The following is a 136,812-nucleotide window of genomic DNA, read 5'->3' on the forward strand; positions in this document are numbered from 1 at the left end:
GAATTAACTCTGTGGAACAGGCTGGTCTCAAACTTAGAGATCCACCTGCCTTTGCCTCCCAAGTGTGTGTATGCCATCACCACCCAGCTGGAAATGGTCTTGGCCTAGATAGAAGTGAGGGCTGTCTGTTAGTGTAAGTGTCCTAACTTCCATAAATGAAAAATGTTTTTAAAAAATCATTTGCCAGGCGGTGGCGGCACTCACCTTTAATCCCAGCACTTGGGAGGCAGAGGCAAGTGGATCTCTATGAGTTCGAGGCCAGCCTGGTCTACAGAGTGAGTTCCAGGCCAGTAAGGTTAAACAGAGAAACTCTATCTCGAAAACAAAACCAAACCCCAAAACAAACAAAAAGCCTATGCTGGAACCTCTGTTTGTAAGAGCCTATGTGTGTGGGATCTTGTGTGTGTGTGGGAGCCTGTGTGGCGTGTGTGGGAACATGTCTCTGATCCCAGCACTGTGGAGACAGAGACAGGTGTATTCCTGAGCCTTACTGGTCAGTTAGCTAGGCAAGTAGACCATCCTCTGGCTCGGTTAGAGGCCCTGTCTCAGGAAATAAGGTAGAGATGGTGACACCAGCCCCTCCCTCTGTGCAGAAGAACAGACATGCATAAAACAAGGGCTGGTGCCTGGTTCTGTGGTAGACAGTTTACCTACCATGTTCTACTCCAACACACAAATATGTATTCATATATACACTCATATGTGTTCTCTTTTCCCATCATGGAAATATATTTTCAGAATGATCTGGAAACTCAAATTCAGCTTTTTTTTTTTTTCTTCCTATACTAGAAATTAAATCTAGGGCCTCGTGTATGCTAGACAAGCACTCTACCACTAAATCACATGTTGAGAGCCCCCCTTTATTTATTTATTTGTCTATTTATTTATTTTTGGTTTCTTTCAAGACAGTGTTTCTCTGTGTAGTTCTGAAGCCTGTCCTGTAACTCACTGAAGACCAGACTGGCCTGGAACTCAGAGATCCTCCTGCCTGTGCTGCTGAAGTGCTGGGATTAAAGAGGTGGGCCATTGGTGCTCAGGCCAATTTTTAACCCATTCTGTAATCCAGGTAAGGCTTAACTTTGCCATTCTCCTCCCTCAACCCTCAAGTGGGGTCCCAAGTCAGGCCTGGCTCAGGTCTTAGGACATAGGAGGCAACAGCCCTTGATGACAGCCCCCGTCCAATGTGGCAGAGCCTGTGTATGCAGGAGACCTTTATTTGTTAATTTATTTTGTTTTTTCGAGACAGGGTTTCTCTATATTGCTTTGGAGCCTGTCCTGGAACTACTCTGTAGGCCAGGCTTCCCTCGAACTCGCAGAGATCCGCGTGCCTCTGTGTCCCTAATGCTGGGATTAAAGGCATGTGCCACCAACGCCCGGCTGAGACCTCCATCTTATAAGCCAAAGGTGTGCATTGAGCCCTGAAGCAGTCAGGACCAGAAAGGCTTGGGTGTAGTAGGTGAGCTTGCCACTCAGGCTGGTGGGGAAGGTCCTTGCTCAGAATTCCTCTGAAGCCCCTAAGAAACAGACCAGGGCTGCTCTCTCAGGGTGAAGACCAAACCTGGTCTGATTGTGTAGTTCTATCATGGCAGCACTCAAGAGTTCAAAGGAAAGGCACCCTCAGTAGTGAGTCGGAGGCCATCTCCCTGCCCATTCTTACTTCTACCCCATCTCTAAACATTATACAATACAACAGGATCTTCAAATCTGCAGGCCGTTTGAACTTATACTCCCATTTTACAACGAGGCAAACTGAGGCCTTGAAACCTGATGCCAGTTGCCCACAATGACCCTCATCCGGGGCTTCTTAGTTGCCATGGTCTCCGGAAGCTGAGTTAGAGAGCTTTCCCTCCCTCCTGCTCCAGGGTCCTAGAAGGGAGCCAGTGACCCTGGGCTTTTACTAAAACTTTCATGCCTGAGTGCCCAATGCAGGCGCGCGGTCTTGGGCGGCCGCGGGTCAGTGCTTGGCCGCTCTCCCCCACCTGCTGGAGCATCGGCGTGACTGCGTGCGTGTGAACTGGGAGGCAGCGGAGTGCAGCGTGGAGGCCGGAGGCTGGTAAATAATTCATCCTGAGAAGTTGATAGCGTTCCCCAGCACTGCCCCAGTCCCAGCCGGCCGCGCCTCCCGCCCAAACCAGCCGGACCTGCTCTCCCGCTCCGCCCCGCAGCCCCCTCCCACAAGCCAAGGCCCAGACTGGGGCGCTTCGGCTCACACGCGAGAGGGCTACTGGGCAGAGATGGCCCTGCAGACCTCGGTGTTGTCTCCGGCCACAGCCACACCCATGTAAGTGTCTGGGGCAAGTGGGGGGCAGGGTGGAAAGATGGGTGGGGGGAGGCGCCGGCCTAACCTGGGAGTCCCAGTTGGCCTCCCCTAAGGAGCCTAGAGTAAAGCAAGGGGTGCTGGCGGCCAAACCTGGGACTCCTTGAGAGCCCCTTCCCCAGAGAGCTGGGCCTACTGCAAAGTTAGGGGGACAGAGAATGTTAGGGTCCAAGAATGTGCATACAAGTTTAGTCCCTGCCACCAAATCCCTCAAGTTTGCAGAATCCAGGAAGGAAGGAAGCGCTCCAGCTTCCAAAGACTGACAAAGTCGTAAGGAGGGAATGATCACCCTTCCGCTCCTTGTCTGTACCAAAGTCCTGGCTGAGACACGACCTTGGAGTAGGTGATGTGCAGGAAGGTGTGGGGAGTTCACCTTAGCTGAGGGCTTTTCAAAGTGAGAGAAGCTGGGTTCAGTCGCCAGTGCTTGCCTATTATGAGTCTGGTCCCATCCCTGTAAGGGATGGCCAGAGGTGCTCCAAGGGATTATAGAAACTTCCAGAAAGAGGGTTTCTCTCTACTAGGAACCCCAATTCCGTCTTTCACTCTCCTATGCCCTCCACTGCATTATTCACCAAGTACAACCCTGGTTGCTTAGCAACGGGAACCCGATCTACTCCCCCCCCCCCAGGAAGAGTTAGGGAGATAGCATCTTCGGAGTGGGACAGCTGAGGGGACTCAGCCCTCACTCAGGGACAGAGCGATGAACCAGAGTCTAAACTTCCCTAAGGACACCTGTCAGGTGACCTTCAGCCCCTGCTCTAGTTGAAGTCCCCACCTCTAAGAGGGTGTCTGGCCTCCCTCCTGTGGCTATCCAAAGGAAGGTCCCTGGAGGCCCTGAACCCTGAACTGTGCGTTGCCAGTATGCTTCATATTCACATTTGCCTTTCTGACTTTGGACAAGTCTTGTGCTGTGTGTGTTTACGTATGTGACTGTGTGAATATGTGAGTGAATGCATGTATGTGAGTGTGTGAGTGAATGCAGCACGTGGGTATGTGTGGGAGAGTGTGTACAGTGTGTGTGGGTGGGTGCATTGTGCGAGTGTGTATGTGTAAGAGTGTGTGTGCATATGCATGTTTGTATATGTGTGAGTGTGAGCAGAGGACAACCTTGTGTGGTCTTCAGCTCTTGCCATGTTTGACACAGGCTCCTGTCACTACTGCACTCTCCAGGCTACCCTGCTGCAGCAGCAGAGCCAAGGCAACAAGTTTGAGCTGTTTCTGAGCATCTGCTCACTGGTCATTGTCCCCAGCCTTGGACAAAACTTTTTGCTACTCCTCAAAGTCTCAGTTTCCCCTTTGGGAAATGGGAATGTTGTGCTATTTGCCTCATAGGATCATGGGGAAAATTAAGTGTTTCCACAGATAGGTCATTTCACAGCCTGACAGGCACGTGGCTTGTGGCTACTTTGGCCCTGTCTGTTCTTAGCTGGAATGTCAGATGGGAGAGCGGATTACAGCCAGCAAATGGTGAGGGGTGGAGCCTGAGCAGGGGTGGCTGTGGTTAGCGGAAGCCCTGCAGGGCACTTAGGACACTATAAATAGCACTGTTATGCCTTCAGGGTGTGGCGGGAGGATCTGAGAGGACTGGAACGTGGACAGTGGTGCTGGGATTCTTTCCCCGATGTATTAGGATTTAAATTAATAAACCACTTAAAGATATTTGTGCCCACCCTGTCTGGCATTGAGGACAGCCTAGTTGATACCCCTTTCTAACCATTGGCTGAAGTGGGGCTAACACAGCCCCACACCTGTGCTGGCCAGTGATCGTGCTATTTTAACGATGTACCTAAATGAAGGTACAGGGGACCCTGGGAGTGGGAAAGCAGGGTGCTCACAGGTTTCAGTTAAGACAAGGGTAAACCTCAAATCCCCCTCCTTGAAGCTCAAAGTCCACAGCTAGGCAGGATGGTCCAGTGACCCTTGCCCCCAGTGGTAGACAAGTAAAGAGACAGCTGTGGAGTTACCATGGCAATGGTTTAATGGTCACTTCTCTCCCTCACATTCCCTCATACCCCACACCCTAGTGCTTAAGGGTGGGAGCTAAGGTTCAGAGAAGGCATGGGGCTAGCAAGAGACCAGCATATTTGGAGTCTGGCAGGACTTGAGAATGACTATGGGAGCCTGTAAGAATAGTTACTGTAGTTAAGTATAAATTGTATTAAGTGTGGAAATTGCTTTAATTGTATTCTTACACAATAGGGATGAAGCTATCCCTGCTGGTTTCACAGGTGAGACTGAGGCTGAGAAAGATGTGAGACCCAGCTGTAGCTTGATCATGGTCTGTCATCTTTCCTGGTGGAGAGGGGAAAACAGGCAAAGTGCTGGGCTCTTCTCTTGGCATCCCAGGGTTCTTAATTAGGAAAGGTCCTTTAGGAGCCTGTCTGCTGAGGGATCCCCAGGATCCCCACTTCAGCCCCGCCACTCTTTCCCACAGGGTCATGGCGGAGAGCGCCCTCTATCGGCAGCGGCTGGAGGTCATCGCCGTAAGTGTCACACAGAACCTCGAGAATCCCAAATGTTCTTCAGGCTGCTTCTTGCCCTGCTCCATCTGGGTAGGGAATATTTACCCCATAGGAAGCGAGTATGGCTCTGTGAAGAACTGAGCTGCACCTTCAGCTCCAGCCTTTCCAGGGCACTCCTCAGGCAACTCCTGTGTGTCTGGTCCTCGTCACTGGCTGCATGGAGGGTGTCATTTGTCACGTGCAGAAACACCTCCTCCAATGCCACTCAAGCTCCCTACCCCTTAGATCTCCATATATCACACCCCACCCTTGGAGTCCTTCTTAGGGAACCCCACCCTCTGAGCTCTGCCCTTCTGGTCTCTTTTGTGTGCCTCCTACCTCCACAGTCCTTTCTCTGACAACCCTTTTGCAGCCATTCCTCATTTGCAGCCTATTTCTGGACCTCAGCTCTTTGCATCCTTGGCTTTGTACGCCCTATTTCTGACTACCACTGTGCACCTCTATTCTCCAAACCAACTTTGCACTTCATATTTCTGCACCCTACATTTTAGAGCCTTTTCTAAACCCATTTCTCTATCTCAACCCTGAACCCTGACCTCCATGTCGTGTCTCTGCACCCTTGATCTCTGACCCATTGTGCTCCATTGTCCCAACTTCTGCTCTTTGCACCGCATCTTTCTGCACTTCATCTCAGACTTTACCTCCTAGCACTCCAACTTTCTGTACCGCAACCCCGGAGCCCCTCTGCACGCCAAGTCTCTGGTCACTTGCTGTAACCCTCCATTTTTCTAACTCTCTTTTTTTGTACTCCACCTTACTAACCTCCACCCCATTTCTCTGGACCTGATTCCTCAGTACGGCAACTTTAAGTTGGGTACATTGAACTGTTGCCTCATTCACATCTGAACACAACCTCTGCACCCCAGTTTACCACATCTCCATCTTTGTACCCCATCTCTGCCCCCACCTCTATGTCTGTGTCTCTCTGAACCGCCTCTGCACCCCCATTTTGAACTGCATCTCACTGGCAAGTTCCCTATGTCTAAACCCACATATCTTTGAACCCTTTCACCCCCCTTTTAAAAGAATTTTTTGGCTGGGAGGTGGTGGTACACACCTTTAATCCCAGCACTCAGGAGGCAGAGGCAGGCAGATCTCTGTGAGTTCGAGGCCAGCCTGGTACAGATTGAGTCCAGGCAGCAGCTAGGATTACACAAAGAAACCTTGTTTCAATACACACACACACACACACACACACACACACACACACACACACACACACACCGCCTCCTGAGACTTGGGGTTACAAACAGGACAGCAGCTAGGATTACACAAAGAAACCTTGTTTCAATACACACACACACACACACCGCCTCCTGAGACTTGGGGTTACAAACGTGAGAACCTCGCTTGGTCATCCTCTCCATCTTAGAAGTCCAAAACCCTAGTCCCCATTCCTAAGCCCCGCCCCACGCCCCCCTCTGCGGACCACCGTTGGGCGTGGGCCTGGCCTCCGCAGCATCAGGGCGCGGCCGCCTGGTCCTGCCCCGCCCCTCTTGCTGCTGAGTCAGCGCTCTGCGGCCCCCGCCCGCGGGAGGACGCCCCGGGAGTCCCGGGAGCCCCGAGGAGGCGGGCGAAGGGCGGCACTGGGCCTGCCCTTAACTCTGGGTTGTGCGTGCACAGGAGAAGCGGCGGCTGCAGGAGGAGATCGGCGCTGCGCGTCGCGAGCTGGAGGAGGAGAAACTCCGCGTGGAGCGACTCAAGGTTGGGGACTCCCGTCCAGCCCCGGGTAGTGAAGTGGGGGTGTCTATGTGAGGCCGGCTGAGAAACAATAGGAACCTCTGTCCAATTTGGGGAGGGGGAGATGAAGAGGAGGCGGGGGAAAGGTGGGCATGGAGACAGCTGCACCACTCTGGAAGAGTATTGAGAAGGTGGAGGGCTTCTCCGAGATTGGCAGTGTTGAGAGGAGTCTTAGGCCAACGCTGGGGTGGAGAGGGGCGCATTGGGAGGTCTTTCTGAGCTTGACAGGGTCAGTTGACTGGGCGGCTGGAAGGATGATGGTTGGTGTGCCTCTGCTTAGGAAGGCTGCTTGCTAGCATGGTGTTGGGGGACGAGATATGAGCACATCTCCTATCCTGATGGATGTGCCCTCTGGGTGGTTGCAAGCAATGGGTGGGAGGAAGGCTTCCCGCAGCCAGCTCGAACTCCCTTTCCATGCCCAGAGGAAATCTCTCCGAGAACGTTGGCTCATGGATGGGGCGGCTGAAGGGCCAGAGCGGCCAGAGGACCTGGCCTCCAAGGACCCACAGTCGCCTGAGGGACAGGCCCAGGCTCGAATTCGTAACCTGGAAGACAGCTTGTTTTCGTGAGTCGGGAATCCCTTCTTTTGAGCCATGCCCCAGCCTTTGATAGCCCTCAGAAAAGGAGGAGGTTTAGTCTGGCCCTGCTTCCAGCAACCTCCTCTGTCTCCCGCAGACTCCAGTCACAGCTGCAGCTGTTGCAAAGTGCGTCCACAGGTGCCCAGCACAGACCTGCTGGCAGGCCCACCTGGCGTAGAGAGGTGAGGAGGGGCTGAAAGGGGTGAGGAGGAGGGGGTGTGACCAGCAGGGTGTGCTCTCAAATGCAGCCTCTGCCTTTGTGTGCAGTCAAACCCACTCACTGTTATTTTGCTCTGTGTTCTTGTGCAAGTTGATTTTCTTGTCTAGACCTTAGTTGCCCTATCACTAAAACAGGAATACCAACTCAGAAATGCCTTTGAGAGGGGCCAGTGAGATTATAATTTAAATACTAGCCCAGTCTAACCTTGAACTCCTGGTTTTCCAGTGGTTGGATTAGAGGCTTGATCACAAAGGGAGTTTGTATGCCTGCAGCTGTATGCAACTGCCCCAGTCTTTCTCTGGCACGCCATGGCCACACTGCCTCTTTTCTATTCCCTTTACCTGTCTAGACCACCAGAGCAGTGCTGTTTCCTTAGTCTTGTAATTGGTTGGGGTTTGTTTGTTTGTTTCCTCTTTAATTTTTGGCTGTTTGGGGGACCCACCACTCAGCTCCCAAATAAATCACACAGAAACTTATTCTTTCTTATAAAAGCACAGCTTTAACTTGGCTTGTTTCTAGCCAGATTTTCTTAAGTTAACCTGTCTACCTTTTGCCTCTGGGCTTTTTACCATGCTCTATGTCTGTATACCTTTCTTTACTCACTACTCGCTGTGTAGCTGGGTACCTGGCCCCTGGAGTCCAATCAGGTGTTTTAGACAGGCAAAGTAACACTGTTTCACAGAGTTAAACAAATGCAACATAAAAGAATGCAACACATCTTTGCAGCATTAAACAAATGTTTCACAGCATTAACAAATGTAGCACATCTTAATAATATTCTACAATGTAGCCTGGAACAATGTTCTCCAACAGAGCACTCTGGACAGAGCATACCCCACTTTGCACTCCTCCAGAAACCCTGCCCAGGCATGTCTCCATAGGAAACAGTCACCCCCCCCCCCAGATTTCTCCCTGCTTCTTCCCATCACTGCTTCCTTCCCCCACCCCACCCCTGTCCCTGTTACCTTGTGCCAGCATTGTGTATTTTGTTGTTGTTGTTGTTGATATGTTTATTAGTTTCCTCTTCCCATTGGAACTTAAGTCTGATTGTATCAGGTCTTTTCAGGTTAGGGTTATGGCTCAGCTGTACTGCACTGGCTTTGTGCTCACCAGGCCCTGGGTTCCATCCCAGCACTTCCCCCCCCCCAAATCCTTTGTCTATGGTAACCTCAGAAACTGGCCAAGGAAGCATTAACATGGCATTGATTAAGCAGGCGGAGCTCAAACATCTGGGAGGTAGAAACCAGGGCCAATTTGACCTTGTCTCTATTCTCTTTGCAGGGTCCCCGTCCTCTCTCTCAGCCCAGCATGGAGGCAGGCTCTGCAAGTAAGTATTGGAATCCCAGGTCTAGTGTATCTCCAGATCACTTGACCCAAAACATCTGGGATGAGGGTCCTCTTTGTCCCCCACTGTCCTGACCTCCCTGTCTTTCTCTCCCTTGATTCCCCCAGGCCTCACTGAAGTGGACAAGAGAACTTCCCTGCCAGCTGGTCCAGTGGGATTGTCCCCTGAGTCCCCCTCTGATCCCAGGGAGGCGCTCACTGAGGTTCTGCCAGCCTTGAGGCCATCCCCTGAGGGCATAGGGGCCTCTTCAGAAGCCAATGGCCCCTGCCCAGAGCAGCTGAGCCTAGGGGCCGTGAGTGTCACTAAGGCCAAAGGAGATGGTGTGGTGGAGGTGGTTTGGGCTGGGCTTAGAGCCACCGAGAACAGTGCCACAGACCCTACAGGCGTAGAGCTGGAGGCTAAGGTGGAAGAAGTGGTTCTGGGGGCCATTGGGGCCAGGCAGGGCACCAGCAGCCCTGAGCTCCCCACTTGGGTGAAGGAGGGCAAGGCTGTGGTGGAGGTGGTTTGGGAGGGGCTGGGAGGCAGTGACCCGGATGTCACAGGGGAGTCAGCCAAGAATGCAGAGGCCACACAAGTCAGTTCCCTGAGGCTCCAGGAGCAATTTGAGGCAGAAGTTTCCAGAAAAGAGGAAGGTACTTCTAGAGATAGTCCTGAGGGTGTTGGGCAGGGGGGCCCTGGAGGAGAGGAGGGGTCCTTCATTTGGGTAGAGAGAGCAGCCCTCAGCGAAGACTGGGAGGAGCTTTTGATGGAGGGCTTGGAAGCACCCCCAGGGGCAGGGTGTGTGGGGGCACAGCCAAATGGGAGTGAAGGGTCCTGGGAGGCGGAGAAGAGAGAAATGGCGAAATCAGAGGCCATGGAAGACAGGGGAACGGCAGAAAAGCTCAGAATAGAGAGGGGTGGGGTGGCTGAAGTGCCCGAGCCAGCCCAGGGAAGAGAGGAAAGCCAGGCAGAAAAAGTGAGAAGAGACAGCAGCGAGGGCTCCTTTCTGGCCGAGGTAGCAGATGAGGAAAAGCAGGAGGTGAAAGTGAAGGACGATGAAGAGTCACCGGAAGTAGGAAAAGGGGGCGAGGAGGAACCAGCCACCACTGAGAAGCCATCGGTGGCACAGACAGAACCAGAGGGCCCACTGGAGCCAAAGAGAAATGGCAGTGAGAAGCCATTGGACCAGGAGGGAGATGGTGGGAGCTCATTGGACAGAGAGTCAAAAACAAGTGAGGAACTATTGGAAGGAGAGACAGGAGGTGAGGGCTCACTGGATGGAGAAACTACAGGAAGCGAGAAGCCATTGGATGAGAAGCCAGGAGGTGAGGGCTCACTGGATGGAGAAACTACAGGAAGCGAGAAGCCATTGGATGAGGAGCCAGGAGGTGAGGGCTCACTGGATGGAGAAACTAAAGGAAGCGAGAAGCCATTGGATGAGGAGCCAGGAGGCAGTGAGCCATTATCAGAGGAAGAGAAGACCCCAGGCGCCAAGGGCAAGGAGAGTCCACAAGAGCAAGGCAAAGCCAACGAAGCAGCAGAGTTTCCGGTGGAGGATGCCAGCCAGCCAGGAACCCCACTTCGGGTCCAGGAGGAGCCTGCATCACAGGGTCAAGAACTGCAAGGCCCGGAGAAGCAAGAAGGATCAATAGAAAAGCCAGCCAGGGAGCCTCAGCCCTGTGCTGAGAGTGAGGGTCCCCCCGGGGACGCCACCCCCCTCTTAGCAGAGACCCCAGGCCTGGAGCAACCTGTGGAAGGCCAGCCACTGCTCCATCAGGAGGTGTCCAGCACCAACCCCGGTGATCACCCTGCACCTACCTATGCACCTGCCCGGCAGCTTGAGCTAGCTGAGGCCAAAGAGGCTAGTGGCCCTAAGCAAAAGACGTGCCAGTGTTGTGTGGTCATGTGAGCCTATGCCTGATGCCCAGCACCCTACTCCTCTCACAGCTACCTCGCAGCCTGGCATCCAGCAGAAGGTCCCAGGCACAGACAGGGTACCATAGGACTGTTGGTACCCAGCAGCCAGCAGGCCCCTGTGTTTACTTACACCTGGGCTTTTAGACACCCTGCCCACTGCCTGTGGCCCTGACTCCCTTCTGCAATGAAGCCTTTATACTTGAAAATTAAATGTTAAGGCACTCTGGAAGCCTGACTGTATGTCTTTTTTATTTTGGTTTTCGGTTTTGTTTTTGGGTTTTTTTTTTTTTTTTTTTTTTTTTTGAGACGGGTTGTTTGTGTAGTCCTGGTTATCCTGGAACTCACTCTGTAGACCAGTCTGGCCTTGAATTCCGAGATCCATCTGTCTCTGCCTCCCAAGCGCTGGGATTAAAGGCGTGCGCCACCACTGCCTGGCTTGTTTACTCATTCATGTATTTATTATTTTTTTATTTTTTATGTGTGTGAGTACAGTGCTCACGGAGGCCACCCGGAGGTGTTGGATTCCCTAGAACTGGAGTGCCAGGTGATTCTTGAGCCATGCTGTGGGTGCTGGGAACTGAGGCTGGGTCCTCTGCAAGGCCAGGGAACCAAACTGTGGTCTTCTGCAAGAAAGCAAGGGCTCTTAACTGTTTAGCCATTTCTTCAGCCCCTCGCATGTGTCTTTTGACATGGAATCACCTCCTTATATGCTGCTTGGAAGTTGATCTTACTAGAATCAAAGGTTGTGACTGGGTGAGATGGCACACACCTGTAGTCCCAGCACTGGGGATGCTGCGTCAGGGAGATCACAGATTGAGACCAGCCTTGGTTACATATCAAGACTCTGACACAATAAAGAAAACAACAGCATGGTGGCACAGCCTTTAATTTCCATACATGGAGACAGAGTCAGGTGAATGTGAGTTCCAGGCCAGCCAAGGCTACGTAGTGAGCTCCCATCTCAGAAAACTAAAAATAAAGACGTCTAATCCAAGAAGGGACACAGCCCCCAGCCTGAAGCAGAATGGGCTAGAACCTAGGGGCCGGAGGCCCAAGTCCCAGCTCTTCGGGTGTGGGTAGGAAGTGCTTCTCGTACCCAGAGTGAAGAGGGGCAGAGGCTGGAGGGGGCTCAATAACAGCCTCCAGCTCCACCTCCTCCACTTCCAGGGTGGGTCCGTCCTTGGGAGGCTGGGGCAGGCTCACCTCCTGGGGAGATGCAGGCTTGAAACTCAGTAGTCCACCCCCCACTTGCCCCAGCATCCCCCAGTTGGAGAATGGTGCTCCCACAGTTGGCATTTTCTCACCTTTATGTAAGGCTGCCCAGAATTGCTGTTGGCAGGGTCGGGAACCCTCTCCCAGATCCACTGGGGAAACAACTTGTATCGCTGGTGGAGGCACCTGGCCAGCAGGGACCCAGTGCAAACATATTGCTAGAATCCATGAACTTCCTGAGCCCCGAGGCCACCCATCCAAGGCCTAACTGCTGAACCCCCACCAGGATAGAGATCCCATACCTGAAAGCCTTACCTGGTAGTGGCCAGGCTCAGGCCACAGCCCATCAGGAACAAGCCACACAGGGACAGGACCCAAGGCAGAATCTTCCACCTGACCTCATTATCTGTGGGTGGGGAGGATAGGTGGGACTAGGCAGCCCTCTTGAACAAGGAGTCCGGGGAATGAGTGGGACTGAGGGGGCAGCCATTCCGAAGAAGAGGGTGAGACTTAGGGGTATAGAGGTGTGCCAACAGGCAAAGTTAGGGTTGGGGGTTTGCTGTCCCAGACATACATCGCTGGATAATACAATAGCATTTAGAAGAAGCAAAGCATCCCGAGGCAGACTTGGGGTGTGGTCCTGGGTTTCATCCTCAGTACTATCCTGTACATAATCCTCTCCATCAGAAGCTATCCACCACTGAAGCCCGTGTTATGACTTAAAGACACCCCTAGCCAGAAGTGGGCAGGCAGCCCCATCCCCACCTCATACCTGGTAGGTGAAGCCAAAGGCTGGGACCCGGTGGGCCCTGTCCTGCAACAGTGGACACCATCACCCACAGCTCGAAGGAACCCCAGTGAAGGGTAGGCAGAGTGACAGTCTGGGTGTTACTGCTCACTGAAGGACACAACCAAAGACATTGGGGAGCAATGGCCCTGGGACATGCTCTTTCCTCCATAACTTTCCACATGGCTCTGTCTCAGTCTTCTTCATTTACTTATGTGACATTGTATTATTTCCTGGGGGCATGCCCACATGCATGCCATGTCATACACAAGGAGGTCAGAGGCCATTTCTTGCCACCCATTCCACCGTAGGGGTCTTGAGCTTCGTGGTAGGGGCCATCTCATAGCCCCTGGCCTGTAAATTTTGTCCAGTGCCACTTCCTTAACCAATCTTCTGACCTTTCATTTAAAACGGACCCTCGTTTTATGCCCAGCTCTAATCGCCATGCAGCTGATTAGACGTTATCTCGGTTGTCTGTGTCTGTGAATTTTCCATTGGGAAATCAGCTGCCTGAGTGCTTGCTTCCAATGCACAAGGCCCTGAGTTTGATCCCCAAGGAAGGAAGGAAGCACTGAGGGAAGGAATGGTCAAGGACACAGATGTGTGGGCCTGTCATTCCAGTTCCTCAGAATGCAATTCCCAGGTCAGATTAAGATCAAAGGAGAGACTCTGTCTCAACAGACAAAAAACTCAGGTTCCACAAACCCACTGTAACTACATGCGCACAGTATTGGGCAAAGATGCACTTTCTGAATGAGGAGCAAGAGGACATGCTGATGTCCCTGGGTGTCCCTATGTTGACCGGTTACTATTCACCTAGTGATGGCCTAAGTGTGGCGGTCATGTGGGAGTTGGTGCTCTCCTTTTACCATGTGGGTTCCAGGGATTGAACTCAGGCGGTCAGAGTCAATGGCAGCGGTAATAATTTGGTGAGCCATTTCACAGGCCCGTGAGTCAGATTTTGTAACAAGCTCAGATAACTTTTATAATTAGGAAGGAAGGAATAATGGTTTTATTTCTTCAGCGATGGGGATAAAACCCAGGGCCTTGTACATGCTGGACACTTGCTGAGCCACGCCCCAGCCCTTCATTGGGGAATTCCAGACAGGAACTTTGTGCTGAGGCAAAGCCCCAACCCAGTAACAATGCTTTTAAAAAGGAGCCTGTTCTGGATTTTTTTTTTAATGAGTATGTTCATGCAGTGCCAGTGGAGACCAGGAGAGGGTGTCAGATCCTCTGAGGCCTGAGATCAGAAGCTGTTTGTGGCTATGTAGATGCTGGGAACCGAACCCAGGACCTCTGCAAGAACAGTCAGTGCTCTTAACTGCTGAACTTCTGTCCAGCCTCAGGAATTTGTTATTATAGTAAACATTAGCCTATCTCAAGGGTAACAGAAGGAACTAAAATGCAATCCATTTCTTGGCATATTTGAAACTCGGCTTTGCCCAGTGCTGGGCCTCTTTTTCTAAAAAACAAAGCCATCTCAGAATCTGTAATCCTTTTTATACTTGTCACTTAATGAAATATGACAGATATTCATTACTGTGATTGAGAATACTCTGGCGTCTCCATCTTTAATGTCTCAGCAGTAGTCAGGACTGCTATTGTCCTCTGGGAAGTTGGTGACAGAATTCCCAGGAGCTGGGAATATAGGGACAGGGTGGGTGATAGGTGGATCTTTGGGGATAGAGGAAGGGACAGGAGGCTGGAAACTCACCGTTCATGCAGACAGTGGGGATGTCTCTGCCTTGTACACACAAGGTATAGTGTGTGGCCCAGCCTCGGAGCTTGTGTCTTGGTACCTCTCCCCATGCTACTGCAGGTGTCCCTGGGGGGTCATCTTGGAGTCGCCAAACTGCTGGCCCAGCCAGGGGTACTGTGAAGAAACCCAGTGTGACAGTATCTACTGCAGTTCCAAGAGGTCCACCCTCATCCTCCCGTCCTACCACTTACCTAACTCCTGAATGAATCCCCAAACTGAGGGTGAGGCAGCTAATCCCCCAGGGGACACTGTAGTCACCGTAATTCGATAAGGGACCCCTCCTTCGAAATCCCCTGCGGGGAATAGGAAGAAGAGAACATTTACAGCTGGGTCTCCCTCCCCAGTGCAGAGCTTACTTGTAGGAGTTATCACTTCGCCCCTGGGGGAGGCTACTCACAAAGTGCCAGTGAGACCTGAGACTACAGGGAAAAGATATGCAGGCTGTAAACAGCACAGAAAGGGACAAGTCCCAGTTGTGTGCAGTGACTTGCACCTGTGGCACTCTGAGGCTGGGCTACACAGAGAGACCCTGGCTCCAGAAACTGAAAAGCTGGGCTGAGGGTGAGACTCGGTTGGTAGAGTGCCTGCCTAGCTTATGCAAAACCCTAGTTAGGTTTTCAATAAAAGCCGTGTGTCTCTTGACCGTTGAGCCATCTCTCCAGATTCTTTATTTTGAAACAGTCATACATACTGCATAGTCCTGGCAGGCCTTCTCACAGAGACCAGTCTCTCTCTGCTCCTGAATGCTAAGATTAAAGGCACTGTGTGGGGGTTCATGCCTGTAAAACCATCACTTGGAGGATCAGAAGTTCAAGGTCATCATTGGCTAGTCAATTCAAGGCCAGCCTGGGATACATGAGACTGTCTGGGGAGAAAAGAGAATAGAATGAAAACTATAATACTGGGTGTGTGATACACACCTTTAGTCCAGGCCAGCCTGATCTATACAGGGACCTCCAGCCAGGCAGAGATCCATAGTGAGACACTGTTTCAAAATGAAAAGATGATTAAAAGGCTGCAGAGATGGCTCTGTAGTTAAGAACACTGGCTGCTTTTCTAGAGGACACAGATTCAGTTCCCAGCACTCACATGGCAACTTACAACCATCTATAACTCCAGTTCAGGGGATCTAGCATTTTCTTCTGGTCTCTATGGGAACAGTATGCATGCACTTGGAACATACATTCAGGCAAAACACCCATACATATACATAATTTCTTTTTTTTGTTTTTGTTTTTGTTTTGTTTTCTCTATGAGTTCAAGGCTAGCCTGGTCTAAGAGTTAGTTCCAGGACAGCCAGAAATATCTATTGAGACCCTGTAACAAAAATAAAATAGAATAAGGAACCAGACATGGTGGCACATGGCACATGCCTTTAGTCTCAGCACTGTGAGACAGAGTAGGTGAATTTGAGGGCAGCCTGATCTACAGAGTGAGTTCTAAAATAGCCAGGGCTATCTAGAGAAACCCTATTTTGAAAAAAAAATAATAATAAAGAAAATTAAATAAAACAAGGGTCTGGAGAAATAGCTCCATGGCTTAGAGAGCACATTGCACTTACAGAGAGCCCAGGGTTTGTTTCCAGCACCATGTGTGTAACTCCAGCTCCAAGAGCTTCTGAGAATACCTACACCCATGTGTACATACAGACAGCACGGATGTGCACATACACACAAACACACAATTAAAATGTTTTAAAATGTTAAGAGTAAAACCAAACAAAATTATGGAGTCCAGTCTCAAGTGGATACACTGACAGAACACTTGTGAGCTTTAGCTCATCCGGGACTGAGGAAGAGGAGGCAGGAAGATTGTAAGAACTGGAGGATCAGGGAGTTTCCTGCAGACTATCTCCTAGAGAACTCAAAAGTTTCGTCTGTGAAGTCTCTCCGGCATGACTGCCCAAATGTGAGCCGACCAAGGACAACACAACAGAAACACCAAAGCAGATGGGGGGGAAAAAAAACATGGAGGCCTCAGGCCTGCACAAAGAACTACAGGCCACCAAGGAGTGCTGAGAGCAGGAGAAATCACCTTCCCCAGGGAAGAGCAAGTGGTTATCCAATGCCAAATGGTCAGCCTGAGACACACGGGTAACACTGCACAGACTGAGCAGCGCGTAGAGACACAGAGCACAGGCTATGTGTGTATAAATATATGCATGCCATAACAACTAATGAAAAAAAGAGGCCTTGGATTTGAAAGAGAGTGAGGAGGAGTGTATGGGAGGGTTGGGGGGAGGAAAGGAAAAGGATAAGTGCAATTATATTATAATCTCAAAAAAATTAAAAATAAAATAAGTATGGTGTAGCAGTGGTTCATGCCTTTAGTCCCAGCACTTGGGAGGCAGAGGCAGATGGATCTCTGTGAGTTTGAGGCCAGCCTGATCTACAGAGCAAGTTTCAGGACAGCCAGGGCTGATACACAGAGAAACCCTGTCTCAAAAAACCTAAAACAAAAACAAAAAATAAGTAAATAAAAATAATACAAAATAAGTAAGTCCCCAAAGTAGGGAAGCCAGACTCTGTAGCTCAGAGCAGGGAAGCAGAGTGCATAGCTCAGTCCTCTTTGTTGCTGGCCCAGGGCTGTCCCTGATGGGCTGGGCCAGGCTGTAATTCTCCAGCATCTGTGCTAAGGCATGTCGTTCTGTCAGTGACCACAGTGTGATTTTGCCCCAAGGCCAGGAAATAAAAGTGCAGGCCATTGAGAGGCATGGACACAGACCTGCCTATGAGTGACACTCCTCTCAAGAGAGTGGTGTGCCTGCAAAGTGGTCTAAAGAAGGAATGTTCCAGAATCATTATCCAGTGCTCATCTCTCTTTCTCCCCTCCCTCCTTCCTGTTCTCCACCTCCCTCTCTCTCCCCTTCTCCTCCTCTTTCCCCCCTCATCCAGGCTGTCCTAAAATTAGTAAATAGTGATCCTCCTGCCTCAGCCTCCTGAGTACAGGTGTAGACCACCACAGGATAGGACCCCTTTCTTCTCATCAGTGCACACATAAGCTTCAGCATGTGACCTGCGTTTCCCTCCCAACACCTCGTTTTCTTCCTTTATACCTGAGGCCCACGTCCAGATACCAAACCTCAGTCTGGAAGCCTTTGATGGCCTCTGGAGCTTCCCCCACAATTTGAACCTTGTCTGGCTTCCTGGGTCAACAGGTGACTTCCCTTTGGCACAGACTCCTACCAGTGCACCATCACCAGGACATGACCAGTAGAGTCAGTAGATGCAGCACCATGTTCTGGGCCCCCCAAAACTGAGCTAAACAAATCTCTTTATAAGTGTCAGCAACAGCACAGGAACTGGTGTAGATGGGATCCCAGGTGTCTCAGGGCCTCACCTGGTAACAAAGTGCTGAAGTTTTCACTAGGAAGACGGATCCAGCTGAGCTTGTCCAGGCTGTCCCCATCTCGAGCCCAGGCCACCACATACTCCCATGGTTTCATGGTCCCTTGTTGCCAGGTCACCAGTAGCCCTGGGCTCCCATTAATGCGGCTGACCACCACATTTTGGGGGGCAGATTCTGGAGCTGGAAGCAGAAGGAGACATCTTGACTGTTCATTCAGGAAAACTAGCTTGTCCCCCAAGGTAATGGACAGAAGACATTCATGTTGTTTTACCCAAGCAGACCAAAGACAGGTTGGTGAGAAGTGTCTTGTTGGTGGTGTTGACAGTGGATACCACAGCCCACTCCATCAGTGTGGGGATGGGAGACTTGCAGCAGGGGACCTCTTCTTGAGTCATAGCAACATTTCCAACCCCAAACCTGACTCTGTAAGTCACCTGCACACAGGGGCCTGGGGCCTGAGGGGAGGAAATGTTGTGGTTAGCATCCCCCCATTTTGTTGAGTACCCACTATTTATGATGGCAAGGCACCTGTAAAATCAGGCAGTGGCAGCGTGTGAGGCCCAGCTTATGGATGTAGACACTGAATCTCAGAGGAGGGCTGGGAAGGAAAAGGAGATGCCCCTGAGGGTATAAAGTTTGAGGGGAAGCCTAGAGTGGCGGCTCACATATACAATCTCAGGACTCAGGAGGCACAGAGGCAGGAGGAGTTGCCATAAGTTTGAGGCCTGCCTGGGCTATATGTGACCTTGTCTTAGGAACAAAACTAAATCTGTAGCAATCTGGGTACCAACTTCACTCAAAGATAACTTTGATCTTGCACCTATGTCCCTGGCTGGTTCTGTTCTCACTAATCCTGATTTAGGAATCAATCAGACCAGACTTTAAAAACAAACAGCAGCAGCAACAACAAAACCCTAGCCTTGGTGCTTGAGTTTGCTGACTTGATTTTTTTTTTTTTTAATACTATATCCAGGGCTGGGAAGATGACTTAGTTGGTAAAGTAATTGGTAGAGAAAAGTGGATCCCTGGAACTCACTGGCCAACCAGCCCAACCTGGGTAGTAAGCTACAGGAAAAGTGAAAAATCATGGCACTCAGAGCCTGAGGAAACAAAAGAGTCCTCTGGCCTCTTCATACACACATCTAAACACATGTGAACACACCTGAACACAAGTGAACACACCCGAACACATATGAACACAACACACATACACAAATATTCATCTTTTTCAAGATCTTGTGTGTGTTGGGGTATGTGCACATGACTTCAGTACCAAAGGAGCCAGAGGGTCCCCTGGAGCTGGGGTTGAAGGCCGCCTGGTGTGAAAGCTTAGACCCAAGCTCACATTCTCTGCAAGAGTGGTAAACTCTCCTAGCTGCCACACCATCTCTCCAGCCCCACAAACATTTATCTTAAATAACAAATTCCTTTCTTTCTATTTTGTGTGAATGTGTGTGTGCGTGCACATTGCCACGGCACACGTGTTGGGTCAGAGGACATTTTCTCAGCAGTGGCTTTCTCTTTTCATCTTGTTTAAGTGGCTTTTCCCTCACTGTTCCTGCCACTGTGCTGGCCCAAGAGCTAGGGAACTCTGCTGTCTCCATCCCTGATCCTCAAAGAGTGCTGGGATGCATGCCACAACACCTAACTTATTGTGGGTTTGTTTGTTTAAGATTTATCAGCCAAGCATGGTGACACATGCCTTCAGTCCCAGCATTCAAAGACAGGCAGATCTCTGTAAATTCAAGGTCAGCACAGAGAAACCCTGTTTCAAAACAAACTAACAAAAAGGTTTGATTATGAGCAGGGCAGTGGTGGTACACACCTTTAATCCCAGCATCTGGGAGGCAGAGGCAGGCAGATCTTAGTGAATTGGAGGCTAACGTGGTCTGCAGAGCGAGTTCCAGGGCAGCCAGGGCTGTTACACAGAGAAACCCCACCTCGGCGGGCGTGGGGGGTTGATTATATGATTTTATATGATTTTGTGTGTAGGAGTGTTTTCCCTGCTGTGTGTAAATTCATCCTCAGAAACCGGAAGACAGCACTGGACCCCCAGGAATTGGAGCTATGCTTGTGAGCTGAGTGAGATGTGGGTTCTGGAAACTGAAGCTGGGTCCTCCTCAGCAGTAGCCAAGGCTGAGCCATCTTCCCAGCCCCACATGCAGCTTTCTACGTGGCCTCTGGTACTGAACTCTTCTGGCTGGCCTCAGCACTTCATCCCTTGTGTCTCTCTTTTCTTTGAAACCGGACCTCACAAATAGAAGGCCAGCCTCAAACCCGATACACAGTCAAGGAGACCTTGAACTACTGGTCCTTGGTCCTCTGGCTCCTACCTCCCATTGCTGGCTCACAGCTGCACTTTCACATCTGGCTCAGGCAGTGCTGACCGCAGACGTTCTAGGGAAGCTGCACTTCAGGACTGCCTGCCTTCCAGCAGACCTAAGAGCTCTGAAATATTCATTAATGTTGAACACCTCCGGCTCCCTCCCTTGTGGCTTTGTTACTTCATCCCCAGTGGAAACTTACAAGGATAGGGATGTGTAATCATTTAAGTGATTCCAGAAAACTCTAGCAAGGAACAATATCTAACATCATCAATCCACCATGTAGGAGACAGAGATCTCTGGAGTTAGAGAGTATAAATGCACACACACATGCATCCACATATATGTGCTTTTACACACATGCATACACTTACATACATGCATGTACACATACATCCACATACACATGCATTCAATTACATGCACCCTCATATACCTTCATACATATATACATAAACACATGTGGAACTAAATGCATGGCTTTGGTTATGTGGCTCAAGGTCGTATACGTTTTATTACTTTCAGAGTTCAGCCATGGCCAGCAGACATTAGATGTTCAATAGTATATTTTTTCATTGTTGGGCATGAAGCCTGGGACCTTGAACATTCTTACCTAGGATTCTGTCACTGAGCCTCTCGATTTTATATTTTATTCTATTTTACATGCATTGGTGTTTTGCCTGCACGTTTGTCTGTGTGAGGGTATGAGATCTCCTGAAACTGAGATCACCAGTTCCACAGAGAGTGGTGAGCTGCCATGTGGATGCTGAGAATTGAACCCTGGTCTCTGGAAGAGCAGCCAGTAGTGCTCTTAACTACTGAGCCATCTCTCTAGCCTTAAGCCCTGCCCCCCCCACCTTTAAATCTTTTTGTTTTTCAGACTAAGATGCCCTGACCTTGAACTCACTCTGGTTGGTCTTGAACATTCAGTCTTCCTGCCTCAACCTTTTGAGCAGTTGGGATCACAAGTGTGGGCCACCTTGAAGCAGGAGGACTATGACACCCTCTTCTACAACCTGTTTGATGGTAGCACGAGACTTCCCAGCACAAGTGTTGCATCTTGCCAAGCTGTACTGAGATCATGTCCTGAGTCTAGACTTTCACATCTGCTGTCGCCTGCCTGGAACACTGGATCCCACCCAACACCTCAGATCTCTCACAGGTTAGTGGTGGTAGTGGTGACTTCCCTGGCACCCAGCACCCCTGCAATCCAGGAAATAACCTCCAGGGGGCAGCAGAGGAGGCCACTGCTGCTTGGGCGTTCCCAGATGCCCGCAGAGAACTACCTTTGGACTTACCTTCCAGAGAAGCAGGGCTGCCCGTTTGCCAGATGTCTCACAGACGGTGCCCGATACCCACACATCTTCAGGACCTGATGAGGAGGGGGAAAGGCGGGTACCGTTAGATGAACAAGGCTGCCTGGCCTATAGGGCCCAGAAGTGCATGACAAATGGAGGCATCCTCACCCAAGAGGGGCGTCTGGAAGGACAGGTCCGGGCTCCACTCGCCCCATGGATATCCGCTCTCCACTCGGCAGCGGCCCGACACCTGGTAGCTGGTGCCAGGTTCCAGGTTCTGCATCTCAAGAGGAGTCATCGTGTCTGTCTTCAGCTGTGGCTCTAGCTGGGTAAAGGAAGGGGAAAGGGATGGGGTAGCCCTCTGTGCTGAGGAGACTTTCTTCTTGTTCCAACGCTGTGGCCCTGAGTCTGGCACAGGCTGGGCAAGCCCTGTAACACTGAGTAGTTACAGCAAGCTCTCTCTCTCTCTCTCTCTCTCTGTGTGTGTGTGTCTGTGTGTGTGTGTGTGTGTGTACAGGGGTTGTTGTCAAGTGTCTTCCTCTGTAGATCAACATCTTACTGTTTTAACTCTATTACTGTGTATACGAGTATATTACTGGTATACAAGTATACTATGGGGGAGGATGTAAAAGGGCAAGTATGGAATAAGTTCTCTCCTGCCCTTTATGTGGGCCCCCAGAAATCGAACTCAGGTGGTAAAGCTTGCATGGCAAATGCCTTTACCCACTAGGTCATCTCACTGGCCACTTCATTTTGAAACGAGTTCTCTCACTGACTCATTTGCTAGGTCAGATGCTCAGCAAGTCCTGGGATACACCTGTGTCTGCCTCTGCGGAGGGAGGCTAAACAGTGCCACCATGCCTGCCTTTTTTACACGGGTGCTGGGACCTCAGGACCTAACGTCTGTGTGTCAATCACTTTGATGCTGAGTGATCTTCCCAGCTGTAGTCTGTGGGTTTTTTTGTTTGTTTGTTTTTTGTTTTTGTTTGTTTTGAGACAAAATCTTTATCTTAAATTTTACGTATATTTCATGTGTGAGTGCTCTGCATGTACACCTACACGCCAGAAGAGGGCATCAGATCTTATATAGATGTTTGTGAGTCACCATGTGGGTGCTGGGTATTGAACTCAGGACCTCTGGAAGAGGAGCAGCTAGTGCTCTTAACTGCTGGGCCATCTCTGTAGCCTGAGACAAAGTTTTTAACTGATTAAGATACTCATGCAGGTATAGCTTTAATCCCAACGTGGGGTGGGGGGTGGGGGTGGGGCAGAGGCAGGTGTATCTCAGCGAGTTTCAGGCAAGCCAGAACCACACAGTGAAACCTTGACTCACTGCCTCCCCCGACACAAAAGATAAGCAGGCAGTATGTAGAGGTGGCAAGGAAACCCTGCTGCCCAGAGCTCAGGAGGCTGAGGCTGGGGGAGCACGGCTTTGTGGCCACCTTGACTGGCTGCATGGCTACATAGACAGACTATCTCAAGAAACCAGAAGCAAGTGAACAAAGTTGCTTGTGAGGCCTTCAATGTGAATTTGGGGGTAACTGTCAGGTACCAACTGAGTCTGTGCTCTCTAGGACTCGGGGTGCTATCCCGTCTACCGGAGATAGGGTGGGATGAAGCTCCCCCCACTCACCTGGGTCCATTGCTTCTGGCATCTTCTGTACTGGAATTGACAGGTGAGAACCTTATGCGAAGGCCAGAGGGGTGCTTCCCACGGTACAGTGGCTTCCAGGGAGTCGTCCTCATAAAAGTCCACATTAGGGAGGAGCTGGGGGGTGTCTGGCTTCACTGTGAATAGAAGCCAGAGTGCACTGAGCTAGGGCCTCTAACCACCCTCCCCTACCCACACTATGCCCCACCCTCCCACCAAGTTACTTTGAGTTTCCAGGTTCACAAAAACAGGGGACCAGAGAGGTCGGCCCTCCTGTGTTCCCCAAATAAGGAGTGTGTCACCCGTGGTGAACTGTTCCCGGGGGATGGTCACCCAGCTCTGCCTGGAAGGCACCTTCACCTCCTGGGTTCTGTTGGAATGGCTGTGAGGAGACATGCAGGGGAGAGACACATGTTGGCACAAGCTAAGCAACCCTGCACTGACCATGCCCTCAAACTGCTCTGCTGGGGCCTGAGACAGGTGGCTTTACCTCTCTATTCCTCTTCTACAAAATGTATGCAGTGCACATAAAATACTGAAAGAGCTCGAGTGGCCAGGTGACAGTCACACGAGCGATGGACACAGGAGGATTGTTAGAGACCAGCTTCACACAGTAAGACCCTGTCTCAGAAAGGATGCCCTGCTCCACGCCTCCACCCAAAGGCCTTTTCATGCTCCCTTACTTAGCCCAATTACAATGCAGTTTTCAGACAGACATCTGCACCCTGCACCCCACCAGGCCTGGCTTTCATTGTTCTGATTCCAATCACTAGACTGATTTTGAGACAGGGTTTCATGTGGCCCAGGCTGGCCACTAATTTATGAAGCTGAGGTTGATCTTCCTGCCCGGCTTCCCAGGTGCTGGGGTTATAGGTGTGTGTCACCATGCCAGCTTAGATTGGTGTGTTCACAGATTGAACTAAACTGCTTTTAAAAAGTCAAGCTCTCCGCCTGACATCGTCCAATGGCGATATAAACCTGCTTCCTAGTACTACACAATTTTTCTTTGCCATGTGCATACTGCATTGATGCGCAGGATCAACCATAGGAGCACGTGCTGTCATTGCTGTCATGGGAGGCACTCAGGGAGAGAAAGTGACTAGCCCAGAGTTATTCAGTAAGGAAACGAGTGGGACCAGCCTTGAGGGTCTTCAAAGTGTGGAAGGAATTTCCAGTAGCTAGACTCTGGGTCTTCTTAACCAAAGCTAGTTGAAATCCGAGTGTCCACTTGCTGTGCCTCAGTTTCCCCCAGGGTACTCACTACTTCTGACTCTGGTAATAGAGCACAGGTGGAGTTTCCAGGTAGCTCAGAGGTTCCCAAGAGCAGTTCAGGATTCCCAAGGGCCCAACGCGGTAGCACTGCAGTGGACCAGGGCTTCCTGCGGGGGCGGGCGCAGAGGGCCGGGAGGGCCACGATCAACAGGCTGGGCTGTGGGTGTGTCCATTCTCCTGCAGGGTGCCAAGCTGGAGCCCAGGGTCTGGCACGTGCTGGGATGGCGTAGAGGGGGTCCCGAGCCCCTCCCCATCCTGCTACATCCTGTTGTGGCCCAGTCCCCACCGCCCTACAGCTGTGATCCCAAACCGGCCACTCAGGAAGCCTCTCACCGTGGGGCCGGGTCCCGAGCAGGAGTGGCAGCAGCATCAGCTCCAAAGGCGTGAGGCGCGCAACCCGGGGCCGGATCATGGCTCCCAGAGATAACAGACACCGTCAGGCTTTGGGGCTTGCAGCCTGAGAAGGAAGATACCCCGCCCCTGGCGGGAAGTCCCCAAATCCGCCCATCCCCAGCAATAACACGCACGCGTGCAAATGCTCAGAACTGAACCTTTATTTTGTGGTGGGAAAGTCTGAGAACTGGGGACTCGGTGTCCCCTGCCTTGGAGTCAACAGCAGAGTGCTTTGGGGTGGGGACTGAAGGGAGTGGAGTAGGGGGCAGGTTGCACTGGCTTGGCCAGGAAACAAGCGGTGGCAATTAGGACCAAACAGTTTGTTCAGTGTAGCCAGTTTGGGTAGGTGGGTACCTGGCTGTAGCCAGGCTCGCTGGGGCTGGGCTTGGGGAGGGGAAGAACTCTACCATGAAGATCAAGTTTCTGTTTGGCTGGGTAGCGATGTGGCTCGGAGCAAGATGGGAAAAGGCTTGGCAGAGGGTCTGTGAGGAAACCTCAGAGGCTTCAATGCCTTGCCTGGAGGAATGCGTGTGAGCATCGCACAGAGGATAACAGGTTGGAAGCACTGCCCTCTTCCCCATCACCCAACCAGGGTCCTAGCACAAGCTACTAATTTGGCTCTTGCTACAGCCCCACTCGCAGCAACTGCTGGAAAGGCCAGACAGGACATCTCTGCTGCCCCGAACCGCTCCAGGCGACCCTTGCCAGCTGGGCCGACCACTATAGAAGGTCTGGGGGGATTTGGTCAGGGCAAGCCACTCGCTGGAGCCCACGGTTTCGTCCAGTTCGCTCGCCAGGTTGTCGGTATTGGCTTCTGCATCAGGGAAGAAGTCCCCTGCCAAGCGAAGGAAGCATTAGGGCTCAGAGCTGCCACCCCAGAATGCTGGCTTCTGTCTGGCCAGGTTATATGTCCGGTCTTGGGGATCAAGGTTGCTGTTCAGAATTTCATTTCTTGCAGTCCTGGGCTCTGTTACCAGTTTCAGTACTAAACCTGACTTTCCTGTCATGGATTTCATACTATTCTTTATTTAATGTGGACCAGTAGATGAAAGTTATGCATCTGGAAGCTAAACTCCCTAAATTAGAGTTGTAAATGAGATTGCTTCTCTAAGGCTTGGTTTTCTTTCCTGTAAAGTGGGGGAAATAACAGCCCCTACTTTCTTTGGTTTTATCATGAGTGGGAGACATAACACAAGTAAAAGCACAATAATATTGGATACACAACAAGCCTCAAGAGAACACTGATCATTTGTTGGCTGCCTTGATCATTTACCACATTAACGTCCTTCCATCCTCTCAGGTCTGGACAGCCACTGAGACTCTATTCCACCACACCTCCCTTTCTTTCCTTGAATTTTTAAAGACTAGGTCTTAACCTGTAGCCCAGGCTGCCCTTAAATGTGGGAAACTTCTGCCACCACCTCTCAAGTGTGGAAGTTCAGTGTGCACCATGCCTGGCTCACACAACTCCTGTTTTGGCTATGTGCCCACCTGGCCACCTGGCCACCTGTTCCAGGTTGATTGTCTCCCCCACCCCCAACTCACCCAGAGTGTCGTGGGCCAAGATATCTGCCCGGCGCCATCGTGAGCCCCCGCAGGTGAAGATGACAGCACGGATGAATTCGCGGCCGCACAACTTCATCCCGAAGGGCGCTGGCCTCGCATCAGCCTGCAGCTGCAGAGCCCCAATGAGAGCCCAGGAAGCCAGCAGCAGCAGCCCGCGGGTTGCCATGTTCAGCTGAGATGCCTGCAATGATGAGATGGCTCTCCCTGCACCACCTCAGCCCCTCATTTATACAAGCTGGCTCTCAGCCCCGCCCGCTGACCTGAGTTATCTTCCTAGCAGAGGGGAGACAGTGAGCAACCTGACCTTTACCATCTCTTTGCCAAGAGATAACCTTTTGTATGGACAGGATGACACGGCTCAACTCTGTCATCTTCCACACTGGAGAAGTTCTGCTTCATCTATTATTAAGTGCTGGCATTATAGAAGTAAGTTGCCACCTTTCTTACTTTTCTTTTTCTTCCTTCCTTCTTCCCTCCTTCCCTCCCTTCCTCCCTCCCTCCCTCTTTTTCTTTCTCTCTATTTATTTATTTATTTATCCATAGGCAGAATCTCCTAGCCTGGCCAGCTTGGAACTCCAGTATCAAGATCTCCACTGGAGGTGCAGAGATGGCCTAGTAGATAAGAGGTATCCTGCTCTCCCAGGTGGCCTGAGTTTGGTCCCCCTTACCCCCACCCAAAGCAGGAAGCTCACAGGTGCCTGTAACTCCAGTTACAGGGGATTTGGCGCCCCCATCTGGACTCCTGTGGAACCTGCATGTGTATGCTCTACCTACGTGCACATACACATACAGACATAAACAACAATAAAAGACACACCTTAAAGAAAGCTCTTTTTCACTGTCCTGCAGGACAGCTGCAACCCTCGACCTTTTTCCTGGGTCCTGGGGGCTAACTGTGCTCCCTGTACGCAAGAGACCAAGGAGGGGATTGTGGGAGTGTAGACATATGAGACAGGTTGAGGGATGGTACAGCACCTGCTGCTCTTCTAGAGAACAGGTGTTTGGTTCCCAGCACTCACACAGAGGTGGGGGCTCACTCTAGTTCCAGGGCATCCATGCCCTCTTCTGGCCTCCACGGGTACCTGCAATCACATGCTACACATAAATTCATTCAGGCACACACACATACTCAATAAACAGATCTTTTTTTTAATAGGCAGAGTAGTAGAGCACTTGTACTGGGTTCAATCCTCATTGCTGAAAAAAAAAATAACAATAAAGATAGGATCCTATCCTAGTACTGAGCTAGTCAGTGACTGCATAGTCCAGACTGGCCTCAGACTCTCTATCCATCTGCCTTAGCCTCCTGATGGCTGAGAGGACAGATGTGAGGCATCACACTTTGCTTTTAAAATTATTGTCACTGTCAGGAATGATGACTCACAGCCTTAATCCCCAGCACCCAGGAGGCAGAGGCAGGGAGAGGGAGAGTTCTGTGAGTTGAGGCCAGCCTGATCTACACAGTGAATTCCAGGACAGCCAGAGTTGTATTGTAAGACCCTAGTGATCTGTCTCCAACCTCCACAGCAATGGAGCTACCCACCCATGGGGCCCCACCCAGCTTTTTGATGTGGGTGCTGGGGATTTGAACTCAGGTCCTCATGCTTTTGCAGCAAACATTCTTACCCACTGAGCTTTGTCCTCAGTCCTGATGTGCTATTTAAAGACTGGATATAAGATACAAAGACTGGATGAACACACATGCAGATGTCCTCCTGTAAATCCTGCTGGGTCCCATTGGTTACCATTCTTCCCTGCCTTCACATATGGCTGACCCCCTCACCTTTTCATTTCTTTGTTTTCCATTCATAGATGTGTGTGTGTGCGTGCATGCACGTGTGTGTGTGTGTGTGTGTGTGTGTGTTTTGAAGTTCTGGGGATGAACCCAGGCCCTTAGGACATTTGGAAAGAGAGTGACACTGGGCCACACCATAGTCCACAGTCCACAGATGTGGATTTTGAATGACTTGGTTTTTTTTTTTTTTGTATTATAGTTTAATAGTGTTTTTTAACCATCACATTTTTAGTTTATTTTTTGTTTCTGTTCTTGTGCTAGTGCTCTGGCATGAATGTGAGGTCAGAGAACACCTTTCTCTTTCTCTGTCTCTCTCTCCCTCTTTTTGTTTCTCCAGGTTTCTCTGATAGGGTTTCTTTCTGTGTAACCACCATGGTTGTCCTGAACTTGCTCCATAGAACAGGCTGGCCTCGAACTCACAGAGCTCTGCCTGCCTCTGCCTCCTAGGGGCAGGAATTAAAGGTGTCTTCACCACTGCCTGGTCAGAGACTTGGGAGTCAGTTCTCTTCCATGTGGGCCTTGGGATAAAACTCAAAACTTCAGGCTTGGCAGCAAGAGCCTTTACCCGCCAGCATATATGTATGAGTGTGAACATATACATTAGCACCCAGGGTCTCATATGTCTCTCAAATTCACCATGCAGCCGACGCTGACTGTGAATTCCCCATCATCATGCCTCCACCTAGGCATGTACACCACAGCCTTTTTCATCATCATCATCATCATCATTACATTGATTTGTTATGTTTGTGCACATTCTGGATCAGAAATCAGCTCCCACGAATGAGTTCTCTCCTAGCCAGTGAACCAGATATGTCTCAGACTTGGCAGCAAACACCTCTACCTGTTGAGCTTGCTCCTGGTCCTACCATAGCTGGCTTCAGTGGTAGTGAGGATCCAACTGAGGCTTCATATATGCCAGGCAGATGCTCTCTTGGGAGCCATGTCCTAGCCCCCAATAGAATTCTTTACAGTGGTTAGCTTGGGCTGAGGGTGTAGCTCAGTGCTGACCCTGACCAGCTGGCTGGATTCTAGAACTACGGAGAAAGTTATGTCATTTTCACCTTAATCTAAACACTAAGAACAAGGGGTTAGGGAGATGATTCAGTTGGTAAATTCTTGCTATGCAAACATGAATACCCGAGTTCCATTCTGGAAGCCTTGTAAAACCCAAGTTTAGGCTTAGCCGTGATGGTGCACCCTTTAGTCCCAGTACTTGGGAGGCAGAGGCAGGAGGATATCAGTGAGTTTGAGGCCAGTCTGGTCTATGAAGTGAGTTCCAGGACAGCCAGGACTGTTACACAGAGAAACCCTGTCTTGAAAAAAATGAAAAAAAAAAAAAGGGCCAGTATGGTCTGCCCAGCAACAGTGCTGTGGATCAGGGAGGGGTGAAGGGCAAACAGGCAGAATCCTAGAGCTCACAAGCTGGCTAAGTGGAGAGACCCAGGTTCAGTGGAGGAAGACCCAGTCAATACTGCCCGTGGCGTCCACATGTACGTGCATATATGTACACACACCCATGAATAAAACATGAGCAGTGGTCACCTCCTTCCAGCACTCAGGAAGCTGAGGCAGGAGGACTGCCACAAGTTCCAATCAGCCTAGGTTCCATAGGAAGTTCCGAACCAGCCTGGGCTACAGAGTGAGAGGACATCAAAAAGGGAAACGAAAGTGCTGGTGGTCAGGACTAGTGATGGCGGCCTGGGTTTGCACCCACTTTGCCTGCTTTCGTGCTGTGCGAATGTCACTTGACCTGACTGTGGCCCGGTTTCTCATCTACGCAGCAGGGAGGCTGGGATGAGTGCATTACGTTCTTCTGTGGTCAGCACTGTGCACCTTTGTCCTTTCTCCATCACAGTCTCATGGCCCGTGTTGCTCTGACGGGTGTCTTGGGAGTCATGTTTCACTATGCTCCCTGGAAAGGGCTGATGAATAATTTGCTCCCCAATCCCAGCTGCCCCTTCGCCAGTTCAGCTCACAAGGTGCAACCTCCTGCCCTTTTCCTTCTTGATGTCTGGCCAGGAACCTGTTGACAGACAGGAGCAGGTCCCTTGTGGGCTGCCTGCCTGGCCCAGCCAGGAGTCTCTTTTGGCTTGTGAGTGAACACCATGTGTATATGACCAGAGGCCTGAAGAGGGTGCCTGATCCCCTGGAGCTGGAGTCACAGACCATCATGTGTCCTTTTTTTCTTTTTTCCAAGACAGGGTTTCTCTGTATAGCCTTGGCTGTCCTGGACTGGCTGTGTAGACCAGGCTGGCCTCGAACTCAAAGAGATCCACCTACCTCTGCTTCCCAAGTACTGGGATTAAAGGCATGTATAGTGAGATATTTACTTTGTCTCCTTCTGTGGCACTGTCCACGCCCATTGGGGGGGTGGAGCCATGAGCGGAAGTGACCTGTGGAAGGAGGTCTGAGGAAGAGCCAGGACCACTTTCTTGCTGGTGGGACTCTGACAGGAAAGCATCCGGTGGAACTTGCTGGTGTTCATCTGTCTAGGTTGTAAGTTATTTCTCCCTGAATAAACATCTATTCGGCCTATTTGTTTATCCTGATCCTTATTTAACAGCAATAGGCATGTGCAACCGATGCCCAGCTGGCTTGTGTCCTCTTGCAAGAGCAAATGCTCTCAACCACTGAGCTCTCTCTCCAACCAATGATTATACTGCCAATTGCTTGTGGGTTTGTTGTTTTCTTAATTATTGTGTATACGGTGTTGTGTCTGAATGTTTGCCTGCATGTCAGAAGAGGGCATCAGATCTCATTATAGATGACTGTGAGCCACCATGTGGTTGCTGGGAATTGAACTCTGGAAGAGCAGGCAGTGTTCTTAACCTCTGAGCCATCTCTCCAGCCCTTATTGCTGTTTGTTTTTAAAGATTTGTTTTTATTTTGTTAATTATGCATATGGATGTGTTCATGAGTACAGGTGCCCTCAGAGTCCAGAAAAGTGAACAATGATCCCTGAAGCTGGAGTTGCAGATGATTGTACACTGATGTAGTTTCTGGGAACTAAATCCTGGTCCTCTGCAGGAGGAGGATAAGATCTTTACCAGTGAACTAGCTTTCTATCCCTCTTTGGGTTGTTTTGCTTCTGTGCTGCACTTGGGACCTCACACATGCTAAGCAAGTACTCTATCACTGAGCTACACCCCCAACCCTTATTTCATCTTTCTGATCTCCCAGAAATGGGCACCTAGATTGTTTTCAGGCTCCTGCTTTATGTAACACCCTTAATGAGGGCTGGGGAGATGGCTCAGCAGTTAAGAGCACTTACTGCTCTTGCAGAGGACCTGAGTTCAGTTCCCAGCACCCACATGGTGGCTCACAACCTCCAGTTCCAGTAGACCTTTCCCTCTCTTTTGGCCTCCACAGGAACAGGCATGCAAGTGGTACACAGACATATACACAAAATAAAGTCAATCTTCAAAAAAAAAAAAAAAATTCAAAGCATCCTTAGTTGTTACAAAACTTTCAGTGTGCCAGGCGGTGGTGGTGCATGCCTTTGATCCCAGCTCTTGGGGAGGCAGAGACAGGCAGATCTGTGAGTTTGAGGCCAGCCTGATCTACAGAACTAGTTCCAGGACAGCCTCCAAAGCCTGTCTCGAAAAACAAAAACAAAACAAAAAAACTTTCAGTGTGCATAAGTAGGGCTCTTCTGCCCTAAGTCTCCCAGTAGGAAGAAAGTTCCTGTCCTGGCTTATACAGGAGAAGCACAGGGTAGAGGTGACCTGTTCGAGGCTTTGGTCCCATGTGATCCCAGCACTTGGGAAGCTGAGGCTATTGGACCAGGAGTCCCACTTCTGCCTAGCTACAAAGAGAGCTAAGGTGGAAAAGAAGAGAGGACACTTGCCTGTCCTAGCAGGGGTTGTCCAAGTCCATCCTTCCAATTGCTCCACCTCCTTTGGACAGTGGCTTTAGGCCACATATAATTTTATTTTCCCATCTCAGGCATTTGGCAAAGATGTCTATGGGAATCTTTGTCACAACTGGGGTGGGGGGCTGCAGAGGCTCAACACATGTGTCAGTAAAGGCTCCACACTGAACAAAAAGGGGTTTTCTATGAAATGGCAGTGGCACTGCTAGCCACTCTAGAAAGAAGCTGAGTTGCCTGGAGAGAATGCTTTCCAACCTGTTGCAATTTCTTCAGACTGTGCAAAGCACTCTTGCTTCTTTCAGGTGGCTGAGTTTTTTTTTTTTTTTTTTTAAGCCAGTATTTCTCTGTGTATCCCTGGTTGTCCTAGAGCTCACTGTGTAAGACCAGGCTGGCCTGGAACTCAGAAATCCTCCTGCCTCTGAATCCCAGGTGCTGGGATTAAAGGTGTGAGCCACCACACCCAGCTGATGGTCTTGAACAAATTTGTGTATGTGTATACACCATGTGGGTTGCAGGAAATCATGGAAGTCGGAAGAGAACATCAGAACCCTTGGGAGTCACAGGTGCTTGTAAACTGTCATGTGGTTGCTGGGAACCAACTAAGAGCAGCATATGCTCTTAACTGCTGAGCTATCTTCCCAGCCCCTTTAGTCTGAAAGTAGCTCTTAGCCATCCTTACTGCTTATGTAAGGTTGGGGAAGGAAGAACCTAGTGAATCTTAACAGTTTCAGGGACTTCCTGAAGCCTTTGAGTTACTTCCAGCAAGATAGAATGTTTCTCCTTAGAATACTTGTGTCTTTTTTCCTTTTAAAAAATTTATTATATATATTTTATAATATATATTTTTATATACATATGGTTATTCTTGGTACCTGTGAAGAATTTTAATTAAATCATTTGAAGTGGGAGGACCTACTTTTTTTTCCAAGACAGGATTTCTCTACATAGCTCCTGGAACGCACAAGTCACCAGACTGACTTCAAATTCACAGAGACCTACCTGCCTGTGCCTCCTGAGTGCTAGTGTAAAGGTGTGTAATGCTACGTGGCTGGGATGATCAATAAAACTTTTTATTGTTATTTTTTTTTGTGGATTTCACACCATGCACCCCAATCCCACTTATCTACCCATCACCTCACTTCTACCCTCCGCCCTTGCAATTTCCCCCCAAAATATAATTTTAAAGTAAACCCAGAAAAAAAAGAGAACCAACTAACCAAACAAAAACAAATTTTAAAAAAATCTTGTTGAAGCTGGCATTGGTGGCACATGCCTTTAATCCCAGCATTTGGGGGCTGGGCAGATCTGTGTGAGTTCTAGGCCAGCCTGGTCTACAAAACTACACATAGAAATCCTGTCTTGAAAAATCTAAAAACAAAAAACCCTTGTCAAGGTGGTGTGTCCCAGTGAGTCACCCAGTACACCCTTTAGTCCATATTGCTTTACTTGCAAGGGTTCATTGCAGTGAGTCATTGGTCTGGGTCAAGGCCTCTGGTTTGTTACGCCCTTGATAATGGGTCTTCACTGGGCCTTCTCCAGGATATTCTGTTGTTGCTTTGGAGATCCTGTAGCTTTTCATTTGTAGACTTGTCCCTTCACATGCTCCAGCAGTTCCTAGATGACATGGGTGTTGAGGTGGGCTACCTTGTAATCTTGGTTCTGGGTCTGAGTGGTAGTTGGGTTGGAAGACACCCTTTTTTGTTTTTATTTTTTAGGTGTACTGGTGTTTTGCCATGGGTGTCAGGTCCCCTAGAACTGGCATTACAGTTGTGAGCTGTCATGTGGGTGCTGGGAATTGAATCTGGATCCTCTGGAAGAAGTCAGTGACCTTAACCACTGAGCCATCTCTCCAGCCCCTGGAAGACCCACTTTTAATCCAATCTTCTGAGATGCACACATTTAATCCAAGCTTTTTTTTTTTTTTCAGTTTTCAAAACAAGATTTCTTTGTGTAGTCCTGGCTGTCCTGAAACTTGCTCTGTAAACCAGACTGGCTTTGAACTCACAGAGATATGCTTGCCTCTGCCTCCCGAGTGTTGGGATTAAAGGCTTTTGCCACCACCATCCAGCTTAATCCAGATCTTTTGAGGTGAAAAGATCACCTTTAATACGGCCTCACCTTCAGGTGGTTTGGCAGCCTTGCTCTCCCTTTGGCTGGCAAGCCCAGTCCTTCACTCACATTAGAGCCTACTTCTGGAAACTGGTGCATACTGAAGACCAGCTAAGACTGACAACTGCTGGATTCTTGGACCTTTTGTTGGTAAACAGCATTGTTGGACTAGTTGGACCACAGCCTATAAGCCATTCTAATAAATTCATATTCATAAAATCCAATTCATAATAAATCCAATTCGTTCTATAAATTTTGCTTGTCTTAGGGTTACTATTGCTGTGAAGAGATACCATGATCACAACAACTCTTTTTTTTTTTTTTTTTTTGAGACAGCGTTTCTCTGTATTGCTTTGAATACTGTCCTGGGAACTAGCTATGTAGACCAGGCTGCCTTGAACTCACAGAGATCCACCTGCTTCTGCCTCCCGAGTGCTGGGAGTGCACCACCAATGCCCGGCTCCACAGCATCTCTTATAGAGGAAATAATTGTGGTGGCTCTATTACAGTTCAGAGGTTCTGCCATCATGGTGGGGAGCATGGTGGCATGCAGGCAGAGATGGTGCTCGAGCTGAGACTGCTATAGTTTGCAGACAACAGGAAGTCAACTGCCACACTGGGCAGTATCCTGAGTGTATGAAACCTCAAAGCCTGTCTGTAGTGACACACTTCCTCCAACAAAGCCACACCTCCTAACAGCGCCACTCCCTATGAGATTATGGGGGCCAATCACACTCAAACCACCACATTGTTCCTTCAGAGAACCCTATTACACACAGGAGCTCACTATATAGCTAGCCCTATCCTGGAACTCCCCATGTGGATTAGGTTGGCCTTGAATTGAACTCAGAGATCCACCTGCCTCTGCCTCTCAAGTGCTGGCATTAAAGGTGTGCACTACCATGCCAGGCTACAACACCATATTGTTTCACCGCTCTTTTAACATCCTGTGTCTTAAAAAACTTTCCAAGATGTAACACAGCAGCTCACAGGTGCAGGAATGTGTGCACATGCAAACAGAGGGCAGAAGGCAACACCTCTTCACTGACAGGGAGCTCACCGTCTTGGCTGGCTGGATATCAAGCCTTAGGAACTTTCCTCTCAACCTGTCCAGTGCTGGGGTTGCAGATGTGCACCATCATGCCCAGTATTGGTGGGCTCTGGGAGTCATGCTCAGATCCTCACATTTGTAAGGCAAGCAGTGTACCCATTGAGAATTCTCCCTAGACCCTTCCTTTTTTTCAGTGGAGATAAACACAGGGCAAACACTCCACCACTGAGTCAAGCTCGAGCTCTGTGGCTTTTTGTCACTCTGGTTTGCACCTCCGCCCTTTCCACTTCCTGTGAACTGGTGCACTGTTGTGTGGGCGAAAGGCTTGAACCAGTCCAGCGTTCTAGTCAGGTGTGTCCCCAGAAAGTTTCTGTGAACTTCCTCTTTCAATTGGAGATATTCTGGCCTTGGCTCTGCTTCTCTCAGGGTTCAGGGAGTGGGAAGTGCAAAGAAAGCTTCTAGGTGCCTCTACACAATGGGGAGTCTTCCCCTAATCACAAACCTAGTCTTCACAGAAGCTGCAGTGAGGTAGGAGTGAGGCTCCTTTGCCAGCTGCAGTTTGCATCCGTGCCTTCTGGCCTGGGTGTCTTTCAGTTCTTGGGGGGCTCTCAGGGATGGATAGAGCTGTTATTTCTAGGTAGGCTAGAGGAGCCATGTTCTAGGTAGTCATGGTGTAGTTTTTATTGAAGCTCACACATGGAACATGGGAAAGTCTAACCAGGTACATAGGCAGCTGAAGGTTGCATTTTCAGATACAGGTGGAACAACTCTATCCCTTGGAGCCACTACTATTCATCTGTCACCATGGAGAATGCTTCACTTGCCTGGGATGTTGCATTTTTACAGAATTACCCGGCAACCAGGGAACATCAGCTAGATGTGGGCATCCTTCTTTGTCTCTACAAGTACCTTTGTCTGATCTTGTTTTGTGGTGATAGAGACAAACTCAGGGCCTCAGTGATGCATCCCACCACCAAACCACCTCTCCAGCCCCTCAGCAGGGATATTCGGAGACTGTGCTCTATATAGATGGGCCACATCTAAACTCTTGGTTGGTGGATTTCAGGCAGATGAGCTTTTTTTTTTTTTTAAACTGTTACACACATTTTAAGAGCAATTACAAGCTGGATGTGATAGTGCACACCTTTAATCTCAGCACTCAGAAGGCAGAGACAGGTAGATCTCTGTGAGTTTGAGGCCAGCCTGGTCTTCTGAGTGAGTTCCTGGACATCCAGTTTACTCAAGAGAAACCCTATCTTGAAAAACCAGAGGGTCTGGGGTGGGGAAAACAATTACAATTTTGTTTTTTTCAAATTCTTATTTTTATGTCATGAGTATTTTGTATGTCTGTGCAACATGTCTGTGTCATGTCTGGTTCCCTCGGAGGCCAGAAGAGGGCCTCAGATCCCCTGAAGCTGGAGTTACAGGTGGTTGTGAGCCCAAATTGCCTTGTGGGTGGCAAGGAGAAGCTGGTGCTCTTTCGATATCTTCTCTAGCCCTCCTTTTTCTTTCATTTTGACAGCTGGTCTGGTTAAATTGCCTAGTGTGGCCTCAAACATTTGATCCTCCTGCTTTAGATTGCAGAGTGGCTCTGGCCTTCTACTAGGTTTTGTGGTGTCTGTCCCACACCCCCTCATTTTGAGGAATTCTCCTCAGAGGATACTGGTTACAGAAGCCCCCCCACACCCCTTCCTTCTTTTTCCTCTTGCATTTTTGGAACAGCTATAGAACCTGTCTTACTTGTGACTATTAACTGGGGGCTGCTATTATAGACATGACAAAGGCAAGAGACTTCTATGTTTTACACTTACAATTCAGGACCTTACATAGGAGAAGCATGGGAAAGAGAGCCTCAAAGAAGGTTACAATTTCTGAGCCTTTCTCAGTCCTGGCCATCACAGACTCCACCGGCATGAAGCAGCAAAATTTAAGGTGTTGTGGTGCACCCCTGTAATCTCAGCACTGGGGGGGGGGAGGCAGTTCAAGATCATCCTCAGCTCCAGAGGGGCTTTGAAACCAGGCATGAGCTTCAAAAAACAAAAGTAAACTAAACTAAGACTTGCTCAGCTCTACCAATCTTCCTCCTGCCTTAGCCTGCACGGAAGCTGTGTCTACTGGGCCACTCTACCCGACTTGGTGATTTTTGCATTTTTGAGGTGGGCAATATGATATGACACAATTCGTATAGCAAAATGATTACTATAAAGGAACTAATTAACATAGTCATCATCTCTCACAGTTACTCATGTTCTCCTGTGGAAAGAGCAGCTTCAACATCATTTAGAAAACAATCCTGATTCAATAAGCAAAAATATTTGAACAAAAGAGCCAACCCTGAGCCTGCCAAGACTCACCTCACCCTAATCTCGGTGCCACCAAATTGATTACATTTAACATTTGACATTTTGCTCCTTTGGGTCTACTTTTTCCCATTAATTGATATTTTAAAATGCCGTCTTAGAATATTATCTTGATGATTAATTTCTGAGCTCAAGGAACTCCCTCCGATCGGGGCAGTTTCTGTTTTACCTCCTCCCGCTACAGCTGACCTATCTCTTGGGGAACTGAGGTCCGCAGCGGCAGGGAGCTCTGGGGACAGACTGCCGCTGACCTTTCCTTATCGTCCTCTCATTAAATCCCCGTTTTCCAGAGACCTTTTCGCCGCCTGCGTGGCCGAGATAGTGGCGCGGCCAGGCCGTGACCTTTCCGAGGTTCCGACTCGCCCAGCACCAGCCACCAGACGAGGCCTCGCCACTCGCTCGGACCGGGAGAACGCGCTTGTGACGTCATCGAACTCCGAGCCCGGCCTCCGCCGCCGACGTCACAGAAGGGCAGAGCTGAGTCTCAGCGTTCCTTTGGGGATGTGAGCATGAGGCTAGAAAGTGGCCCAGCAAAGAGGAAGTCTAGCGGTTCCCATCGGCACGTAGGACCGGAACTACAACTCCCGACGCTCCGTGCACCTGAGCAAGAGAGCGAGACAAACTTTTGGACGAGATTGATATCTCCTTAGTCCAACCAGAAGGCCGATTTTAGAGCGTCATTCCCACCCCTTTGTAATTCTCAGGGCAGCTTCCTCGCGCGAGTGATGGGCTTCGCTGCCTTCTAGGGTTCAGATTCCTCTGACGGACGTCCGAACGGAGGAATCGGAGCTCGGAGAAGTCTAGAGGGTGTTGAAAAGCGTGGACCGTAGCCAATAGCATGCTGGAAGCGGCCGGCGCCATCCAATCACTGCTCTGGAGCCCCGCCCCGACGCGTGACGTAGCAGGGTGGGTAGCAACAGTTGCCCCGGTGAGGGAAACGGAGGCGCCATAGCCACGGTAGTCGTGGCGACCAAGCAACCCAGCAACGCCAGTCAACAACAACAACCGCGGCTGCCCCCCGCCCCCACGCCCCCGGCCCGGCCTGGGGACCCCGGCGCGCTCGGTCCCCTCTGCACAGCGCCCACGCACCTCCTCAAAGCCTTCCGCGGACACAAGTGCGGAGAAGCCGAGGTAACCGGGGCAGCGCCTGGCAAGCTGGGCGCGCCGGGGCGGGCGGCGGGGCCCGCGCGGCGCCTGTCGCTTGAGTACAGTCCTGAGGGAAGGGGCGGGCGGTCAAAATGGCGGCGACGACTGTCGGGACCGTGGGGGAGGGGGCCGGGGTTCGGCCCCGGCGACACCACCCGCCCCCGGACCCGCAGCCCGGCCCCCACGAGGGGCGGGTGCTCGCAGGCCGCGGGCGAGTGGAGGTCGGGCGGCTGGGCGTGGGGGGGGGCGCTTTTATGTGTCGGGAGGTGCGGCGAGGCGGGCCTGCGGAGGCTGGACCAATGACAGCCTGCAGAGGCGGGGCGTGCCGAGGTGGGCGGGGCATAGCCTCCCTCCGCCTTCGGAGCCGGGTGCGGCCGCCGCCGCCCGGACAGTCCCGGTCTTCCTGAGGAGGAGAAACGGCTTGGTAGTGTACCTGCCTAAGATTCATCAGTTGGACGTGCGACTATTAAATCTCAGGCCTTTGTTTTTCTTTCTATAAAACGGGGAAAATTGTTGCTATTCCCTTCTTCATTGCAGTAACTCCTAATTCCTTCTGGGAATTTTCTCAGGGCTCATCCTTTAATATCTTTCTCTCTCCACACACACACACACACACACACACGTCCACTGTTTCTCAGCGAGATTCGATAAATTGTTAGTATTGATTGCAAAATGACCTCTACTTTAAACCTGGGAGGAGGTGGAGATAGCCAACTTTCAACAGACTGTCTTTAGCGTGGGGAGATTTAGTTGTCATAAGTTGAAGCTCCTGCTGGAGAGAAGTGATCTTAGGCCACACATTTAGAGGATCTGAAAGTGTTCTCTGGGGTGCTATCTCAGCCGTGCAGTGGTGCCCGTGTGGGGCTCTTGTGGCTGGAGATTGGACTTTTCTTCCTAACCATTAAAGTCTTGTGGCAACAGCAAAGCCAACAGAGCTAGCTGTCTTATATTCCTTAAGTCACATCTCTTGCCCTGCCACATATTATGCTAAGTCGTATCGAGAGTGTCAGAAGTCCTAAGGTGGTCCCTGTCGCATGTGGCAGGAGCAGGTGCAGCATCGAAGGCAAGGAGAAGCACATTTGTTAGTCCATGACCTTTGTAACTGCTTTTTGGGGGGTTGCAGAAGTAGGCAGGCCATGGCAGTTCTTATTGGCTACGTGCTGTGCCCTGCCTTGCATTTGCAGTTGGCACTGGTGTACACTGCAGCCAATAAGAAGACCAAAGAATTTTCCATTGAAAATTAAGCAAAGATGTGTGGGCTGCCACTCAAAGGGACATTCTTACTTTCGTCAAAGGGTCTTCAAAGTTAAGATTGTGAACATTAACTTTCAGGAAGCTAGGTTGCTTAAAAGAAAAGGAAAAAAAAGTCTTCAGCTCCTATAAGGAAAGGCTGACTTTGAACAGAAAGTGATAGTATTGATTCTGTGGTTTAATCGGCTGTTTGAATGCTTTCCTTTCCAGCAATTCTCACAACTGAAAGGCCCAGAAGGGTCATTTGATTGGGGTAGGTTGGTACCGACTCAGTTTCTTTTTACCTAAAGCAGTTACTCTCTAGCTGTGTGTTCTAGGGGGAATCATGTTACTTTTGGGGGCCCCTCCATGTGCTGTCATCTAGGGGGACAAATCATTTTAACTTTAGGTTACTGTGTATGGATCCCATGAAATGTATCACACATGAAGTATCAACATAGTAGTGCCTGCCCTCAGAATTAGCTGGTGTTTCATTTTTATCGTTTTGTATGAGAGAGAAGGCTGTGGGTATGAGTTGACCATAGGCAGCTGGGAAGCAGGACTGCTGCTGTTTTTCTCTTCTGGGGATTGAACCCAAGGCATACCTCAAATTGGGCAATTGCTCTGCACTGAGCCACACACCCAGCCCTGCATTTTTATTTTTTAAAAACTGTAAATGTTTACATTTTATTGATTTATTTTGTGTGTATGTGTGTACATGAGCACACATGTGTGGCAGCATGCATGTGGAGGTCAGAGGTCAGCTAGTGGGAGTGGGCTCTGTCCTTCTGCCAGGTAGGCCCATGGGTTTGAACTTGTCATTGGGGTAGTAGCAGCTGCCTTAATATACTACATCATCTTAATGGCCCATTTTATGTTTTTTGTTTGTTTGCTTTAAGACATGGCCTTGCTAGGTTGTTCAGGCTGGCATTGAACTTGTGAGCTTCCTTGCTTAGCTTCCTGAGTAGCTGAGATGACAGGTCTGTGCCACCAGGCCAGTCTTAGAGCTCCACTTTCTGTGGAGAAATGTTGCCCGCTCTGCTTGCTCCTGAGTGGCATTTGTTTCTGGGTGGAGAGCTTGACTCAGCTGCCAGCTCTGGAGGGCTGAGCAGCACTGCGGGGGAGGTAGGAAGAGTGTTTTTTGAACAGGAACTCACCCTCTTCCTCGTTAGCCCTGAACTAGGGAAGGTCTCATGTATGTAGGTCCTGTTGTGTACCAGGAGGGATGGCAGTCCACCAGGGTCAGCCTGCTACTGCAGAGGCTGTAACCTCCACCCAGAATCTCAGCAGTCAGTGGATTCCCCCCAGCCCACCTTCCATGCTCACCAGCACCATCTTCATTCAGCTGCATATACTATGCCCAAAGCACCGTGACAGCGGAGTCCCCTGGGGACTTGGGACTCAATGTAGAGCACCTGCCTGGTGTGTGTAAGACCCTGTTTCCATCTCTAACACCACAAAAAAGAAACCAGCAACAACAAAAGTGAAACTTTAAGTATATGCCCATCAGGGTTCTAGAGGAGCTGGGGATGAAAGGGGACCCTTATGGAGTTTACCTTTCCAGTTCAGGAGGGAAGAGGAAATGAGGAATAAAGCAATGGTTAGCGCGGCAAGAATATTAAAGTAAGTGTGTGCTTCAGAGTATTGGGGGAGGGACACCCGGTGACCAGGGTGGCCTGAGCTACCCTTGGGACAGAGTCAGAAGTAAGTGCAAGTGGGGGGAGGGAGGTGCAAAGGCCCTGAGGCAACAAGGTCGGGAGCATTAGTAGACTGAGAGCCAGTGCTCAAAGACTCTGTAGCATGTGCAGACAGCCCTGAGGACAGGTGCTTCAGGGCCCATGTAAAGACAGAGAATCAAAGTTGCCTAAAGGAGAAGTAGCCGGACAGAATGCTGTCAGAGGACTGACAAAAATGAATCAGACAAGGAGGCCAAAGGCGAGGTGCTCCATTGCACTGGACTTTCCCACTTCCTTCCAGATCCGTTGCTGAAGCTGTTCTACAGATGAGCTGAGTAGAGCAGATCTTCTCTCCCTCTCTTGTAAACCATTTGGTTCTAGAATCTGGTATTTGTGACCTGGATCTGCCAGCTGTAGCCTGCTGACTGTGTTTGGTGATAGGATGCAATACAGAGCCTGGGCTTGTCTCTATGGCCTGGTACCTCCAGCTTTTCTGTCTCCGTGTGGGTGACAGCTAATGCTTTTTACAGCTTGGGATGATTGGAAAAGGTCAAAAATTAGTTTGTAATATGAATATTTTATAAATTTCATGTCATGAAAAATCACAAAATTCAGGTCTGTGTTTCCAGCTGGTTTTCTTGCTCACCTGTTGCTCTGTGACACTGCATTGGCAGAGTCAGGTGGGTTCCAACAGTTACCGTCTGCCCACAGAACCAAACATAGCTGCTCATCTCAAAGGATGGATTCAAACACTCACCAGAAACTTAGCAGTTGGCTTTGAAGATCATGTTGTGTTAGAGATTGGTTCAGCAGATCATTGACAGAGAGAGAGCATGTGAGCTTTCTGCAGGCCCCTATGTCCATGTATTACCTTCCAGGAAACAAGGGTCATATGCTCAAGTGCATGGACATATGCATGCCACACCTACATGTGTGATCCATCCCCCTGTAGAGAGCCCCAGGCTTGACTTTGCTCAGTTAGGGCCCTTTCCTGTCAGAGAGTAGTTGGTTTTGTGGCAGCCTGGGCTAGGGTAGGTGGTCTTGGATTTCTGGGGGGTGTTCTGGGGGACTGACTAAAATATATTTGGGGAACCCAGGGATCTGTATGTTAGCCACCTCCCCAGGGGCTGTCTTTGAAGTGCATGCATAGCTGTGAATGAATGGTAGTCATAGCTCTTGCTATCCATGGTACTGACTGGCTGCTAAGGTGATCACAGTGAATTTTTACAGTGATCCTGTGAATCCAGGTCACAGATGGGTAAACTAAGGCACAGAACAGTCAATAACATGTTAAGGAAAAGGTTCACATGGGGGAGATGCTGATGGCTACAAACTCTGAGCCAAGTTGGTGCGGATGCAACCCCTTAACAATGACAAGAAGCCAGACGGTGGTGGCACTTGCATTTAATCCCAGGACTTGGGAGGCAGAGGCAGGCAGATCTCTGTGAGACTAGCCTGGTTTATAAGAGCTAGTTCCAGGATAGGCTCCAAAGCTACACAAAGAAATCCTGTCTCAAAAAACAAAACAAAAACAAACAAAATGACAGTGATAAGAGGGTTTGTGGAAGATGTGCTGCCCTCTGTGTGTGTGGGGGACTGGGGCCTCCTTCCTCCCTGATGGGCAAACTTGTCTTGATGCCTAAGTCCTTGTCAGAGGTGGGATGGGTGGCATTGAGGCTGGCAGCTGTTCCATGTCCTGCTTGGGCCCTGTACAAGATGGCCCAGCACCAGGTAGTCCCAGGAGTACACTGGCTGTCTCACACACATACGAGAGGTGGCGGAAGCCCTCTTCCTTGGGATCACTTTTGTCTCTGGGACTGTTATAGATGTTTAGTGCTTTCTCAGCCATCCGTTCTTTCTCTCTCTCTTCTTTTTTTGGGGGATGGAGGTGCTGTTAAGGGTAGAACCCAGGGCCTTGTACATGGGTTGTGCAAGCGTCTCCACAGGTCAGCCCTAGGCTACTGCTCCCTCCATTCCACAGGGAGACAGTGGAGGAGCTCCCGTGAAGCTACCCAGCTGGGAGTGGTCAAGTTCAAGTTATGCATTGGCTCTGTTGCAGGGCTTGTTTCTCAACTGCCTGCTAGAGATGCCTCCTGAGTTTCCCATCCAAGCGAGGGTGAAGCTTAGATCCCTGGAGAGGCAGGCACAGGGAAGCGGGGAGCATGTTGGGGCTGCACTGTCAGCGGGTCCCTCGGGTGCTCAGGCTGACTCCCTGGCTTTGCCATCCTAATTAAGGCTTAGGAAGGTAGCAGGACTTCCGGTGGGAAGGACAGGGAAGGTGTTGTCTACTGAGTGTTAGAAGTAATTAAGGTCTAGGCTCAGGACTGAGTGAAGTTAGTGACAGACAGGATACATGAGTTCTTAGTGCTGAGGCTGGGGCTGCCAGGTGAGCCCTGCAGCGTCTACTGAGCAGTAGCTGTGGTTTGGCTCCCAGCCTTCCCCTTGGACATCTCACACTAGGTCACCCTGCAATAGAGTTCAGCCTGCTGACATGGTGTGACACAGTGGTGCCAGAGGGTCAGCATCGAAGAGCCCCCCAGTTGGCAGGCGTCTAGCCTGGGTACTGTGTAGTTCAGGGTCACAGCTAATCACCTCCAGGGCAGGACAAGGATGCAGCTGAGGACTGCATTATCTCCTTGAAGTTTTGGGAATGGGCACCCTCCAAAGGCATAACCCATCTCATGCTAGGATAGGCCCAGCACCAGCCAGAAAAGCTCTACTGGCCTGCAAGACCTGTACTCCAGCCTCAGAAGTACCCCTGCCCCGAGCTTGGAGATCCATTACTGTCTCAGGGCCTGAGAACAGCCTCCTGCTATGAGGACACCCACTTGGCATGGGGTTCTGAGAGACTGCTTTCTCTGTGACTTGCCCAGGGGTCCCAGGGTTTAGATAAGCCTGCAACACTTCTCTGCTGTGTGACCTGGGGCTAACACTTTCTCTGAGCCTCAGCTCACCTGGCATACTTGGTCTAGATCTACTGTAGTGGCTGCAAACCTAAAATGGAATGTATAATGGTTGGTGTTGGTTGTCAGCTTGGTTCATCTGTAATGTGCATGTGTGGCAAGAGGCCTAGGAGACACTCACTTGAAGGTAGTACAGTGGCATGTGTCATTCCTGAGGCTGGGGCAGAAGGGTGACAAATTCATGCAAAAGACCAAGTTCTATGGATATGGCTTAGTGGTAGAGTGCTTGCCTAGTGTGGCCAAGATCCTGGGTCCCATTCCCAGACACCAAAGAAGAGAGATCCCAGCACTCCAGAGGCAGAGGCAGGCCGACTCCAAGTTCAAGACCAGCCTGGTCTATAGAGTGAGTTCCAGGACAGCCAGGGCTATATAGTGAGAGCCTGTCTCAAAGGAGAGAGGTGTGCACTGTGCTTGATGGTTAGAGGAATGTCACAGGTGCCCTAGAGGCCACTGCCATTCCTAAGCCTGACCCAAGTGACAATCACACCATTTGTGGAGAGGAACACAGAGCCACTTGCAGTCTGGAGGGTTGCTCAGGTATAACCCGAGGCACTGTGGGCATGCTCAGGTGCAGGGGGTGGAGGGCAAGAGCCACATCACAGCTCAGGATGAGGGTGGGGAATCCTGTCTCTGTCTACTCCCAGGTCCCCTGCAGGGATGGTCCATTGTATCCAGCCAGGGATTTAATCAAGTTAGTGGTGAGCCCAAAGACATCTCCAGGGAGTTGGGAGCTGGTCCTGTTTTCCTCTGCTGCTAGATTAATTCTTTTTTTTTTTTTTTTTTCCTTTTTTTTTTGTTTCTCTCCCCCCCCCCCTTTTCTTCTCAAGGAAGAGGAAAACCGCCTTATTTATTATCATTCACTGTTGGCATGGCAACACAGTCCTATGTTACTGAGCTACAGGCAGCCCCACAAGCATCCCAGCCGCCACAAGCCCCACCCCAGGCCCTGCCCCAGCCACCACCCCCAACAGCACCCCAGCCTCCGGCTGCAGCAACCCCCCAGCCCCAGTATGTCACCGAGCTGCAGAGCCCCCAGCCCCAGACACAGCCTCCGGGCAGCCAGAAGCAGTATGTGGCAGAGCTCCCAGCTGCCCCTGCACCGTCACAGCCTGCCACACCTGCCCCGTCCCCTGTGGCTCAGCAGTATATCGTGGTCACCGTCTCTGGTAAGTTCACACCCACATTTGTGGCTAGAACTCTTGGAAAATCTCTGGGAGGAGTTTTGGGGAGCTCAGCATGCAGGGATCCCCTCTGGGGCTTTCCCTGTGAGATTTGGGGCATCTTTGGGTAAAGGGAGTCTGGCCAAGCAGAGATGCTTCTGTGTACCACTGGGATGTTCCTGTTTTTATCTATCCCCAAGTAAAATGCTCCTAGAAAAGAGGATGGCATGGTGAAATTCAGTTTGAACACAGCTGTAAGAGTCAGGCTGCCTCTAGCCCTGCGCCTCTCTGCCTAGGTCTCACTGCTGATACAGAGACCATTGTGGCTTTTCTGTCTGGGACATGTGAGAGGTGCTTAGAAGGCTGGCCTAGAGGGGTCTTTGAGAGAGACTGTCTGGATGGCTGGGATGTGTTCCCTCTCTTCTCTGGAAGAGCAGGACCTGGTGGACAAGCAAGCTCCTGTGTCCATGATTTCCCTTGTACCATGGAGGAAGTCTAATGTCACAGCATGGGAGTAGGGAAAAGGGTGGCCAGAATCAAGAGAAAAAACAGCTACTGAAGGTGACCCATCCTGGCCCAGAGCCCTAAGTCTGTTTTGTCCCTCCAGGGTGTCATTACAGGTCCCCATCCTTTGCCCCCCCACCCCATCCTCTGACCCTCTTCACGCCATTCTCTGTCCCTCTTCCCTGGCCCTTCTTGGGAAGCAGGGGAAGGAGACAGATGCTGCACTCACACAATGACCAAGGTGATACTTCGTCCTTGCCTGTGCACCCTGCACTCTCTTTCTGCCACACCTGAGCATTCAGCTGACCTTAGTGGGACCAGGTAGCCTGGCTGCAGCTATAACCCCTCAGAGATGGAGCAATCCACGTGGCCCAGCCTCTCCTGCAGGGTCCTGCAACCCCTGCCACACTTGATCCTTTCTCCAGACCCTCAGCTAAGACAGATCCACAGCATGTTAACCAGGGCTCTCCGGGCCTGCCCTGCCCTGCCCACATCTGCAGCCTGCTTCTTGGCGTCTTTTAAAGTCTGATATTCTCAAAATACTAGCTCTCTCATTGCTGCCTCCTCATCCACTCCCTGCCCTCAGCCACCTTTGACCTTGTTCCAGCAACTGCCACCAGCGTCTCCTTCATCGCACGGCTGGGCTCTTGTCATGCTTGGCCTCAAGGCAGTGCCTGGCACACTCACCTCCTACTGCAGCCCTGCCCTGCACACCTGCCCAGACTTCACTCACTGCTGCCGTCTTTGTCACCCCCCCTGGCCTCTGCCTCACCCCTCTGGGCCTCCCCCTGCTCCAGTAATCATCTCCTCAAGGTGGCTCCCATTCCCTCCCTTCTTCCCTGTCCTGGGGTTTGAACCCAGAGCTCCACACTCTAGGCCAGTGTTCTACCAATGAGCTATATCTCTACCCCTTTTTTTACTTTTTATTTTGAGACAGGGTCTCAATAAACAGTGGTCCTGAAATTACTCTGTAACCCAGGCTGGCCTTCGCCTGGTCATCTGTTTGCCTCGGCTTCCTCAGAGGTTGATGACAGGTGTGTACCACCAGATCCAACAGTGTCAAACTTCCCACGTTCCTGTTGAGGCCTCCACTCTGGCCTCTGCCCTGAGCCCAAGGATCTTGTGACGAGTCTTTCTAGCTATGGATACTGAAGGTCAGATTGGTCTCAGAAGCCAGCTTGACAGATGGCTTTCAAAATTCCATCCTGTCCCTGCAGGCCCTCTTCTGAGATGTCTCCCTCCTCCCAGGCCCAGCTTAGCCTCTGCTCCTGTCCTGCTTATGTGAGTCTTGCTGCTCTACCCCACCCAGATCCTCCACCTCTACTGTTTCCATGGCCAGCACTAAACTTCCCATACCTTGCTCTCACAGCAGCCATGAGTAACCTGTCCATGGCTGTCATTTAGGCCCATATTCCATAGAGAGGCCCCTAAGGCATGTGAGTTTGCAGTGTTGGAAGTGCTCTCCTCAGAAGAGCTTTAAAAGTACCCCATACGTCAGGAGTGGTGGCAAACACCTATACATACACTGGGGAGGAGGCAGCTAGAGGATTCAGAGTTCCAGGTTAGCCTGAATCTGTATCAAGATCCTGCCTCAGAATTTTCTTTTCACATTATGGGCTCCCTGATAAGCACCAGGTGCCTGTCTCTGGCCTACCAGCCTCTAGCCCTGTGCCCTGTCATGACTGCTTCAGCCTCACCAGGCTCCTGTCCTGTGACAGATCACCAGCTTAGCCTACTTCCTCTCCTTTTACCCTGGCACCCTCTACCTCAAGCATACCCAGCCTCTGCCACCTGTCATCTCCAGGTTCCTTCCTCAGAAGCCATCTCCCCTGCCTCTGCTCCCACTCATCATCCATATTTCCCTTGTCTTGAGTTATCATCATGTGATGTTTCTGAGGACAGGGTGTATCTCTGGGTCTTTGTGTAATAACTGGTGGATTCAGGGCTGGCCTAGCACAGCTAGTCGAGGCCATCCAGCATCCCATTGCTCTTGGGTGGCCCACTGCAGGTTCCCACTTCAGGCATCTGGTGTCTCAGAGCAGGGTCTGGAATAGGCACACTTTCCAGGCCCTAGAACAGCTTGCATGCTTCCTATCTCTGCCTTGAGGGATTTCAGGGACCCCGGCCACAGCAGACCTATGCCACGCTCACTAGCTGTTGGCTGGGGAGACAGCATGCTACAGAGGGCAAGGCACATGCAAGGGTAGTCTGCAGCTCTTGTCTACAGTGTCACTGTGCCAGGCTCACATCTCTGGCTCAGACGGTGGCTTATTGCCTGCTTGTCACAGTGGTCCTGGGGAAGCCATCCCACTGTGTGAGCTCTGGCAGGAGTGAGCCCAAACCTACAAGGAAGAGAGAGAGGCTGCTACCTCCCAGATTCTGTGTTGGAGTCTTCCTAATCCCTTCCCAGGTTGCCCATGCCAGCCAGTCCTTAAGGAAGGGGAACAGGGAGGTGCCCAGGCCAGCTCCTGAGCCAAGAGCAATCTGGACTGACCAGGAACCCTGCAAGGGAACTGCAGAGGGAGGGCCTGCTCCTTGCCCCTAGAAGCCAGACAGTAGAAGTAAGAGACCTCTAGCCTGGGCCTGGCATGCTTTGCCCTAAAGTGACTTTGGTGACAATAGGAGGGAGCTCAGGTTTCCCTGGTCAGACAGTGCACACCCATAATCCCTGTCCTCCTGAGAGGCCTCTAGAATTTAAGGTGGAGGGAGGTGGCTGTAGGCTGGGAGGGTGTGGCCAGACTGGTTAGCCTACAGGAGGTGCTGCAGCCGTGCAGGCTTCTCTGCCTCTTCAGCTCAGGTCTTCACAAGAGGGAAACGGTGCTGCTTGTCAGTCAGCACCTCCAGTGACGATGGGGAAACTGAGGCCCAACTAGACAGCAGGGCCCAGAACCTTGCCCTGTCTATGTGTTCATACTGTCCCAGAGCAAGCAGAAGAGAGGCAGATAGATCTGTTTATCTACCCTTAGGGAAGAGGGGCCTGGCTGGTGAGACTGGCAGGGTTCAGCCTCCTGAGCCTGCCTTCAGCTTCCTGAAGAGCTAGCTTGCTCTCTCTAAGCTGAGGGGTGGACATGTAGACGGGGTGAGGGGGGGACCCGCAGGTCCCTGGAGGAAGTACTGGCCACATGCAGGAGATGCGCTATCTGGTCCAAACAGGAAATTAGCTCCGCCTCCTAACCCTAGCTTTCAGGGGCCTCCCTGCTTAGGCACATGCCCAGAAAAGAGATGGCAAACAGACACAGCTGCCCCTAGACTCCACATTTTTCCTTATCTTTCCCCCAGCTCCCCTTTCAAAAACACATCTAGGAAGCCCTTGCCCATTTACCCTCCTAGGGTTGATAGGTAGGGAAGAGTCTGAGGCCTTAAGGGCCACCCCAAGGCAGGTGATGATGACAGGATTGTTTCTGGGATAGATGCCTGCCTGGAGCAGTCCCCAGGTGTGGCAGCTGCAATGGGTCTAGATCTTTCAAGGGACTAGGGTGGATGTCCTGTGTGGCTTCCCACCCTGAGCCACAGCAAATCCTGACTCCCTTTACTCCAGACAGCCCAGGTATGGGAGTTGGGGAGAAGAGCCTGTGACTCTAAATAAGCTTGGATTTCTCCCAGAGAGGGCCATCTCAGAGGCACAGAGAAGCCTAAAGCATTTTTGAGGGAAGATTCCAGCAAAACCTAATTATTACTATTTAGAATTGGTGTAGCCACCCAGATAGGCCTGGGAAGAGCCACAGGATGTCTCCCCTGACAACCTTCCCACAATCTGGCCATATCTGGTGCATAATTGGATGCTCTTAGGCAGACTGGGCCAGTCTCCTGGCCTCACCAGGTCCCTTTCCTGTGTTCCTTTTAGAAGCTGAGCCCTAGTATAGAAACCTCAACCTTGAAGTGTCTTTGAGGGCCCCAGCTTCCTGAGCCAGTCTGTGATCCTGCCTAATAAGACTAGCAACTTGGGATTGGTGTGTGGGGTTGGGCAATATGGGCATTCAGAGAGTCCTAGGGCACAGGCCAGCAGCTCCCACCCCCAGCTGGATGATTAAAAAGTCTCTGCCACCTGCAAATGAGTGAGACAGGCAAGTCTAGCTCCAAGGGTCCATAACCCCCTAGAGCAGCACCTGGTATACCAGAAACAGTATCAGTGTCCACTGCTCTCCCTTAGATAACCCCTTTTTGCCATGTAGCCCTTCAGCTCTGGGAGGTTGGGTAACCTCTCTGGACTCCAACCCCTTTCCCACTGCCAGATCCCAGGAAGGTGGGCCTGGGCTATGGTCCCTTTAAGCTGTACTAGAGACAAGAACAGGCACATGGACACAGCACCTGACTTTGGCCTCTAATCTGCTGAGGAACAAGCTAGGCTACATGTAGGAGATGGGCCAGATGACATCCCAGCTTGGGCAAGAATCTCTTAGCCAGTGTGTCTTAGAGGCACCATCCCTCTCCACCTCCCTGCTCCTCCATGAATCACTTAGCAATATGTGTATGAAACATGACCTGCATCTGACTGATAGCATCCCTGGGTACCAGCCTTCCTCTGGCTCTGTCCCAGCCCCCTCGGTAGCCTTGGTAGCCTTCGTGAAGCAGATTGTTTATCTAAGAGGGCATGAAGGAGTTCTGAGCTCATGGCAGGGATTAGCTCCCCAAAGTTGGAGGTATAAAGCCACCTGCATGTTCTGCTGCTCTCATACTGCTGGTCACCTGGGACAGCTGGACAGCAGGGTTGGGGACAGGCAGGGCACCATGTTCTATGACTATCTCTTCTTGGCTGCCTGCCAACGTAAGTACCTGTGCTTTGGGCTCCAAGCCCCTTGTTGCCTCCTCTTTGCTCAGGTATGAGAGAAAGGTCCAGGGGCACTTTTGGCCACCTGTGTTTGTTAAGAAGCCAGGAGAAGCCCAGCACCTTAGTCCCTCGTGAGCTGTCAGGAGCCAAGGGGAGAGAGGTCTGCAGACTGCCTATCCATATCCATATTTCTGTTTTTGTGGAAAACTCCAGATGTCAAGGACCCTGGATCTTCTGGGTCTTCATCTCATTCTGTCATGTACGTCTGATAGATGCTAGAAAGCCAGGCAGGACTTGGAACAGCTAGGTCTCATTAAGGGTGCATTGCCCTCTGCTGATGGGCTCACTCTTGGAGTAGAGAGGCAGAGGCATCAAGCAGAGCTGACCTGCCAACCTCTTCCCACAGAAGGTGCCATGCGGGCTAGTGAGACTGTGTCAGAGGCGAGCCCCAGTTCCACAGCAAGCCAGACCGGTGTTCCTACCCAGGTGGTACAGCAAGTGCAGGGCAGCCAGCAGGTAGGATGTGGCCTTCGCCGGGGGGAGGGGGTTCTCTTCATCTTCCTGCCATGAGCATCTGTTTATCTATCTTATCATATGGCAGCAGCCACCCTTCTCTCTTCTGCCTTCATAGCGGCTGCTGGTCCAGGCGAGTGTGCAGGCCAAGCCAGGCCACGTGTCACCTCTGCAGCTTACCAACATCCAGGTGCCACAGCAGGTAAGGCTCCTGCTCCAGCCTCCCTTGGGGCAGAGAACCAGTTCCCTGCTGCCTACCTGTCTCCATACATGAGCCTCACCCATAGGCTGCCCCAGCTCCTAGCTTTGGGCAAGATCAAATACCCTAGGTGCTCATGTCCAAGCAGCCTCAGGAGTGATGGTGCTTGTACTGAGGGCTGGGGAGGATTGACAGCAGATAGTCTGGGTCCAACCCCAGCTTCTTGAAGTGAAAGACCACAGTCTGGTGCCTTGGACCATTTATAGTTTGTCAGCTCATATTTCGACTGCTAGAATGCCGAGGCTGGATTCCCTGCATTGATTGGGGCATATTAAACATAGGCTCTACCACCAAGCCACACCCCAGCCCAATACTAGCAGACTGTTAAGGACAAGAATGTGTTTTTGTTTTGTTTTGTTTTGTTTTTTTTGAAAAGGGGTCTTTTGAGATAGTATCTCATGTGGCCTGGAACTCTGGAGTATAACCTTGAACTCCTGATTTAGGATTACAGGTATGTACTCCACACTGGGCTCTAGAACACATTCCACATGCCTTTTGAGCCAGGAGCCAACTCTAGTTTTGCTGTTTAGTTTCAGTGCTCAAAAAGCCCTTCATCAACCTTGAGCTGAGTAGAGCCATCACTCTGCTGTGTTTGGATGTAGGGCAGTTCTTGGGCTGGCAGGCATGGAGTGCCTAGGATGTTCCTAGTGCATAGGTGCTCAGTGAGATTGATGGGGAGTAGAAGGAAGCTCAGTGGTGGCTCGTCTGTGAGGTCCAGATTCCATTCCTAGCACAGGAAAACACTGTGGTTGCCTGTCGTTGGTGGCTCAGGCCTTCAATCCCAGCACTTGGAAAGCAGAGGCAGGAGAATCTCTCTGTGAGTTCAAAGCCAGCCTGGTCTACAAAGCAAGTTCCAGGACAACCTCCAAAGCCATAGAGAAACCCTGTTGAAAAACCAAAAAGAAGAAGAAGAAAAAGAAGAAGAAGAAGAAAAAGAAAAAGAAGAAGAAAACATTGTGGCTGGGGATCCTGACCATGCTGCTTTTTCTCCTTACTCCAGGCTCTCCCCACACAGCACCTGGTGGTGCAGAGCACAGCGCAGGGCACAAAGGGTGGCCAGGTCTCCCTGACGGTACACAGTGCCCAGCAGGTGCACTCAGCCCCTGAGGTAGGTGTTACACATTGACATCTTTCCATTGTCTTTCCTTGTTCCAGCCATGTACCCCATATTTGCCAAATAGTGTATCTGCTCCCCCCACCTACTTTTGAGACAGGGTCTCACAGTGTTATTCAGGCTAATATCAAACTCCTATGTAGAGCAGGTTGACCCCTCACTTTTGATCCCCCTGTTTTGGTCCTGAGTTCTGGGTTGCAGGTGTGTCTCTATACCTGACCTTTCTTGAAGCTCTCTTGCCCTGAGTTCACTTGCAGCTCCTGAGTGTGTCCTAGCACCCCTACTCCATGGACCCTGGGTAGGATTATCTAGTCAATGCCTGTCCCTGCAGCTGAGCTGAGGTTGAGCAAGCTGTAGTCCAGAAGAAGAAGGATTCTCCTCTTCTACCTTCAGGGCAGATAGAAGCCTTTCATGGGAGCCTTGGAATACACACACACACACACACACACACACACACACACACACACACCAGTAGTAAGGATGTGGAGGCCACAGGCTGTACGTAGTCCTATGCACAGATTAAAAGTGCAGAGCCAGGCTGGCTATGGTGGCATACACCTTTAATCCCAGCACTCAGGAGGCAGAGGCAGGCAGATCTCTATTTGAGGCCAGCCTGATCTACAGAGCTAGTTCCAGGACAGCCTGGATCTAGTATATAGTGAGACCCTATCTCCAAAACAAAACAAAACAAAGCAAAACCTAAAAAAAGAAAAAAGAATACAGGGCAGATGCCAGGTTTAGCTGAGTCTGTGGGCAGGTCTTCCAGCCTTGCAGCTAGTATTTTCTGTGTTAACACATACCTGCATTCAGGAGGCTGAAGCAGGAGAGTTTCATAACAGGTTTTATACTGAGACCCTATCTTGGAAAGAACTGGTGAAATCCACCATCCATTTGCTCCCTCTCATCAGAATTGTTGTCCACCCTAGTGCAGCATGTCCCAGAGCAAACAAAAGCCCACCCACCTGTGCAGTCCTGGAACCTTCTCCCATCCATTTCCACTGGGAAGTGGGGACCAGAAGCACCCTTTGCAGCAAATTGTGGGGCAGCAGAGTGAAGGTAGATGTCACTTTTGTTACTGCTGCATTGAAGGAGAGCCTAATCGGTGTAAGCCTACTCTTTCTCACCTTTGCTGCAGCTGTTCTGATTATGGGAGCCACAAGTGGCCTCTAGCCCTCACGGGAGGCTTGGACACCCTGAAGCCACTGCCTGCAGAGCAGTGCTTATGGCTTCTGTGGGACATTCCACCCTCTCTAAAGAGGCCTTCTCAGGCTTGTTTGTCAGGGCCCAGGTGCCCCAATACAACCCAAGCTGGCCCTGACATTGTCCCTATTTGTTCTCTTATAGAGGTCACCAGTGCAGGCCAACAACTCCACCAGCAAGACCGCTGGGGCTCCTGCAGGCACTGTGCAGCAACTACAGGTCCACAGCGTCCAGCAAAGTGTCCCTGTCACCCAAGAGGTGCCTGGCCAGGGCGGGCAGTAGCTAGGGCCAGGGGTATAGGCCAAGTAGCCACTTACTTCTTTGTCCCTGATCTGTTAGAGCCAAGCATATGAGGTCCAGCTCCAGCCTGCCATGTGGGCATATGACAGGAGCCTCTGCCTCCATCTAGATTCAGTGTCCCTGGTTGTGACACTCGTAGAAGGACCTCAGAGGGCACATTCTGGCTTTGAAAACTCATGTTGGTAGGCCAGGGAGATGGCTCAGTGGTAGAGGACCCTGGCCACCAAGTCTAATGGCCTGAATTCCATCCCTGAGCCCTGCATGACAGTAGGACATTCAGCTCCCACAAGTTGTCCTCTGACTTCTACACTCATGCAACACAAAGAAAAAGAAAGAAAAGAAAACCCACCTTGAAATGACTGGGGGTGATTTGGGTGGAGCACTTGCCCATCATGCCAAGGCCCGGGGTTCCATCTCGGTTCAGTAAAACCAAAGGGCAAGAACATACATTGGCCTTTTTAGGTCAGTTTGCTGGGGAGGAGTGGTACCAAGGCCAAGTCCTTGCTTATTCCTGAGGTGTCAAGGTGAGGTCTCAGGTTTTTATTTTTATTTTTTTAATGTGTATGGGTGTTTTGCTTGCATGTATGTATGTCTGTGTACCTAGACATGAAGTTAAAGGAAGTTGTAAGCTGCCATGTGGGTGCTAGGAATTGAACCCAGGTCCTCGGGAAGAGCAGTCAATTCTCTTAACCACTGAGCCATCTGTCAAATCTACCATTCTCAGGATGTGCCCAACCTTGCAGAGGAGGCCAAATTTCCCAGTGCCAGCAAAAGTGACCTGAGCAGACCAAGAGGCATGGGTGGTCTTGTATATCCTTGTTAACTGCTTAACTTTTGGGGCTCCTGGCCTCTCAAAAACAAAAAAACAAAACAAAAACAAGATGAGGCAGGTTTTGTGTGCCCACATAGTCTCAGGCCAGGAGATCTCAACTTCAAGACCAATTGGGCCTATAGTCAGACACTGATTCAGATTAAAAAAAAAAAAAAAAAAATGAAAAAGAGGGTTGGGGATTATAGCTCAGTGGTAGAAAGCTTGCCTAGCCTGTATAAGGCCCCAAGTTTCCCAGTACCAGGCTGAAAAATCTCTAATAGGCCAAAGCCTTAGATAGATTCTTCCCTAGAAGGAACAGAAACCACCCAACCCAAAGAAGTCACAGATACTTCCCTTCTTGGGTTAGAATCTCTCTGAACCTCCACATAGCCAAGAGTCAGGCAGTAAGAAACCTGGATGGCTTGTGTTTCTGGACCACACACAGAAAGACTGCCTTCCATCTAGGGAAATGGCAGCCTTTCCCCTAGAGGGCTGTTCTGAAGTTCCCAAGCATGCTTGAGACTTGCTGCCCTGGTTGCCATGGTTACCATAGTCGACTTGCCTCTTCTTTCTCAGAGATCAGTAGTCCAGGCCACTCCACAGACCAAAGCTGGCCCAGTGCAGCAGCTGACCGTGCAGAACCTGCAGCCAGTTCACGTTGCTCAAGAGGTGCGTGTCTCATCTCTCTATGTCAGGGGCAATCATACTGGCCCTGGGCTGTGGCTGGGGGTATAGGCACCAAATTCCGAGGGAGGAATGGAGTCACGTGGAGGCTCTGAAGGGTGGAGACAGTGGGGGAACCCTTGAGGGTTGAAACCCTGCACAGGTCAGGCTTTACTCTGGCCCTGTGCAGCTGATTCCATCCTGAATCCTCCCCATCCCAGCACCTGACCGGTCAGGACACGGGTCTTGTTAAGAGAGGTCTGGATTTAAATCCCACTTCTTTCTGATACTTCCCTGTCCATTCCTCCCTTCCCTAATAAGACATCAGGTGGGGAATCTTCATCCGGGTGGCCCCGTGTGCACAGCCCGGTGACCCCCCAGTGTCTCTGTTTGTCCTCCAGAGCTCAGGCAGTCAGTTTCCCGCTAGGAAGGCAGAGCAGCGAGAACCCCGGCCCACGCCGCCGCCGGAGCCGCCGCCCCGGCCTCCCGGGCCCGGGCCAGCGTGCTGCGGCCAGGCCTCGCAGCTAGGCAGTCCAGAGCAGCCGTCGCCCCATTACGAGCCGGGCGTGGAGCAATGGGTGGAGCTGGTGGGCGTGCTGCCCCCACACCTGCTCCTGCCGCAGCAGAGGGTAGTCTTCGAGCCACTGCCAGGGCTCTCGGCCCGAGCCAGCCCCGACCTGAGGGTCAGGATCCACAGAATGCCCCAGGTGCTAGTGTTCGGCACCGCCCTCAAAGTAGGTGGCGGCGGACCGCGGACACACAGCGGGGGGCGGAGGGCGGGCGGGGGCGGGGCATCCCGCCCGCCGGGCCGCTTCGGTCCCGCCTCCAAGCCAAGCCCAGGCCCCAGGCTCCGTCCCCTGCAGTCCAAGGTGGGAGGGGTGAGACGTTTATGCCCCGCCCCCAAAGTGCTGTCAGTCATTCCAGGTTCTGCCTTAGGAACTTGAGTTCCAGACTGCGCCCCTGCAAACTGGGGTTGGGGGTGGAGGTGGGATATCCAGTACCTGCCCCTAAGGTGTTGTCAGTCATTTCCTATTCTGCTTGGGAAGTTTCCAGGTTTCCAGAAACCCTTCAAGCCCAGTTTTTAATTACAAACCTGTAATTACAAACACATGAGCCTGTTTTTCCACCTTCCAAGCCCATTGTAGAATCCTATCTGGTGTCCCTCCCCTTGCTCATCAGCATCCACATCCTCTTTGTTGTTCCCAACCCACCACTTCCTGTTTCCCAGCCACAACTGAGGCCAAGGCCCTAAGCCTTCCATGTTCAGACTCCAACCTCTGGAGATGCTGTTCAGAGAACCAAATGTGCATCCTTCCAGCTAGGGATTTATCTAGGTGTCAGGGAGACTGGGTGTGGCCAGCCCTGACCCACTACCCCGCTCCTCCTCCTGCCTTAGGTACAGCAGCTCCAGCAGGTGCCTGTCTCGCATGTGTACTCTAGCCAGGTGCAGTATGTGGAGGGTGGCGACGCCAGCTACACAGCCAGTGCCATGTAAGTAGACAGACCGTTGGAGGGAGGGTTCATACCTGTTCAGGGTACTGGGCCACAGTTCTAGCTCCCAACTGGCCTCCAGGGTTTGGGTGATAGCCTGGAACTTCTCAGGGACAGCCAGTAGCTACCAGGAGTGTAGACTCCTGATAGCAGAAGGGCACTGGCCAGTTGGAAAGGCATCTCCCTCCACAAACTGGAGGTTGTGCAGTTAGATGGGTTTGGGTTTTGGGAGTGAAAATGGGGGGGGGGATACATGTATACAAATATCTATCTATATATAGATAGGTATTTGTACATACATTTTTACAACATAAATTTTTCTTTTTTACTAGGTGGTAGTGGTGCACACCTTTAATCTCAGCACTCAGGAGGCACCACCACTGCCGAGCTAAATTTGTCTGTATTAAGCAGGAACAAGCAGTTTTTTAGTTCTCAAATCTGATCCTTAATGTCCCACAGAGCATCCTGTTTTTCTGCTACTACCCAGAAATGCTCTGAGCATTAAAGTGTCCTGTTTGAGCAGTACGGAAGGCAGAGGCAGGAGGGTTTTTTTTTATTGTTACATTGATTTATTTATGTGTATAGGGAGGGGCATGTGTGTGCCATGGTGGAGATAGGAGAACAACCTGAAGAAGTCCATTTTCTCTATCCAACTCATGGGTCCCAGGGACCAAACTCAGTTCCTCAGACATGGTAGCAAGTACCCCTACCTCCTGAGCCATCTTTCTGGTCCCTAGGAAGATCTTGAATTGAAGGCTAGTTACACAGTTGGGTCCTGTTTTTAAAAAGCCAAAAGAAAAAAGAAAAAGAAAAAAAGAAATGATCCATTTCTTGTTCCAGAAACACAGGCTGAATATTCTGTCTCAAATTTTTCCTTGGGGGCTAGGGAGATGGCTCAATTAGTAAATTGCTTGCTTACTAAACATGGGAACTTGAGATGTAGCATGCATTTGTAATCCCAGAGTCATCTTTCTGGCCCTCATTTATTTGTGTGTGTGGATCCAGGGCGTGCATGCACTATGTCATGTAGAAAGTGCAATGCAGAGACCAACATTGGAGTCTGTTTGCTTTGTGGGCTTCAGGGATCAAATCTAGGTCTTCAGATGTATTGGCAAGCACCCCTGCCCACTGAGCCATCTGCCTGGCTCAAGTTTTCATGTCTTAATCACTGACATTGAGAGGGTTCAAAAACCAAAGTGGAGAGGTGGCTCTGCTGTCCCTCTCCACAGAGCCCTCTCCCTGCACATAAGGTAGGTGGTCTTTTCCCGCCATTCCAATCTCCTGTCTCTGGTTGCCCATTGGTGCCTGGTTTAGGAGGATCACAAGGCGGTTGTCCTCATTCTCCCCACCCGGCCTCCAAAGATGTGCCCAGATGTTATTGAGGTCTTGTCCCAGTTGGCACCAGTTAGATCTGTAGCTTGTGTTACTGGTGCAGTCACTTAGTACATGCTCTGGGTTGAAGGAGCAGCCCCTGCCAGGAAGAGGTAGACAGTCACAGGCACTCCTCTGCCTGCCCTGTAGTCCTATGGACTTTGTCATTCCCTCTGGATTTTCATTCCCTGGACCCAGAACTTCCTTGTTGTTGCTGCTGAGGGAGGTGTGTGTTGTACTATGCATTCTGGACCCCCACCTTATTTTCTCCACTTTTACAATAAGGAAAGTGACTGTTATCAGAGTGCTGCTGTAGTTAATGAATGTTACCCACAAAGGGCCTGTAAGATGGCTCAGCAGGTGCTTGCTGCCAAGCCTTACAACCTGAGTTCAGTCTCCAGGACCCACGTGGTGGAATGAATGATCAAACTCCCACAAGTTGTCCTCTGACCTCTAAACGTGGTACGTGTGTTACCCTCTAAGTGATAAATATAGATAGGTTTTTTTTTATTTAAAAAAACAAAAAACAAAAAAAAAAAAAAAAAAAACAAAGTGGTTGTCCATCCAGTGCTTAGGTCCATCCCCAGCCCCTTATATGTGAAGGTGGGCCACACTGGAGTTTCGAGCTTCTCTAGTCCTTTCCTGGAACTCTTATTTCCTTGTATAAGACTCACTGATCATGGCCTCCTGTCTGCTTCTTGGCAGCCGCTCTAGCACCTACCCCTACCCTGAAACGCCGATCTACACACAGCCAGCAGGCACCAGCTACTATGAGACTTCAGGCACAGCTGCCCAGGTCAGCACAGCGGCTACTTCCCAGACTGTGGCCAGCAGTGGCTCAGTGCCCATGTATGTGTCCGGCAGCCCGATTGTCGCCAGCTCCTCCAGCAGTGAGGCTGGGGCCAGCAACAGCAGCGTGGGTGCAGGGGGCAGTGGGGGAGGAGGCAGCAGCGGCGGCAGCAGCGGCAGCAGCAGCAGCAGCGGTGGAGCAGGCACCTACGTGATCCAAGGCGGCTACATGCTAGGCAACACCAGCCAGTCTTACTCACACACCACCCGTGCCTCACCAGCCACAGTAAGTGTTCCAACCCTATTCAGAGGATACGGGAGGTGAGCGGCCATAGTCAGGGTATAGAATTGGCCCAAGGCTTAGGTCCAGGGCTCACCTGACCCAGGAGCCTGATACCCTGTGCGATGTAGCCTTAGGTGCTGCTCAGCTGTTCTGCACCTCAGCTCCTGTGTGACACTGTGAACAATGGCAGAAATGACTTATTCAGAACTGGTGATAGATAGATGTGGGCTCCTAGAGTCACGTTTGCAGGGCTGAATTCCAGCCCTAGTCAGACTGGGTTGAGTTGGAACACTTTGTCCCGCCTTCCCCCCCACATTCCCCTACATACCAGTGCACCCTGGCTGCTGGTCTTCACTAGTTTATTAGTCCATTTTAAAAGATACTGCTGTGAACCCTGTGATTTAACAACCTTGTGGGTCCTCAGGTGCTGCCTAAAAACACATATGCTGCTGGGCTTTAGTGTCGCATGCCTTTAATCTAAGGACTCAGAAGGCAGAGGTGGGTAGATCTCTGTGAGTTTGAGCCCAGCCTGTTAAGAGCAAGTTCCAGGACAGCCAAGGCTACACAAAGAAACCCTGTCTCAAAAAACCAAACCAAACAAACAAACAAAAACAATACATGTCAGTAGAATGAGCAGGGTCTGAGGAGGAGGTGGAAGTCCTTTGTGCCTGGAGCAGACTCCTCTTTCCCTGGATTGCTGTTGAGCCTAGGTGGCTATGGTCACTGAGAAATGGTTGTGTGTTTTTTGTTTTTCCAGTTACTTATTTTGAAAGAATAACAGATTCACAGGAAGCTATAAAAATGGTACCATGCACTAATTGGGTAGCATATGCTCTAAATCCCACCACTGGGGTGGCAGAAGCAAAGTGATAAGTGTGAAGCTTGTCTAGTTCCAACCCAGCCAGGAATGCATTCATGGGCTTCTCTCAGTGGACACACACAACACAGACTGCTGAGCTGGCTGGCTCAGCAGGTAAAGGCACTTGCCACTAAGCCTACTACCTGAGTTCATTTCCTGGATCCAACATGGTCGGAAAGAACCAACTCCTCTGACCTTCACATGCATCCCCTCACCACACAAAAGAAATGTAGGAATGTAACAAGAACAATGAACAGAAAGGGGATAAGGAAATGGCCCAATTAATAAAGTGCTTGCTATGAAAGCAAGAGATTCTATGTTGGCATCCCCAATACCTCCACAAGTCTATAGACCCAGTGCTAGGAGGGGCAGAGACTGGGAGGTACCTGGGGTTCGCTTATAGCCAGCCAGACTATAAGCAGCAAGTTGAGTGAGGGATGCTGTCTCAGAAAACAAGGATGAGGTAGGGTGGGGCTGGAGGGATTGCTCAATGGTTAGGAACACTGGCTGCTCTTCTGGAGGACTTGGGTTCCATTCCCTACAACCACATGGCAGCTCACAGTTGTCTATAACTCTAATTCCAGGAGATCTGATACCCTCTCCTGGCCCCTGTGGGGACCAGGCATGTGTGGTGCGAAGACATGCATGTAGGCAAAACTCATACACAAAAAACAAAAACAACAGAAACAAGGTAGGCAGCAACTGAAGAAGGCATCATTAGCTGTCAACCTTTGGCCTGAATACCCCCACTCCACACCTCTTCCTGTGCATCCTTTCACACGAACACTTAAACACGCACATAAACAAAAAATAGTTTTAATAAAAGACACTGGCATGCCCGTGCATCCTTTCCTGGGCGTCCCTGCCCAGCCCCGCTTCCCTAACAGAAACTTTGGTTTGTGACCAGGGGTGACTTCTGTTGTTTTTGAGACAGATCTTGCTCTGTAGCCCAGGATGGCCTTGACTTTGTGACCCTCTGCTTCAGTTCCCCAGTGTTGGGAGTTCAGGTGTCTGCTGCCATGTCACCAGGCTTGCTCCTGGATTGCACATGTGGGGAGGAGAGATACCTGCCAAGGTCAAGATACGGAAATGAGGCAGCAAGGGCTTGCTTAGCTTGTGTGAGGTCCTGGATTCTGTGTGGAGCACTGAGGGAAAACATTCAGAGCTGATTCATCCTTAGAGATCTCACCTCTTTAGTATTTACCCTCTTTTACCTCCCTTAAATATCTTGAGCCCCTCAGGAACCATGAATCTGTCATCCATCTCAGTAATGTCACTTCTAGATGGACTCTGATTCTGTGACCTTGGGAGATTGACTTTTTGCTCCTTGTATGTTAACAGCTTTGTCTTTAAGTAGCTGCAGGTGGCTAGTGGCAAGTGTATTGGCCAGTGCTGTTCTAGAAACTTTGAAAGACTGTAGTTCCCAGGAATACTCTGATAGGATGTGTGCCTTACAGCTGGCCAGGGTGGCTGTCAGAACCACACTGAAAAGCAGTTGCAGAGCACACAGCCACATAGTCTCAGAGGATGCCAGGGACTATCTGTCAGTACTGCTTGTCCTCTTGTCTTTCCAGGTCCAGTGGCTCCTGGATAATTATGAGACCGCCGAGGGTGTGAGCCTGCCACGGAGCACTCTCTACTGCCACTACCTGCTGCATTGCCAAGAGCAGAAGCTGGAGCCAGTTAATGCTGCCTCTTTCGGCAAGCTCATTCGCTCCGTATTCATGGGTCTGCGCACACGCCGCCTGGGCACCAGGTTTGCCCCAACCTCCCTGACCCCCTCAGCTACCCTGGGCCCCAAGGGCTTATGTTCTCTGCCTGTGTGACCCACCTCAACTCAAGTGGTCTTGAACCACAAGGCAAGAACCTTCTTGCTCCTACTCACCCCACTCAGCGCAACTTCCTGTGCCTACCTCTGGGACATTGCTTTGGCTGTGCCTTCCCATTCCTGTACTTAGTCCATCTTACTCAGCCATCCCCTTGGTCCCTGCTCATCTCTCTTCCAGTTAGTAGCTCAGGCATTGTTGCATTCATTCATTCATTCATCCTTTCATTCATACTGTCCTTGTGATGTACTTGCTCTCTTTGTCTCAGTTTTCCCATGTCTTTCCAAGCTATCAGGAACACCCTTCCTTCATGGAGTCGAGATAAAGTGGGGATACATGCTCAGAATAAGCACCTCACCTGCTCTTATGACCAACAGCCAAATGCTTGCCTGGTATCAGAGTTGGCAGCAAGTGTTGACTCGTACTGCCCTGTCCTCACTCCTGGGTACCTGGTGCCCTTTGCTTCCTCAGCTCAGCAGGGTAGCTTTCTCTGTCCAGGCCCCTAAATGAGAGGAAAGCTATGTGAGACCCCCAGTGTCCTGCCCAGCTGGTAAAGCACCTCACCCCTTTTTCCAGGGGCAACTCTAAGTACCACTATTATGGCCTGCGAATCAAAGCCAGCTCACCCCTGCTGCGGCTGATGGAAGACCAGCAGCACATGGCCATGCGAGGCCAGCCCTTCTCTCAGAAGCAGAGGTAGGTGCCTCCTGCTCTGGGACTGAGCAGGACTGCAAAGCTGGCTATACCCATACCACTTGACCATGCCCTAGGCAATTCTCATCAGCCCACCCATTCCCCACCAGGTGGCTTGTCCCTTCCAGATGACCTGTCACTTACTACCCAACCACCACCCTCCATCAGTCCCTACCTGCTACCCATTCCCCACCCCAACCCATCCCCTTAAGAACCTAGTCCCCACATAGCTGGGCTCTACCCCCTACCAGGTGACTTATCCCCCTTCACCCCAGCTGGCCCATCTCCCCACCAGCCACCCCACTACCCCTTCCCCTCCAGGCTCAAGCCCATCCAGAAGATGGAGGGCGTGGCCAACGGTGTTGCCGTGGGGCAGCAGAGCACAGGGCTGTCAGACATCAGCGCCCAGGTGCAGCAGTACCAGCAGTTCCTGGGTGAGAGCCGATGGGCAGGGCAGTGCAGCCTGCCTGGGGACTCAGGAGGGCCCATAGGGGGAGTCTGGTGGACATTCAGGCTTGCTTTCCTGTCTTTGTGGGATTGTTCCATCCCCAGAAACCTTCACCAACATATCCCAACCCCATTTTGGGTTTTTTTGTTTTTGATTTTTTTTTTTTTTAGACAGGGTTTTACTATATAGTCCTAGTCTGAAACTCACTATATAGACCAGGCTGGCCTCCAGCTTATAGAGATCCACTTGCCTCTGCTTCCTGGAACTGGGATTAAAGGCATGTGCCACCATGCCTGCCCCATACTTTGGAGACCAGTGGTATAATCAGGGCTGACCTGGAATTGATGAGCCTTCACCTTCAGCCTCCACAGTGCTGAGGGGCCAGGGTGTGCCCCATTCCATTCCTTTCAGTAGCCTGTGTTTCCGTGTTTATGCACTCAATGAAGCCTGGTAACTCTGAATCCCACACCAACAGGTAATGCCTTGGATGGTCCAACAGTGGTCCACTAACATGACAGGGAATCCCATCCTTGTTGGCCTACAGCTCTGTGTCCGTGTGACTAGAACGAGTAACTGAGAGGGCAAGGGCATGTGTTCAGTTTCTAGACACACTAAAGATGCAAAAAGGGGGAACAAGCCTGATGGTGATACTGACAACTGCTAAGAGCAGTCTCATGGCCCCACAGTGACACTGGCTGGGGAGTGGGAGATGATGCTCAGAGGCAAGTGTGGCTCTGCTGACCCATGCTAACTCTTAACAGCATCCCTGTGGTACCTGCTGTCTTGGCAGGGAGGCCGCCTGCACTAAGTGTCTTAAGGACCAGTCAGAACCAGCACTCAGCAGGCTATGACTGGCACAAATACCTCATACGCTCTGTGCAGAGGCCCATGGGGCCCTGGGCTAGTAGCTCACCCTGCCTGAGCCTCATCATTCACCACATACATGGGGATTGACACATACAGCAAGGGAGGTAGGCAGGTGGATACAGGGCCTCATGGTACCCCTACTCCTAGATGCCTCCAGGAGTCTCCCTGATTTTGTTGAGCTGGACCTCCAGGGTAAAGTGCTGCCTGAGGGTGTCGGCCCTGGGGATGTCAAGGCCTTCCAGGTCCTGTATCGGGAACACTGTGAGGTAGGACAGTGAGATGGTGAGTGAGTGGGTGTGTGGACCAGCCTTGAATGCAACTGGCTTCTGCCTTGGGCAGGAAGCCTCATGCTGGCCCGGCCCCATTCCCCATTGTGAAATCCTATCCCTGCAGGCTATTGTAGATGTCATGGTAAATCTCCAGTTCACACTGGTAGAAGCACTGTGGAAGACCTTCTGGAGATATAACGTTAGCCAGCCTGCCGAGGCAGCACCACTGGCTGTGTGAGTCCCCAGGGCTTGGATGAGGGTGATCCCTGCGTGTCAGGGTTATACATGCCCTTGACTGGATGTTGGGTGGGTTCCTACAGGCATGATGAGGCAGAGAAGCGGCTGCCCAGGGCCAGTCTGGTGCTCCTCTCCAAGTTCCAGCCCGTGCTGCAGTGGACCAAGCACTGTGACAATGTGCTGTACCAGGGCCTGGTGGAGATCCTCATCCCGGATGTTCTGCGGCCTATCCCCAGTGAGTCCCGGTGGCTGTGCTCCTTCCCAGAAGGCATCCCTGCCTACCCTCACCAGCACCCCCGTCCTCCACAGGTGCCTTGACCCAAGCAATCCGGAACTTTGCCAAGAGCCTGGAGAGCTGGCTCACTCATGCCATGGTGAACATCCCTGAGGAGATGCTGCGGGTGAAGGTGAGGTTGGACTGGCATCAAGGAAAAGTTTTGTCTGCATACCTACTGTGTGCCTGTGAAAACTTTTCCTTCAAGGGCCTCAGGGCTGGCACCAGGCATTGTCTTCTACTGTGTACCTTCTGGACCCATTTCTGAAAGACTCCCAGGGTTTCAGCACTTAAAACATTAATGAATTAATTTAGGCAGTCTTACTACATAGTCCTGGCTGGCCTAGAACTCTCTTTGTAGTCTAGGGTAGCTTCAAACTCACAACAGATTCACTTCCCTCTGCCTCCTGATGCCCAGCAAGACAGCGTTCTGAAACAACATAGTGAATGGTGATCCACACCTGTAGCCCCATCAGTACAAGGTCAGCTTTGGCTTCACCAGCCCAGCCCAAACACCCTGTCTGAAAACAGCAGAACCACACAAACAAATGGAAGCTCTTTTCTTGACTGAGAGATTTTTTTAAATGCATAAGGAATGAAATAAATAGCACCTCATTGATGCTGTACATCCACCAAGATACACTTGCTCTGGTGTCTACCTCATGAATAGTAGGGAGGTAAGCAGTCTACCACTGAGCTGCACCTGTACCCCAGCCAGCCCAGAGCTGGGTATCTTGAGTCATCTGTCACCTAGACAAGAAAGATGGGGAGAGCCTGGCAGCAGGAATAGAGGGTACAGGAAGAATGCGTTCAAATTGGTGAGCTTCACAAAGAAACTGGTTCATGCATGCATTCCTTTTTTTTTTATTTGATTTTTCAAGACATGGTTTCTCTGAATTTTCTTTGGAGCCTGTCCTAGAACTTGCTGTGTAGACCAGGCTAGCCTGGAACTCACAGATCTGCCTGGCTCTGCCTCCAGAATGCTTGGATTAAAGATGTGTGTCACCACTGCCCAGCATTGTGTGCAGTCTTTAAGGACTGATGGCAATGTGGGCTTTGTGGTAGTGGTGTTCTTGCCCTTGTGGAACAGATAGATGTCTGAGGCTGCTCTGATTGGAACAGTAATTAGCGTTTGTAGATAGAGCTCAATGGTACACCCTTTGCCTAGTTTGTGCAGGGCCATGGGTTCCAGACTCAGCACTGGAGGGGCAGGGCTTTTTGTTGTCTGTTATTGGAACTGACATGAATTGTCATGAAGATGCATACCTGTAATCTCAGCACAAAGGATCAGACAGAAGGATCTCCACAGATCTGAGCCTGGTCCAGGCTACATAGCAAGACCCTGCCTCACAGTGGGGGTAAAACCAAAAACACCCCAGTAATTTTGGGCTGGTGGGGTGAATCTTAGTGGTGGAGTGCTGGCTTGTATGAGCATGACTCAGAATTTGATCACCATCACCACCACACACAGTAAAAAAAATAGAGAACTGACTACCACAAGTAGGGCCATCAATCAAACACAAAATAAATAAATAGAAAATAGCTAGCAGTGGTGGCCTTTAATCCCAGCACTTGGGAGGCAGAGGCAGGCAGATCATTTGAGTTCGAAGCCAACCTGGTCCAAGACAGCCAGGAATACACAGAGAAGCCCTGTCTTCAAAAACCTAAATAGATAAATAGATGGGTGGATGGGTGGGTGGGTGGGCAGATAGATAGGTAGGTAGGTAGGTAGGTAGGTAGGTAGGTAGGTAGGTAGGTAGAAAGGAAGGAAGGAAGGAAGGAAGGAAAGAAGAAAGAAAGAAAGAAAGAAAGAAAGAAAGAAAGAAAGAAAAATAGTAGTTGAAGTCTGTATGCCAGCACAGTAAATTGAGTGTTCAACCCAGTACTGGAGGTACATCCACTCTTTTAGTCACTCAACAGAAGTAGTAATGCACACTTATGGTTTTTAAGGAAAGGTTTGGGCAGCCACAGGTGAGGCTGGACTGGGCAGGGCAAATTGTGTGGAAGCCACTAGCCAGCCTACTGTCTTACATGCAGGTGGCAGCAGCAGGCGCCTTCGCACAGACACTGCGGCGCTATACATCACTCAACCACTTGGCGCAGGCAGCGCGGGCTGTGCTGCAGAATACAGCACAAATCAACCAGATGCTGAGCGACCTCAATCGGGTGGACTTCGCAAATGTGCAGGTGAGCAAGCATCAGTGGGGTTGGGATGAAAGGGAGCAATGGGGAGAGATGGCTGAGCGGCTGCCTGCTGCTCTCCAGGAGCAGGCCTCGTGGGTGTGCCGCTGCGAGGACCGTGTGGTGCAGCGTTTGGAGCAAGACTTCAAGGTGACGCTGCAACAGCAGAATTCACTGGAGCAATGGGCAGCCTGGCTGGACGGCGTTGTGAGCCAGGTTCTCAAGCCCTACCAGGGCAGTTCCGGCTTCCCCAAGGCAGCCAAGCTCTTCCTCCTCAAGTGGTCCTTCTACAGGTGTGTGCCCGTACGGCGGGGTGGGGTGTTCTGTCTGGAAGGGATGAGACCAGGAGGGGAATCCCTTTCTCCAAAGGTGCGCTTGTGAGGGGTGGTGGGTAGTGTGAGGGAAAGGCCTTTAGCTCCCTGGGGGAAACAGCCTGCAGGCCTAACAGTCTCTTGGTCTCTGCCCTCAGCTCCATGGTAATCCGGGACCTGACCCTGCGCAGCGCTGCGAGCTTCGGCTCCTTCCACCTTATCCGGCTGCTCTACGATGAGTACATGTACTATCTGATCGAGCACCGTGTGGCCCAGGCCAAGGGCGAGACCCCAATCGCAGTCATGGGAGAGGTACGCACGGTGAGGCACTGGGGATGTGGGTGAGCTCCAGGCAGTAGAACCCAAACCTGTCCCCTTTTTCTTCCAGTTTGCAAACCTGGCCACCTCACTGAATCCCTTGGACCCTGACAAAGGTAGTAATGCACATCCCCACCTAGGACCTGGGTTCCAGGGGTAGGGACAGTTGACAGAGAGATCAGGTGCCCCTAGAAATTTCAGAGCCTTTTGCTGAGCTGAGCTTGTTCCCTGTGCTCCAGACGAGGAGGAAGAGGAGGAAGAGGAGAGTGAGGATGACCTGCCACAAGACATCTCACTGGCGGCGGGCAGCGAGTCTCCTGCACTGGGCCCAGAAGCCCTGGAACCACCTGCGAAACTGGCACGGACCGACACACGTGGCCTCTTTGTGCAGGCCCTGCCCTCCAGCTAAGCCCGAGACATCCCTGCCCCTTCTGCCCACCCAAGCTACCGCTGCTGCCCCTCAAGGCCAGGGACAGCCCCTCCAAGCCAGGGTCCAGTCCCTCAGCTTTTGTGGCTTCTGTCACCCTTCTAGCCCATGCCAGGGCTGGAGAGGGTCCCTGTGACAGGGAAGGATGGGGGAGCCTCCCCTCACATGGAGCCGGTACAATCATGGGCTGGGCTGGGCAGAACCGAAGCTGCAAACCTTGATACAAAAGACGTGCCTTAAGGAACCTGCCCAGGAGTCCCTCTTTCTTGCCCCAGCTCACAGCCCTGTTCCCCGACAACTTGAGGACAGCAGGCCAGCGCTCCCCCCCCTCCCCCCTGCAAACTGTTAACTTATTCTGCTCTCTGGCTTTGCACAGCCTGCCTGGGCAGACCCGAGCCTGGGCAGGCCAGGTGGGTGGCACCTGGGGATCCCCCACGGTCAGCAGCAGCAGCCCCACTGCCCCCCTTTCATGGTATAAGTGCAATTAAAGCTGTGGGTGTTGCACCTTCTCCAGAGCTGGGTTCTCCTGGCCCCACAGCCCAGAGAGGGGCATATTGTGAAGGGCCACCCCGGCCTCCAGCTTCCAAAGAGGAGCATCCTGCTAGCTGCAGGGCCAGGTGCTCCAGACCTGAGGCCTCGCCCTGCGCCTTCTGCCCTATCGGCTTGTGACTGAAACCTGCACCCAGAGATGCTTCTCCTCCGTGCCGTGCCCCACCCCCAACTATTGTGTGATTAGTGAGTGCCGCTTGAGCGGAGTCAGTAACTTGTTGGGTTTTTTTCCAACCATCATGGCCTTATCCGTTCCCGTTTTCTCAGTGTCTTCGATCTGTGATAGATGTTTATGGAACAAAAAGAAAAAAAAAAAAAGAAAAAGAAAATCTGGCCTATTGTATAGAAATCACTATTTTGTGTGCTCCAAGTGCTACAGCTTTTGGGGTGGTCCTGCACACTCCCCACGGGGCCTCCCTTCCCAGTGGTGAAAGTATCCACGCGCGTGGTAGTTTAGTGTGCTGTTTTCTACCTTTTTGTAGTCTTTCTTAAAACAATAAATACTGCTGTGATCTTTGTCTACTGATGACTAGCAGGGTTAGGTGGGGAGTTGGGGGATCCTATGTGTTGAGGATATAAAAGGCACACCAGACAGGATCAGAAATAAAGCATTTAGTACATGAACAACAAGGCCAGGTGGCCACAGGGTTCCCACCCTAGGTGAGGGAGGCTGGAAACACCTGGCCTCCCTAAGGGGCTACACCTGCAGCCAAGGAAAGGGGCCCGAGCACAGGAAGCAGGAATGGGCTTCGCTGGGCAGGCCAGGCCTGAGGGGCTCCTCACTCTGCCCTTCCCCCACTTAAATAGGCATAAATAAAGACACATCCAGACTCTCAGGTCACCAGAGGCTGCTGCACCAGTCCCATCCCACAACCTAACACTAGTGCTGATTGTGGCCCCTGTAGGGCCAGCCCAGGAAGGCGGTCCTCTCCTGGGCCTGCGGAGGTAGTTGGAGTCAGGGTCCAGGGCAGTCCAGCCCTCACAGCACAATCCAAGTGTACCGCTCACTGTCTGCCAGAACCTTCAGTGAGCATCCTGCAGAGAAGGACATACAGAACCATGACCCACTTGTCCATTCTTGCAGACAACCTCCAGGGCCTAACTGGACCCACAAACAGGCTCCCTGATGATTCCTCCATCCCCTTTCCCAGCCACAGTTAAACCCTCTGAGTAAGCCCCCAGGCGGAGGGTTCTCAGATTCTATAACACTCTAGCATGTCCAGCATGCATACCCCACTAGCTAGGGGCAATTCCTACCTTTGTGCAGTGCCTCGTTTGTCATTCTGTTCACATAGCGGCCACTGCTCTCTGGCACCAGCCATTTCATGACCATGTCCACACAGCTCTTCCGGTAGGAGCTCCATACACTGCCACTGGGGACCAGGCAAGTAAGTGAAGAGGAGCCTTTCCTGCCAACCAGCCAGGGTTCCCTGGCAACCCACTCTTACCCTATCTCACCTGGTCTGCCCTTTGACCTCGGTTAGGTCACCCACGCTGACTGTCTCAAAGATGCCTGTGTTGAGGTCCCAGGCCACCTTTAGACTGGTATGATAGGTCTTTGGTCTGTGATAGTGGAGGACAAGGGGATGGGCCAGTGAGTTACTACATGGCTTGTCAATGCACCAGTGACAGGATGGGCACTCCAAATCTTGTCTGCTCACCCTTTACACCCTGCACAGAGAGGGTCTGTGTATGGCCACCATGTGAGTGTTAGCCAAGGGCCCTGCCACTCACCGGAGCTGGCCTTCCTCAGTGGGGGCTGGGAAGGCTAGGAGCAGCAGGCCAATGTTGATCAGGACCTGGTTGGTTTCTGGGCAGACCTGCGAACAGGCAGGGATAGTTTACAGACGAGATCCTACAGTGGGAACACCCCAGCCTCCTGCTGTGCCCTAGCCCTAGCCTCACCTCCAGGATAACTATGTCATAGTCACTGAAAGAGCAGAATTGATGACCCCAGGTGGCATCGTGGCGGATAACCTCATTGATGACATACTCGAAGTCCAACGTGAGCTGCTCCACTGTCAGGTACTGGCCCTGGGGACAGATGGCAGAGCTAGGGATAGGTGGTGCCAACCACTCCATAGACCCTGGGTCACCCACAGCCTGCACCATGGCTACCCACCTGCATATCTGTCCGCTCTCGCATGGGCCGTAAGTTGCGGCCACGGAGATCAGTCACCACAAAGGGCAGGGAGATCTTGTCATCCTCAAATTCTGGGGAGGCAGGCAGAGGGTAGGAGCAGGCTAAGGGTCCTCCTGGGACTGCCCCATCCCAGAGCCTGTCCCAGGAAGCCCCCTCACCATCCTCAGGTTCTGTCCCTTCACCAGACCGCAACACATAGTGCAACTTGGTGTAGTTGATGTAGCCAGGCTCTGGGGCAGATGCTTCTGAAGCAGGAGGACTGTCCCTGGCCACCACTTCCCCACTTGGGGCTGGTGGCTCTGAGGATGGGCGGCAGCGGCTGCTTGAGGGCCCAACACCTGAGGGCAGCCGAGCTTCCTCCAAGGTACCACCCTTGGCCTCTTTGGCCCTTCGGAAGATGTCAGCCACAAACTCCTTGGCCTTGGCAATGGCTGGTGAGGGCTCAGGGGCTCCAGAAGGCCGAGCTGGAGCCACCTCAAGGCCAAGGCTGGGGAAGGCAGGGACTGCCTCAGGGCTCCAAGGTCCTGGAGAGCTGGGTGGGGCTGTGGGCAAAGCTGTGTGGTCATACAAGATTTGGCAGAAACTGCTGTCACCTGCAAGAAACATGAAGGTGGGAACTATCACCATAGTTCAAGGTTACTTTGACCTGCCTCAAAGCCTGGATTATTAGAAACCCACTTGAAGAAGCCTCAGAGCCTTTCCTGTCCTGAAAGCAGTGTGGAACCCTTGGAAAGTTATGAGTTCAGAAACCGCATACGCTCTGAACATAAAGACCAGACCTATGCAGACATGCATTCATTCAAGACTTCAAAAGTATGCTAGGAACAGAACCCAGGACCTTTCACATGGCAGGTTAGGACTTCATTGTTAAGTCACTCCCAGCCTCAAACCTCATCTGTGAACATGTACTCAGAAAGGACACAGCAGTTGAGCTGCACAAAGCTTTGCCCTTGGGTACAGTCTGCGTGAAGTCCAGCCAGAGTCACCTAAGTGAATTCTCACCATGGGACCAAACCAGCACAAGCAGACAGGCCACATTTACCAAAGGAAGTGTGTGTGTATATGTGTGTGGGGGTGTTTAACAGAGGAACCTAGCAATCCAAGGAGTGCCGCAACTGTCCCTGTAAGCAGCATCATGCCCCTCAGAGAGGCTACTGTCCACAGGGCCATGGTGGGAAACTTTCAGGAGAGGACAGTTATTAAAAATGGCTTGTCATAAACTTCTGGGATAAGCTGAACACCAGCTTGGGACAAAGCTAATACAAATCTCCAGGTTAAGAGTCCTCAGTCCTGCTTGGGCCTCGTATGGGAGGCTCATGGTCAACAGTCAGGTGGCACACAGCCTTGGTAAAGATTAGGTATCTCTCCCATAGTGACGGAGGTATCCAGGGCAGGGTTGGGGAGGACTCAATCTCAGTCTGAGGATTAAGTGCCCATTAAAAAGGGCAGCCATTTTAATGGAAATGGGCTTGAGTACTCCTCAAATCAAAACTAATACCATTAGTTTATCCCAAAAGCTATGGACCTCTCCTGTGTCTGTGTCCAGATATATGCTGTGACCTCTCTCTGATGTTCCACAGGTAACAAACAGGAAAGGCACCAGGAGGCTTCTGCCTCACGGATATGGACCTGAAACCACACCTGAAGAACCCAGGCTTTCTCAGAGAGACGGAGCCAGCAGGGCAGAGCTGTGGGCTCAGGCACATGGGCCCCAGCTCTATTCCTGCCAGCCAGTGACATCACACCACTTCCTAATACACCACTCTATCAAGACATGGAGAAATGGCTTAGCAGGCAAAGGTACCTGCCACTAGATATGCAGACCTGAATTCAAACTTCCTGGAATCCACGGTAGAAGACAACTATTGACATTTATCTTGATGTCCATGACACATGCATATGTACACAGTCATGCACAGACAGAGACACAAAATTTTTTAAGTAATAAAAAAATTCAAATGTGCCAGGCATGACAGCACATGCTTTTAATCACAGAACACAGGAGGCAGAGGCAGGAAGATCTCTGTGAGTTCAAGGCCGGCCTGGTTTTACAAAGCTAGTTCCAGAACAGCCAAGGCACAGAGAAACCCTATCTCAAATAAACAAACAAATAAACAAATGTTATTTAAAAATTAAAAAGGAAAAAAGAAAAAGACACCATTAGAGCCAGGTGTGGTGACTTACACCTTTAATTCCAGAACTCAGTAGGCAGAGGCAGGGATCTTTGTGAGTACCAGGCCAGCCAGGGATTCATAGACATTGTTTAACAAAAGAGATACCACAAAATTTGTTACTAGTATTCCCTGACACCAACAATACACGGCAGGCACCACTGGCTATGGAGGGCTCACGGCACTGCCCACTGTCACACTATCAACACTGTACTACCATGACGGCTCATTTTCACACAATAACAAAACTGCCCCAAGAGTTTATTGCTTAGGACATATCCCTGTCCTCAAAGCACATTAACTGTAGTACATTACATCTTTTTCTTGTCATGCTGGGAAGGGAACAGAGCCCTACACATGCTCAGGAGGTCTCTAAGCTGAGCTGCCCCAGCAGTGCTACCTGCCCTGTGTAATAGCTGCTAAAGCAGCTCCTGCCACACTTCAAGTAGCTACAAGGCAGCCACTGAACATGTCAATCGCTTGCAAAGTTCTAGTGCATGGTGCTGAGGACAGGGCACAGTATGCTGGCACCAGCCTTCCCAACTCCCTGCCAGGTTTCCTGGTTTGGGCCTACCTGCTGAGTGGACAGAGACAGCGCAGGCCACCAGTGAGTAGCTGGTGTTGAGCAGCACCACCTGATCCTTCTTGAGTTGGAAGGCGGGTTGGAAGGTGGGGAAGGGGTACACCACCTGGTATTTGGTGTGCAACATGAAGCCATGCCGCAGGCACTGTGCACTCGGGTCCCCTGCAACAAGACACAATACAGTTCACTTGATGCTCTGGCAGTGGTCCAGCAGCCACGCATCTCCAGGGCCCATAATGCCTTACCTGGGTGGGCACGACTGGCATCCTGGCAGGCAGCACAGCGACCCCGAGGAGGCACAGCCACAGTGCTGATGTAGATGTCACGATGGTTCTCGTCACTCATCATCATCATATTCATGAGCATCCCGTTGGCTGAGCGGGTGCTAGGGGTAGCACACCCTCAGCCTAAAGCCCATCTAGGGGCTACCAGCCCACCCTGCCTGCCCCACAGCCACCCTGCCTGCCCCCAGTCTCACTTGAAACCAAATACGATGACCTTGGAAGCGTCGCTAGGCCACTCACACACAGTCAGGTACAGGTCACTGTAGATCTCCTCATCCTGGAAGAGCCGCACCTGCCGGACCTGAGCAGCATGCTCAGTCAGTGTGAAGTTAAGCAGGGGCCGACCAGAGGTGTAGAATGGAAGCTCTACACCAGAACCAGGCTATAAAAGAGCTTCCCTCACAAGTGGCCCAGGAAGGCCTGAGCTAGAGAGCCCTGCCAGCTGAAGGGAACCTGACTGAATTACCTCCCTGCTCCCTCTAGGTGACAAAGCCCACGTGCAACAGAAACTTTAGTAATAACACCCACCTTGGGGCAGGGGTCAAGGATGAAGGCTAAAGGCACTGTGCCAACCTGCGTGAATGTAAGAAATCTGCCCGCATCCAGGCCCAGGCCAAAGGTGTCAAATGGACTGTACATGCTCTTTGAGCCAAATGAAATTACCAGTTTGAACAAAAAACCCCAGCAACTCCACAAGGGTTACCACCCCCGTACATCACTGCCATTTTATACACAGGACATAGGCTAAATGATGCAGGAGCTGCTCAGACCCTGCTGTCTGAAGGGCCAGCCCAGTGCAGGGCCTCCTGAAAGGGAAGGCCTAGTCCTACCAGCTTGAGTTTGCTGTGGACGTTGAACTCCCACCAATAGAGGTGGTATATGTAGAAGGAGAAGTCGTCATCCCCACTGCTGCTGGTATAGGAGAGGACATAGCGGCCACACTTGGAAAATCCCAGGAAGATATGGCTGTGGGACAGAATGGGCACAGTGGCCAGATGAGAACAAGCTCATAGCCGGACCTGTCACCTCCCAGCCCGGCCTCAGCCTCACCCTGCATAGAGAAAATCCTCATCTACGATGCTCTTGAGCGACACGCATACCCTGGGGGGCAGCTTCCGGAAAAGACGAGGAGAGAGTTGCCCGCTGATCTGGGGAGGAGACAGTCAGGGCTTCAGTCAAGTGACCTACCTCCTTACCTCCTTACCAGAGGCAAAGGCCGAGTGGCCTCCACAGCCCACTCGTGGGCAGAGGGAGACACCAAGACCATGTGACTTCACAAAGCACCCTAACCCCACCAAGGACCCATGCTGCACCCCCGCTCCACCCCTTTGAATCCAGAGTCCTCCCAGACTAAGCCCCACATCCTCTTCCTGTGGAAGCAGCCCCTCCATGGGCCACTTGGCTCCTTCCTAAAAGCTGACCATGAGACAGTAGAGGTTAGGATGTGGGGCCATGCATTCATTTGCCTGTTCACAATTAGACCACAAGAGTACCCATTTCTCTTCTTAGAATGTATTCATTAGCCAGACTACAGCCCACATGCAGAGCAAAGGACAATATGCAGGAGTCTGTTATCTCCTTCACTATGTGAGCCCTGGGAATCATAGCAAGTGCATATATGTTCATCATGGAGCCATCTCACTGGCCCCAGAGCCTAAAGCACCCAATATTCCCAAATTGTCTCCAATCGATTATTAACCAAATCCTTAACTGCCAACCATCTCAACCTAAAACATCACCAAGGAAGGGTCTGAGGACTGGGGCAGACATAAGCTGACCACTGGGGAGCTATTTTGGCCTGCCTTCAAGAAGATAGCCATCTAGTGGGGAAAAAACTGCATGGGAAAGGCTGGCACCTTGCCCTCAGTTCATCTCAACCCACAAAGGGAATGGTTCTATCAGCCAAGCCTTCCAGAGAGGGTATATAACCCTTGCCCAGGGAGCGCCCAGGCTAAAGACAGAGCCACAGCCCTCCTAGGGAGCACTAGTTAAAAAGGTGAGGGTTCGGTTTTGCCCTCACCCAGCTTCCAATCTCTGGTGCATGTAGACTGGGTCCACTACTGTCCATTTAACACGACATTCTCATTCCTACTCTCCCGGGTGTCCTAATCTGACGTGAGAGCCTGAGCCCTGATCAAGTGGCACCCACTTTGAGAAGACCTGGCCCTACCCTGGAAACGGTCCTCCATTCAGTGAGTGAGGCAGACTCAGATACACAAACTCCAAGATGGTCAGGGCTGGGACGGAGAGGGCGCACCAGGCACTGAATGCCCAGAGCCAGTAACAGGAGCTCTGCAAAGGGGATAGGGTGGGGGCCCCGCAAGTTCCAATAAGGGGCAGTGCTTTGAAAAATGGGTCTCAACAAGGGTCTTCCCTTCCTCCAGATTCCTCAGGCGGCCTCTTCAGTAACCCGCCCAGCCGCCTCCATCCCGGCTCCTTCCATGATTCGTCCTGGCCTCCGCCACCCAAGCCCCTTCCTCGATGATCTGGCCCAGCCGTCTTCATCCAAGGCCCCCTGCAGGTGACGCGCCCAGCCTGCTCCATCCGAGTCACCAACCTTCGCCATCCCAGCCCGCGCCTCAGCACCAGCCTCAACCCCTCCATCCCCTCCTCATCCCCACCGCCCGGCCCGCCCAGCCCCCTCCCGGCCCCGCCCCCCACCTCGCCGCGCCGCCCTCTCTCGGCCGCCTCCCGCGTCCCCTCTTCCTCACAACCCGGCGCGCTCGCCTCAGACTCCAAGACTCACCTTGACCCGCTCCAGCTGCTTGAGGACGTGTTCCCGCCGCCGCCCCGCCGCCCGCTTACCCCCGGCTCCCCCAGGGCCGCCGCCGCCGCTCCCGGCCCCGCTGTTCCGCTCCGATTTCGAGCTGGGCGCCATTTTCACCCCCTCCCTCCACTTCCGGAGCAACCGGTCCCCTAGCCCCGCCCCCTCAGCTTTTTGATTGGCCTTTTCTCCTCACAGCAGCCCGCTGGTTGGCTGACAACCGGCATTCCTGGCCTCTTCCCGCTACACCTGTCCATCAAAACTATCTCGGTTTTTGGTTGGTGGAGATTAGAACAGCTCCCGCCTTATCCCCGCCCTTCATTAATGATAAACCACTCAGAAACCTTTCTGGTGCTCCTCGGCAAGAAAACTTTAACAGAATAGGCGAAGATTCTTGTCAGACGTGACGTTGACACGCCCCTGAGTGGGTTTCCGTGGAGACCAATAGTAGTCCAGGCCTGTAGGCGGGGCGATGGGAACCCGTAGTCGGCAAGGACCAGAATCCTCACCCTGGCTCAGCCTCCGGCGGGGAGGGCGGAGACCTGAGGTGCATCTTTGGGCTGTTAGGAAAGAGCAGGAAAAGATGGTGGGAAAAAAAGAATGGGTCCTATTAAAACATCTTCCAGACGACAGTGATGGCATCGGTCAAGTATCATGCTAGAAACAGACATAAAATGAACTCTCCTGAAGATATGGCACTTGTGCACCAAGGTTGCTAGCTGCTCTTGTACAGTAGCAGAGGAGCCAGCATACCCTATAGGGTTTACTGAGAAGCCAACTAACAAGATAGGTCATAAACAAGGAAATTAGTATCTATCCTTGAATTTCAGGTAAGGTAGAAAGGCAGGTGGAAAGCAGTCTTATGCAGTGTAGGAGGATGAATATTCCAGCCACGACAAAGGTTTCTGAGCACAACTAAACCGTAGTGATGCATTGATTAGTGATGAGGATATGTGCTGAGATACTGTTGTTAGGTGATTTCATCTTGATGCCAAGACCACCGGAGGGCTCACTAAAAGCCCTCCAGCATGAGGAATCAACATAACCCTGCATGTGCAGACCTACCCTCAGCTGAGTAATAAACTAATGGGGCCAGAGCAGAACTATCAAGAGGGAAAAGATGAGCAAGGAGATAGCATATGTGTGTATGTACGACATATGCATAATTGTGTGTTCAGATGTGCTTTACCAGAGGTCAGCATTGGTCTATCATTCTCCACCTTAATTTGGGAGTGGGAATTTTTTCTTCTCACAGTAGAGTCTTGACTGTCCTGGAGCTTGCTACGTAGATGAGGCTGGCCTTGAACTCAAAGAGATCCACTGCCTCCTGAGTCTTTACTGAGCCTGAATCTTGTGGTTTCAGCTAGAAGACAAGATCCACCCAAGGATGCTAAAGTTGGGAACAAAACTTTAAGGAGGAGACAGGCAGTGATAGCACACGCCTTTAATCCCAGCACTTGGGAGGCAGAGGCAGGCAGATCTCTGTGAGTTCAAGACCAGCCTGGTCTACAACAGACAGTTCCAAGATGGGCTACAAAACTATACACAGAAACCCTGTCCCAAAAAAACAAAAACAAATAAACAAAAAACCTTTCAGGAGAGATCTGGCTTTGCTGACCCTCTTTATTCATCCCTGGAGCTTTCTACTACAGACACTCCTCCCTCGAGGAGGCGTTAGATTAGTCTTTACAGAAAGGCAAGGGAAGCTAAGCATGGTGCTGCCTACCTTCAATTCCAGTCCTAGAAAGGCAGAGGCAAGCGGGCCTCTGAGTTCTAGGCCAGCCTGGTCTACAGAGAGAGCTCCAAGCCTACCAGGTTACATAGTGAGACCTTGTCTCAAACAAACAAATAAAAGGGAAAGAAACTGGAGGGAAGAAGAAACCTGGCCTGGCAGAAAGCTCCTTAACCAAGAGGCCAAGGGCAAAACCATCATCTGTGAGCCATGTTGCTCTAATGGACACATGACAGGTCTGAGAAAAACACCTTTTGTTGTTCTTTTTGTTTTCTTTGTTTTTATTATTTGTTACTGTGTGTGTGTGGTGTGTGCAAGAACATCATGGCATGCTTGTGGAGGTCAGAGGGTAACATTCATGAATTGATTCTTTTTTAAAGCAGCTCTGGCTGTCCAGGAATTCACTGTGTAGACAGGCTGGCCTCAAACTCACAGAAATCCTCCTGTCTCTACTTCCTGAGCGCTGGGAGTAAAGATGTTTGTCACCATTCTTGGCTGACTCCTAGTATTGAATTCACTTGTCAAGCTTGTATGACAAACAACCCCATCTTTTTTTTTTTTTTTTTTTTTTTTTTGAAGGTCTCACTATGTAGCATTGACTCTGAAACTGTCTATGTAGACCAGGTTGCCCTTGAACTCATAGAGATATACTTGCCTCTGCCTCACAAATGCTGAGATTAAAGGTGTGTATGGCCATACCTAGGCCCCTTTTCTTTCATTTTTTTTGGGAAATGGTTTTCCTGTGTAATGCTTGCCTTCAACTCTGGGCCCTTCAGCCTTTGCCTCTCAGGAGGTGGATCTCTGAGTTTGAGGCCAGCCTGGTCTACAGAGTGAGTTCCAGGACAGCCAGAGCTATACAGAGAAACCCTGTCTCAAAAGAAAAAAGAAAGAGAGAAAAGAAAAATTCAGGTCTAGGGTGACAGCTACTAGGCAAGTGCTAACCCTTTGAGTATGAAGACTAAGTTTGATTCCCCAGAACCCATGTTAGGAAAGGCCTGGCATGGCTTATAATACTGGCACTGGAAAAGCAAAGGCCAACCATGCAGTATATCCACATCCCATCTCAAAAAGGGGGGTAGGCTCGGTGGGTAAAGGTGCCTGCTACCAACTATGATGACCTGAGTTTAATCTCCAAAATGCGCATGGTAGAACAAATGAACTGACTCCTAGACGCCGTTGTCTTCTGGTCTCTATATCTACCACGTCATAGGGTACGCCTGCCCACACACATATATATGCATATGCATATAAAACTAATTTAAAAAAAAACTTGAACATTGGACTTACAGGGTGTCAAGGACATGAAACTGAGTAAAACTATGTAGATTGTCACCAAGCAAATGAGACTATTTTGTGTGGGATCCTGGACCAGAGAAAGGTCATCTCTGGCTCCATGAATGTGGTCCCATGGTTGTCAACAATGCTCTGGATGTGGTAAAGGCTCCGTGGTTGTACAAGATGCTGACAGGGCAAGCTGGGTGACTTACATACTTGCCACAATGGTAGCTGGCTTGAGCTGTAACCACCGTATCTGCCATTGAGTGCCGTGCCTTTCCTGCACAGCTCCCCAGCAAACACCCTTAGACGGCTGTTAGTGTGTGGGGGTCATGCTCAGGGATGAGCCTAGGTCTTTTATTTTAATAACCATATGTGTTCTATCCAGGAAAAAGTCATGTTTGCCCTGATTCATTTATACACCCGTCGAGACACCAAGATCTTTGTGCTCACAGACATGCACTAGAAAAAACTGGAAGGTTAAGCACACAGGGTTCTTCCTTCAAGGGAAGGAATTACAAACCTGTTATCTACCCAGAAGGCTGTGACTTTCTTTCTGGCCTGATGACCTTTGCACAGTTTGTGTGACTGGAGACTTTTCAGGACTGGAGCCTCCTCCAGGCCCTTCTCATAAACTTATTTTTCTCAGTCAACCTATAGAACCTGTCTATATGGAAGATGTCACATTTTACAAAGAAATTTGATGTGATCACGTCGATTCTGTATTGAGCTTACTTTGTTCCTCAAAGAGATTTAGGTGTGCTTTGATGTGCATGTGGGACTGAGATAATCATTACAAGAGCAGTTTTTACTAGATGGTGCTGTGCTTAAATAAGCCCAAAATACACCACTCAGGGTCAGACTCCCGAAGTTTGAACCAGCAGTAGCTACTGAGTTCTATGCTGAACTGTTTTATTGTCTCCTGAAGCTCCTCACTCTGCTGCCAGTGAAAGTCACAGAGACTACTGCCATGATAATGCAGAAGGGGAACCTTGGCGAACTCCCTGGCAGGTGAGTGAGGATGACCAAGGCGGGAGAGGGGACACAACAACACACAGACACGCCAGTCAGACAGAGCTTACTGAGTTTTATTAGAAAGTGATAGGAGAATGAAAGAGAAAAGAGGTAAAGAGACAGAGACAGAAGAGAAGAGGGAGACAGCCAGGACTACATATAATAGAAAACCACCTTTATGGCCTTTGATGTGTCTCAGTGGGTACAGGTGCTTACCACCAAGCCTGCTAACCTACATTCAACTTCTGGAACCCATATGATGGGAGGAAAGAATCTACTCCTACAAGTTTCTATCCAAGTTTCACAAGCCCACTATGGCACACATACGAGCAAACACACACACATACATACACATGCACACACATGCATACACACAAATACATACACATATACACATACATGCATATACACATGCACACAAACATGCACATACATACACATGCACATACACTTGCATATGTACATGCACATAGACATACATACAAACACACATACATACACATGCATACACACGTAAATACACATACATGCATACACATATGCACATACACATACACAAATATGCACATACATGCATATACACATGCACACAAACATGCATATACACACAAGCAGACACATACACACACATATGCACACTATATTGCAAATAGATATATATGTAATAAGAGAAAAAAATCCCAGAGGTTGGCTTAGCAGGCAGTTCTGGCATCCAAAGGCTATAGCCTTGGTATAAGCGTATTTACTAAGCAAATAACAAGTTACAGTGAAATAATAAATAGCAAGTGATGTTGGCCTGATGATTGACAGATACATAGATGATAAGTAGGTAGATGGATGGGTGAGTAGATGGATGGGTGAGTGGGTGAGTTGATGGATGTAAATGGAGTTCTAATTGGTCTAAATAATAAAACCCAGACTCAGATTTAGAGGAAAACACTGTGAGATCAGAGAGAAGAAGGAGCAAGCCAAAGCCACCTTTACCTTATTAACTTCCCAGCAGAAAAGAGAGTGAGTTTCTGTTTCCTTCTGCCTATATCCTCTCTCTGCCCAGCCATCTTATTTCCTGTCTGTCTATATAGACCTCCAGACATCTATGGTTAGCTTGATCTTCAGACAGGCTTTATTTGTACAATCAAGATATCACCGCAGATGGGTGGGAGGGTGGGTGGATGGATGGATGGGTGGCTGGGTGGGTGGGTAGGTGGATGGGTGGGTGGGTGGATGGATGGGTGGGTGAGTAGGTGGATAGGTAGTGGATGGGTGCATGGGTGGGTGGGTGGATATATTGTGGGAATCTTTCTGGAATAAGCATCCCAATTCCAATGAGAGTGGAAGAGAAGCGATGTCACTGGTGGACCAAAGCCAGGATGGTGGCTCCTGGAAGACCTTTTAAAAGTCCAGTTTGCATTCTCATTTCATACTCTAAAACCACAAATTGAACAAGTAAGCAAGCAAGAGGAATTTTACAGAATCATATGTGGCAGTCAACAGTCAGCCTTTTTTTGTTTTTTAAGGCATGTGTCACAAGCTTTTGTCAGCCTTTTTTATTTTTTTATTTTTTTTAAGGCATGTGTTATAAGCTTTTGGGTAATTTATGAAAATGTAAGCTTTGATGGTCAGGTGGTTAAGGGCAGGGACCTATTGTATCAGCTATTTCTCCAAACCATTCTGTTCCAAGGAGTAGGTTCCATGATTGGAAATGAACAGTACAAGCAATGCCTTAAGTAAATCTAGTGGCCCGGGTGTGTGTGTGTGTGTGTGTGTGTGTGTGTGTGTGTGTGTGTGTAGTAAATCTGATCTTTTGACCTTATTCTACTTCAGACAGGTTCCCATTGAACTTTCTCTCCATGGCTGAGCTTCCCATGGCTGAGCATGGCTGAGCTTGCTGCTGTCTTTCCCACTCAGGCACTGTTATATTATGGGGTGAATTGTATGAACACTATTGGCAACGGTTCACCTTCCAGCTCTTCTCAAGGACATGGTGTTTTCACTTGGGCTTTTTTAAAGCTGGTCTTTCCTTGAAGACACTAAGTTGGGAGAGAGGGCAGCTCATCCCTAGACAAGGAATCTTAGACCGCACTTAACATAGAAGTATTTGGGTCTGAATTAGGGGTGGCAGCCTCATCTACAGAGTCAATTCCTCCGTGAGTTCAAATAGCACATGGGTGTGGTGAAACTGGCTTCTTTATAAAGATGTTTGTTACATTTATTTGTGTATCCATGCATGTATGGCACCCATGTGGAGGTTAGAGGACAACCTGTGAGGATTTCTCCTCCCATGTGTGAGTCCCCTTCAACCCTTCCTGGAAATACCTTCACAAACACACCCAGGTGTAGGGAGTATGGGTTTTCCTCCCGCTGCTTGGTCTTGTCCCACCACCGTACCGAGAGCTGAGCTGTTCTGTTCTCTCCAGACCCTCCATCTTGACTCCTCCTTACTACTTCCTCTTTCCTACTTGTCTCCTAGTCTCGCCTATCTAGCTTTCCTATTGGCCAACAGTGCTTTATTCATTAACCAGCATGAGAAACATATTTACAGAATGACATCTCCCATCATCTCCTCTTTTCTGTCTAAAATAAAAAAGAAGGGTTTAACCTTAACAAAGCAAAATATATAACACAACACTTACCAAGTAAGAATCACAGTTAACAATATTTAGTCCATTAACATTTAGCAAGATTAAAAGAAACTATTCTATCATCTATCCTATATTTGTGAGTCTAAAGTCCTATATGTAACTTATCTTTAAGCTTAACTAAGGAAAACTATAACCATAACTATCTGTCTTCAACTCCTTCAAAGACCACAGAAGGATAGTATAGTATATAAACTCTAGAAATGACAGAGACAACTCACTGACTGTTCAGTCACCCGAAGTTCTTTTGTAATCTTCCATCTTCAGCCCATAGGCCATAGTGTGTCTGGTAGACTCCTCAGCAAAGCAGGAAACTTTAAACTCTCTTCTTGTATTGACAGTTTGTCAGTCACCTTTCTCTGTGTCCTGCAGACTGTCTGGCAGACTCTTCCATGAAGCAGGAACTCTGTAGCAATGTCCATCTTGAATCAGCAGTCACTTTTCTGTGGGTCCTGCATGTCCAGTTTATACAGCATAAAGTCAAACAGTCCAGACAAGAGCAGTATCTTGTCCAAATGGCTAGTCTTGACATATTGAAAGTAAACTTCATAACATGTTTCTTCAATGTCCATCTTCCTTTTTGACGCAGATGGTGTTACCAGGAGCAGTAATGTCTCACTGTCAAGAAAAACCCTAAACCATTTTAAATGCCATATTCTGTAGGTCTTTGAAAGGTTTGAAGAATGCCTATCTATCTCAAATACATCTCTGTGTATCTTGAAAAACCTAACAGTGACTAGCTACATATGTCACAGCCAGTTCTGTTGTGAAATTTGGTTGCTAAAAATTTTCTTCCCATAGGATCCCATGGAGCAATCATCATCCCATTTCAGCAGGAAGTAACCTTAAGATAACGATGCCCCCTTTCCCTACCCTTGGAATTTTGGGATAATAGTCATCTTCTTTGGGTTGGTTTTAGTTATTTAGGGTCAGGTATGGAAGGTGATGCTTACACTCCGGTTTATCTTTTAGACAGGAATAGGGTATGGTTGAGAAAGGTATGGCTTAGATGGGATATAGGTAGATTAGCCTATTTTCTTGTGAATTTGAGTAAGAATGAGATAGTATTTTACAGCTTACATTGTTATATATTCTTATTTGTGGTAAGCTACGTAAAATTAAGTTTATATTTTGTTATATTGTGTGAAATCTTTCCATTTATGATGTTTTATGCACATTATTCTTACCATATTCTATGTATGTGTACTTTTCTTGTATTCAAGACATTTTGTATACTGATACAATTTGGGTTATTTATCACGCTGCCCTTTATAGTTCTACCTCTTGTCTTGACATTTCTACTCTAGCTCTATTTTAGGGATGTATATGTATGTATATGTATATAGTTATATTGTTTAGGTATTTGTTCCTGCTTTACTCAGGGAAGTTTCAATCAGTTTTTTAGCTAAGTTCCTGAGTATTACAGATTATCTTCACTCATGTTTCCTTTACCTATGAGATTAGTCAGACATAGATGCTTAATCTTCAATCACTTCATAGACATGCAGAACATGGCATTTAAATGTTTTAATATTAGTACTCTGTTGACATGAGACACTGTTGCTCCTGACAGCATCATGCACTTTCCCGAAAAAATGTTGGGCACTGTTGTTGCTCCTGCTGGAGTTCATTCTTGCCTCAGCTAATGGCCTCTTGGGCAAAGAACTGCCCCACCTTGACCACTGATTTGCACATGCGGTCCTATGTGCTTGCAGGAGACAAATATAGAAGACTGCTGGACCTTGCCAAGTCAGGGTAAGACAGCCTTTCTACCTCCTTGCTGTTGTTGTGGTCTGTCAAGTTCTCCTGGCTGGCTCACCAATGGGCCTGGTCAGTGCCACAGAAGGAGACAAAGTGAATATCCCACTACACCCAGGGGCTTGTCTCTCACTTGATCTCAGATCCAATCAGGTTGACAAACAAGACTAAGTGTCACAGAGCTAGGGAGCTGGCTCAGTCAGTAAACCACTGCAAAACTTGAGAAACTGAGTTTGATCCTTAGAATTCATGTTAAAAAGTCAGGTGGAAGCCAGGCATGGTGGCACACATCTTTAATCCCACACACATTACACACACATGAACACAACTCACAGAGTATTTACTTTGTTTTAAGATTGTGTCCACATAAATCTATCATAATTTGAAGCTAATTGAGTTGACTATGTACTGAGCACACCTAATCCACTGGATATCAGGTCATAATCCATCCATACTATGCACTGGAATGGAGCAAGCCCTGCCATGCACTCCAGGGGCTGTACAAACCTAGGCCTGTAACACTATCTGATTCTTCCTGCTGTATCACACAAACCTAGGCCTGTAACACTATCTGATTCTTCCTGCTGTATCACCTCATTACTTCTTACTGATGCTTGGTACAATCAGCCTTCTTTCCTGCTGTTGCTTTGTTTGGGGTTTGCTTTGTCTGAGACAGGGTTCCTCTGAGTAGTCCTGGCTTCCTGGAACTCACCCTGTAGACCAGGCTGGCCTCAAACTCACAGAGATCTGCCTGCCTCTGATTCCTGAATGCTGGGGTTAAAGTTGTGTGCCACCATGCCCAAAATAATTAGCCCTCTTTAGATATGTTCTTTGCCAATCAGATGTACAGTAGCATCTGTGCTCTTGGAAACATACAAATTAAAAAATTATCCTAATTATTAAAAAGGTACATGCTAAAAAAAAAAAAAAAAAAGGTACATGCCTGGTGTATCATGAAAGACGTGCTGCAGCACTGGGATACTGGATGAGTGTCTGGAATATTCTCCTGAGGTTCTGGCACACAACTCCCAAACCCTCAGATTTTACTTTTATGGGTCTTACAACATGGCTTGTTACTCATTGCATGGGGTAACTCAGTAGTCAAAGCCTGTGCTTTGAATTCAGTGACATGAATTCAGTCCTCAAAGCATATAAAACGCCAGCTGTGGCAATTTAAATCTGTCAGCCTAGCCCTGGGTTTCTGGGGCTCACTGGTTTACCACCCTAGCATAATCAATGAGTTCCAGGCCAATGATGAGATCTTGTCACCTGAGAAATGACAGTTGAGGTGAACATTTACCCTCCACATGCCCACACATGCATACCTCTCCATGCATTCCCATAAACATGCATACACTCTGCATGCACACATGCATGCATACACATCAATATATGCATGCATACCCCACCCCATACATACCCACATTCATGCACAGCCACACACATGCATACACAACATACATACACATACATACATGAATATTCACATGCCCATCTACATGAATATCCACATGCATACACACAAGCACACAGGCATGTGTGTACCATGTCCTGCATGCCTCCAGTGATTAACCTCTGAGGTGGCAATGAAATAAAGAACAGACATGAACAGAGAAAAAAAGGGTGTCAGGTGGCCTAGGTTCTCAGATCGAGAAGCTGTAATACTCTGGAAGCACAACATGTTTATTAGATAACAAGGAGGTGGGTTTATTATATGTGGCTGAACAACAAGGCAGAGTTAACTAATCTTAGCCGGAGGAGGCTCTATAGGGGAGAAGTCTTCAGGTTATTGACATCTGGGAAAAAGAACCACAGGACATTTTCTTCACAACTCTCAACATTTGCACTCAGACCAGAGAAAGGCATTGGCATCTCTCTCATCCTCACCTGGGAAAGGCTTTGCCGCTCTCATGGCTCTGAGATGTTCCATGACAACTTGTTAAATTGCCCTGACCAGCAGGGCAGCAATGAAGGCCTGAACCCCAAAGGACCTGGAATGAAGGACAGGAGACACGAGAAACTGACAAGACAGGATTTCTGATCAAGCTGCAAAATTTTATTTTTCTCAAGCATGTTATATAGTGGTTAGAGTGGGAAGCTAGGTAAGGTGGGGAAGGGGGGGGGTGAAGGTCGTTGCCTGGTAACTGGACCACCTGGTGTTCTTCATTATAGGTCACTGAAGGTGAGCAGGATATGCAGATAAGCAAGTTGTTAGCAGAGGAAGAAGTCTTTGGAGTTGGTAAATAACTGCTTAAGGAGGAGTTACCTAAATGCATTCCTGTAAGCCCTAAATTATTCTTCTCAGGAAGTTGGGGAGGGGGAGAAAGTAGATTGGGACTGAAGGTAGCTGGCAATCTCTAAGGCTTATGCTATGATAGCTCCCAGTATTAAATTATAAACATTAACTCTGGGCTTCACTTCTTACTCCCACACATACACATTTTTACACACGTGGATATACACAAGAGCACACATGCATCCCTGCATATAAGCATGCATACTATCTCCGTTTCTTTTCTATTGCTATGATAAGAAACTACGACCAGAGTAATTTGTAAAAGAGCTTAGTTGTGCTAAGGTTTCAATGTGTTAGAGTCTATGGTGGCAGAACAAAGACATGGTGGCAGGCAGCTGGAGTAGTGCTGAGAGCTCACATCTTGGTCCACAAACAGGAAGCAGAGAGCACTGAGTATTTTGTAATCTCAAAGGCCACTTCAGTGACATACCTCCTCTAAAAAGACAACACCTCCTAATCCTTCCCAAACAGTTCCACCAACTGGGGACCAAACATTCAAACATATGAGCCTATGGGGTCCATTCTCATTCAAACTCCACACATACTCACATACATGTACATACACATGAATGCACATATGTGTGCACACATGCATGCTTGGTCTCCAGAGTCATAGTACTGAGAACTGTTAGGAACTTTCAGAGATTTTTAAGGCGATAAGGGTTATGTTCCCTTATTGTCATGAGTGTTTTACTCCCTTTTCTGTTGTTGTCATTCTACTGTCCACCACATTAATGTGGCATACGGTCTCACTCAAAGCTCAGCAGATGAACTGTCTCATCTTAGACTTTCTGCATCCAGAACCTGCCTCTAGAGATTACCCATCCTCTGGTGTTCTGTGATAGTAACGAAATGGACTTGGACAGTGCCTGTATAAACAAGACTCTGGGAAGTTCATTTGGCCCTTGGGGCAAAACAGGATTTTGCCATCCATGAGCCCAGAGGTGGGTCCTCACTATAATCAAGCTACCTAGAATCCAGTTTTCCCAGGCCCTCAATTCTTCTCTCTGGGGGACAGCATGTAACAATCAAGAAGACTTGGTCAGCAAGAACAACTGCCTGATGAAAGGCGGCAGGCAAGAAGGGAGCCGAGAAGAAAGTGGTTGATTCATTTTTGAAGAAAGATTGGTATGACGTGAACACTCTGGCCATGTTCAATATTAGAAACACTGGGAAACACTAGTCATGAGGACTCAAGGAACCAAAATTGCATCTGATGGCCTCAAGGGTCGTGTGTTTGAAATGAGCCTTGCTGATCTACAGAGTGATGAAATTGCATTTAGAAAATTCAAGCTAATTACTGAGGATGTTCAGGGAAAAAACTTCCATGCATGGATCCTACCCTGGACAAAATGTGTTCCATGGTCAAAAAGAGCCAGACCATAATGGAAGCACATGTTGATGTCAAGACAACCGATGGTTATTTGCTCCGTCTGTTGTGTGTTGATTTCACTAAAAAACACAACTACCAGAAACCCAATACCTCCTATGCACAGCACCAGCAGGTTGTCCAGATCTGCAAGAAGATGATGGAAATCATGACCTGAGAAGGGCAGACAAATGGCTTACTGGAAGTGGTTAATAAATGGATCCCAGACAGCACTAGGAAAGACATAGAAAATGCTTGCCAGTCCATTTATCCTCTTCATGATGTCTTTGTTAGAAAAGTAAAAATGCTGAAGAAACCCAGTTTGAATTGGGGAAACTGGTGGAGCTCCATGGTGAAGGTGGTAGTTCTAGAAAAACTACTCGTGATGAGACAGGTGCTGAAGTTGAACAAGCTGATGGATATGAACCACCAGTCCAAGAATCTGTTTAAAATCCAGATTGTTAACAGGATCAAATAAAAAGTCTTTTTTGTGGGGGTAAAAAAATCAAGAAGACTCTACTGTGGAGGCTCATATCTGTATCAATCCTGGGGAAGTTGGGGCAGGAAAATCAGTTCAGCGCCAGTAAGGACTATATAGTAAGACCCTGTCTCAATCAACCAAGCAATCAATCCATTAATTGATCAACAAACTGAGAGCCCAGTGTTAGGTGTGTTCAATGCTATTGGCATGTCACAAAGGTTATACATTGTTCTATAGTTCTGGGGATGGAATACATCCCCATGCATGCTGAACAGGCAGGCTCTCTGCTGAACCCCACCCCCAGCCCTAAACATTTTAGGATATATTTTGATCTGATTGTGATGGTGCTTACCTTAATTCCTAGCACTTGGAAAGCAGAGTCCAGAGTCCAGCAGACCTCTGAGTTTGAGGCCAGCCTGGTCTACAGGGCAAATTCCAGGACAGCTGAGGCCACACAGAGAAACCCTGACTTGAAAAACAAACGAAAACAACAAAAGAAAGATTTATTTATTTTGTGTGTATGGGTGTTTGGTACACATGTGGTGCTTGTGGAAGTCAGAAGACAAGAGATTCTTGGGAGCTGGGATTACAGATGGCTGTGAGCTACTTCATGGATCCTCTGGAAGAATCCAAGCAAGCACTCTAAACTGCCCAGCCATCTTTCCAGATCCCTAGAACACTTTTTTTGGTTTTTTGTTTGTTTGTTTTGTTTTTCAAGACATGGTTTCTCTGTATTTCTTTGTAGCCTGTTCTGGAAATGGCTCTGTAAACCAGGCTGGCCTCAAACTCACAAAGATACCCCTGCCTCTGCCTCCCAAGTGCTGGGATTAAAGGTGTACATTACCAATGCCCAGCTTAGAACACATTTTTTAAAAACATTTTATTACTCTGTGTGTGTGTGTGTGTGTGTGTGTGTGTGTGTGTGTGTGAGAGAGAGAGAGAGAGAGAGAGAGAGAGCATATGCCAGGTCATGTGTGTGTGGTCAGAGAACAATTTTTGAGTCATTTCTTTCTTTCCATCATGTGGACCCCAGGGACTGAACTCTAGTCCTCAGGCTTTGTGTCAAGGGTCTTGACCCCAAGTCATCTTGCTAATGGAGGATACATTGTATTTTCCATCTCATTTGATCTGTAACTTTTCCCTAATGACCTTCCCAGGAGGCCTCTGAGTCTGTTCTCTGAGATGCTAGAGGTGGGTCTTCAAGCTACCCTCCCCTTCACCTCTTTCACATCTGCCTTCTTCAACCAGGCGACCTTCTCCCTTTGACAAAGTTCACCCCTCTGCCTGGAGTCTTTCTTCCCTTTCTCATGTCAACCACAGAGTGTAGGGAGCTGGAGATACGACTCAGAGGGAAACAACATGTATTGTTCCTCCAGAAGACCCCAGTTCAATTCCCAACAGCTATGTCTGGTGGGTAAGAACCACCTGTAACTCTAAACTCCATGTAGAGCCCCTGTGGGCACCTGCACATGTGAATATATATATCAAAGTATTAAAATCAATTAAAAAAATGAACCTCAAAAAAGAAAGAAAAAGTCAGGGGAGGTGACACAAGCCTTTAATCCCAGCACTTGGGAGGCAGAGGCAGGAGAATATCTGTGAGTTCAAGGTCAGCCTGGTCTACAACGTGAGTTCCAGGACAGCCAGGACTGTTATATAGAAAAAACTTGTCTTGGAAAATACAGATTTTTAAAATTAATTAATTAATTTATTATTGTGTATATACATGTGGGTGTGTGTCTTAGAGTTTCTATTGCTGTGAACAGACACCATGTCCACAGAAACTCTTATAAAAATAAACGTTTAATTGGGTGGATTGTCATTATGGGATGACATGACAGTGTGAAAGTTGAGAGTTCACAAGAAGTGAACTGAGACACTGAACATGACTTGAACATATATGAGACCTCAAAGCCCACCCCCAAAGTGATGCACTTCCTCTAACAAGGCCATACCTACTCCAACAAAGCCACACCTCCTAATAGTGGCATTCCTTTATGAGCTTATGGGGGCTAATTACACTCACACTGCCACAGCAAATATGTAGCGTGGTGCTTGGGCAGAGGCCTAAGGACAGCTTGCTGGAGTTTGCTTCTCTTTCACCATGTGGGTCCCAGGGATTGAACTCAGATTATCCAGCTTGGCAATAAGTGCCTTTACCCACTTAGCCATTTTGTCAACTTGGCATGGTTTTTTGTTTTTTGTTTTTTTTTTTTTTTTGCTTGTTTGTTTTTGCTTTGTTTTGTGTTTTAGTTAGGGTCTCGTGTAGCTCAGGCTAGTCTCAAAGTCATGATTCCCCTGCCTCCTCCTCGTGCTGGGCTCACAGGTGTTATCACCGAAGGCTCCCCATATTTCTGATCACATGACATATTCCAGAAGACCATTGTCAGCTCGTCCCAATGACATGTGGATTTAATTGGAAATTACAGCAGTGTACAGTACGGCAGACCGCACTTTTTGTTCTCTGAATCACTAACCAGACATGGAAAACAGGCCCAGGGCACAGGAGAAAAGCACATGGAATTAGAAATTATAATTCCTCTACCCAGCCAGCTTGCACATCACTAGCAGCTTTTTCATTTTTTGCTGCTTCTGTTTTTTTTTTTTTTACCACAGTTAAGATTTATGTTGTGGTGATAAAACACCACGATCAAAAGCTACTTCAGCTAGAAAGTGTTTATTTCATCTTGCAACTCTCAGGTCACACTCCATCACTGAGGAAGTTCAGGGCAGGAAGTGATACAGGATCTATAGAGGAATGCTGCTTCCTAACCTGATACTCCTGGCTTGCTCAGCTGTTTTTTTATATAACCCATAGCCACCTCCCCAGGACTAAACTGCCCAACCCTACAAGCCAATCTGGTGGCTTTTTTTTTCCTTTTTATCAATTTAGAGTCCCTTTTCCCAAACGACTCTAATTAATGTTATAGAACTAGCTAGCATACACAATATGTACCTGAGGGTGGAATTCTGTGGTTCTAGGTGTGAATTATCAGACCTGGCTTATTTTGTGCTGGGGATGGAACCCAGGGCCCAGTGCAGGTTAGGTAAGTACTCCTAATAGCCATGCCTTTGGCCCTTCTGTTTTTAGATTATCTTTTTCATGTGTATGAGTGTTTTCTCTGCATAATTTGCAGGCAGCTTGCCATCAAAGCAGTGTTTTTGTTTTTGTTTTTTTTTTTTTTTTTTGGTTTTTTTTTTTGTTTGTTTGTTTTTTTCAGTCAGCTTGGCTGTTCTGAATCGTCTCATCAGTCCTTACTGCTTATATAACCCTGGGAAGGAGGGCTTGTCCACCTGCTAGGTTCAGGGATTTCCTGATACTTGTGAGTTGTTTACTTCCTGAGTCTTAATGAATCTCTGATAGTTGGCATCTTTTAAGAAGTACTTCTTGTTTGTGTTTTGTTTTGTTTTTCAAGACAGGGTTTCTCTGCATATCCCTGGCTGCCCTGAAGCTCTCTCTGTAGACCAGGCTAGCCTCGAACTCAGACAGATCTACCTGCCTCTGCTTCCCAAGTGCTGGGATGAAAGGTGTGCACCACCACTGCCTGGAAACAAATGTTTTTTACTTATTATGTTTTTTAAAAACAGAATCTTACTGTATAGCCAGCCTGGAATTTGCTATGTGGAACAGGGTGGCCTTGAACTTAAAGGTGTGTCCCACCACACTTTATTTTTCATAATTTATTTTTATTTTATGTACATTGTTGTTTTGACTGCATGTATGTCTGTGTAAGGGTGTCAAAAGCCCTGGAACTGGATTGATAGACAGGTGTGAGCTGCCATGTGGGTGCTGGGACTTGAACCCAGGTCCTTTGGGAAAGAAACCAGTGCTCTTAACTGCCTCCAGCTTTTGAGTGACTTTTTTTGTTGTTCCTGGAACTTGCTCTGTAGTCCAGGATGGCCTCAAACTCACAAAGATCCACCTGCCTCTACCTCTTGAGTGCCAGGATTAAAGGCATGCACCACCAATGCCTGCACAACTTCTGAGTGCTAAGAAGCCTCCTTTAAATAGCAAACTTTCTTGTCAGACTATCTTTTGTGGAACCACCAGCTCCCCAGTGATGGTCTGGAGACTTATTGTTAATTATTGTTAAAGTTTGGCTTTAGCTTAGGCTTGTTTCTAACTATTTCTTATAACTTAATTAATCCATATTTTTTTCTACCACATGGCTCGGTAACCTCTTCTTAGTACAGCACATCCAACTTGCTCTGAGTCTGCTGGCAAAGTCTGTACACCTCGATTTCTTCTTTTCCTCTCTCTCCCTGGAAATCCAGCCTATCATCTCCTGCCTTGCTATTGGCCATTCAGCTCTTTATTAAACCAATCATAGCAATACATCCTCACACAGTGCACAAATATCCCACAACACCTTTAGAACTCCCTGGGAGTTCTTTCCTGAACTGACCAAAGCAACTTAAGGTGGAAAAGGTTCATTTCATCTAGCACTTGTATGTAGCTCATAGTCTGCTGCTGAGGGCCACTGGGGCGGGAACTGGAGCAGGAGCTTTGTGCAGAGGAGGCTGCTTGCGTGCCTACTCTTCGACTAGCTCAGGCTAGGCTCTCTTTCCCATCTGCTCAGGTCAGTCCTTCAGAAGAGCACATGAGTGTTCTGAGCCACCTCTCTAGCCTCGGTTGTTTTATTTGACAGCCCTTTGAGGAAGGGGTCTTTTTTTCCCCATACACTTTTGACACATTGCTTGTTTTTGAGACAGGGTATTAAGCAACAGTCAGGGCCTCAACTAGAATCTTCCTGCCTTAGTCTCCCTAAGCTCTGTGCTTGTAGGCCTGTGTCACATGCTACCCACCTAGCTGCATCAGCTTATTGAACTCTACAATGTTTCTGGAAGATGAGACAACCTTGACCAGTTTACAAAAAAGGGAAACTGAGGCACAGAGCCCAGGTTCAAACAGGCTGATCGGTCCCTAGCCCATATGGTAGCCACTAGCCTTCCCTTGCGTGAATTTCCTTTCAAAAGCCAAGCCTGTTTTGGGGGTGGGCTGTGGCTGCCAGCTAGGTGTGACCAGGGAAGTGCAAGGCTCTCTGGAGCCCTCCCGGCTGGCTTCATCTCCTTGGGGATTCTCTCGAATGCCCTTCCCCACCCTCGGACCCCTATTCCTGCCTGTGGTCAGCCCAAATACCAGATAGGGTGAATAGCAGACTTTCTCAAACATTCCTCATCACTGTGGTTCAGTTTAGGCTGGCTGAGGTTATGAAAATAGAGCTGGGGTGGTTGGAGCAGGCGGGAAGTGGAGGGATGGGCTAGCTGAGCCTTGCTACCCTATCCAGACCTCTTCAGGGAGGGACCGGGGGTGGCCATCCTCCCAGGCCCTGTAGTATAGCTGAGAGTGAGTGTGTGTGTCCCCTATGCCGAGAGATGGAGGGCAGCGGAAGTCACAGGGGATGTTGGAGCAAGTGAATGCTGGACTGGAGCTTGAGGAGAGGCACCACAGGGCTGATCATGGTAAGGTGGACAGGGAGAGTCTGGGGTGGGTCTGCCCACCCCCTGCCTGGCTCTCTCCGCTGGCTAGGTGGCTAAGCCTACTCTGCAGGGGGGACCCCTCACCAGGCTGTCCCGCTGACCCCTTGCCTTACCCCAGAAGCCTCAAGAGCTACTGCTGCTCCTGATGCTGAGATGGACTGAAGCACACATGGAAGATCCTGCCTTCCCGCACCTGGGTGACAGCTCACAGCCCCTGCTGAGGGCCTGTCCTTGGCGCTGCTCCTGTCCCCGAGATGACACAGTGGACTGCACTGGCCTGGGCCTGAGGGTATTCCCAGACAATATCACCAGGGCTGTTCGGCACCTTTCCTTGCAGGTGAGGCCTGGGGGTCAGAGACTCAGGGAGGCACAGGGCCCAGGCAGGGTCCAGGTGGGAGGACCACAAGCCAGAACTGAACCTGGCCTTGCTCTGGGTCTGCTAAGCCAGGCCAGGGCCAGAGGGAAAAGCACTGCATCTTGGGAAGGCTGAGTTTGGGGTCGGTCAGCATCTTAGAAGGGATAAAGCTGCTTTGGTCAAAACATTGAGTTCTGGGACAGCCGTTGTGATGGTGGGAGTCATGGGGGTGCTTTGGGAGGCCCTGGGGAAAAGGTGTTGGTAAGGATTCTGAGGCAGGAGGATGGACACTGCGTAGTGAAACTCTGTGTGTGGGTGTGTGGTGGTGGCTAGAGATGTGTCAGAGGCAGCCTGTGAGGCTTGGGGGCTCAGGGTAATAGTGTTGTTGTGGGTAATGTAGTAAGGAGCCCAGTGCCTTGCAGGTCTCAAGGTTGTTTGGGGTCATGGAATGGGATATTTTCCTTTCTTCTCCTCCTCCTGCTTTTGGAGACATTAGGGATGAACCCAGGGCCTGTGGATGCTAAGCAAGTGCTCTGCCTCTGGGCCATACCTCTAGGTTACCAGTTGAGGAGTAAGGGTCAGGTCTTGGTATGAATGAATGTCTTTACTCCATTCCACAGAACAACCAGCTGCGGGAGCTCCCCTACAACGAGTTAACTCGCCTCAGTGGTTTGCGCACCCTGGACCTGCACAGCAATCTCATCTCCTCAGAGGGTGAGGACCTCGAGCTTGGAACAACCCGGTCCCAGCCCCTCTCCACATCCGCTGTTTGCCAGTTGTGGCCAGCTCTTCGGGGATTTCCACAACTGCTGAGCAGGGTGGAATTTCAAGGGTTGGGGGATGGTGGTGGCTGTGGCTTTTAGTAAGGACAGGATGTGTGTGTGTTTGGGGGGGGGGGGCTGGGGACCTGTGCTAGTCCCTAGCCTTCAGAGTAGGGCTGCTAGAAACGCTGGTCCCTCATCATTACCCTCTGTGCGCCCCACCCAGGTCTGCCTGATGAGGCCTTTGAGTCCCTCACCCAGCTAGAGCACTTGTACGTGGCCCACAACAAGGTGAGCCTGTGTGTAGCCCCGAGAGGGTGCATCCTGGCTGGGGTCACCCAGTATGCGGGACCTGGGTGTGGGGCTGGGGAGGCAGGAAACCCCACACCAGGACCAGATGCTGTTGCTGTTGCAGCTCTCTGTTGCGCCCCAGTTCCTGCCACACTCCTTGCGTGTCGCCGATCTGGCTGCAAATGAAGTGGTGGAAATCTTTCCTCTCACCTTTGGGGAGAAGCCTGAGCTCCGGTAGCCTTAGCCCTGGCTCCGCCCCCTTCCTTTGATTCCAGGACCCTGCCCCCAGACTTTGCCCAGGAGAAAGAGGCCTGCCCTGGGAAGCATGTACATGGTTTTGCATAAGAAGCAGAGAGTAGCCCTGTTTTGAAGGGTCTGAGGCATTGGGGGTGGAGAGTCAGAGAAGGCTGGGGACTCTGGGGCATGGTCCTGTGCTTGGGGGGGGGGGGGTGGTATCAGGGAGGACTCATCAGTTTGGGGGGTCTGGGGCACTCTGCTCAGTTTGTGGACTATGTACCTAAACTTGGGGTCAGAGAGATCTCAGGGAGGGGAGCTTGAGTTGTGATATTGGGCCCCATACACTGTATCAAAAGTCTAGACTAAGCCTGGCCATGGTGGCACTCACCTTTAATCCCAGCACTTGGGAAGCAGAGGCAAGTGGATCTCTGTGAGTTCAAGCTCAGCCTGGTTTTCAGAATGAGTTCCATCCAGGACAGCCTGGACTATGCAGAGAAATCCTGTCTTGGGGAGTGTGGTACACACATGTGTAGGCTGGTAGCTTGCCCTTCTCAGGTCTGTGTATCTCCACAACAACCGACTGAGCAACACTGGTTTGCCACCTAACACCTTCCATGGATCGGAGGCCATTACCACCCTAAGTCTCTCCAGCAACCAGCTCAGCTACCTACCACCCAGCCTCCCAGCCTCCCTGGAGCGGCTTCACCTGCAGGTACCCTGCCTATCACACACATACCCAAAACCTGTGAGGTTTCTCCACCTGCTCCTTTTCCATCTTTTCAACTGCTCCCCCGAATTCCAGATATTAGAATAGTCATTTAGAAAAACAAAACAAAACAAACAAACAAAAACCCTCCACTGCCTTGCACAAGCAAGACAAGTTCCTGGACACTCAAGAGCCTTCTGTGGCTGCTGTAGCTGCCCATGCCAGATCCTCTATTTCACTTTCTCCTCCAGAACAATCTTATCTCCAAGGTGCCCAGAGGAGCACTGAGCCTCCAGACTCAACTCCGAGAGCTATACCTCCAGCATAATCAGTTGACAGACGGTGGCCTGGATGCTACTACCTTCAGGTAGGGACACAGCATTTCTGTGCTGGCAGCAGACCCCCTCCTTTGTAGGACTTTGTTTAGTGAGTACCTAGTGTGCATCCAACTGCCCTGCCTAGAATACCGTTTGGTATTACTGTATGCTGTGATGCTTGGCTCCTGCTACCGGTTTTTGCGGTTCTATTACCCAATAGTTGTGGGTTTCTTGTGACGGGGTTATGGAGTCCAGGTTCTTCCATGTGCTAGGAAACAAAACAAGTCTGCTGGCCTCCAGATTCTAGACAGGCGTCTGGGGTGGGGGGCTCTGAGTTGCACCTTAGCTCTTGCTTTTGCTTTTCTTTCCTTCTTTTTTTGGACAGGATCTCTCTGTGTAGCCATGGTTGTCCTGGGACTTGTTATGTAGACTAAACTGGCCTCCAACTAGTTAAGCTCTGCCTTCCTCTGCCTCTTGATTGCTGGGACTAAGAATTATGCCACAATATCTGAGAGCCACTATGTGGTGCTGGGGTCCCAACCCTGGTTCTATGGAGGAGCAGCAACCAGTGCTCTTAACTGCTGAGCCATCTCTCCAACCAAACCCTAGATTTTTTGAGAGTCTGGCTAAGTGTAGTCCAGGTTGGCATGGAACTCAATCCTCTTAGCTCACCACATGTGTGCTGGGATTCCATACCTGCACCCATGACCATTCTGGGCTACCAGATGCATTTCTGTATCATATCAACCCAACTTTGTTGTTCCATTACTCTCAACTTGAAACCTCCAGGTTAAAGGAGTCCTAAAACCATTCCCTTTCCTTTCTGGCACTCCCCTCCCCTGGAGATAGGATTTCTTAATGTAACAGCTCTAGCTGTCCTGGAACTTACTTTGTAGACCTGACTGGCCTTGTACTCATAGAGATCCACTTGCTTCTGCCTCTCAAGTGCTGGAATTAAAGGTGTGAGCTAACAACTCCTGCCTGGCTGGGGTCCCTTCTCGAAGTGACCATTCATTCCATCACCCGTCTCTCCCATCAGCAAACTGAGCAGCCTTGAGTACCTGGACCTGTCCCACAACCGGCTGGCCACAGTGCCTGAGGGTCTACCTGGAACCCTGACCATACTGCACCTGGGTCGCAACTGCATCCGGCAGGTGGAAGCGGTGCGGCTGCACAGAGCAAGGGACCTGCGCTACCTGTTGCTGCAACACAATGAACTGGGGGCCTCAGCCCTGCCTGCGGGGACGCTGAGGCCTCTGAGGGCTCTGCACACGCTGCACCTCTATGGCAACAGGCTCGAGCGCGTGCCCCCAGCATTGCCCCGCCACCTGAAGGCCCTGGTGATGCCCCACAACCGCGTGGCTGTGCTAGGTGCACGAGATTTGGTTTCTGCACGAACCCTGGCTGAGCTCAATCTGGCCTACAACCGCCTGTCCAGCGCGCACGTGCATCCCGGTGCCTTCCGCCGCCTGCGTGTCTTGCGCAGCTTGGACCTGGCCGGCAACCAGCTGAGCCGGCTGCCAGAGGGCCTGCCAGCCAGTCTGCGCTTCCTGAAACTGCAACGTAACCAACTGCGGGCCCTGGAGCCAGAGCTACTGACCGGCCTAAATAAGCTGCAGGAGCTAAGCCTGGCACACAACCGGCTACGCGTGGGCGACATAGGGCCTGGCACCTGGCATGAGTTGCAGGCACTGCAGGTCAGGGGTTAACTACAATGTGGTCATCTCCAACCCCTCCCCACCAACCCTCGTTGCCCCAGCTACTCCTCAGCTCTGAGCCCTGGCATGCCACAGAACCCCATGTGGGCAGCCTGAGCCGGCTAAAACAGACTGTTTGGGTTGTTGCTGGTATGTCCTACCTCCTGAGCACTCCCCCATTCTACCCAGTGGCTGTGCTCTGGCATCCCAGCTGGGCACAAAACAGGGTCCTTATCCCTTTCTGACCCCAAACATCCTAGAGAAAAGGCCAGGTGTGGGGGACTGCAACTGTCTCCACAGCATGGGGAGGCTGAAGTAGGAGGGTGGGGTCTGAAGCCAGCTGAGGCTACAGAAAGAAGAAAAGGAAGTGGAGGAGGGACAGGGAATGGAGGGAAGGAGAGGAAGGAAAGAAAAAACAGGGTGAGTGAGGAGGGTGTTAGGACCGCCATCTTCACACCCTTGAGTCTTACTGAGTCAGGCAGGTGGAGACCACATCTACCTGTACCTCCCATGGATAAAACAGCCACGTATCAGCTCAGTGGACCTCTACTGAGTGAAGGAACTTGGCAACATTAGCGAACAAGAAGGCATGAAGAGGCAGACAGCAGGGAGGGGGCTAGAAGCTCTTCAGGGGTGAGGCCCAGGCCCTGAGTCTGCTGCATGCTATGTGCCTGTCAGGTGCTGGATCTGAGCCACAACGAGCTATCCTTTGTGCCCCCTGACTTGCCCGAGACCCTCCAGGAGCTGCACCTGCAGGCTAACCGTATCAGCCACGTGGGCCCAGAGGCCTTCCTCAGCACACCTCACCTGCGTGCCCTCTTTCTGAGGTGAGGGGCAGGGGAGTCTGGATGATGACAGTAGCTTTTCCAAGTCACCAGCCTAACATCCCTGCCTCTCTGCACAGGGCCAACAGACTTCATATGACAAGCATTGCGGCTGAGGCCTTCCTAGGACTTGCACATCTACGCGTGGTAGACACTGCAGAAAACCCTGAACAGGTCTTGGTCCAGCTGCCACCCAAGGGCAGGGCTAGTCAAGTAGCCCTGACCTGAGCTCTGGTGAACTTTGGACTAAGTTCTCAGTTGGGGCCTTGGAGGCTGGGCCTGTTCTGCCCAGAGCTGTGGTTGGGGGCTTAAGCAGCAAGTATGCATATGCTGCCTTGAATATTCTGGGGTGCAGACTACACGTATACTTCCACCAGATGGTGATGGGGAAAATAAACTGAACTCTTTTCCACATTCCCACCCACTCAGTGCCCTCTGGGACCCATCCCTTCCCTATGCTTCACAGGAGTGCCTTTTCCATCCCCGAGACCAGAGGACTTGCAGACAGGCTCTAGGATCTGAGGCCAGTCTGACAGTGTGGTCCCACTGACAGTGACTGGTGTGGATGACCTGAGACAGATGATGATACATGGGTCACTAACCAAGCCACAGGCTTACCCAGGCCTTTCCAGGGGACTGGGCTGAGTGGGGGGCCCAGGCCAGTCACTGAGCAGGCCACATCAAGGAAAAAAGAGAGCTGAGGTGGGTGTGGCCTTTATTCTGTGTTGGCCCTGGGGGAAGGGGATGGCTGGGTCAGCATAGCCCCTGGAGAGCCAGCAGGGTTTGACAGCCTCAGTGGCATCTTTGGAGAGGACTGTAGGGTTAAGACTGGGGAGGGACAGGAAGTAAAGTGCTTGCAGGGCCCTCTGGGCTTGTGCCCAGCCACCCTCCTTGCTCCAGATGCTCCTGGATGTGCAAACAGGACTCTCCAAGGCCCAACCAGCCAGGCTTGGGTGAGGGTGCTGTCCTGACGTCCCTGGGGCTGGGGGCCTGGACAGGGTGAGTCCAGAACCAACTGTCCGCTGATTGTCTGCTTGTCTGCTCGGTGGCCCTGGACCTCTGCCTGGCATTGGGCTGTGGGGCCTCAAGTCCAGGGATGGGCCTCACCTGCGGAGTCGCTGAAGCTGTGGGGGACATAGGGGGTCAGGGGACCAGCACCACGTGTCACCCCCGCCACCCCTGGGGCCGCTCACCTCGCTCTCCACCAGGTTCCGCCGGTACAATGCCTCTTTTGCAGCCTCCTAGAGGAAGGGGTGATTAGCTGACAGTCCAGGAGATCCTTCCCTTATACTTTAGTCCCCACCACAGAGTCCAGCTTACCCTGCTTCCATCATAGCCTAAGCGGCGGGCAGCCTCTGTATAGAAGTGCAGCTGGCGCTCCAGATGGGATGCATACTCTTGAGAAGTGGCAGTGGGGTCAGGGTCAGGCATGCCTCTCTACACTTTCCCCTCCATCCCATTCCACAGGGTGCCCCCCACACACAAACACCTCTCTCCTAGCAGACAGGCCTCTCCCCAGACCCTTTCTTGAACCTCCCTCACCAGATAAACCCCTCCCAGCCCCCCTCCTGCCCTGCCCCTACCCCTGCGGATGCCAGCACCCCCCTGCTCCAGCTGTGCCCTCTGCCACTGGCTACGCTGCACAACATCCTGGTACTGCTGGGCCACTTCTGGGGGCACAGGCCTGCGTGCCTGCCTCAGGGCCAGGATCTGGAAGATAACAAAGAAGGCTGTGAGCCAATCAGAGCCGACTCTGAGGCCCACCCGGCTAATCCCAGCAGGACAAGCACCCACCTTCCTTTCTAGCCGCTCTTGGTCAAAAGCTAGCACACTAAGGCTATGCAGGGGCCGAGCTGATCTGCAGGGTAGAAAGGGGCATGAGGGGGCTATAGAGGATGTGGTGGGGATCCAAAGGAATCAGTTGGGTAGAGACACAGGGGCTAGGCTAGGGGATCTCAGCAGGGCCTCAAGAAGTCCAGGGACCAGAGAAAAGTAGGTCTGATGCTGGAGGTTCTGGGGCATGTCTGTCATCCCTGCATGTGAGGCAGGGGGATCATGAATGAGTTTGAGACCTGCTTGAGGGAGAGAGACAAAGATAAAGCCAGAAGAAAAGCAGACATGTCCATGAACTGAGAGGAAAGACCAAATGGAGACAGAGGAGGCTGAATGTTGACAATGGGTCACATCATGAAAAGTCAAGCAGAGGCTTTTGAACTGAATTTTCCAAGAGTAGGGGCTCAAGAATGGTGTTGGAGCCAGACAGGATAGGGTCTGATGTGCCATGGATACTATAAAAGGAACCGAGAGACAAGGATTCATGGCAGTGTGACCTAGCCCAGACTCACCTGTTCCCTGGTTCCTTCCAAGTGGCAGCTATGGGAGGCACCTTTGCTTTGGGCCCAGAGACCTGTTTTGGTACAGAGAGCCAGTCCAATGAGTACTGATTCCCTGACCCCAGCCCTACTCTCAGGGGTGGCTGATAGATAGGCAGGGGCTCACTGTGGGCACAGCTGCTGGGAGGTGATCAATGACCAGCCACCTCTCCGTCGTAGTCTCTAACTGCTGGGCTGTCAAGGGCTCCCGGATCCGGACCATCACTTCAAGCCGCCCCCCAGTGGGTCGGCGACCATCCAAAACCTAGGTTGGAATAAGAAGAGGTGCTGTGGGCGAGAGCAGCAATCTCAAACAGGAGCCCTCAGGAATGGCCAGAGGTGACGCTGGTCACAACGGACCAGGGTGCTCAGAGTCTGCAAGAACCCACTGCGGCCTCACCTCCAGGATCTCATGGACTTCACAAGCTGTTTCCAACATATCCAGTTTCAGCTGGGCTGTGCCCAGCACCCTGTCAGTCTTGAACAGCCCCCTGTGCGTAGGAAGGTGTGATGGTTGGCATGCTGCTCCACAGCCCTGAGCCCAGACCCTGTGGTCCCTGGCTTACCCCTTGTGGACCACTTCGAACTTGATGCCCTTGGTTTGGATGGCCCTTCGGAAGCCACGGTGGCCACGGTTGATGCAGAGTTTGAACTGCTCCTTGAATTCTAGGCAGGGAAGGAGGGAAGAATGAGAAGAAACTGGCTATGTGGGTGGGAGTGAGCACTGGCCTTGTGTGTGTATGTGCATGTTGTGTTTGTTCATGTGGCGGGCAGAGCACCACCTCAGGTGTAGTCTTCACCTTCCGCCATTGTCTCATTTGTGCACCCCAAGTTAACTGGCCCACGAGCTCTCTTGTCCTCACCTCACTGTAGGAGTGTGGGATTTAAATCAGATCTGGAGATTCGAACTCACTCGCTTCTGCTTGCACTGCAATGCTTACCTACAGAACTATCTTTCCTCATTCCTTTTCGTTCCCTTGAGGGTGCTAGGATGGAAGCCCAGCTTGTGCCTGCGGGGTACACCTGAGCTACAATCCCACGCTGGCCCTAGTTTTAGGTTTTCTTCTGTAGGAAGCCAGGTGACTCACCAGGGGAGTCTGTACTTTTGATCACACTGGTCTTGTCTTTCTGAGCTTCTTCCTGTATCAGGGAGGAGGCAGGAATCATCAAGCCCAGGCTGGACCTGGATTTCTTGCTTGCCTTGCTTCCCGCCCCCACCTACTTAGAGTTTGCACCTACCACATTGGGATAAGGGAAGTCAAACCGGACAAAGGCATCCAGGTCACTGGGCGACAGCCCTGCAGGTAAACAAGGGTCAGACCTAGGCAGAGAAACCAGCCCACCCTTGCTTCCAGGCCAGCCCCTCACCTGTGGGTGTGGGCAGGTTGATGCCCTTCAAGATAAACAGAAGCATGTCGTTGTTGCTCAGGTCCGGAAAGACCCTGTCAGTATAGAGGGGAACAGAGGCAGGCACTTCAGCCCCGAGCTGCAGCTCTCATTTCCCTCAGTGGCTGGGGAACCCTCCTGATTATGGGGGTGTCGCTCCTGGGTTCAGGCTGTAGAGTTAGGCACCCCCTTGCCTGACTTCTGGGCTCTGTTCAGTGCTCACATACTTATTTGGTGCCTGCTTTTATTTGTGTTTTTGTATTTATTGTGTTGTACATACATGTGCATGTGTTGGTGTGTGTACATGTATACAGGTGTGCCATGACATACATGTGAGGTCAATGAAGCACTTTTGAGAGTTCTTTTTTTCTTTTTAACTCAGGTTGTCAGGTTTGGCAGTAAGTCCCTTTGTTTGCCAACCTACCTCATTGACCCTCATTTACCAGTTTTATTTGTGTTCCTACTATGTACCTGGCAGCATCTGAGCTGTGCCCTACTCTATATTCCTGGAGTCCTACTAAGTGCCAGAGGACTTTAGCTACTGGAGGAACCTTTTCTTTTGAGACAAAGTCCTTGAATTTCTGATCCCCCTGCCTTCACTTCCTGAGAGCTGGGATCACAGGCATGTAAATCTGGTTTATGAGGTCCTAGAACCCAAGATCTCATGCATGCTGGGCAAGCATTCTACCAACTGAGCTACACACCCAGCCTCTTCCTTTCTGAGTATCTGCCAAGCCTCAGCCAGGGCATAGCCAATGCGGCACTTCACGCCCACCCCAGAGCCTTTGCATGCCTGTGCTCCCACCATGCACTTGCTCTTGACCAGAGTTGAGTCCCATGAGACCTTTAGAAGCTTCCCTCCCCAGCAATACCCCAACCAGGGGGCTTTGGGCCCTACTTGATGACACTGAAGGTCCTCTGCTCAAAGCGGGCGGCGGGTGTGGGCAGACTGCGGGCAAAGGCTTGCTTTAGGGTGTCCATGCTCCGCTTACAGTCTTCTGCCAGCTTCTGGAACCTACGGGAGAAGGCACTGCTTGGGGCCCTGGCCAGCTGGGCTGCCAGGGCAGGAACCAGTAAGGAAGCACTCACCTGATAGTTTCAGCAATGTTGCCCAGGTGGGTGAACTGTGTGGCGTGGTTCAAACACATCTGTAGAGGAGACAATGAGTATGGGTGGAAGGCCGGGAGGAACAGTATAGGGGGATGGGGACAGGGTTATGGGTGGGACCTCACTTCGTGTTGCTGTCTCAGGAGTTTGGTAAGTTCCCCATAGCGTCGCACGGCCTCTTGAGACAGGCCTGGGCCAGGCCGCTGCACCAGTACAAAATCATCCTTGTTGACAGGGGCGGGTGGCACCTATGGAAGGGGCAGGTGGATGAGGCTGGTAGGCAAGGACCTGCTGGCCCAACTAGGAGTGGCTCGTCTGGGGCTTTGATGTCGTCTCTGCCCCTTACTCGATCTCCCCTCAGTTCCTACACTGTCTGATATTACAAAGCCATCCTTTGGGCACCCAGGGCCCTGTCTGTGCAGCCCTGTACATGTGCAGCCATTGCTCTGTGGCTGGGGACCAGGGATGCAGCAGTGAACAGAGACAGCCAAGCGGTGTGGCACACACCGGTGATCTCAACACATAAGAGACTGTGGCAACAGAATTGGAAGTTTGAGGACAGCATGGGAAACACAATGAGTTTCAAGGCCTGCTTATGTACAGAGACCCTATCTTTAAGCAAATAAAAATCAGAACTAAAATCTAAGAAGAGGGGGTTTATCCCAACAAGTATCTATCTGGGGAGGCACTCCAGGGTGAGAAGGGCATGTGCCAAAACCCTAGGCTGTAGTAGTGCTGGCGTCTGAGACAGAGGGAGGTAGATCATGCAATACCATGGCCCCAGGAAAGCTCTGGAATTACCAGAGCTGTGTCGCTGTGATCTCCCTAGATGGAATGTGTACCCCATAAAGGTGGGGATATTTGTCTATTTTGCTCAACATTAGGTTCCCAGGACCCAGGATGTGCTCCATGCAAATTTTCTGGCATAGATGCTACTAGCTATTATACAAGGGCTTCTGGGATCCTGCCTGATTTTCAGGTGGGAATCAGTCTTCAGGTCTCAAAAGACAAAAATAATACACTGATTGAACAGTCCTACCCAAAGTGGCAGAATCTGTTAACTGTCCCCCAGATCATTTTCTTCCCTAGTAATAACACATAACATTGCTCTAACAAGAAACTGCAAGCCCCAGAATCCTTTGCAGGCATGGCCACATGGCTAGCTCTGGCCAATGAGAGACAAGCAAAAGGCCTGGTTCTGGAGGTAGCAGGGGTGTTCTGCTGTAGAGGAATAGAGGTCAGGGCATTCCCAGTGCCTGTAATGACTCCTTCAAGCCACTATGTCCCTTTTACTCCACCCTTTCCATGGGCAGGAAGCAATGGGTCAGTGGTCCATTTGGATCAGTGCACCAGGACAAGCCCCTAGGAAGATGAAAAGCAAAAACATGGAAGGGGCCTGGGCCCCTCAAGCATCTGTCCTAAGTGTGACATGCAAGAAATAACTGTCTCCTTTCAACTGCTGTCTTCCCAGGGCCTATTTGTCATAGCAGCTTAATTTAAAGGATGACCAATACATTCTAGGTCACATGGTTGCTAAGGGCCCACAGGCAGTATGCATGGGTATAAAAAGCCTCACCTTGGTGATGTCCACAGGCAGCCCATTGCGAGAGGCCTCTAGCATGGGCTCTAGCCCTTTGGCCTGGCGCAGGTGCATCTTGGCGCCTTCCACGTCATTCTTTTGCTTGGCACGCAGCGCGGCCTGTAGGAGCTGCTTCTTACGGCCCTCCAGGAAGGCCAGCTGCTGCTGGGCTGTAGGTGGGGAGGCCTTAGTAGGGTGCCCAGACACTGGGGCCAGGTTGGCCTGGGTAGCCAGGGCAGGTGGGGTACTTACCCCTGGTGGATGTGCCCTTGGGGGCTGCTTTGCCTGCTGGGGCTGGTCCTGATGAAGGCGCTCTGGAGGGTGAGGACTTCAGTTGGGTTGTGGGGGCAGCAGGGGTGTTTTGCTGCAGAGGAATAGAGAGAGAGTCAGGGTGTTTCCAGTGCCTGCAGTTACTCATTCTCAAGTGTTAGAACCCAAAACCAAGGACCTATCTTTGTGTCCTCACAGGGTGGCCTCAACCACTATGTAGCTGAAGCTGGCTTTGAACTCCTCTCCAGGCCTGAGATCAAAGGTATGAATGAGTCAATGTGCCTGGCTCATCCTCAGCACTGGCCACGTATATGGTCCTGCTTCTACCTACTCTCGGTAACAGCTCTGCACAGGAGGCTACTCTGTGCCCATTCTGTAGATGAAAAGACTAAGGGCTCAGGGAGCAAAAAGGCTTGTCAGTAGCCCCACAGCCAACAAGTGATAGGCCTATGGTGAGGGGATGGCTCACTCCTACTTAGGCCTAGGTCTCCCAAGGGTTCTGTCCTGTTGTCACTCACTGTTGTCACCCCCCCCTCAGCCTTGACCCCTTGCACCTTTTTAGGAGCCTCATCCTCTTCATCCTCTGAGCCTTCATCATGGTTAGCAAGCTTCATGGCAGTTTCCAGGACCCCCACCAAGCTCTGCTGGGTGGGCTCTGCATTCTCCAAGCCCTGAATTGGGGGGAAGCCTGGGCGGCAGAGTGACATGCTCAATCCTTCCTCCCACTGTTGTGAGGGTGCCATCCATCAATCCCCCCTCCCAATAAGGAACTCTAGGCCGTTCTTTTGTTGGTTTTCTGAAACAGCCTATGTAGCTCAGGTTGGCCTTGAACTTGCAATCCTCCTGCCTCAGCTTCCCAAGTATGGACATTACAGGTATGTGCCATACCAGTCTTACCGTTTTCTGCACACCAAAGATGGAACCTGGGACTCTGTGCATGCTAGGTAAGTGTCCTACCACTGCTCTAGTTTCTACTCTACTGAGGACTGGCAGGAGACTGAGGAACATTCTGGAAAGTCAAAGCCTAAAGGTTTGGCAGGAGTGAATGGAATGAAGTAGAGAGGGAGGGAGACAGTTGGAAGATAGAACAGGCTCCAAAACAATCTCCTAATTTTGAGAACTTTCCAGTTTCCCTGATATAAACATGTCTGTCATGACTCACTTCACTCTAGTTAAGAGGCTTGCACAGCTCCAGAGTACATACCCATGGCTGTAAAAAGCAGCCCTTAAGCAGGAATGGACCACCAAAGGCAAAGAGGGAGAGGGAGTAGGATGCCTGGGGCTGCTTTGGGATAGGCCTTACCTGGGGGAAAACATACTTGGGGTGGGGCCTACCTAGAGGTGTGTGTAGCCTACCTGGGGGTACTGGCAGCTCAGTCACATCCACAGCTCGGCCTGCCTTGTGGGCTCGAATGGCGTCTTGGTATTGCTGCAAAGTACAGAGATGTTAGGGGACCTGAGAGAGGCCCTGGAGGCAGTCATCTGGTCCCCTACATACCTTGACAATGCGCTCGTGCATGCGTGCCTTTCTCTGGTCACCCTTGGCCTTAGCCTGGGCTGCAGCCACTTGGTACCGCTCCATTCGCTGCTCCAGGGCCTCCAGGAGGCTCCTTGGGGGTTGTGGGACCTCTGGGCCAGAAGAGGTGGAAAGCAGGTTAAGGGTGAAGGGAAGTGGGACAATGCCCCAGTCTGCACGCTCCAAGGACCGCAGCAGCCTACCTGGCCTGATGGGTGCTGGAGAGGGGGTCAAAGGCTGTGCTGCTGGCAAAGGGGGCTCTGGAGACAGCTGGTCTGGAGACAGAGAGGCCCGACCCAGTGAGGGGTTGCTTGGTCATCTTGGGCAGAATTGAGATGAATAGTAGGAGTAGGAGGGGGCATGGGATAGGGTCCTCACCAGGTGGAGGGGGCAGGCGGGAAAGGTCCACCAGTTCCCCACGGCTCAGGGCCTCCAAGACAGGGTCGAAACTCTGGGAGAAAGAATGATATGGGTGGAGAGGGGACTACCAGGACCTCAGGGGGTGTTCCATGCCCTGCCCAGTGGCAGAGGATTGCCCCCTACCTGGCCACCCAACCCATGCTGGGCACAAAGGATGGCAGCTGGTGAGAGGAACTAGTGGGGATGGGAGCCTGCACTGTCTCTAGCTCCCTCCACCAGTAGGCCCGTCTGTGGGGCGGAACACACCTTGGCCACTCTCAAGTGTCTGGTGGCCGCAGCAGTGTCACCCTGATGCTTGGCATGGAGGGCAGCCAGTTTGTATTCATGCTGCAGGCTCTGCAGCTGGGCTAGCGGGGTGCAGGGACCTAGAAAGAGGAGCACACACAAGAAGCCCAGGCCAGCCTCACCACACAAACTGTCTATACGGACCTCACAACCCAGTTTTGAGCCCATTTTACAGATGGACACCTGAGGCTGGGAGGGCAGCTCTCTGCCAAGATCACTCCTCTTTCAGGTGGCATGGGCCCACTCAACCCTAGGCCTGGAGGTTCTAAGCCACTGAAGTTCTCTCCCCCCACCCCCAAATTCTAAAAATCTGATGGGGCCGAGTACCCTTTTAATCTGTCAGTTTTCTTCTTAAGCTTTAAAACAGCCAAGTAAACTATGAGCTTTATAAAGAGATAACTGTATGCCTGGGGTTTTCAGGGCTGAAGGTGGAATCGAGGGCCTCACACATGCTAGGCAACTGCATGGCCACCAAGCTACACTGCTGGCGTCAACACAAGCCTTTCTGACAGAGATGCAGCAGGTAAAAGCATCTGCTACCACCTGGTGGCCTCAGTTTGGTTCCTGGAACCCACACAGCAGGAGGTAAGGACTCCCCCGGGTTTTCCTCTGACCTTTGCATACATTCCATGGCATGTTCAAACCCCATCCTCAATTTAAAAATGTAAATTTAAGTGATTGGAAACTCATCAACATTTACTTTAATAAACATTTTTAGATTCATTTGTATGTGTACCACATTTGTGCCTGGTGCCCTTGAAGGCCAGAGAGGGTGTCAGCTCCTTTGAAACTCCAATTATAGACAGTTGTGAGCCACCCTGTGGGATTTGGGAACCAAACCTAGGTCTTCTTCAAAAGCAGCAAATGTTCTTAACTGTTGAGCCATCTCTCTAGGTCCCTACTTCTTTGGATTGTTTTCTTTTCTTTTCTTTTTCTTTTTTTGAGTCGAGGTCTTATTATATAGCTCTAGCTGGCCTAGGCTTGCTATACAGACCAGACTGGCCTTGAACTCAAAGTGATCTGCCTCCCAGGTAGCAGGATTAAAGGTGTGTGCCAGCATGCCCAGCCCTACTTGTTATTTTGTAAGTCATAGTAAAATACATAAAACTTACTTTCTCTTTTTTTTTCTCTGCTAAAAATTTTTTTTGCAGGGTGGGGGTGGGGGATAGGATGGGGGTGGGGGTGGGGGATAGGATGGGAGTGGGGGTGGGGGTGGAAAAGGTGGTACACACCTTCAATCTTAATGCTCAAGGAGCAGAGGCAGGTATGTCTCTGTGAGCTCACAGTCAGCCAGGTCTACACACTGACTCCCTGGACAGCCAGGGCTACATAGTGAGACCCTGACTCAAAAAAGCTTTAAAAAAATTACTGTGCATATGATGGTCAGATGCCAGTTCTGTGCAATTGATTCTCTTCCTCCACTCTGGCTGGGTCCCAGCCTTTACCTACTCTACCAGTCTCTTTTTCTCTTTCTGAGGTGGGTCTTTCTATGTAGCACAGGTTGTCCTCCAAGTTGTGATCCTCCTACATCAGGCCTCCTTAGTGCTGGATTCACATGTATGTGCCAGCATGCCTGACACATTATAAACATGCTTTTGTTTTTTTGTGCACTTAACATCAAGTCTGCATGGCTCTTCCATGTTAGAGCATGCTAAAAATTTAAAACATTCTCTTTTACGGTAAAATGCCATTGTATGCACAGCCTATGTTCTGAGGTCTCTGAAGGGCCCACACAGACCCTATATTACCCTGGCCCTTCCCATCACTTACCTGGAGGCAGCTGGGGCTTGGCAGAGGTTTGTGGGGTGATCGATGGAGCCTCTAAGGTGACACTGGACTCTGGGGCTGGCAGGTCCACCGGAGCCAGGTGGGAAGTAGTGTGGGTGTGACTGTGCCCAGCTGCTGGTCCCTTCCCCACAGTGACAAGTGGTGGGATGTCCGCTTCATTGATGATGTTGCCCTTCCTGGAAGAGGCCAACAGGCTTTCCAGTGTCTGAAACAGGGCATGAGTATGAGTCTGAGAATAACTTAGGCTCAGTGCTCCTGGGTCCAGTTAGTCTCAGAACCCCGCGCTTGGCCTGCTCACCTTGAGCCCCCGGTCATATCGTCTCATCTTGGCACTGTCCCCAGCTTGCCTGGCACTCTCCACTGCAGACTGGTAGAGGGCTAGCCTCTCCTGCAATACGGCCTCTACTCCTGGGTTGGAACCTGAAGGCTTTGGCTACAGGAGGATTGGGTGTACAATCTGGTTGGTGATCCCACTTAGGCCACCCTGACCAACCCCTCATAGCATGAACGCTTATTTCTCCTGGAACAATCTTCCCCGCTCCCAATGATGGAGAGATCACAGTCCAGAGGTTCAGAGGTAGCATGTCACCTGTGCCCAAGGTCACATGTAGAAAGGGGGAAAGATGAACCTTAAACTCCAGGCTGTGTGTGTATGTGTGACTTAGGGAGGCATACCTGGGCCACAGGCATCAGGGGATCCACAGCCTTCTGTTCCTCCCCAAGGACCTCATTTAGCTCTGCCTGCAGGGATACATGGCCAAGGTAGGAGGTAGAGGCTGCTGGACAGGGCACTGGGATGATATATTGCTACATGTCCTGGCCCTGTGCTCACCAGCAGGTCCTCATCAGCCTCCACATCATCCTCATCGGTCTCCTCCTCATCCTCATCCAGGTCTCTCATGCAGAGCCGGGCCATCTTCTCAATGGCCTCCATTGGCAGGGGACCTGGGGGCAGGAAGGAGTCCCCAGATAAAGCTGATCTTCCCAGAGCCCCAGCTGCCCATTCCTACACTCAGTACAGCAGGCAACAGAATAACAGTTCCCCTTCCCTGACCACTGTGGTATCCCACCATCCTGGAGCCCTTCTAGCCTGATGCCATCTACCACCTGCCAAGCCCAACCTCAAGCACTTTTCTCTTCCCTAGCCAGTCTCAGCTATGTTGCCAGGTACCCTGAGTTCAAACCTCAGCTCTGTAACGTTCACATTGTATGACCTTGAACAAGCTTACCTCCCTGGGTTTCAGGAGAGTGATAACTTAGCAGTAGACAGTGGGAACTAACAGTGAATTAAATTCCTGGAGCGGCAAAGCATAAGTTATCCCTGCCTCATCCTTCTTCCCCGGGCTTGCGCCCTGGCACCTTCTTTGAATCCCCATTCTTGTAGTTGGGGTATAATCAAGTTAAATAAAGGCTATCATAAAGCTCACTGGATAAGCTAGATGGCCACAAGAGAACGAGCAGGTCTCCTGTGTGGCAGATGCAGCATGGATACACTGGACAGGATGACACACATCCTGGAGAGGGTAGCTGAGATGTTATCCTGGCATCACACAATTTGGCTTGTCAATGATTCAGGAATTCCACCATTTAATTACCTCCACACTGGATGTGGATAGGTGAAAAAAAAAAAAAAACCACGAATCAAGCGGGAATCTATCAAGGGCATCTTGTTGGCACGGCACTCTTGTTTAAGAAAACAGTACTCTGTAAAGTTCAGTAAAAGACTCATTTGTTGGATACTGGGAAATACCACTAAGGTTGTATTCCACATTTATTTAGTGTTCATGTGTGCATGATGCATATGTGCACAGTTGTGTGCTATAGCACACGTGTAGAGCTCAGAGGACAATTTTACAGGGTCAGTTCTCTCCTCCTACCGCATGGGTCCTGGGGACTGACCCCCAGGGACTGAACACAGGCTTGTCAGGCTTGAGGCAAGCTTCTTTACCCACTGGGCCATTTTGCTGGCCCTCTGGTCATGGTTTTATGAACTAATAACCCACAACCATACCTTCTGTTGCTTCTGTCTAAAGATCTGCTGTATGGTGACTAGTGCACACTGAACGGATGACCCGCAGACCTGTGGCTCCAGCCTGAACACAACTGCCTAATGCACACGTTACTTTCCAAAGGCACAAGATTACCACCTATGCTTCAAAACACCAAGCAACACTTTGCTTAGGGATACTGCAATCAGTGAAATTATTCACATAAGGCACAAAAGTGAGGGGCTGGGAAGATGGCTTGGTGGTTTTGAATGCATACTATTCTAGCAGAGGACCTGAGTTTGTTTCCCAGCACCTACATGGGATGGCTCACAATGACTTCTGACTTCAGCTCTGGAAATCTGACAGCCTCTTATGGCTTTTGTGTATGTCTGCACACATGTGGCATACATACAAAGACATACACAGACACACACAAATTCTAAAAAAAAAAAAGAAAGAAAACAGATTGGATAAGGCTCAGTTGCACTCACAACTGACCCTGACATAGACCCCAGACTCCAGGGAGGTGGGGTCTTTTGTTTCCCCCCCTACTTCCAACCCAGTGCCCAGCTCCAAGTACTGTCTGCAGCAGAAGTTACAAGTGTGTCAAGCATCTCACCTTTGCCTTTGAGCTTCTCCAGGGCCTGGGGCTGGTTCCCCACCAAAGCCAAGAACTCAGCCTCCAGTTCCTCATCATTTACCCCATCCTCAGGGATCATCAGGCCATCTGGGGAGAAATCAACCAGCAGGCCGAGCTGTGGGAACAATCATGGTCCAGTTAGACCTTCCGTACACTACTCAGCCCAGGTGGCCACGATGGCTCCAGAGAGTCCCCATGGTAGGAAGGAACCAAAGCTCTAAAAGTAAACTGTTTCTTGGGGAGGGTAGGAGACTGAGACACACATGCCATGCAACAGTGTTCTGGCCCTTTGACTGCACGCATGGCTCATCAGCTGAGAACCTGCCTAGGAAGTACCACACTGGGGCTGGTGGATGCATTCATCAACAAAGTGCTAACCCTAACCCTACCATGTGCAAAGCCCTGGGTTCCATCCCCAGCATAGCAAGGAAAAAAAATTAAAAGTAAAAGCCCTAACAATAACACCTAACTTGAAACTGGGTCTTTTCTCTAGACCTGCCCTCCTGTTTTGGCTAATGACCAATAGAATATGATGAGTTACATGAAATTACCCTTTCTATAAGTCCAAATTGGTCATGCAATTATGCATGGCTTCACCTACTGGGAATAATAATTTCACACTATATTCTAGATTTTTCATAAACAATCTCAGTAAGTCTTTACAACTGCCCTGCCATGTAGGGACTCTTCCAGCCCTCCATTCCACAGGTGGGAAAACTGAGGCTCAGGGCTACAAATACATCTGTCAAACGTACTAAGGGCAGGAGGGAACCTGTAGTCAGGTGGACTCAGACCTGAGCCTGAGCTAGGCCCGAGCTCCCTGGTTCAAAGCTGAGACATCAAACTCCCACAGGCTCTGGATCTGGGACTATGGCAGGGGCCACAGTTCTGTAGGTTTTCCTGTACACCTCTGAATTGACATTTCTGTCTGGTCAGACTATTCAATCTTGTGACCTTGGTTAGAGGTCTTCGTCTCCCTGAGCCTCAGTGTCCTCATCTATACAATGGGAGTAAGGAGTGTGGCCTGGCCCAGTTGAGCAAAGGCTTGAAAAGCTGGTCTGATGGCTGCCTCTTCCCGGCTGCAACTGCTGCAGCAACAGGTGTTACCAAAACCAGGGTGGGGAGCCAGAAGCTGGATGGCCCAGGTCAGTAGGCCATACAGTCAGGAGTGAGCCTCACCTCGGGGGGGCGGGGACTTGGGTTCACTTGGTAGCGAGGATCAGGCTTTTCCGGGGGTGGGACACGCCCCGCGAGTGTTAAGAAGGGCGGGGACAGACCCTGAGGAAGGGTGGGAAGAGACCCCCTAGGTGGGCAGAGTGGCGCACACTCACCTGGCGGGCGGTGACAGCGCCTCGGCCCGGGGGTGCCGGGGGTCCATTCCTCTTGTGCATCTTCCAGGGTCGAAGCCCGGACTATCAGCCCTGGAACCTTCGTCTTACTCTGCCTCTTCCCCGAAGCCGGGTCTCTCAGCTCGCTGTGCTCCGGAGTCCCGAGACCCTCCTCCGAGCCCGGCCCCCGGAATTCTCGAGTTTTGGCCACCCTGCTTCCGCCTTGGCCTTCGGGAGCCCGGCCACAGGATTCGCAGGATTTCTGTAACTAAACTACAATTCCCGGCAGCCAGTGCGTGAACGCGCATGCGCCTGACATGAGGCGCGCGGAGAGGAGGCGGAGCATGCGTAAGGCCAGGCATGGGTACTGCGCTGCGTGGGGCGGGGCCTCGCGGGCGGGAAAGAGGTGGAGAGCTGCAGGTGTGAGGGCGCGGCCGTGTGACAGCTAGAGGGCCGTGGCTCCTCAGGCTGCACCCTGTTCTGTCTAGCTTTGTGGAGGTGTGGGGGTGTTACTGCTGTCGGTCACTGTGAGGCAGGTCGCCAGGACCGCCCGGTTCCTCGCGACCCCCAGCGCCAGTCGACCACGTGGTCCCGTGACTGCCGATGTTTTTTTTTCTCAAAACATGACTCAAGTAATTTAGGTGATTTATTCCCCATTGGATCCCAGCTGACCTCCCTACTAAGGACAGAGCGACTTCCATCTCCGCTGTGGCCCAGGTTGGTTTGGTTTGCCTGGGTTCCACAGCCCGAAGACATTGGCCAGAAGAGACTCCTGCCCCGGGTGGCCCTGCTAAAGCCTTCTGGGACTTGGGTGGGTCTCCAGTGGCCTCTCAAAAGCCTCCAAGTACCCCACATCCCATATACATGAGCTTTGGCGGGCGCCATGGGGGTGGGGGGTGAGGCACAGTAGCCTCCAACCCAGGGACTAGAGTAAGGATCCTGAAGAGGACAAAAGGTAGTTCCGTACACACGAAAAAGGTGTGAATTCCTGCCCGCCCTGGTCCAAGATGGCTCTGATCTGGCGTCCCACCCAGTGTCTTCCTGGAGTCTAGCTGACTCTCCCCCCCTCCCCCCACCAAGCTGCCAGATGGGCCAGTGAAAGGGAAATATGGGGACATACAGTGCTAGCAATAGCTGCAGAGTTTGTTTGTTGTTTTCAGATTTCTCAGGGAAAGATAAAATGAATAATAAGAAGAAGCAGCGGAGCTCAGGTATTTGGTTTATTAAAACTGGCTTTTTATTTTTTATTATTATTGTTGTTGTCTCATTTGCTTTTTTTGGCACAGGGTTTTTGTGTAGCCCCCGGGAACTGGCTCTGTAGACCAGGTTGGCCTAATATTCAGAGATCCTATTGCCTTTACCTTCACCACCCTGTGTGCCATTACCATCTGGCTTCAGACTGGCTTTTCAATATTCACTTACTTATTTGAGATACTGGGCCTGAATAAGTACTCTACCACAACTACATCTCCATCCCAAGTTGACCATTTATTTTTGTTTTTTATGTGTGTTTTTGAGATGGGAGGGGATTCTTGCCATGCATACTGACTAGTTTTATGATAGTTGGACACAAGCTAGAGTCATTTGGGAAAAGGGGCTCTCAATCAAGAAAAAGGTTCCAAAAGTTTTGTTTGTAGGTAAGTCTATAGTACGTTTTCTTGGTTAATGATGGATGTGGGTGGGCCCAGCTCACTGGGGGGCATGCTGCCTGGGGACAAGTCCTGAGTTATATAAGAAAGCCAGCAGGCAGCTTTGGTCATAATGCTTTATCACAGTAATAGAAATCTGACTAATATATAATGTAGCCCAGGCTGGCTTTGAACTTGTTATCTATCTTGCTGCTTCAGCTTTCCAAGTGCTGTGGACCAAGCTCAGGTGTTCTGATGTTTTATAAATAGACAGGATCTCACTATAGGGTTGCAAAGGTGGCTTGGTAAAATGCTTGCAAAACAAGCATGAGCCCAATCTCCATTTCTGTTGATCTATGTATTTCCATGTGGTCTCATCTTACCCACATCCATCATTGGCCAACAGTGCTTTATTCATTAACCAGTATGAGAAACATATATACAGAATGACATCTCCCATCAGGCTAGTAATAATAGAAACTATGGAGGATTTATAGTAAAAAGTGAAAGTTTTCTAGTATTCCCCTTAGCCACTGGTCTTAAAGCTAGGGGACCAAGAGGTCTTTCCCATTTCAGGTTTCAGAACAGAAGTATAGCCATCTCAGGGGCTAATGCCAGATTAGCTGATATGTGAATATTTCTAGTCTAGATTTTAAAAAATTGGGTTGGTCTGTGTGGTGGTGGTGCACACCTTTGATCCCAGCATTTGGGAGGCAGAGGCAGGTGGAGCTCTGTGAATTCAGAGGCCAGCCTGGTCTACACATGGAGTTCCAGGAGGCCCCAAAGCTCCACAGAGAAACCCTGTCTCAAACAAATAAAACAAAAACCTCTGGTTGGTTGAACACTGTCCACTTAATTGTGGCTAAATTAGTCTGTCCTAATTAAGTTCCTAATTAAGTAAGTGAGTGATAGTAAATGCACCTGTCTTGATCTATGTTTTGTAGTGCTAGGGATAAACCCAGGATCTCACTCTCTGAGGCAAATGCTCTGTGGCTGTGATTTAACATAAAAGCCAGATAAAAGGCACCCTTGGTCTTCTGACTGACCCTGGGTGTGTCCTTGGGCACCAACTGTAGTTCCACACCCATAGCAACTTGCAGTGGTACTAAGGGTAGCCATCTCATGACCTGTTGACCTTGCCCCCATGTAAATAAATAAATAAATAATGATAGAATCCGCTGCTGCCAAGGGACCAGCCTGCCAACAGTGCGGCTCCCACTGCTGAAGGCCACCAAGCAGTCACTACCTGGTCCCGCTGTCTGTATGCCTTCATGAAAGGGAGAGGACCCTCCTGGTTCCTGATGTCCTAAACTATTTATCACGTGTGTGTATATTTGTGGGTGAAGTTTTTTTTTCCCCATACCTGAGTATTTTGTTTGGAAATATTGTGCCTGATTATGAATGGAAGATGCATTTCCCTCCCCCCCTTAAAACTAAAAACCTAAGTCTACTATTTCTTGATTACATTGAAAAATACTGTTTAGCTTTGTGGTTTTCCCATTGCTAGCCCCTCCTCTACCAAGTCCCTGCTCTTCCACACCTCTCTCCGGTTTCTCTCCCTGGATTCTCAGTTTTAAGGAGCCCAGGCTCTGTCTCCCTTCTGCCTCATGTGAAGCCACCATTTCCCACACAGGCTGGTTTAGCAAAGTTCTGTGGGATCTTGAAGCCAGTGAGGCTGGGACATGGGGATTTTGAGAGGGTACTACCCTTGCTAGTGAATTCCATTATAGTTAACAGTTGGTTGCACAGTTTTTTTAAAAAGTAAATGAATTTGCCAAAATTAAATGTCAGAACATTTATGATAGAATATAAAATATTAGCATTTTAGTCAGTAAATAAATGAATTAAATCCACGTTTCAGGCATTGAGGGATGGTTCAGTTGATCAAGTGCTTGCCTTGTAACCATGAAGACACGATTGCAGTCCCTACAGCCCATATAAAAGCTAGATGTGTGATACATGCTTGTAATCTCAGGCTTGGAGTGGAGGAGCAGAGATGGGCTGATTCCTGGAACTTGTTGGCCAGCCAGCCTAGCCTACTTGGCAAGTTCCAGGTGAATGAGAGACTCTGTCTAAAACAAGTAGACAGAACTTGTCTTGGTTACTGTTCTGTTGTGAGGAGACACCATGACCAAAGTAACTTATAAAGCATTTATTTGGGGGCTTACTTACAGTTTCTTTTTTCCTTTCTTCCTTTTTTCTTTTCTTTTTCTTTTTGGTTTTTCAAAACAGGGTTTCTCTGTAGCTTTGGAGCCTGTCCTGGAACTCACTCTGTAGATCAGGCTGGCCTCAAACTCACAGAGATCAGCCTGGCTCTGCCTGTGCCTCCCAAGTGTACCACCATGTGGTTTCTAAGGGTGAATTCATGATCATCAAGGCAGGGCATACAGCAGGCAGGCATGGCGCTGCAGCAGAGGCTGAGAGCTTACATCTTCCACACACTGCAGGTCCAGGACAGGAGAGAAAGAGAAAGACTGAGGCGAGGCCCGGTGCAGGCTTTTGAAACTCTGAACAAGGCCACACCACCTAATTCTTCGCAAGACAAACAGTTCTGTTACTTTACCAGTGGTGGAGCACACCTTTAGTCCCAGCACTCAGGAGGCAGAGGCAGGTGGATCTCTGTGTTTGAGGCCAGCCGGGGCTATTACACAGAGAAACCTGTTTCAAAAAAACTTTTTAAAAAGAAGAAAAGAAAAAAGCCAAACTTTTAATTTTGAAATAATTTGAGGCTTACTGATAAATCTCAGAAATGGTGTGAGGGAATCCATTATCTTTTCTTCCCCAGCTTCTCCTAGCATTAATATCTAACAGAATCAAAGGACAGTGAGCAAACTGTTAAAAACAGGAAACCAACCTCATTATATTTCTACTTCCATACTCTGCTGTGTACAGCTAGATTCCTTCAGGACCCCCTCTCTACCAGAATCACAATGCCCAAGTGCCTTATATAGGACACTGGAGTGTTTGCATAGCATCTACCAGCAGACTTAATCCCTAGATGACTGAGAATACTGAGCAGAATGTAAATGATAGTAAATCATTATATTGTGATGTTTAGGGAGGTGGCCAGGAAATATCTTTATGTGGTTAATATAGGTGCAGTTTTTCTCCATCCATGGTGTAAACCTGTAAATGAGAAACCTATAGCTACAGAAAGCTCTGACACTCAAATACTGGGTTTTTCCCTTTGTGATATGTGGGTGTCTTAATGGTTATGTGCAGGTGTGCTTGTATGTTGAGGTCAGATGTCAGTATCAAGTGTCTTCCTCAATAGCTCTCCACTTTATTTTTGAGACAGGGTCCCTCACTGAACTTGAAGCTCATCAATTCAGTAAGGCTATTTTCATCCCTCACTCCACCTCCAGGTAATGGGGTTATAGGCTGATATGTGATTAGCTTGGCTTTTACATGGGTACTGGGATCCAAACTCAATCCTTATGACAGCCTTCATGACAGCCACCTCCCTAGCCCGTGTTTGTACTGAATACAACCATCACACACCACACATGCCGACTTATCGATTCTGTTTTTGAGTTCTCAGTATCACAATGGACTCTGCTTGTGATAGACAATGTAAAATTTCTTCACTTGAGAACCCAGGAGTGTAGCTGAGTCTAGAACATTTGTCTGGTATGTATAAGTAAGGCCCTGGTATCAAATATGAAAAAACAAAACCAAAAAACAAGAACCTTTTTCTCTACTTGAAAATAATAGCCGGGCAGTGCTAGCGCATGCCTGTTTTTAATCCCAGCACTCGGGAGGCAGAGGCAGGTAGATCTCTTGAGTTTGAGGCCAGCCTGGTTTACAGGATAACCAGGTCTACACAGAGAAACCTTGTCTTGAAGAAAATGGAAAAACAAACAAAAATAAAATAATAATAATAAATCCAGGTCAGTTGATAGAATGCTTGCCTAATATATGTGAAATTCAGTGTTCTATCCCCAGTGCCACATAAACCAGGATAGGTAATGGACAGTTATAATCCCAGCATTGGGGAAGTAGAGGTAGGAGGATCAGAGAAGCTCAAGATCATCCTAGGCTACATTGTGAGTTTGAGGCCAGCTTAATTACACGAAGCCCTGTCACTGCTGCCCACTCTCCCCCTCAAAAAGGAAAATAAAAATGCCTAGTTAAAAAAAAAAAAAAAAACTTTAAAGTGTGTACATGCCACAAGAGGAATGAAGCCCCTGGGTGCTAGGAACCCATCCCATGCCCTCTGGAAAGGAGTAGAAGTGCTCTAGCCCCTTAACCAATGCTTTCTATGGGCTGGTGGGCGTCTTAAAGTTTCTGTTGCTGTGAAGAGACCATAGTCAAGGCAACTCCTATAAAGGAAAACATTTCATTGGAGCTAGCTTACAGTTCAGAGGTTTAATCTGTTACCATTGGTGGGAAGCATGGTGGCACACAGGCAGACCTGGTGCTGGAGAGGTAGCTGAGAGTTCTACGTCTAGACCCACAGGCCTCAGGAAGAAAAACTGAGCCACTAGGCCTGGCTTGAGCTTCTGAAACCTCAAAGCCTACTCCCAGTGACACGCTTCCTCCAATAAGGCCACACCTCCTAAGAGTGCCACTCTCTATGGGCCTATGGGGGCCATTTTTATTCAGACCACTACACTGTTTGTCTTCTTTTTTTATTTTTATGTAGTCCAGTCTGGATGAGAATTTGTGTTCCTGCCTCAGATTCCCAATGCTAGAATTATAGGCTTGTGTGACTGCAGTGGCTTTAAAGCACCCAGTGTCCCTGTTACTAAGGTGTCTGAAACTCAGAAGCATTTTCTTTCCTTGGGGAGGATGATCCTTCATTTATTTATTTCTAAGACAAGGTCTTACTGTATAGTTTGTTGGTACTTGATATGTAGGCTGGCCTTTCCTGCCTCTGCCTCCCAAGTGCTGGGATTAAACGTGTGTGTCAGCACACCTGGCCAGGAGGAATGAATTTAAAGATTGGTGTACATTTTCCCCTCAGACGTAAGACAAAAATGACTAACAACTCATACCTGTTTTGTGCAGAGAGTGATCATGGCCTTGTATTTTGGTACAAATGTCCACCAAGTCAGCCAAGCAAGCTGCTGTTTGGGATCAATCTCAGGCAACCAACCAAAGCTATTTATTTATTTTTGTATTTTGTGGCAGAGTAAGAGGTGAGAACATAAGAAACATCCTTAGTAATCCCTAGGCCCACAGTGCCAGCTGGAGCAGGTACCTGTGAGAGCAAGGTCTGGGCAGCAGTGTGAATAGAGGCTGGAACACACCTAGTAGTACTGGACACCTGCAGAGTCTTAGTGAGAGCACCACTCAGCAAATATGAAGCAAAAGGAAGGACTGGAGAGCTGCGGTATGGCTTGGCAGTGCAATACTTGCCTGACATACCTAAGGTCCTCAGTTCCATCCTAGCCCTGTTGTATGTTTACGTATTCGTGTGTGTGCACTTGTTTGTGTGTGTCTATGTATGTAGAGTCAGATGTCAGTTTCAGTTGCCTTCCTCAGTCACTCTCCACTTCATTTGTTCTCACTGGTCTGGAGCTCACCAAGTTCACCAAGAAGCTCCAGAGATGCCATCTTCAACCCTCCAGGGCTGGGGACAGACAGATGCCACATTCCTGGCTCTTATATGCAGTGTGGATCTAAACTCAGACGCTCAATATTGTACTGATCTCTAGGTTTTTTTTTTTTTTTTTTTTTTTTTCAAGTCAGGGTTTCTCTGTGTAGCTTTGGAACCTGTCCTGGAATTAGCTCTTGTAGACTAGACTGGTCTCAAACTCACAGATCTGCCTGCCCCTGCCTCCCAAGTGCTGGGATTAAAGGTATGTGTCACCACCACCCAGCTTAATCTCTAGATTTTTAAAATACCTGAGCTGATCCTGGCAAGAGTCTGACTGAATTCAGAAAGTATTCAGGTTTGGTTTTTCTACTTGCCTGGGAAGAAGCCCAGTATACTGTAGGTGCACTATAAATGTACAAAGGACTCTTGTAACAGGCTTTTGGGCCACCAACCAGCTCCCAAATCATGATACGGAAACTTGTTATTAGTTATGAATGTTGGTCTTATCTTAGCTCTCGTTTTAATCTGTTTCTCTTTATCTACATTTTGCCTCAGGACTTTTTACCCTTTTTTTCATTCTGTATATGTTACTTTCTTGTTTCTTCCGTGTCTGGCTGGTTGGTGGCTGCTTGCCTCCTGGCCCCAGGCATCTCCCTCTCTTTCTCTTTTGTTCTCTCCTCTCTCTCCTTCCTTGAGCCTGGATTTCCTCTCCTACTTATTCTTTCTGCCCACCAGCCCCACCTATCCCTCTACTGCCTAACTATTGGCCTTTCAGTTATGGCTTTTGTTAGACCAGACAGTTGCCTTAGGCAGGCAAGGTGAAACAGCAACACACCTTTCCATAATTAAATAAAGGCAGCATAAACAAATGTAACACACCTTCACATAGTTAAAGTAATATTCCACAAGACTCTTGAGTGTGTAGATTCTGGAGTTGAACCAGATCTTTTTCTTGTTACTTGGCCACAGCTTTCTTCCCTGGAAAATGGCATCACAGGTCAGGTGTGGCAGTCTCCCTGTCATCCCCAAATTGAGGAAACTGAAGCAAGAAGAGTACTCGTTCAAGGCCAGCCTGGGTACACAGCCAGACTGTGTCTGAAGAAATGAGGGCTGATATCACAGAAGATTATCCTTGAAGCCTCCTCATAGCACACTAGGTCTAAGAATACACATGTGTGACTTGCTGTGTTCATTGAACATAGGCTTAGAGTGGGGCTAGGTCTGAGAGGCCAGCCATGATTGACTGGCTTCCTTCAAGCGGGGCCTGGTGGCACAGGCATGCTGTCTCAGTTAGGAGGCTGTGGGAAAGGAATGAAGAGTGAAGTCCAGCTGGGACTGCAGGAGAGTGCAAGGTAAGCCCAGGCAACTTCAAAGACCCTATCTCAGAACTTAAAACTGGGCCTACCTAACCTGTGAGAAGCCCTGGATTCCACCTCCAGCACTGGGCTGGGGGACATACCTATTCTTCCTGTGCCTGTGGCCCCACTTTGTGCAAGACATTCTGCAGGTGTCTAGGGCAGCTTGTGTACTCCAGGGTTTCATTGTTTATGCCTAATGAAGGTATGTTAAAGAAGCTTGGTTTTGGTTGTTTTTTTTTTTTTTTTTTTTTTTTCAAACAGGGTCTCGTAATCCAGGCTGGTCTCAAACTCTTAATTCTATCTTAGCCTCCAAAGTGCTAGCTCTAAAGGCATGCACCATCACATTTGGCTTCTGTGTGTGCTTAGTTATCACTTTAGATCACTGAACACCAGTGCTGTCCTGTACATTCCTCTAGTCAACACAGAGGAAGAAAGAGGAGTACAAGCTCTGCTCACACGTAGCTCAGTCATGGGGGACAGGAGATGCCCCCAGAGGCTAGCAGAAGCACTGTCAACTATCATATGAAGAGGAAAACCATGGGGAAGAAGGGGGAGCTCGCAGGGACCTCAGATACGGCGCCGCCATTTGAACTGAGACCTGACACACTTCTCCCAGGGGAGAGAGGGTCTGGTCCCCCTTGTCCTATATGGTTTGAAGCCACACTACTTCAACATTAGTCTTAGGAGCTGGAGGATGCTCTGCTCTTCCAGAGGACCCAGGTTCGATTCCCATATCCCACATGGGGCTCACAGCTGTCTGTAAATCCAATCCCAGATCCAGAAGGATCTGATGCCTTCTTTGGCCCCTGCAGATTCCACACATGGACATGGAACCAGACATACAGGCAGATGAAATACCCATATACATAAAATAAAAATTTAAAAATAATACAAATAAAAGATTCTATGTCAGTCATGGCCAAATTATAGATTAAAGCTTAGGTGATGGCTCAGTTGGTGATACACCTGTGATGTGGCACACTTGTAATCCTAGTACTGGGAAGGCAGACAACGTTCCCTGGGCCAGCCTAGCCTACTTGAGGAGTTCCAGATTCCATTGAGAGTCCCTGTCAAACAATACGCTCAGTGACTCCTGGGAAATTACCCCATATGTTTACCCCTGGTCTTCACACACATGTACATGCAAAATCAGGTACACTTGCACATGGACACACAAAGCCCTTGAATCAGCTTCCAAAATGCAGACCACCCATCATTCCTGCATTCTGGAAGCTGGGGCAGCAGGATGGCCAGCCTGGGCTACAGATAAGATCCAGCCTCACCAGAAAAGACAATCTAATTGTTTGGCCACAAGAGGGAATGGGTCCTGGGTCTTGAGTGGAACTCACTCCCATTGCCCCATTACCAGGTTAGCACCAGAACTACAACCTGAGCCCACAACATGAACCCACTCAACTATAGTCTAGCTGTGCCCCTCCTGTGCTAGGTTGACAGCCATGCTATCTATTCCTGACCCACATCCCTGCCCCTCACTTCTCTCTCCAAACCAGGGAGTGGCCTCCCTTTCTCAAAACCTTCTAAGAACCCACGGCTGAAAGACCCCCATGGAAGCCCTGAGAGCTCTGTGCTGATGCAGTCACAACACTCTGGAGAGTCAGAAGACAGCTCTGGAAGCTCCCAGAGCTCCCTGCTGATGCAGTCACAGCACTCCAGGGAGTCAGAAGACACCTCTGAATCTGCTGCCTCTGTGGAGCTAGGTGGGGAGGAACCACAACCTACAGCTTCCAGGTAGGTGGCTCAGAACTTTTCAGTGGGCATCTGCTTCAGTCATTCACATCAAATCCATGGGAAAGACAAAAAGGAGTGGACCAGGATGATCTGCCACCACTGCAACCCCTTGTGGGGCCTGGGCCCAGGTCTTGCTTCTTGTAGCTCTATTCACCTAGGAGAGTGGTTACAGTTAATACCAATCTAGTCTCAGCCACACTAGAGGTTGAAGCTGGGAAGACAGCTCAGGTAGAAAGGCATTTTTTTTCATAAGCACAAAGACTAAATAAGTTCCCTCAAGAATCCATGTAAAAGTCTCAGCATGGTAGAATACTCCTATAATCCCAGTGCTGGGGAGGTAGGATGGATTGATCCCTGGGGCTCACTATCCAGCCAGTGTAGCCTAACTGGTGAGTTTCAGGCCAGTGAGCGACTCTTTTCTCAAAGTTGCCCTGAGGATGACACCTGAGGTGGTCTTCTGGGTGCATGCATGTACATGTACACACACACATATATAAAACAGGCCAGTCACAGTGACAAATGCCTTTAATCCCAGCACACAGGAATCAGAGACAGGTAGATTTCTGTTATCTGGAAGCCAGCTGGGTTACATAGTGAGACCCTATCTGCAAAAGAAAGGAAGGAAGGAGGAAAGTGGAATTAGGAGAACAAGGTGACTGGTGAACCAAGTCTTTGGGGAAGACATTGTGGCTAGGTTACCACATTTACTGAATTAAAAATATTGAGCATGTGCTCAGCCCAATATAAGTTATGTCTGTCTGTCTGTCTGTCTGATTTCAGGCCACAACAGCCTTGCTAACAGTGGCACCATGAAGCCACAAGTGTTGGCTCCACAGACTTGTGTGAGCCACATGTCACCTAATCCTTCCTTCTCAGAGATGTAATCCTGTGCTCACTTCTAGGCCAGTGGGTTTGCACTGCTGTGAGGCCTCCCAGTCTACAGAACTGAGGGTGCAAGTGGAGAGTCTACCCATCGTGAGCTATTATTTTTTAATGTCCACACTGAGAAATAGCACCGTTGGGATTGGAGAGATGGCTCAGAGATTAAGAGCACTGGCTGCTCTTCCAGAGGTCTTAAGTTCAATTCTCAGCAACCACGTGGTGGCTCACAACCATCTACAGTGGGATCTGATGCCTTCAGGCATAACGTTACACATGCAGATAGATCATTTATCTACATAAAATAATTCTCTTTTAAAAAGCAGCACATATACAGAGAAAGACAGATGGGGGGGGGGAAGCCAATATAAAAGAAACAAAATGGAGAAAAATCTTGCTGATGTTCCAGAAGCCACACAAATGACCTCAGTGTAAAACTTGTAATTTACTCTGCATCTGCATGGCTGGGATAGAATCCAGCCCTCAGCATGTCAGCATTCTACTGAGCTACCCCAGAACCTAAAAGATATTTTTAAAAATGTCTGAGACACAGTCTTACTGGGCATCCCTGGCTGGCCTGAAACTTGCTCTATAGTTTGGCTTTGAACTCAGAGATCTGCCTGCCTGTGCCTTCTGAGTGCTAGGATTATAGGTGTGCACCACCATGCCTGGATAGGATTTTCTTTTTCTTCCCCCCTCTTTCCTTTGTTTCTTTTTCTGTTTTTTTTGTTTGTTTAGGTTTTTTTTTTGTTTTTTTTGTTTTGTTTTGTTTTTGGTGTGTGTGAATGGGGGCTGACTTGCAGTATATCATCTGTGTGGACATCAGAGAAGGTCAGGGACAACCTGTGGTGTCAGTCCTGACTTTCCACTTATTTGAGACAAGGTATCTGTTGTTCTTTTATGGACAGGCCAGCTGCTCACAGGCTTCCAGGCTTCTCCTGCCTTCTCATGGGGTGCTGGGATTACAGTTTTTGCACCACTCCTCTGGCTTTTATATAGGCCTGCTTGTATGGCAAGGGCTTCTACCCATGGAGCTCTTTCCCAGATTCTTCTTTTATTGCTAAGTAATACTATACTTTGTATATGCACCATGCTTCTTTGTAAATCCCACCCTTTCTAAACAGATATTCTGTACCTGGAGCCTAGTGGTAAAGTAATTGCCTAGCAGGTACCGGACCCTGGGTTCCATCCTCAGCCCTATGATGGGGAAATGGAATTGATATATTTTTTAAACCCTAGAAAGGAATTTCCAGGCTCTCCCTGGAAGGTTCAGAATTACTTTTCACTTAGGTTCTCATCTCCCTTTGTCCTTAAGGAAGAAAGTATGTGACTGTGCATGTGTGTGTGCATGTGACTGTGCGTGTGTGGGTGTATGCATGCATAAATAAGTGTGTGTTGGGGATAGAACTCACAGCCTCACACACTAGGCTCTACTGCTGGAGCTTCACCTCTGATTTCCCTTTGTCTTGGTTTGTAAGTGACATCTGGAAGGCCTTCAAGTCCTTCTCTGTTTTGCTTCTCCCTACCCAGCTGCTCTGTGGAGGACACAAGAGCTGCCTCTGACCTCCCAGGGTCACCAGAAGAGCTAGTCTCCCAGCCTCCTTCCCAGGTGAGCCTCCTATTATAGTAAGGTCTATATCCTGTTCATGGCCAGCAGCTCTTCACTGCCTACAGGGATGCAGGGACAGAAGACAACAAGAAAGGAAATCAAAGCAAGGCATGGTAATATACAGAATTTAATTACAGAATTTGGAAAACAGAGACAAGTGAATCTCTGAGTCCAAGGCTAGCCTGAACTACCCAGTAAGTTCTAGACTAGCATGGACTACAAGAGTAAAACCTTGTCTCAAGAAACATGGGGGGAGGTTTGGGGATGTAGGGTAAGAGGAAAAAGAGTTAGGGATGTTAGCTCAGTTGGTAGAATGCTTGCCCTAGCGTGCATGAAAACCTGGGTTTTATCCTCAAGGCTACATAAACCAGGCACATGCCTACAATTCTAGCACTCCAGAGGAGTGCTAGAATTCATGGTCAACCTCAGCTATATATCAAGATCAAGGCCAGCCTAAGTTATATGAAGTCTCATTTCAAAAACCAAAATTCCAGGGGGAGGGACTTAAAATAATGGGGAACTGGGCATGGTGATACACAACTTTAGTCCCAGCTCTCAAGAAGCAGAGGCAGGCCTGGTCTACATAGTTATTCCCAGGATAGCCAGGGCTATATAGAGAGCTTCTCTCCAAAGAAGGAGGAGAAGAAGGAAAACAGATAGAGCATAAGAGCTGGTCTGTAACTGTGAGGTTGAGTGCTTCCTAGTGTTCAGGGAAGTTCAATCCTGAGTACTGGAAAAACAGAGAGAGAGAGAGAGACGTGTTGGGGCTGCTTTTTCTAGACCCCATTCTTCCATGTGGCTACTCTGTTCTTGTGTCCCTTTTACAGAACTCAGTCAGGAGGTTTGTCCCTCAGTTTGCCAAATCAAAGAAGACAATAACAAGAAAGGCCAAGGCATGGAAAGAGGTTCCAAAGAGCTGCACAGGAAGCCAGGTAAGAGCCAGGTTCCCACTGTGCACTGTGTGCTGAGTAGCACATCTGAGACCACTGTGTGGAACATGGGTTGCAGCTTGCATGGAAACAGTCAAATTCAGAAAGGTAGACTTTTCCCGAGAGCTTCCTCTACTTCTGTGCAAGTCAGGAGCATTTTAAGTGAGGGCTGGAGAGGTGGCTCAGCAGTTAGAAGCACTAGGTGCTGTTCCAGAGGACCCAGAGCTGGAGTTACAGACAGCTGTGAGCCCCCTGAACTGGGTGCTGGGACTCAAACTCAGGTCCTCTGCAAGAATACTATATATTCTTAAACACTTGGCCATTTCTCCAGCCCTCAAGAGTCGTAGGATTGTCCTTGCCACCATGAATCCTGGAGTTGACAATGTTGCTTTTGAAACATGCCCCTGGAGGAGAGTACACAGTGGCCTTTGCAGCAGCAGAGTTTATAGTAGTCCTTACCTGGGAATACTCCAAGTAACCTTCAGTGGGTGAATGTTGGGATTGGGGCTTGGCTCAATGACAGAGCATTTGAGTAGGCAGTACAAGACCCTGGAATCTTCTCAGCACACAAATGTACATAGATTAATGGGGCTGGGGATGTCTGGTACAGCACGTGCTCAGCATCCATCCCCAACAATGCACAAACTGTATGATGGTGCTTGCCTGAAATCCCAGCTCTTAGAAAGTAGGTAGAAATGGGAGGACCAGAAATTCAAGGCTAACCTGAGCTATGCACCAGCTTTTGCGGTCAGGTTGGGCTTCATGAGAACTAGTCTTTTTGGGGTGGGAAATTGGATGGTTGGGATTATAGAGTTAAGGCAGACAATTGGTTGACAGGTTTTAAAGGTGGAGTGGATAAAAGTATGGTAGAGATGGAATGCAACTTTTTTAAAATTATTATTATTATTTTATTTATTTATTTATATTTTTTAGACAAGGTTTCTCTATCCTGGAACTTGCTCTCTAGACCATTTTGCCTTCAAACTCATAGATTTCCCCTGCCTCTGCCACCTGAGTACTGAGATTAAAGGCATGCACCACCCCCAACCTTTGAGAGTGACCACTTACATAGAAGTCTATTGACTATGATTGGTTAGCATGTTACCACTGATAGGACAATGAGCGCTCACACCACCAGGGTCTGACATGGAGAGTGCAGACCAGTCCTCAGGCAGCTATGACTGACTACTCATGCTACTTCAGAATTGGGTGTTCTGACTTCAGGAGTATGGTAGGCCATACTTATTCAAAAGCACAGTGTGCAAAGTAGACTGGCTGCCAGGTCATGTCTGCACTTTCTCCTACAGCCCCCCATATATATACAAACATATATATCACACATAGCATACATCATATGTATACATCCCATACACACATAATGAATCACACATTATCATTCATACATATCTAACATCACATATACAACAGTAATAATAAAAAATTTTTTGCTGAGTTATGGTGACTCATGTCTTTAAACCCAGCATTCCGGAGGCAGAGGCAGGAGGATCTCTGTGAGGCCAGCCTGGTCTACAGAGAGAGTTCTAGGACAGGCTATAAACCTACACAGAGAAATCTTGTTCAAAAAAACAAAAAACAAAATTTTAGCCGGTGGTGGTAGTGCAGACCTTTAATCCCAGCACTCAGGAGGCAGAGGCAGGCAGAACTCTGTGAGTTTGAGGTCAGCCTGGTGTACAAAGTGAGTTTCAGGACAGCAAGAGCTGCTACACAGAGACCCTGTCTTGAAGCAAAATAATATACTCTCCCTTGGGAGGCAGAGACGTGTGTTTTGAGTTTGTACCAGCTTTGTCTACCCAGCAAGCTCCAAGCCAGTCAGGCCCCACAGGGAGGCCCAGTTTCAAATCCAGTATATATGGAACAAGAGCAGCTTTAGTGGAGGCAACTGTTGTCATGGCTCCTTAGCTTCCTCCTCATGGTGGCTCTTTCTGCAGGGAAAGATTGTTAGGCAGGTGGCATGTTGCCAAGATTGGCCCTTAAACTCCTGATTCTCCTACCTCCACCTCCCAAGTGCTGGATTGCAGGTGTGTCACCAGTGTTGAAAGGTAGATCTCCTCCAAACTCACATCTAGGCCATGATATGCCTGAGCAACCCAGGGTGTCAACACTGGAAGATGTGAGGAAAAGGCACAGGGAACTTTCTGTAGCAATTGTTACAGCATGGTTACTATGGCCTCATGGTAGAAAGGTCTCTATTTTACCGTCATCACCATTGGGCATTTGAGACAGAATCTCACTAATGTGGACCACAACAGCCTCAAACTCTGAATCCTTACTCAGTCTCTGAATGTGATGATATATATGTGCCACCAAGTCCAGCCCAACCCCAGCTGGTTTTCTAACGGAATTTTTATTACCTATATGCATGAGTATGAGTGTAGGTGTTCATGTGCCACGGTGCATGTGTAGAAGTAAGAGAGCAACTTGAGGAGTCAGTTTTCTCCATCATACCTTGACAGAAAAGTGCCACTCTACCCACTGAGCCTTCTCACTGGTTCTGGTATATCTTCTTTAAGGTGATAAGGGGCTGGTGAGATGGATGGTCAGGTCAAGACACTTGTCACCAGATCTGATAACTGAGGACCCTCTTAGTGGAAGGAGAGTGAACCAATTTCCACAACTTGTCCTCTGGCCTCCATATGTACAAGGATATGCATGCACACGTGCACGTGTACACACACACACACACACACACACACACACACACACACACACACAATCTAATGAGCTGATGAATCTTAAGTACCATTGGATCATCTGGAAGCAGAAACTTTAACCCTTTCATTGACTCTTGGGGATGGGGATAGAATTCAGAACCTTGTGCAACTAGGCAAGCGCTCTATTACCAAGACATCCCACAGCCTACACCTGGATTTTATTCATTTATGTTGCATTTTTTTTTGAGACAGGGCTTCTCTGTGCCACCTGGATTTTTATGCTATAAGCTCCTGAATGCTTGGTGCTGGCAGGGAAGTACCCATGAAAGGTGTATGTGCTTCCTGTCCTCCTGCCTCAGCACACAGCTCTGCCTAGGGCAGCTGCTGGAACCCACTGTGGTACCTAGCGGTGTGTGCAACCATCTGACCCAGAGGATAGGGCTTGCAGCATCTAGAGAATCCTCCAGAGTGCTTGGTCATCTAAGGCCAGGACTGAATCTTCCTATTTCCACAGGAAACATGGCCAGAGCTGGGTGCCTTCCAGGCAGGCAGCCAGCCAAACAAGGAGTCCCTGAAGTTCCCTTTCCATGATGCCAGAAGACCAGAAGACCAGACATGGGCAGATGGTACCTGCTCAAAGGAGAGGACCATCTCCCCTGATATTGGAAGCCTAGGGAACAGTGATTTTGAGATGCAGAGGACCAGGGTTCAAGACAGTGATAGCCAGGAAAGATACCTGTCAGATGGTGATGCTGAAGGAAGGCAGGCAGATAGCAGAACCCCACAGGAAGGAGGTGCCCAAGAAGGAGGAACAGGGACACAGCAGACTGGGGAACCCCAGGAAGGAGAAAGCACCCTCTACATTTCAGCATCAGCTCCTGCCTCAGACCCCACCGTGCCTGTCCCCACACACATAATCAGCAGCACAGGTGCAATACCAAGCTGCAGCAGCCCAGTAGATGCCTCTCTTACAGACAGTGTCATCATAGATGTGAGCTTAGATCCCTCTCTACTGCAACAGAGGGCTCCAGAGGTGGTCACGCTGCCAGGCTCTCCAGATGGGCAGACCCCTGGTGGAGGCTGCAGTGGGACTCTGCTGGGCCACACACCTCTTGCTGAGGAGACTACAGCAGGCAGAGAGGAGGCCAGACTGGAAGAGGGGCCCCATGGTGACATCCTGGCAAGCCTCACTGAGGCTGCAGTTCCTGGAAAACAAAAGCCCATGGTGGATGCTGGAGATCCAGGCTATATAGAACAGGAAATGAGTTCAGCTGTCAAGACCAAGCACTCTGGCTCTGATGGACAGTTGCCAGAAGAGATAGGAACACTGACTTTAGAGGCACAGCCCATGAACCAAAAGGTAGTGGAGTTAAGCAGCCTGAACTGCCATCAAGACTTTGAGAGCCTCAGTTTGTCCCCTGACACCTCCTCTCAGCTAAAGCATAGCCATGCAGGTAGTGACCTTCCCCAGAGGACCAAGGCCTGTCATAGCAGCCCAGGAATTCCCACAGACCTGGCAGAGCAGCAGCCAGCTCCCAGTACTGGAGATGAGGCTACATGGCAGGAGTCCTCAACAATGGAACTGGACTTCCTGCCTGACAGCCAGATACAAGGTGCCCTGGATGCCCCCAACGTGGAGGCCCTATCTGAGCAGGTAAGAGCCTTCCTATGCTTGTTGCCCTCACGCGCACGCGCACGCGCGCACACACATACACACACACACACACACACACAGAGAGAGAGAGAGGGAGAGGGAGAGAGAGAGAGAAAGAGAGGAGAGACCCTGGTCAGTGAAATTCAAAGGCAAGATGGGGCTTGGCTGTTATATACATTTGTGCAGCATAGGCATCTGGGTTTGGAGGACTCAAAGCAGCTGCAGCTATGGGCATGGTGGAGCCTGGTTTTCCCAAAAGGTAAACCTGCTGGCTATCCATGTGGGTCTGGCTTGCCTGACTGCTAAGGAGCCCTAGGATAGGGAGAGACAGGGACTTGGTCTGTCTGGGACCTCCCTGCTATAACTAGAGCCCTCAGCTGTGCCACCTGCATCTGCTCCTGGCTGGCAAGGGGATGTGGAAGATCACTACTAGTCACACACTTGGAAAACCTAGCGCTCCTACAGCAGATGGGGAAGGGGACTCATTCCTGAACTGGAAGAAGCCCTTGCTCCCTTGAGACTTGCTGGGAATGCGACATGTCCACCACCCAGCTCTTGTCCACCCGCGGCTGCCCAGATGTAGGCTTCCGTGCCTGTGAGCCAAGGCCAGACATTCGAGGTCACTGGTCCAAGGCTGGCATCTGGCTCCTACACAGGCAAAGTTAGAGGCTGAGTGAGGCCAGGCACCCTGTGGGAGAGGAGGAGCCTGTGTTGTACCTAAGTCTGCTGGAGTCTACGGTTGCTTGGTGGTCTCCAGCAGGCTATGAGTGTCCTCCCAAAGAGCCAGGACTTCACACTAAGGCATAGCCTTCTGATGAGGCACTTAGTCCATTTTGCCATTTTGAGAGAGGCTTTTCATAAGACACAATCCCTCAATGTAAGCAAAGAATTTTACCTAGTGCTGAAGCCAATAAACAGGCAGCCCCCCTTCAAGGCCATGGGTTCCATCCTAGCACCAAAGGGCTAGAGAGACAGCCTGCCCTTCCATCCTTGTTGGGGAACTTGCTGGGCTGCTGTACTTCTGGACACCAGGCCTGTGGTGTAGGTTAACATGGCTTGTGTTAGCACTATGCAAACCTGGGGTTCTATCCACTTCTGTAAAGAAGATCTATCAGGACAAAAGGAAGCTAGCATTCAGCTTATGTCAGACAACAGGCAGCACCATCCTGGGAGTGGTTATCTTTGACACTAGGCATTCCTGAACAAGTCAGGGTGACCCAGACACTGTGCATGTTCCTATTAGATAAGGCCAGCAGCAGCCCAGCCCAGCTGGAGGGCAGAGGCTGTCTCCCAACATAGGGACATTTAGGATTAGAAGTGGGTCTCCTGTTGACCTCACAGCCATCCCAGCAGAGGGCATGCCTGTAGGTCACCCTGCAGTGATAGTCTCAGCCTTGTACAGGGTTGGTCTGAAGCTGGGATGGCATATGTGGGCCCTGAGCTCCATCCCTAATACTTGGGGAAAACAGATCCTTTTGTCCCTCCTGGGTTTGAGCATCAGCATTTGGCTGAGGCTTGCAGGGCTTAAAGTGCCATAGCCCCTTTTGTCAAGGCAACAGACACTCTATAGGAATGCTGGGACCTTTTTAGGGGGAGGTTCTCTTCCCCACAACTGAGCAGTGTAGTACAATGGGTAAATGTGAACACCAGATTTCATTTCATTTTAGATGGGTCTTGGAAAGTTGTCCTGGCTGGGCTCAAATGACCCTCCCAGATCTGTGCCACCAGTCCAGCATGCCCCTCCTGACTCTTTCCCTCATTGCATACTCATGCCTGAGGCAAGTAACACCACCTCCTTTCTGCTGCTGCCACTTGGGTCCCAAGATAGTGTCTCTATAGGCCAGAGTTACACGTGCCCCAGCTCCAGGGTCTTTTCCCTTTTTTAAAGGGGGTGGGATATCAGTCTCACATGACCACACTCACACGGGGTAGCCTTAAACCCAGGAGGATGGCCCCAAACTCACACCAATCCTGCCCCAGTCCCCAAATTTCTAGGATTACAACTGTACCACCATGCTTGGCTATGGTCTCGCTATATATTCCTGGCTGTCCTGGAACTCTATGTAAAACCAGGCTGGCCTCAAACTCATGAAGATCCACCTGCTCTGCTTCCCAAATGCTGGGATTAAAGGTGTGCGCCACTACACCCAGCTTTGTCCAGGATCTTTTAAGATTTTTGGGACACTTCTACAGTGATTGGGATAAACTCATCATTCGATCATGATACACAGCAGCCTGAAGCAAGGAGGGCGAAGCAGTTGTCCAAAGCCACTCATGCCTCCTCTGTAGGAGCTCAGCTCAAGGGATGCCTTAGGTACTGTACAGCTTCCCTCTGCCAGGCTGGGCCATTCACACTGTCCCTACTCCTTCCAGGGTTTTCCTGCAGGAAATGTGCCAGGCCATGGCTGGCCTGTCCCTAACCCATGTGCCATCAGAGGATCCCCAACGGCCATGGCCAAAGCTCAACCCAGGTAGGCTTCCCAGTCTTCAATCCAGAATGGGAAGTGAGGCTCTCTTTAAAACTGCCATGTCCTGAGGACTCAGGTGGCCCATGCTCCACACTCAAAGAAGTGCCTGTCCTTAGGATCTGGGTGCCCTGGGGCAGTCTCTCCAGCACCTTAGACTGTTCCACTCTTTGTACATGGGTGTCCTAAGAGGAGGAGCCCAGGTGTTTCTGAGCTCTATAACTAGGGTCTAATCAGACCTAATAACTGTGCAGAAAGAATGTGAGGCTGCTTCCAGCTCTGCCTCTGGCCAGGCACCCCAGGGACTGCCCCACACTTTCTCCTCACTACCCTGTCTGCCCTTAAAGGCCTTCCCTCCTGTTACCTTGCACTTGACCCTGACCGTGTCTCTGCAGAGACTTATCAATGATTTACTGCAAGTTTCTATTTCCATCAGGCAATCATGAAGGAGGGCTAGAATGCCACCCTGACCTCCTTTGTCCCTTCCCTCCTCCAGTCACTTGTCAACACAGTCCTTACCCACACACCTCACTCTCCTCCCTTCAATGTTCCAGAATCAGGTTAGCCACGGTACCCATTGTTACTAAGAAAGATGCCAGTCAGTGCTGCCCCAGTGTGGGTCCAGTGTGGGTCTAGTTGGTGGCCTGTGACTGAATGAAACTCTAGGAAAGCTGAGGGCCTGCAGACAGCCACCCATAAGTTGCCTGGAGCCTGTGTGGCAGAACCGGGGCTCTTGAGTATAGTAAGTTCAGAGAGACAGCTGTTAACCTGAACTGACAGGGCTCTTGTTCTGCCTATACATACAGGCTGTACATCCCTGTAGGAAAAGTTGTGGCATGTCCCCTTCTAGATTATCTTGAATGCCAGGGACCATGGGGAACAAATTATAGAGTTTAATCAAGTGTTCAGAAGGGGGTCGTTCAAGGAGTTAAAATCCAAACATCAAGACAAACTGGGTAAGAATATTCCAGAATCTTCAGAAGCACTAGAAGAATGGGCAGGGTCCAGGTGAGGACAGGTGGTACCCATTAGTGGGCAAGGTCAAGAAGGTCATGGCAGCAACCTAAGCATGGCAGTATGTGGTAGCAGGGGTTGTTCTCGGTACAGGGGAGGGGTGATTGGAAAGCCCCTCAAACCCAGTGAACAAATGGCTGACCATCCTGAGCACTTAGGCCACTCTTTTCTTCCTCCCTCCTCCTGACAGACCTGCTGTGGGGACCTGGGCCCAGGAGGCCTGCAGGATGCAAGATGCCACAGACACAGTGCGTGGCCTTGTGGTGGAGCTCTCCAGTCTCAAGTAAGGGCAGCTCAAGTCACCACAAAGAACAGGGGAATAGTAGAAATTGAAGCATGACTACAAGTGTTGGGGGGGGCGGGTATCTGGTGGCCCTACCCCTGGCTGCCTCTGCCTTTACATTTGTGTGGTTGAATTCCAACTGTCACCTCTGGCCTACATGTCTCAGGCTATGCCTGCATCTGCCATTTGTGCACCTGTGAGGAGCCCCTGGCAGGTGTGGTGAGACAGGCCGTGTGCAGTGGGGAGGTCCCAG

At 50.0% G+C, this 136,812-nt stretch overlaps 9 protein-coding genes, 1 long non-coding RNA gene and 1 pseudogene across 19 annotated transcripts in view; 6 read left to right on the plus strand and 5 right to left on the minus strand.

Moving 5' to 3' along the window:
• Positions 1-2,014: 2,014 nt before the first annotated feature.
• Palm3 (paralemmin 3) lies at positions 2,015-10,847 on the plus strand. Its single transcript, XM_051194941.1, has 7 exons — positions 2,015-2,281; positions 4,752-4,800; positions 6,463-6,543; positions 7,002-7,144; positions 7,255-7,339; positions 8,659-8,704; positions 8,830-10,847. Exons 1-7 carry the CDS (start codon positions 2,235-2,237, stop codon positions 10,608-10,610), a joined length of 2,232 nt encoding a protein of 743 aa, XP_051050898.1. The 5' UTR covers positions 2,015-2,234; the 3' UTR covers positions 10,611-10,847.
• Positions 10,848-11,488: 641 nt separating this feature from the next.
• Positions 11,489-24,698, minus strand: Il27ra (interleukin 27 receptor subunit alpha). The gene is made up of 14 exons (XM_051194942.1): positions 24,606-24,698; positions 24,262-24,379; positions 23,225-23,382; positions 22,983-23,137; positions 21,518-21,674; positions 21,350-21,423; positions 17,999-18,182; positions 17,719-17,907; positions 14,571-14,672; positions 14,335-14,493; positions 12,603-12,728; positions 12,146-12,236; positions 11,923-12,016; positions 11,489-11,824 (listed from the first exon to the last, which is right to left on the minus strand). The coding sequence occupies exons 1-14, from the start codon at positions 24,682-24,684 to the stop codon at positions 11,648-11,650; spliced, it is 1,863 nt and encodes a 620-aa protein (XP_051050899.1). The 5' UTR covers positions 24,685-24,698; the 3' UTR covers positions 11,489-11,647.
• Positions 24,699-24,747: 49 nt separating this feature from the next.
• Rln3 (relaxin 3) lies at positions 24,748-26,397 on the minus strand. The gene is made up of 2 exons (XM_051195061.1): positions 26,211-26,397; positions 24,748-25,500 (listed from the first exon to the last, which is right to left on the minus strand). The coding sequence occupies exons 1-2, from the start codon at positions 26,395-26,397 to the stop codon at positions 25,262-25,264; spliced, it is 426 nt and encodes a 141-aa protein (XP_051051018.1). The 3' UTR covers positions 24,748-25,261.
• A 10,846-nt stretch (positions 26,398-37,243) lies between these two features.
• Positions 37,244-38,837, minus strand: LOC127229880 (uncharacterized). Its single transcript, XR_007835148.1, has 2 exons — positions 38,510-38,837; positions 37,244-38,020 (listed from the first exon to the last, which is right to left on the minus strand). It is a non-coding gene; the product is annotated as an uncharacterized LOC127229880 (long non-coding RNA).
• On the plus strand, positions 38,020-69,442 carry Rfx1 (regulatory factor X1). Of its 9 annotated transcripts, none has more exons than XM_051194945.1 (23): positions 38,020-38,551; positions 40,028-40,074; positions 45,263-45,601; positions 51,274-51,383; positions 51,499-51,582; positions 52,640-52,747; positions 54,098-54,211; positions 55,641-55,733; positions 56,129-56,461; positions 57,124-57,218; positions 59,295-59,664; positions 62,095-62,276; positions 62,923-63,042; positions 63,361-63,473; positions 64,502-64,620; positions 64,748-64,857; positions 64,944-65,095; positions 65,170-65,267; positions 67,172-67,321; positions 67,400-67,608; positions 67,785-67,938; positions 68,015-68,060; positions 68,184-69,442. In XM_051194945.1, the coding sequence occupies exons 3-23, from the start codon at positions 45,304-45,306 to the stop codon at positions 68,351-68,353; spliced, it is 3,228 nt and encodes a 1,075-aa protein (XP_051050902.1). In that variant the 5' UTR covers positions 38,020-38,551; positions 40,028-40,074; positions 45,263-45,303; the 3' UTR covers positions 68,354-69,442. The 9 variants fall into 9 exon arrangements, with proteins under 9 accessions (XP_051050902.1, XP_051050901.1, XP_051050900.1 ...); XM_051194944.1 differs by having other exon boundaries at positions 40,028-40,070; XM_051194943.1 differs by lacking the exon at positions 40,028-40,074.
• A 75-nt stretch (positions 69,443-69,517) lies between these two features.
• Dcaf15 (DDB1 and CUL4 associated factor 15) lies at positions 69,518-76,979 on the minus strand. Its single transcript, XM_051194953.1, has 13 exons — positions 76,848-76,979; positions 75,152-75,249; positions 74,932-75,067; positions 74,296-74,402; positions 74,063-74,202; positions 73,809-73,979; positions 71,222-71,656; positions 71,043-71,134; positions 70,826-70,954; positions 70,655-70,740; positions 70,379-70,483; positions 70,178-70,293; positions 69,518-69,955 (listed from the first exon to the last, which is right to left on the minus strand). The coding sequence occupies exons 1-13, from the start codon at positions 76,977-76,979 to the stop codon at positions 69,900-69,902; spliced, it is 1,803 nt and encodes a 600-aa protein (XP_051050910.1). The 3' UTR covers positions 69,518-69,899.
• Positions 76,980-80,842: 3,863 nt separating this feature from the next.
• Positions 80,843-89,399, plus strand: LOC127229744 (40S ribosomal protein S3a-like; annotated as a pseudogene).
• A 5,377-nt stretch (positions 89,400-94,776) lies between these two features.
• Positions 94,777-96,158, plus strand: LOC127229881 (podocan-like protein 1). Its single transcript, XM_051194954.1, has 3 exons — positions 94,777-94,892; positions 95,029-95,247; positions 95,886-96,158. The coding sequence occupies exons 1-3, from the start codon at positions 94,848-94,850 to the stop codon at positions 96,126-96,128; spliced, it is 507 nt and encodes a 168-aa protein (XP_051050911.1). The 5' UTR covers positions 94,777-94,847; the 3' UTR covers positions 96,129-96,158.
• A 211-nt stretch (positions 96,159-96,369) lies between these two features.
• LOC127229745 (podocan-like protein 1) lies at positions 96,370-100,154 on the plus strand. The gene is made up of 5 exons (XM_051194714.1): positions 96,370-96,551; positions 97,110-97,266; positions 97,512-97,627; positions 98,617-99,274; positions 99,953-100,154. The coding sequence occupies exons 1-5, from the start codon at positions 96,370-96,372 to the stop codon at positions 100,103-100,105; spliced, it is 1,266 nt and encodes a 421-aa protein (XP_051050671.1). The 3' UTR covers positions 100,106-100,154.
• Positions 100,155-100,796: 642 nt separating this feature from the next.
• Cc2d1a (coiled-coil and C2 domain containing 1A) lies at positions 100,797-115,042 on the minus strand. 2 transcript variants are annotated; one of them, XM_051194956.1, is made up of 29 exons: positions 114,781-115,042; positions 113,429-113,536; positions 111,654-111,766; positions 111,497-111,562; positions 111,120-111,254; positions 110,804-111,026; positions 108,995-109,113; positions 108,707-108,779; positions 108,532-108,603; positions 108,311-108,441; positions 108,169-108,241; positions 107,367-107,500; positions 106,795-106,906; positions 106,540-106,712; positions 105,089-105,211; positions 104,946-105,004; positions 104,755-104,871; positions 103,839-103,912; positions 103,710-103,768; positions 103,559-103,610; positions 103,037-103,136; positions 102,871-102,961; positions 102,598-102,735; positions 102,444-102,505; positions 101,893-101,956; positions 101,682-101,808; positions 101,419-101,495; positions 101,292-101,339; positions 100,797-101,222 (listed from the first exon to the last, which is right to left on the minus strand). In XM_051194956.1, the coding sequence occupies exons 2-29, from the start codon at positions 113,526-113,528 to the stop codon at positions 101,202-101,204; spliced, it is 2,736 nt and encodes a 911-aa protein (XP_051050913.1). In that variant the 5' UTR covers positions 113,529-113,536; positions 114,781-115,042; the 3' UTR covers positions 100,797-101,201. The 2 variants fall into 2 exon arrangements, with proteins under 2 accessions (XP_051050913.1, XP_051050912.1); XM_051194955.1 differs by having other exon boundaries at positions 113,429-113,564.
• Positions 115,043-115,437: 395 nt separating this feature from the next.
• Brme1 (break repair meiotic recombinase recruitment factor 1) overlaps positions 115,438-136,812 on the plus strand; it is a 21,707-nt gene continuing 332 nt past the window's right edge. Inside the window, exons 1-8 of the mRNA XM_051194957.1 lie at positions 115,438-115,494; positions 115,938-115,988; positions 124,817-125,054; positions 127,464-127,542; positions 128,370-128,474; positions 131,658-132,797; positions 135,171-135,268; positions 136,467-136,559. Of these exons, the coding sequence (XP_051050914.1) occupies positions 115,958-115,988; positions 124,817-125,054; positions 127,464-127,542; positions 128,370-128,474; positions 131,658-132,797; positions 135,171-135,268; positions 136,467-136,559 (1,784 nt within the window). The 5' untranslated portion in view covers positions 115,438-115,494; positions 115,938-115,957. The remainder of the gene's footprint in view (positions 115,495-115,937; positions 115,989-124,816; positions 125,055-127,463; positions 127,543-128,369; positions 128,475-131,657; positions 132,798-135,170; positions 135,269-136,466; positions 136,560-136,812) is intronic.

The sequence above is a fragment of the Phodopus roborovskii genome, unplaced genomic scaffold, assembly GCF_943737965.1.
Source record: "Phodopus roborovskii unplaced genomic scaffold, PHOROB, whole genome shotgun sequence".
NCBI lineage: Eukaryota > Metazoa > Chordata > Mammalia > Rodentia > Cricetidae > Phodopus > Phodopus roborovskii.

Excerpts from the sequence above, each read along its gene's own strand:
- LOC127229745 (XM_051194714.1), top strand. The coding sequence starts at position 96,370 with ATGCGGGACCTGGGTGTGGGGCTGGGGAGGCAGGAAACCCCACACCAG. Across the intron at positions 97,267-97,511 it reads TGGAGCGGCTTCACCTGCAG|AACAATCTTATCTCCAAGGT; the intron begins GTACCCTGCCTA and ends TTTCTCCTCCAG. Across the intron at positions 97,628-98,616 it reads CTGGATGCTACTACCTTCAG|CAAACTGAGCAGCCTTGAGT; the intron begins GTAGGGACACAG and ends CTCTCCCATCAG.
- Rln3 (XM_051195061.1), bottom strand. The coding sequence starts at position 26,397 with ATGGCAACCCGCGGGCTGCTGCTGCTGGCTTCCTGGGCTCTCATTGGG. Across the intron at positions 25,501-26,210 it reads CTTGGCCCACGACACTCTGG|GGGACTTCTTCCCTGATGCA; the intron begins GTGAGTTGGGGG and ends TTCGCTTGGCAG.
- LOC127229881 (XM_051194954.1), top strand. The coding sequence starts at position 94,848 with ATGCTGGACTGGAGCTTGAGGAGAGGCACCACAGGGCTGATCATG. Across the intron at positions 94,893-95,028 it reads GCACCACAGGGCTGATCATG|AAGCCTCAAGAGCTACTGCT; the intron begins GTAAGGTGGACA and ends GCCTTACCCCAG. Across the intron at positions 95,248-95,885 it reads TTCGGCACCTTTCCTTGCAG|AACAACCAGCTGCGGGAGCT; the intron begins GTGAGGCCTGGG and ends TCCATTCCACAG.
- Il27ra (XM_051194942.1), bottom strand. The coding sequence starts at position 24,684 with ATGATCCGGCCCCGGGTTGCGCGCCTCACGCCTTTGGAGCTGATGCTG. Across the intron at positions 23,138-23,224 it reads TGTGAACCTGGAAACTCAAA|TGAAGCCAGACACCCCCCAG; the intron begins GTAACTTGGTGG and ends TTCTATTCACAG. Across the intron at positions 17,908-17,998 it reads CCTGTCTTTGGTCTGCTTGG|CTCCAGAATCTGCCCCCCAA; the intron begins GTAAAACAACAT and ends TTCTGCTTCCAG.
- Rfx1 (XM_051194945.1), top strand. The coding sequence starts at position 45,304 with ATGGCAACACAGTCCTATGTTACTGAGCTACAGGCAGCCCCACAAGCA. Across the intron at positions 45,602-51,273 it reads TATCGTGGTCACCGTCTCTG|AAGGTGCCATGCGGGCTAGT; the intron begins GTAAGTTCACAC and ends CTCTTCCCACAG. Across the intron at positions 55,734-56,128 it reads CAGTTCACGTTGCTCAAGAG|AGCTCAGGCAGTCAGTTTCC; the intron begins GTGCGTGTCTCA and ends TTTGTCCTCCAG.
- Dcaf15 (XM_051194953.1), bottom strand. The coding sequence starts at position 76,979 with ATGGCGCCCAGCTCGAAATCGGAGCGGAACAGCGGGGCCGGGAGCGGC. Across the intron at positions 74,403-74,931 it reads TCCACAGCAAACTCAAGCTG|GTCCGGCAGGTGCGGCTCTT; the intron begins GTAGGACTAGGC and ends CATGCTGCTCAG. Across the intron at positions 69,956-70,177 it reads AAACGAGGCACTGCACAAAG|GATGCTCACTGAAGGTTCTG; the intron begins GTAGGAATTGCC and ends CCTTCTCTGCAG.
- Palm3 (XM_051194941.1), top strand. The coding sequence starts at position 2,235 with ATGGCCCTGCAGACCTCGGTGTTGTCTCCGGCCACAGCCACACCCAT. Across the intron at positions 6,544-7,001 it reads TCCGCGTGGAGCGACTCAAG|AGGAAATCTCTCCGAGAACG; the intron begins GTTGGGGACTCC and ends TTCCATGCCCAG. Across the intron at positions 7,145-7,254 it reads CTGGAAGACAGCTTGTTTTC|ACTCCAGTCACAGCTGCAGC; the intron begins GTGAGTCGGGAA and ends TGTCTCCCGCAG.
- Cc2d1a (XM_051194955.1), bottom strand. The coding sequence starts at position 114,840 with ATGCACAAGAGGAATGGACCCCCGGCACCCCCGGGCCGAGGCGCTGTC. Across the intron at positions 106,907-107,366 it reads AGGATGAGGCTCCTAAAAAG|CAAAACACCCCTGCTGCCCC; the intron begins GTGCAAGGGGTC and ends ATTCCTCTGCAG. Across the intron at positions 105,212-106,539 it reads TGCCTGTGGACATCACCAAG|GTGCCACCCGCCCCTGTCAA; the intron begins GTGAGGCTTTTT and ends CCCCTTCCATAG.